Source organism: Megalops cyprinoides, chromosome 3 (assembly GCF_013368585.1).
Source record: "Megalops cyprinoides isolate fMegCyp1 chromosome 3, fMegCyp1.pri, whole genome shotgun sequence".
NCBI classification, from domain to species: Eukaryota; Metazoa; Chordata; class Actinopteri; order Elopiformes; family Megalopidae; genus Megalops; species Megalops cyprinoides.
The window spans coordinates 46,710,196-46,838,298 of NC_050585.1; the positions used below are offsets into that span (position 1 = coordinate 46,710,196).

At 43.8% G+C, this 128,103-nt stretch overlaps 9 protein-coding genes and 1 non-coding gene across 13 annotated transcripts; 5 read left to right on the forward strand and 5 right to left on the reverse strand.

The window, feature by feature from the left end:
• Positions 1-3,486: 3,486 nt before the first annotated feature.
• On the forward strand, positions 3,487-26,036 carry nsd1b (nuclear receptor binding SET domain protein 1b). Its single transcript, XM_036523900.1, has 24 exons — positions 3,487-3,560; positions 4,337-5,268; positions 9,048-9,186; positions 9,879-10,051; positions 10,205-12,212; positions 12,376-12,497; positions 12,591-12,867; positions 13,523-13,614; positions 14,456-14,530; positions 14,765-14,828; positions 15,326-15,489; positions 15,684-15,818; positions 16,935-17,058; positions 17,558-17,758; positions 18,552-18,731; positions 19,128-19,284; positions 19,538-19,743; positions 19,869-19,981; positions 21,055-21,324; positions 22,132-22,248; positions 22,363-22,504; positions 23,078-23,184; positions 23,912-24,113; positions 25,318-26,036. The coding sequence occupies exons 2-24, from the start codon at positions 4,354-4,356 to the stop codon at positions 26,034-26,036; spliced, it is 6,702 nt and encodes a 2,233-aa protein (XP_036379793.1). The 5' UTR covers positions 3,487-3,560; positions 4,337-4,353.
• Positions 26,037-32,568: 6,532 nt separating this feature from the next.
• On the reverse strand, positions 32,569-38,565 carry rab24 (RAB24, member RAS oncogene family). Its single transcript, XM_036525630.1, has 9 exons — positions 38,097-38,565; positions 36,577-36,770; positions 36,284-36,352; positions 35,921-35,999; positions 34,703-34,770; positions 33,999-34,098; positions 33,829-33,879; positions 33,153-33,212; positions 32,569-32,713 (listed from the first exon to the last, which is right to left on the reverse strand). The coding sequence occupies exons 2-9, from the start codon at positions 36,691-36,693 to the stop codon at positions 32,649-32,651; spliced, it is 609 nt and encodes a 202-aa protein (XP_036381523.1). The 5' UTR covers positions 36,694-36,770; positions 38,097-38,565; the 3' UTR covers positions 32,569-32,648.
• A 3,828-nt stretch (positions 38,566-42,393) lies between these two features.
• On the forward strand, positions 42,394-45,369 carry pgrmc1 (progesterone receptor membrane component 1). Its single transcript, XM_036524712.1, has 3 exons — positions 42,394-42,694; positions 43,933-44,088; positions 44,633-45,369. The coding sequence occupies exons 1-3, from the start codon at positions 42,403-42,405 to the stop codon at positions 44,725-44,727; spliced, it is 543 nt and encodes a 180-aa protein (XP_036380605.1). The 5' UTR covers positions 42,394-42,402; the 3' UTR covers positions 44,728-45,369.
• A 5,854-nt stretch (positions 45,370-51,223) lies between these two features.
• On the reverse strand, positions 51,224-51,336 carry trnal-caa. Its single transcript has 2 exons — positions 51,299-51,336; positions 51,224-51,269 (listed from the first exon to the last, which is right to left on the reverse strand). It is a non-coding gene; the product is annotated as a tRNA-Leu (tRNA).
• Positions 51,337-51,785: 449 nt separating this feature from the next.
• LOC118775549 (cytochrome c oxidase subunit 7B, mitochondrial) lies at positions 51,786-53,635 on the forward strand. The gene is made up of 3 exons (XM_036525521.1): positions 51,786-51,869; positions 52,427-52,551; positions 53,358-53,635. Exons 1-3 carry the CDS (start codon positions 51,833-51,835, stop codon positions 53,448-53,450), a joined length of 255 nt encoding a protein of 84 aa, XP_036381414.1. The 5' UTR covers positions 51,786-51,832; the 3' UTR covers positions 53,451-53,635.
• Positions 53,636-55,546: 1,911 nt separating this feature from the next.
• On the forward strand, positions 55,547-68,685 carry pgk1 (phosphoglycerate kinase 1). Its single transcript, XM_036523689.1, has 11 exons — positions 55,547-55,703; positions 58,671-58,721; positions 59,424-59,579; positions 61,598-61,742; positions 62,838-62,941; positions 63,411-63,530; positions 64,466-64,580; positions 65,010-65,189; positions 65,894-66,071; positions 67,385-67,483; positions 67,927-68,685. Exons 1-11 carry the CDS (start codon positions 55,639-55,641, stop codon positions 67,965-67,967), a joined length of 1,254 nt encoding a protein of 417 aa, XP_036379582.1. The 5' UTR covers positions 55,547-55,638; the 3' UTR covers positions 67,968-68,685.
• Positions 68,686-71,726: 3,041 nt separating this feature from the next.
• Positions 71,727-98,784, forward strand: amot (angiomotin). Of its 3 annotated transcripts, none has more exons than XM_036525759.1 (15): positions 71,727-71,757; positions 83,010-83,150; positions 83,741-83,808; positions 83,937-83,997; positions 85,298-86,282; positions 87,383-87,851; positions 88,445-88,589; positions 90,249-90,341; positions 90,558-90,703; positions 93,411-93,560; positions 95,017-95,207; positions 96,314-96,439; positions 97,046-97,281; positions 97,825-98,073; positions 98,623-98,784. In XM_036525759.1, the coding sequence occupies exons 4-15, from the start codon at positions 83,937-83,939 to the stop codon at positions 98,745-98,747; spliced, it is 2,976 nt and encodes a 991-aa protein (XP_036381652.1). In that variant the 5' UTR covers positions 71,727-71,757; positions 83,010-83,150; positions 83,741-83,808; the 3' UTR covers positions 98,748-98,784. The 3 variants fall into 3 exon arrangements, with proteins under 3 accessions (XP_036381652.1, XP_036381653.1, XP_036381651.1); XM_036525760.1 differs by lacking the exon at positions 71,727-71,757 and adding an exon at positions 81,766-81,793; XM_036525758.1 differs by lacking the exons at positions 71,727-71,757; positions 83,741-83,808 and having other exon boundaries at positions 83,083-83,150.
• A 4,246-nt stretch (positions 98,785-103,030) lies between these two features.
• LOC118775546 (mitochondrial fission factor homolog A) lies at positions 103,031-108,305 on the reverse strand. The gene is made up of 8 exons (XM_036525518.1): positions 108,273-108,305; positions 107,275-107,505; positions 106,731-106,864; positions 106,116-106,210; positions 105,458-105,631; positions 104,967-105,038; positions 104,377-104,452; positions 103,031-103,535 (listed from the first exon to the last, which is right to left on the reverse strand). The coding sequence occupies exons 2-8, from the start codon at positions 107,474-107,476 to the stop codon at positions 103,404-103,406; spliced, it is 885 nt and encodes a 294-aa protein (XP_036381411.1). The 5' UTR covers positions 107,477-107,505; positions 108,273-108,305; the 3' UTR covers positions 103,031-103,403.
• A 3,856-nt stretch (positions 108,306-112,161) lies between these two features.
• LOC118775501 (transmembrane gamma-carboxyglutamic acid protein 3) lies at positions 112,162-116,208 on the reverse strand. 2 transcript variants are annotated; one of them, XM_036525452.1, is made up of 4 exons: positions 116,143-116,208; positions 114,473-114,518; positions 113,789-113,949; positions 112,162-113,392 (listed from the first exon to the last, which is right to left on the reverse strand). In XM_036525452.1, the coding sequence occupies exons 2-4, from the start codon at positions 114,480-114,482 to the stop codon at positions 112,841-112,843; spliced, it is 723 nt and encodes a 240-aa protein (XP_036381345.1). In that variant the 5' UTR covers positions 114,483-114,518; positions 116,143-116,208; the 3' UTR covers positions 112,162-112,840. The 2 variants fall into 2 exon arrangements, with proteins under 2 accessions (XP_036381345.1, XP_036381346.1); XM_036525453.1 differs by lacking the exon at positions 116,143-116,208 and adding an exon at positions 115,385-115,394.
• A 1,891-nt stretch (positions 116,209-118,099) lies between these two features.
• ripply1 (ripply transcriptional repressor 1) lies at positions 118,100-120,625 on the reverse strand. The gene is made up of 4 exons (XM_036522942.1): positions 120,420-120,625; positions 119,862-119,940; positions 118,974-119,047; positions 118,100-118,524 (listed from the first exon to the last, which is right to left on the reverse strand). Exons 1-4 carry the CDS (start codon positions 120,518-120,520, stop codon positions 118,320-118,322), a joined length of 459 nt encoding a protein of 152 aa, XP_036378835.1. The 5' UTR covers positions 120,521-120,625; the 3' UTR covers positions 118,100-118,319.
• Positions 120,626-128,103: the final 7,478 nt, after the last annotated feature.

Sequence of the window (128,103 nt, forward strand, 5' to 3'; positions counted from 1 at the left end):
AGTTGTACTGTCGTATCCCCCCCCGGCTTTGTGTGCATGGGTGCGGTTCATAGTTTCCTCCGCCTCTTCTGTATCTGCTAAGCCAATAGGCTAAACGCCTCAAGCATAATGCTGCTGGTGGGAGGGGAGGGAAGTGTGCAGAGCCCGCGAGAGTCAGGCTAATTCCTGAATGACAAGCGCTGAGAATGCCCTCTCACCAGCCACCAGAAGGAGGAAAAGGACTTTTTTGCTGTAAGTAAATGAGTCAATTCACAGCTTTATTTCTCAGACACAGACACATAGCATGCATGTTCCTGGGTTAATGTGAGGCTTACAAACAAATGACTGTTTCATGATCTCCTCCCCCTGCCAAACACACACACACACACACACACACACACACACACACAGAAAGATCTGAATAAATTGGACACTGAGCTATTTCCTCTACTGTAGGGTAGGCGAAGGAGTCTCCTGGAGTACAATTTCCAATAAAAAGCATCAATATAACAGGAGACTGTGCGTAGGTGCACATATAGAAAATTGAGAAGCCACTCATAGACCTTACTGGAGTGACAGCAGATTGGAATTGAGCCCAAGATAAACCACAGTACCTGAATGCTTAGTGCTCACAGCATCCAGAGGCACATGTATCTTGTGAAAACAGCACTCAGAAGTGAGATAGTGGAGACAGCATTATCTGGATGTAGAACATTTTCAAACATTCTCTATTCTCCTCCTTGACAAACCTCACAACACTCAGATGTAAGCGTTAAATGTCAGAAACGAGCGTTCTCTACACAGGAACAGGATCACCAGTGACTAATTGCAAGCTATCATTTTGTCATGGCATAACCGTGTTCACTTTCCAGGGTGAGTTATTCCGTACAGAGTGGGAGTGACAGCAGAGGATGTGATCAGCAGTTACTATAGCTGTAACCACTGTCAAGGAGGTACTCACAATGACATACAATATCTCTGTCTGCCACAGACACCCCTGAAGGAGGATCTCTGAATGGTATGTTCAAAGAACAAAGTAAACTGTAGCTTTTAAATGCATATAGATCACAAGTTTTTTTTTTTTTTTTTTTTTGGGGGGGGGGGGGGGGGGGGGGGGGGCGGGGTGTTATGGAGGTTGAAGGTGTGCTGGGGGTATATCTTTGAAAAAACAGCACCAACAGTCTTGTTTCCTTCCTCTGCTATAAAGAAAAGCCAAAGCAAGGAATGAGGGTGGTGACTCAGAGGGTGAAGTGTTCGTGAACTAAGTGATTGTGAAGCACACAGCTCCAGACTTCCACTGTTTGTGAGACTAAAGAGGCTCTCCAAACACAGAAACTGTTTCTCTCCAATATTCAAACTCTTTCTACACTCTTGAGTAACGTCATTACAGTAAGACAAAACTAAGCAGTTACCGATTCTGACACAAGCCATTCTACTGCCGTTACTAGAAACAAAACTGTCAGTGTACTTTACAAAGTCACGCCTAACTGTAATCTTGTATTATACCAACTGTGCAATAAGCACGGATATAATATTAACTCACATAAAAGAGCAGCTGCACATTCAGAACCAATTACTAGCGACGCACAAATGACATGCGTGGGTCTGCCGCCCACCCTGTTAGGCCGTGTATCTAATGTGAATTCCTTGCTTTTGAACGAATTACTGTAACAAAAGCTCACGTGTGATCCTAATGAGAAATCTCACATTTTACCGCTTTACTAAGCTCCTATCTAGCAAGTACAATACATACAATGACGTATTAGTTTTAATGTTCACAGAGTTGCGAAACGAAACAAATCCACATAAAAAATACAGCTCACTTATGATCGGTTGGGGCGCTGTTTCAGCTACATTCAGCGGGCCTACTCTCGCAGCCTGCTGCGAATGTAGATCAAGCCGTGTGTGGCGGTGTTGCTCACAGACCAGAAGTAAAACACGGCCATCTATTTCTGGGACGTTCTCGCTCGACTAGTTTCCCTAATTATTCAATTTTATTGCCAGTATGTATTAATATAATTGTTTGTCCTTTAAGTATAATGATACCGTTAATAATAAAATACAATGGAAAAAAACATGTTAAATAACTCAGCTGACACCAGTGGCCATGCATTTACCTGTGTGTGGGCAACATACGATCCAAGCAGCCTGTAGGTGGCAATTCATACTTTTTTTTTAGAACCAACGCGAATAAAACGATTATTCAAACAGGTTCGAGCAAACATTAACCGAACTGAAGAGACGCTGTAGTTCGTGGCACAGTTGTCATGTTGGCAATAGACGTGATTTTGTCAGCTGGCATCAAGCGATTGTGCTGTAACACAGCCTCCATTTCCCCCCTCCTCCTCTTCAAAAGACAGACGATAAATCAACAACATGTAACAATTTTAATACGAGGAGAGATTGAAACACAGTTGTGGGGAGGAAAATACATCCCAAATGAACAGTTCTGTCTGTTATAACAATTAATTTGCCCCCAAATTGCACATTATCGCCGTTTCTCTTGCAGTATACGTTTCCTGTGAAATTTGAGTCATATGATATACGCAAAACGCATAAATGGTCTTATTATGAGTTTAATGCTTTGATCCGTTCTGTGCAATAAATATGGGGCAATGTTATCTTTATGAACAAAATAACGTTGTGAAACCCCGTGCACAAGCGCCAACGGCTTTGTTGAGCCCAAATGTGTCCTTTTATCGAAATGCATTTAACACTTTGTGGCCTGTTTAATACAAGTCTGCATTCACAGACTCCATTTTGAAGAACCTGAGTAGCAAGGAATTGACTTTGCCATTCGTCCTCTCAACACGCTAAAACGTCGGAATATCGTCGTTTCTCCCGGTATAGTGTTGTACTTATCAACTGTTAGGCTGTTTTTGGACATAAAAATTTCTTTATCACACTTGTAACCTAAGATGGGGGGTGGTGACGCCTTTCTTGGGATAAGCAGAACTAATGGTACGCTTGTCATATTTTGGCAGTGTTCCTGTAAATTACACGCCATGCTGTTCATTTATGTAGAGGAATGGCTTTCAAAGAAGTTGGTTAGGATTGGACGACTAAAAATAATAGGTCAAGCTTTCTTTCCGTGGACACGTATTAGGGTTGTCCTAGGTTTTCTAGTTGTACACTATTGTGAGCTGGATAGTATCCTGCTGTACCGACTGGGGGATGGGTAGCGGTACCGATTGGTCGCTCTTAGACAGAGGCACAGACAGTCAGTGAGGGCTTGTATTAAAACCAGGGGCAGGTCGACAGCAAGGAAACAATCATCATATATTTAAAATGAAAGTGCTAGTGTTACGTAGGGTATCTTAAACTTTTGCAGCTCTAAGATACTTCGCTAAAAGGGAAGGATTTTTATACGAAAGTGAAGTACATGCATCTATTTATGTTTTGAAGGGGCCGCCGGTGAAGTGATAGCTAGCTGAAGTGGAGACTATGAGTACAGGATCCTGGCCTAGTATTACTGCAGCCGGGATTTTGCAGATCCGCTTTCACAAATTGGAAAAAAATCACGTTTTATGTCAAAATTTGATATTGTTTCGGTTGTTTCTGTTGTGACCGAGATATAAATGGTAAGAATCTGGCGGATTTTTAAAAATATCCTTTTTATAATGTGTGCACATATCGTGATTTTTTTTTTCTGTGTGTGGACATCTGTCGATGTGTGTAAGTGTGCATGTATGTGTGAACTGGTGTTGATGGTGCTGGCTAGCAAGGAAGTAGCTGTGCACAGAACGTAGCTAGGTAGCCACCTGCACCATGTCTCAGAGTTGATGGTGAAGTGCAGCGCTGTCACAAGGTAGCTCATTTTTAATACATGAACTCGGCGATCTCCAGTACTTTTTAAATGCATGTCAACTTTGCTCGGTGTCTAATGGGGCATCTCAGTACGTTAAATGTATGCCCTCGAATAAGCCTAAACGTTATCCCGATAGTAACGTGACCGGCTCGAAACGAAGCAATCCCACACTGATAGGTGCTAGCGAGCTAGCTAGCTAGATAGGCATTGGATGCAGGAAATATTGCACATTTTGACGTATTTTTCGTGCATTCCAGATAGCGTTTTTGGGATAACTGATTTGAAGACGAAGTTCCTATGTAGGAATAAAATTAACGTGCAATAAGTTTACAGTTTAATAATTTTCTATTACATTCCCGCTTGAATGTTAATAATGTAACTTGACGTTTTGCATTTTTTTTGTTACAGAATAGAACTCCATATAGTTGTATAGCTTCCTATTTGCCGATGCTATGGGTGCTATGCATTTTTAAAATAACATACTAGTTAAATTTCTTATTGTCAACTGGTGTTGATTTTAAAATTGTATCTGTCTTCATTTTCCCCCAGGATGGAGCCATGACAGCATGAATCAGTCGTATGAACTGACAATCAGGGATGCCTTGGAGTGCTGCTCCAGTCCACTGGAGCTCCAGGCCACTGATGGCCCCATTGCTCCCTATGGAAACAAGTACAGCTCTGAGGCTGGAGTAGATTCATGTACCATGCAGCTGTCCACAGTACCTGCCTTCAAACCTGCATCCACCTATGTGTACAATCAACAGGAGACCTCTTCTTCATACAGTCCCCTGAGAAGGCTCCAGGACCTGACCTCTATGGTGAGCAGACCTGAACTGGCTTTGCCAGAGAGGGACCTCCAGAGCCCAAGGAGAGATCTGCACACGCCAAGCCCCATGGGAAGGACTGACTTTGGGTCAGCCCTGGCCCATGTATCGCCTCCACCTTGCAACAGTGAGACAGGCACTTATCTACCCAATCAGGACTTGGAAAAGAACAGCTGCTTCTCGCTGCCCAGTCCGGACTATTGTCTGGAGCACACCAGTACTATTCCAAACGGCTACCTGCACTTTGAATCAACTTTGTTCGAGAACGGGGAGGGCAAGGAGGAAAATGATGGCACTTCGCATTTTGAACATGGGTCAAAGACAGACAGAAGGAGAAAGGTTAGGGACACAGGCACTTCTTGCAGTCCAAGGGTGGACCCTCCTGCAGATGCACAGGAATCTGGTTTTTGCAGACTAATGGCAAAAAACTTGGAATTGGGCATGCCTACAGACAAGCTTTCCCCATGTCCCAGTGGCCTGGACGATGTTCGAATGGGCCACGGGGAGATTTCGGATGAAGATTTGGGCAGTGACTGTGAGCCGCCCTCACTGGGGAGCAGCCCCTCTGGATTTAGGACAGCCGTTTCTGGCAGTGACCCATCCCAAAACACGGCTGACCTCAGTATCGTCTCACCCAATGGCCCTCATGCCAATACTGTAAGCATTCTACACCGCTTTCAGTCACTCTCGGTGTGCTCAGTTTCATTCTCTATGATTGCCAGACTGTGAATGTTGCCTTTTTTCACATCTGGCTGAGGCATATCATCTATCTGCTGTGTTGAAAACTAGTGCAGTTGAAAACTAGTGCATTTCAGTTTGACGATGTGTCTTTGTTTGAAGTTGAGGAGCAGCCTAATTCTGGCTGAATAGGCAAGATTTTTTTTCCATGCTGTCCTAACTTAATTTGAGTTGATACAAAATGTTCTTGCCCTGAAACAGACTGGGTTTCAAGGTTGTAGTTCAAAATATTTCTAATTCAGCACTGTTTAAAATAGATTAAAATAGGAAAATTCACTTTCATTTTTAGCACCAAGTCTGCAGACAGCCTAAAAAACAAATTTTTAAAACTCAAAGGCCACTGGAAATTCGTGGTATATAGCTTACTCTTTCACACACCCACTACAGGGCTCTGTTTGTAAACAAGATCATTGATCCATATTAGAATGTTGAGTAACATGCAAGTAGTTGGGCTGCTGTCTGGTTTTGAACGTGAGGTTGCTATGATAAGCCTACTTGTTGCTGATTAGCCTAGTCGTTGGCATTTATGGTAGCATTTATCTTACTGCAAGGATTGGGCAGTGCAGAAATATCTAAAGCCCCCTTGAACCACTAGACATTGGAGCTTTTTTATGTGATGCAATGCATATTTATGTGTGTCCACTCCTGCCAGTGTTTCCTTAGGATTCATACCCAGGCTTATTACAAGGAAAATAAAGAACTGTCTGTCATTTTAGTGTAATTTAACGAAAGCATAATTATCAGCCATCTACTTTGTGGCATTGAGATAGTATAGTATGGCTTTCATGGCAGTACACTACAAATGGAAGCATGTATTATCTGCTGTCTACTGTATGGTATTTCAGTGGGACATACATTTCAAATTGCTGTATTGTACTTTATATGGCCACTAAGTTGAAATTTTGACAAACATTTTTTGCAGCATTTGTTTCAACAAATATTTTTAATTTTAGCATTCAGCATTTAGTCTTTTGACTACACACTGATGTGAAAAATGACTTGTATATGTAATTTAGACAGGGATTGGATAAATGCTACCATGTTTTTCTTTTTTTTTTCATTTTTGTCATGCTAAAATGAAACTAGAAAAAGAGGGAGTCAGGCTTTTAAAAGGATAGTATTCTTTGTAACTCTCCAATCAGGGCTACATTCAACAGGTGCAATAATATCCAGTGTGAAGTTGTAGTAGTGTGATGGCCCTATATTATCATATCAGTGTTTGCTCCTAAGCCAGCCTCAGATCATGCAAAATAAAGGATAATTTTAAAAAGCTATTTAGGTTATTTCTCTTTTACTTGAACCTCCCAAAATGGTCACATAGCAGTGCATGAAAGAAACTTGATTGGATCATGGCATCATTTGGAAGTCTGTACTCCCTGAGGCATTTCTCAAAGTACTTTTATGGAATGAAAAGTCAAAGGGTGGAGCTGACACTAGAATAAAACAAGTGTTACTAATGATGGCCGTGTTTAACTTCATCCCGTTTTTAATTTCCTTTGTCAAGGTCACCTATTCATATTTGGTGTGTTTTTGCAGGTCACAGCTCAAAGTAGAAATTTCTTCCGTAAATCATCATACTATGTGTTTAGTAGGCCCAAGGATCCCAGGGGAAGTCAGAGATACTATGATTATGAGACTGGTATGTTTAGCATAGAATGTGGCCTAAACGTATTTTTGTTCAGATTTCTAAAAAGATCTTTCGGTCATGTAAGTGAATGGTTTAATTTCAAGCTTATTGGCTAAGTAGCACAGTAGCTTTTATATTTAGAGTAATGCAGCACAATTCTTCATGCACAAGAAATATGTTTAAACATGCATCTGTAAGGACACCGAATTAATATATTTTTCAGTGCAGCAAATGGGTTATGTGAGGTTAGTATGTGAATTCTAAAAAGCACTTTTACTACACTACACTTTCACACTAGGTTCACTTTTACATTAGCACTAGCTGGCTTCTAAAGCAGTTCTTACACCACACCATTTGTAATCTTCAGTAAATTTGAAAGCTTCACAAACATTTTACATTTTTTACACTGCATGACATTGATCATTTAATTTGTCATGAATTAAACCACTGTGTTACTGTTGAAAGCTTAGACTGGCTCATGTATGGCCCGATTTAGTAGCCTGTACAAATTGCATTTTGTACGTATATAGCTTGCTAATTCCCTAAGAAGTGTTCAGGTATACTGGGCAAATTCAAAGGATCCATGACAGAGTGAGGTCAGTTAGGCAGCTAGGTGTACATGACTATCTATCTAACATGAAGAACAATGATTTTTAAACCAGCTGTCCAGCTATGCGTGAGCGACATGAAACATTATCAAATAAAAAAGACTGATGAGATGCTGCTTTAAATTGAATATAAATGCTGCTAGGTTGCTTGCTTTTACTGTCACAAATTAAGCAAACAGGAAAAGTACAAATCATTTTGCTGAACTTTTCACTATTTGAAAATTTAGAAGAAACACATTGCACTGGGGCTTTCTGAGGAATTGCAGTACTGAAATTAGGTGTTAAAATTATGAATGGAATTCATTTGGTCTATTACTGAAGAGGCCGCAATACCAAGTTTGTGTTCTCAAGTGTCAGTAGAAGCAGAAGTAGAATCTTTATGTCATTGGAATGTTTTGTGATGTGAGTCATTCTATGTGAAGTTTTCTTCTGGTAACCCTCTCAGAGTTTTTTAAAGTTGTGGGTCGGAAACCGTTTTATTGGAAAAAAGTGTTTATGCCCATGTTTGGCCATTCGCACACTGTGGGTTTTGTCAAAAACAATGATTTTTTTGTTAAAACAGAATCGCTCATAACTGTGGTGCATGAGCCACGTTTTGTTACTGTGATCAGCAGAGACAAAGGTTGACAGTGGAGACAAGGTTGATAGTGATTTATGAAATGGCCTTCAGCCATATAGATAGTAAACAACTGAAAAATTGTGTTGCATTACACAGAGTGTTCCCACGGATTTGAAATGGTGCAGGGGGTAGTCATTCAGGGTCATTTAATGTAATAGGGCAAGAGGGCTTCAAATATTATTTTTTATGTTTTAAAATGTATGGTTTACTTTTGTAACAATCAGTGCACTTTGACATCATACTTGCGTTATGTGTTACCATGGCCTTGCTCCAAAATCTGTTTATTTTGTTGGTGATATTTCCATAAAAGACACTGCCATATTTTATGAGCGGTGAGTAACTGGGCATCAAGCAAACCAATTACTATATCAGAAATGACCTTTTTACTGTATGTAATTAATGTTCCTATTCTTTTGCACTAATTAATTTCATTCTGCAAAATAATCTAGTTTTGATTGAGCTTAAGAAGATAAGCTTTTTTTGAACTGACAAATTTTATTCACTTGTGAACAATAGTGTTTTTTTTTTTTTTTTACTTAGTCCAGTTGTTCTTAGTAAATAAATGATTTGTAAAATCATATTAGACCAGGTTACAAAAGGGACAACCATAACCATCGCTGTAATAGCTAGAAAATATGCTCTATTTATTTTCTCTTATACATCTCATGTTACCCAGTTTTTTCTTGGGAAAATAAAATTCTGTACAGCCCTCTGAGAACGGATGAAAGTATGTGGTAGAGGAGTGTAGTTAGATGCTGGAGAAATGTGACTTGAGGTTAACACCAATTGAGAGATGATATTGAATGTTCTCGTAGTTATTTTTCTCTCATGTATCTGTTCACAGCTTAACAGTCCGAAGAGGAAGCTTCCGGTGGCGAAGTACTCAGTGGGGGACATTATTTGGGCCAAGTTCAACCGCAGGCCCTGGTGGCCCTGTCAGGTGACCAGCGAGCCGATGGATGGAACCTGCTTCAGAATAAAAGGTGGGCACCTGTGTACGCTCTTGCAGGTAGTCTGTGTGACCTCATACTTTATCGAATTGAGTTACTGACTGTGTTTTTTTGAAACATGGACAGCATTTGTTATGGAAAGCTGCTGGAAGTTGGCACATTGCAGCTCACTGACGGTTCAGTCGCAGGCTATGTCCAATATCAAAACATGATTTGTGCTTCATGGTTGCAAGTAGGTTTACCATAATTGAATGTCACTCTGTGTCAGCTGCTCTCATAACAGAACACAAGAAGTAACTAGCTGAAAAAAGACCTAAAACCAAGTTTTACAAAGTGACTAAACAGATAATTCAACACATCAAAGAAAAAAAGAGTTTCAGTTTTCTAATTATGATATGTATCAAAGTGTCACATTCACAAGTAACCAACTGTAATCAAGTTTTTTGTTTACATGATTTAGGCAGACATGTAACTGAGGCTGTTATTCTGATCTGAAAAATAGTGTCATCTTCTCCTCACAAAGAGTTGTGTAATAAGGAGCATCTTAGAGGTGCTTCACTCAACTTACAGGTTACTAGCAAGGCATTTCTGTTGCTGATAACAACAGATTTTTCTTTCCATGTTGACTTATAGTACTTTTTTATCATGCTGTATACCATTCATACTGAAGGTGTCTTTTTACATTATGTCTTTGCTGTGATGGTCTCCTGTTGTGGCTGTGTCAGATTTCATTGACAGGCCTTGCCATCAGTACTTTGTCAGGACGTTTGGAGATATCTTGGACCAGGCGTGGGTCCCTTCAAAAGCCACTCACACTTTTGAGGGGGGCTACCAGTTCGAAAATCTGCCAGTACTTAGAAGAAGAGGGAGGCAAAAGGATGAAAACTACAAGTATTCGGTAAATAACTGTCAAAAATAACAACAGCTTAAACATAGACACTACAAGCACATGGTGCAGTGTCACTTCAAGGGGTGGGGGGGGTTGTATTATGAATGAATCTGTTTAGAAGAGGAACTGACTGCATAACTGACTGGCTTCACTCTTCTCCAGATACCCAAGCGTTTCCTGGAGTCCTGGAAGGCCAGTGTACTGGAGGCAGAGGCAGTTCTTCCAGAGCCACTAAAGAAGGTCCTTCCAGATGCCTCCACCGTGAAGAAGAGCTGCTTTGATGGACCCATGCCAGGGAAGGAGCAAAAGGTCTCGGCAGCTCCACCCGGCAACTCAGTAACCACAGCGTCCACCCATGTGGATCTCTCTGCAGTAGTCTCCAAGAAACCTTCCAAGGCAAAAGAAAGCAGTAAGAAGTGTCCACCAATTAAGAAGAACTTCTCAAAGTCAGCTGACCTTGAAAAAGAGGGTTCTTTGACCAAAAAAATATCTAGCAATGCTGATGAGCGTAAAAAGGAGATTGGAGACTGTCCGTATTCCGACATTGACTCTGTGCCAAGGATTCTGTGTCCTAAAGCCAATGAACGATCCTGCAGACCCAACCATAGTCAGTCATCCTTGCCCCCTAAGAAAGACACGAGGAAGATACCGGCACGCAAAAGTTTCAAAGGCCTGTGGTTTAACAGAGCTGGGAAAGGTTTCACTGGAGATGCAGGCTCTGACTCTGACAATAGTTCTTTTAGTGAGTCATTAGTTCAACATATGAGTCCAAGTTTTACCAAGTCAAAACATCAAGACTGCGGTCTTCCAGGACTGGACCAACAAGCCACATCTCTCCCCGCCAGCAATCGACTGATGACAAGGGCCCTGAAAGCTATGGAGGAGGCCAGTCTGAAAGAGAAGCTGCTGTCTAGCCAAAATGCTGCATCCCTTTTGCCAAACGGAGAGTCGGAGGAGGACACCCTGGTTTCAGCTAAATCACTCCCTGAGCCGTCAGAGTCAGACTCGGACAGCCATGCACAGTTAACATCACCAAACGCTGCTAACAGTGACTTTACCAGTGAGACTAAAGCCTCATCTGCACACAACTCTGCCACTTCCTCCCTGAAAGTCCCTGAAAGTATAAAGGACAAGAGCCACAATGGCCCACAGGTAAAGTCTGAAGGCGAGGAGTCCTCAGTCTACTGCAAGTTTGTGGATTCTTCCGCCACTCAGGTCAAGAAAGAATTTTGCCTGTCAGATATATCCACTTGTTCCTCACCAGCAAAATCGCCAATGGAAGCCTTCCAAGAAGGGAAGGAGATATCCTTTCAGTCCCTTGCGGATAAAGAGGACGGCTCTGGCAAGCCTGCCACCTTTCGGCCAGATGCAAACTACAAGTTCAGTACCTTTTTGATGCTGCTAAAGGACATGCACGATAGCCGAGAAAAAGACGGAAAGCCGTTAGTGCTGGAAGCAGGACCCTCCAGTGCTCTTATCAAAGAGGAACCATCTCTATTGCCTCCTCTGCCAGGAGAGGAATCGGCTGGTGATGAGGCAACGGGTTCCGTAGCACAAAATGGCGGAAAGGGCAAAGCACAGGCTTCAAAGTCTGCGCACACGAAACCCAAACGAGTGAGGCCCAGGCCAGACAGGCGGAAGGGAAACCTTAAAAGCGGAGGGGATAGTAACAGCTTTGTTGTCACAAAAGACAAGCAGGCCACAAGCCCATCTCAAAGTTCAAAAAAGCGGGCCAAAAAGATCCGACCATCATCGGCTAAAAAAAGTGTTGTTACCATACCTGTGGGACTGGCTGAGCACACTTACGGGAAGGAGGGTGCGCGTGGTCACGCTGATGGGACAACGCCTGGATTAGTGTCCCCTCTCTCGACTGGAGAGACGCCCCATCTCCTAGATGGCGCTCCTGAGGGTAACTTCACCAGAGTGGCTCCAAAGAAACGCTGGCAAAAGTTTGAGCAAACTGGGGAGTCGGCACAGATAGAGGAGTATGACAACTGTTTTAGGGTAGAGAAGCCCTTGACTGAGGTGCCTTCAAAGCTGGGGGAGGCTGGAAGGGACAGAATGGTGTTTGGTCCAGACCCTTCCAGGTCCTCGCAACCAAAGAGGGGTGATGACAAGCAGGCTGAAAGTATTACTGCCAGTATAAGTGAAGAGAAGGAAGTCTTTCCAGGTAAGTGGCTGGAGAAGATTACAGCAATAGCAGTGGCTGAAACTTTTGTTTTTAAAGGCTTTTATTTTTTTTTTTTAGATTTCTCATTTACCATGTTTTGTCTTGTTAAAATGAAAAGACCTTTGCTCATTTTATGGTGACTTTCGAAACTTGATGTCCGCAGCACATAAAGAAAGTAAACGCCTTAGGAAACCGAGCAAAAGACTCATAGAATGTACGGAAGAATATGAACAGTTTTTTTCCACCAAGAAGAAACCGAAGAAGCACTTGGAGTCTTCTGCAAAGGTAACATTATTCTTCTGTGTATTTTTGTGTTTGTGAATGAACACAGAGAAGACCATCCTTTCACTCACTATTTTCAACACTCCTGGTCTGTAGGTGTCTCAGTCAAATAACAGAATGGCAGAACATGGAGCATCTGGGAAGATAAGGCAAGACCCTCTGAACTCAGTACCAGAGCTGCAGACACCTCCCCCCGAAGAGCAGACTAAGGCTCCTGCAGAACCAGCACCACCAGTCACAGAACAAAAGTCACTCCAAGATGACCATGCCCCGCCCATAGACACACTAACCCCACCCCCAGAGGCAGTCCCCTCCCCTTCTGAAGCAGGATGTGTGACAGATGTGGCCAAAATGCAGCACAATGCAGAAGCTGGTAAGGAACCATTTTATCATAGTGAAATGCATTCAGATGCACACAGTGATCTGTGTACAATAGCAGTTGATGGAACGTAGTTATTTTTCATAACGGGACCATTAGTTAACGTACTGTATGGTGTTCATGTTTTTAGGAGAATAAATAGTAATCCATACAAATCCGTTATTCCACCAACAAATCTGAGATGAACTCCACCAGAGAGTCTATAGTGCTTTGTATCATTTCTAATCTGTCAAGTGATGTTTGATAATTATTACCATTATACCAAACTGGACATCATTATGACACACAGAGACGTGTGCCATTGCGCTCTGGTGTAGTCATTATGGTTCTTGTTTTATTTGCATAGCAGATACGAATACCTAGATTAACTTTGCATTATTGTGCCCATTATTTTGTCATCAGGTAAAACTAAGTTGCCGATGGTGCACTGCATAATCAATCCCAGAATACATTGCACAACAAACCACACACTGCTGTGTTGAGTGCTTACTTGAAATGACTAGATGGTGGCCTTTACATCAAAAGAAGTTGATCACTGTCTCCACATCAGATTTTCCTACATTGGTGATGAATTGTGGCTGGCTGGCTCTTCACTCTCTCTCTCTCTCTCTCACACACACACACACACACACACACACACATCCTCCAGAGTGCCAGAGCAGGAAGAGACAGCGAAAGCCCACTAAGAAAATTCTGGAGTGCTCCATTGAAGCAGAGCCCATATCAATCCCAAAGAAGAAGGTAAGAGGGAGTGTGTGTAGCTTGGAGGGGATGCATCACCAGCTTTTACTCTGTCCACTACCATTTTGCTTTTCATTTCATTCATAATTATGATTTTTATCCATCTCCCTAATCCATTGTATGTCTGCTGACATTAGATTATGAAAAGTGATTTAAACTTGTAGGTGGAGTATAGTGATATAGTAATTATGGGAGGGTTTCTGTTTGCAAGACAGAATTGAGACTACAAGTGAGACCTTTAAAAACCTGAGGCAGCCCAAATAAATGGCAAACAGGTACATGCCAAAATGGTACAAATAATTTTGTTAGTACCACATTTCATAATCCATCATACTTCATTGAAGACTTTAGTTGCAGTGTCTGTGACTAGATTGTTTAAACACCCTTCAATGAGATACCGAATAGCAAGGAGAAAGATTACGCTAATTTCCGCTACCTCTAGTTTGTAAACTGGGGTAAAACAGTGTGTGTCTACAGAAGAGCAAACTTTTCATTGTCATTCACAAATTCTGACCACTCATGACTACTATTGAAATAGCTAATCATTACAGATGTGGACTAGCATCAAAAAAATGGTCTTGATACCACCCCCACCCCACCACCAGGGCATTTTACATCACAGACTGGATGTGATCACACTGCTGTTACAGATTTACTGATGCAAAATAAATTGAAATAATCCAATTAATAATTCTGATTTTGCATTATGATAATTTTTTTGGCAGTTTTTAGAGAGTTCCCAGAGAATTTTCACAGTGCTGTAAAAAAAAATGATTACAGGTGTTATGTTTTTTTCCCCCGTTCTACTTTGCTTTCTTCACCGTCTCTTGGTCGGGCTCAGGAGTGTAGGCAGCCAGGTAATTGGGCAGAGGAGGAGTCTGGAGGAGTCCAGGACTATCGGGAAAAGCTGGATGAGGTGAGGGCAGGAGTGGAGAGAACGAGGCAGGACACGGAATCACTGGAGACTGGCCTCAGAATAGATCTCTGTTCTCCTTTCCCACTGCACAGCATTATACCCAATGGCCTTTCCTGGTGGCTGCTTTGTGCGCGTGTTTTTCTGTTGTGTACCATTCCATATCAGCAGAAAGTTGGGGAAGGGTAAACCGAAAGCGCGATAACTTAAGCACTGATAAGGCGTTCTTTGTTGCAGGTCAGGTCTGTGAAGAAGGAAGTGCCTCCTCTGTCCAGTTCTACAACAAATGGGGCTCATTCAGGTTTGTAGAACGGGATCAGACTCGGGAGGGCGAACTGCTCCTTCGAAGTTTAAAAAAAAAAAAAAAAAAAATTAAAATGTAAGAAAGTTGCTGGCATAGTGGTTAAGGAGCGGGACTTGTAAGCGAAAGGTTGCTGATTCGATTCCCCATGGGGGTACTGCTGCTGTACCTTTGGGCAAGGTGCTTAACCTGCAATTGCCTCAGTAAATATCCAGCTGTATAAATGGATAATGTTGTAACAAAAAAAACCCTGTAATTGATGTAAGTCGCTCTGGATATGAGCATCTACTAAATGCCAATACTGTAATGATAATGTAATGCAATTTTAGTAAATCACATGAGAAACAACTATTTTACATTGTATATCGATTTGGTCTGTACAAATTCATTCTGTTTTGCACTAGCCAGACTTGTTCAACAGTGACAGGAGTAGGAGGGTGCAGCACGTGTTCAGTATGCTAGTAAGGGTGTATGATGAAGTGAATGTGTGAATGCAGGCTCTGCACAGAAGAACAGGCGTCCCGCCGTGGCCGCCCATGCACAGGCCAAGAAGCCCCCTGCTCCTGGGAGCCTGCAGGAGGTGCGAGACGATGACTCCCCCACAGCTGGAGTTTTGGATGCTGATGCACATGTGGACGGCAAGAGTACACTGGATTCAGAGGTTAGATCAGGGCTCACACGTTACACTGAGTCTGCATTTCGCCGTGTGTGGGCATTGAGGAGCAAATTGTGAAACTCAGTTTTCAGGCTGTTGTAATTGCATGAAGTGCGATGTTGAAATGTCGTGAAGGATGATGTTGTACACGATAAGGCAGCTTTTTCTCAGTAACTGGGCCATTCCCGTCGCTCCCTCAGGAATTTGCGTGCTACGATGATAGCTTGTCATCGGTGAAGGAGGGGTCCTCGCCTGGCGATGGAGGGCTCTCCACCAATAAGAGACTGCCGATGGAGAAAGGAGGCGCGGCCTCCATGAAGGAGAATGTGTGCCAGGTGAGCGGCCCCTTGAGCTGTGTTCTCCATATGCGCAACATTGCATGAAAGTTGTACAAACGTTTGGCAAAGTTCCTGGCTTGAGTGGTGGAAGAATCCACAAACTCACAGTAGACCAAGGAACCCTCGCCTATAGACTCTACCTGTGGGCCATTGTGGCTTGTCCTTTATGCTCCCAGGGACTTTCAGGGAGGAGGTGGCAGAGCGCAGATGAGGCTTTAATCTCACTGGTAAAGTCACTGTTCGCAGCATTTGGTGATGTTAATTGTGCATGGCTGTCCGAGTCTGACTCTTGATGGCTCAGGGAGTGATTTAGCTGAAACAAAAGTGTCCTCCTCTGACTCTCCATTTGGCAAAAGGGACACAGAATTTCGGCTAGAAAGCTTCTCTTTCAGATTGGCTTCCTCCATAGCTTTGAGCACTTTTGTCATTAGTCGATTGCTGGCGGGGAGTGATGTGGCTTGTCTTTCCAGCCCTGGAAGACATTGCATTACATGACATGCATGGGGGTGGCAGTGTAGCATAGTGGTTAAGGAGCAGGACTTGTACCCGAAAGGTTGCCGGTTCAATCCCCGCTGGGACACTGCTGCTGTACCCTTGGGCAAGGTACTTAACCCACAATTGCCTCAGTAAATATCCAGCTGTATAAATGGATAACATTGTAAAGAACTGTAACCTATGTAAGTCGCTTTGGATAAGAGCGTCTGCTAAATGAATAAATGTAAATGTAAAATGACATTCATTTAGCAGATGCTCTTTTCCAGGGCACTTTCCAGCACCATAGAACAGAAATGTATTCATTCAAGTTGAATGAGCAACAGTGTCAGACATGGCTAACAACACTCCCAAACCAGTGAGTGTGAGCATAACACTATTCAAGCCTCACCCTAAGTTAATTAAGTTAAGCCATCTGACTAGCCAAGGGAAGCCAAATATACAACATATATTGGTCACTAGATCAGGGAATCCAAAGCACTTTTCAGCGCTACACATAAAATGTGTTAGGGGGCTGGGACTGAGGTGGAAGACCACAATCCTGACGTTCTGAGTTGGCAAAACTCTGAGTCGTACGTTGAATTAACGACTCGCTGAAGGAACTATTTCCCTTCCCTGAAGGTGTGTGAGAAGCCCGGGGAGCTGCTGCTCTGTGAGGGCCAGTGCTGTGGGGCGTTCCACCTGCAGTGCATCGGCCTCTCCGAGATGCCCCGGGGCAGGTTTGTCTGTCAGGAGTGCACCTCCGGTGAGTCCCCCCGCTCAGAAACCGGCTGCTCCAGGATCAGCACCGGAGAAACCATGCGAACCTTTCTCCGGCTTTATCCCTTTCCCAGCCGACTGTCAGGTTCTGATGTCTGACATGAATGCAATTAAAACTTAGCGCACTAGAGCATTTTGTTTCATTCGTTCTCCTTTGATACCGCAGAACGCTTAGGGGGGAAAAAAGGGATTAATCGGGTGCTTTGTGGAGCAGCTGTAACCGCTGCTTTGATCATTTTCTTTCTGGTTATGTTTCTGTGGCAGAAAGCGAGGTCTTGCTCAGTCCGGGATTGTCCGTTTGTCCGCCGCAGGTGTGCACACCTGCTTTGTGTGATTATATTTCTGTGGCAGAAAGCGTGGTCTTGCTCAGTCCGGGATTGTCCGTTTGTCCGCCGCAGGTGTGCACACCTGCTTTGTGTGATTATATTCCTGTGGCAGAAAGCGTGGTCTTGCTCAGTCCGGGATTGTCCGTTTGTCCGCCGCAGGTGTGCACACCTGCTTTGTGTGCAGAAACCCGGGGAAGGACGTGAGACGCTGCATGATTCCGGTGTGCGGGAAGTTTTACCACGGGGAGTGCATCGCCAGGCACGCGCCGACGGTGCCCCTGCACAGGGGTTTCCGCTGCTCCCTCCACGTCTGTCTGTCCTGCTACATCACCAACCCGGCCAACCCCTCCGTCTCCAAGGGTACGTGCCCCGCTGTACAGGCAAGCTGCTGTACAGTACCACCCGAAAGTTTGGACACACTTTTCTTTATTTGTTTTTTCTTTTTTTACCATTTTTCACATTGTAGAATAATAGTAAACACATCAAAACTATGAAATAACACAAATGGAATTAGGCAGTGACCAAAAAAGTGTTACAAACAAATCAAAACTATCTTATCTTTTAGTTTCTTGAAAATATCCAAAAAGTATTTTATTTTATTTTTTTGGAAAGAAATTTATACCTAGGCGTCAACTTCACTATTTGTATTTGTTTAAGAAACAAATTTCAAATGTTTAAGCATAAGTCTTTAGATCAAAATGTCTTTGAATGCATGTTTCCGATTATCTTAATCAGTTCCGTCCAAACTTTTGACTGGTACTGTATTTCTAGTAAGATTTGTTTTATAGGATACATAAATAATAATATAGTAGTATAGAACGTAATATAGATTTACAGAAGTACACTTTAATCTCTCCTTGTTGTTATTGTCAAGTGGAATTACTGAAGGAGGCTTGAATGGTTTTATGTCGATGGTTTTGCGTAACTTCATGAAGCAAAGGTGTCTGTGTGAAAGAGGAGAGGGTGTGCAGATGTAGGTGTGCTCACATAGTTATGCGGTGGCACATTTGTATGTATGCGTGTATGTGTGCGTTTTAGGTTTTTGTGCCGTGAGGGCTCCAGCAAGTTCTTTTTTGTGCCGTGAGGGCTCTCTTAGTTCTTTTTAAAGCCAGTTATTTCATCTGTCCCCCAAAACGCCCCCTGCTCTTGTTAGGCCGTCTGACCCGCTGCGTACGGTGCCCGGTGGCCTACCACGCCAATGACTACTGCATGGCCGCCGGCAGCGTCGTCCTGGCCAACAACAGCTTCCTGTGTCCCAACCACTTCACCCCTCGCAAGGGCTGCCGAAACCACGAGCACGTCAATGTCAGCTGGTGCTTCGTTTGCTCCGAAGGTCAGTCCCGGGCCCTGTGGCCCCCGCTCGCAGCCCGAGGGATAAACAGGGCTTGTACAGGAAGGGGAGGTCAATTATGCAGTCTGCATCTTAGAGATAATGAAATCCAGACTAATTCAGGCCGCCTAATCAGTGGAATGTAGACCTTGCAGTGACAAAACTGTTGGTTATTTCCACAAAGGCATGGGAAGTTGGTTCATTTGGTTTCGCTGGAAAGGATTTGCTCAGTTTACCATGGAAAATAAGTCATGTTTCATCAGAGATTTCATTTTGTCATAGGTGAAACTTGGGAAATTTTTATATTGCATCTTGTTATGATCAAAGATGTAGTCCTGTGTATCAGATCGGTTGGAAAGCGCATCAGATGTGAGCCACGTTACCTCTTTCTGCCTGCAGGGGGCAGTCTCCTGTGCTGTGAGTCGTGCCCTGCTGCTTTCCACCGCGAGTGTCTGAACATCGAGATGCCTGAGGGCAGCTGGTTCTGTAACGACTGTCGGGCTGGGAAGAAACCACATTACAAGGAGGTGGTTTGGGTCAAAGTGGGCCGGTACAGGTCAGAGACGAGAGACCTTTCCTTTCTCAGTTCAGCAGTCAAAGGCTCCAGTTGTTAAATTATGAAGAGCTTGAAAGTTAAGGTTAGTTTTAGCAGCTGCATGACACATTTGCATTTAGTAGGGCCAAATACAGTAAATTGAAAGGTGTCCTTATCCAGTTGTTCTGCTTTATTTGTTTGCCTAGTATTGTCACAAAGCTCACTGTACATCAGTGTAGAACATCCCCCAGTTTACCCCCTCTGCCCTGTCCAGATGGTGGCCCGCAGAGGTCAGTCACCCTAAAAACATTCCTGCCAACATCCTACGCATGAAGCATGAGGTTGGGGAGTTCCCTGTGCACTTTTTTGGCTCCAACGACTACCTGTGGACCTATCAGGCTCGGGTCTTCCCCTACATGGAGGGAGATGCCAACAGCAAAGACAAAATGGGAAAGGGTGTGGACCCCACCTACAAGAAAGGTACCCGCTTGTGTTTCGTTTGGATTTCAGGGTTGTGGTTCAGGTGCTTGGACCGCATTTCCCAGAATGACTAGGTAAAAGTTAAACTGGACTACGTTTCCCTGAGTGCATTTGTCTTTCTGTAGCTCTGCGGGAAGCAGCCAAAAGGTTTCAGGAACTGCAGGCAGAGAAAGAACTGAGGCAACTCCAGGAAGACAGAAGGAATGATAAGAAACCCCCTCCTTACAGACACATAAAGGTACCCACCCCTCCTCGCAGAGACAGTAAAGGTCACATTCACAAAAAAAAATATTTTTTTATAGAATTGAGTTGAGTGAACAGTCATCATGCATTTCTGACTCAGGGATAACTCTATCTGTTTTAACAGGTCATCTTAAAAAATTCCAGTCCCACTAATGAAAGACTTAGACTTTATTTATGATACGATCAACACCACATTTCGAAACACTTTTTGTTTAATAGTTGTGGGTTGAGGGTTAGTAGGTTGCAGGGTTCCCATAGTTCCTGAAAATCCTTGTAAAGAATCCGCTTTGGAAGGTCAAGAAAAAAGCATGGAAAGTGGTCAAATATCCAACTATCTTTAAAAGCCATGAAAAAATTGCCCAAATCAAGAAAAAAAGTTAACATTTTTATTTTATTTTGCAGCTAATGAGAGAGATCTGTCTTTCTTGTTAGTTCAAGGCCACAATTTTATTTCCTATGAAGTCGAGCTGTATCAGTAATTGGCAAGCTCAATTGTTTATACATAAAGCCTACTACCAAATGCACCAGTGGGTGGTATTTGCTACCAGAGCATCTGTGAATATATGTGCATGCAGACACAAAATATTTTAGAATTTATATCAAAGTAATTTGATAGCTCAATATGTTTTGTCTATTGTAGTGATAAAAACTGTCCTAAAAATGTTGTATGTATCTGTGAAGCGTCATGAAAATTTTAGAGATAACGGGAGAATGCAATGAAAAGGTTGGGGGCGTCAATGCAGGAAATGTACAAGATGTAGGGGAAAATACTAATCTGATTGGTAGTGGTAGGGCAGTATATGGGATGGTAGTGTAGCATAGTGGTAAGAAGTAGGACTCGTAACTGGAAGGTTGCCAGTTCGATTCCCTGATAGGGCACTGCTGCTGTACCCTTGGGCAAGGTACTTAACCTCAGTAAATACCCAGCTGTATAAATGGATAATGTGTAAAAACTGTAACCGATGTAAGTTGCTGTGGATAAGAGCGTTTGCTAAATGCCAGTAATATAATGCAATGTAATGTAATCTGAGTGGGAACCCTGAGGCCGTTCTGTCTGTGCCACTCCAGGTGAACCGGCCGGTGGGCAAGGTGCAGATCATCACGGCCGACCTGTCAGAGATCCCGCGCTGCAACTGCAAGGCGACGGACGAGAACCCGTGCGGCATGGACTCGGAGTGCATCAACCGCATGCTGATGTACGAGTGCCACCCGCAGGTGTGCCCGGCGGGCGAGCGCTGCCAGAACCAGTGCTTCACCAAGCGCCAGTACACCCAGGTGGAGATCTTCCGCACACTGGCGCGGGGCTGGGGCCTGCGCGGCGCCTTCGACATCAAAAAGGTAACGGTGACCGAGAGGCAGCTAGCTTCGTCCCTCAAAAAAAAAAAAGACGTTGCCATCAAAGAAAGGCATATGTCAGTCAACTGTGCAGCCTTGATTTCCACTGCCACCTCCAAGCTTGCAGATGAATGTTCTCAGCTGTGCAGTTAACAGGCTACCTTGCGTACTTGGAATATTTATTCCGTATTTATGTTGGGCGATGGTGTGGCATAGTCGTTAAGGAGCAGGACTCATAGCCAAAAGGTCGCTGGTTTGATTCCATGCAGGAGCACTGCTGCTGTACTCTTGGGCCAGGTGCTCAACCCAGAACTGCCTCAGTAAATAGCCAGCTGTATAAATGGATGTGTTAAAATCTAAACATATGTAAGTCACTCGGGATAATGGCATCTGCTAAATGACAATAATGTAATGTGATGTAATGTAATGATGGCCATTACAGCAGAAACCCCCCAGTCTATGAGGGATATGCTGTGACAAGTCACAGTCAAGGAGCTCACTGATATGGCAGCTAAGGGCAAGCAGGAAGTGGCACTGAAAAATCATTTCTATTGAATGTAGAAGGGTCCTGGTACAACAGAAAAAATCAGACTTTCAAAGAATAAAATATAGCATTTGATGAAGGACAAAATCATCAGTAATGAGCAATATTGATACTTCATAGGCAACTTCATAGGTACTTCAAAGTTGAATGCTCATTGGTATATAGAATCGATCACAATTTAGCGTTTTGTCATTTTAGTGTTTTGCCTTATATTGCTAGCAGATGAATTTAAGTTTGTTTTTTTATTTTGTGAATTCGGGGCTCAGGGTGAGTTTGTGAGCGAGTACGTGGGGGAGGTGATTGACGAGGAGGAGTGCCGGGCGAGGATCAAGCACGCGCAGGAAAACGACATCTGCAACTTCTACATGCTGACCCTGGACAAGGTGGGCGGGGCTCTGACCGGCAACGTGATGGTGTGAGGGGGAAATAACCTGTACGTCTTCCAGGTTGGACAGTGCCTCTGATCACGGTTCCTCTCCCTGTCTGTGGGGCCGCAGGACCGGATCATCGATGCCGGGCCCAAAGGGAACCAGGCCCGTTTCATGAACCACAGCTGCCAGCCCAACTGCGAGACGCAGAAGTGGACGGTGAATGGGGACACACGAGTGGGACTCTTCGCTCTGATGGACATCCCTGCAGGTGAGTGACAAGGTCCTGAGCCTGCAAGCACAGAGAGGGTCCTCCCTTGTCTTTACCTAAAGATTGACATCAACCAGGTAAGGGCCTGTTTTTTTTTTAACCTAGTGCTCTAGTTGTTAGTTGTGAAAATCTTACCAGAAAGAGATGATAATAGGATTTCAGGGAGATGATGGCCTGCTTCTGTTCTGCTGCTGCAGGTCCTGCTGCGTTTCTCTACAGCAGCGTTTCCCAAACCCCTCCTGGAGGACCCCTTTGTCCTGCATGTTTTAGATCTCTCCCTGCTCCAACACAGCTGATTCAAACGATCAACTCGTTATGAAGTCCTGAAGCTGCTTAATAACAAACTGATCATTTAAATCAGCTGTGTTGGAGCAGGGAGAGATCTAAAGCATGCAGGACAAAGGGGTCCTCCAGGAGAGGTTTGGGAAACGCTGCTCTACGGGATGCCATAAATTCTGTTTCAGGCGACCCCTCTGTGGAAGTGTTCAGTGTGTGTCTGTCAGTTGAAACCTGCCTCTTTCCTTTGCTGGGTGCTTTCAGTCTGAACTGGCTCTCTCTGATCCTGTTCTTTAGGCACAGAGTTCACCTTTAACTATAACCTGGAGTGCCTGGGCAACGGAAGGACCGTGTGCAAGTGTGGGGCTCCCAACTGTAGCGGCTTCCTGGGAGTCAGGCCAAAGGTGAGGACATGACTGTGTCCGTTAAGTGTGGCTGTAATCACACGCTGTTGCTTAGAGGATCGCCTCTAAGCCCCCAAACGGGGAGTGGGTACTGTGGGAACTTCGGCGAAAATGAAGATGAAAATGTTTTTCTTCAGCGGCTTGACGGACAGTATATAGTCAGCTATGAACACCAACAGCTCTAAGAATTGAGGTGCCAGACATTATTAGTATATTACATTACAGTATTCCTTTGGCTGGTCACATTTTTTCAGTTTCTTACATGACTTATATTTATTAAAGTATTTTACATTACATTCATTTAGCAGATGCTCCCAACCGGAGCAACTTCTGGCATGAAAGAACAGAAGTGTATCCATTCGAGTTGAATGAGCAACAGTGTCACACCAAGCTTAAAAAAAGAACTCCCAGACCAGTGAGTGTTACTGTAACACTATTCAGGCCCTACCACAAGTTGACTGTGCAATCTGCCTAGGCAAGGGAAGCCAAGTATACTTCCATACATTGCAGTCACAAGATCACAGAACACATCCAAAACACGTCCTGATACTACACATAAAATAAACAGAAAGTAGTGCAAGTAGCAGGTGTTAGGGGGTGGTGGAGCACTTGGGTTAATGGTGCAACAGCAGACCCACACGTGTGTCCTAGTGGAAGCACCGTACACTCAGGGTTGGGTTGTGAGCCCAAGATGTGTACCCAACGATGCGGACCGTCTGCTCCCCAGAACCAGCCGTCCTCAGACGACAAATCCCGCAAGCAGAAGAAGAAGGTTCCCATGAAGCGCAAGAGCGTGCTGGAGGTGACCAAGGAGCGCGAGGACGAGTGCTTCAGCTGCGGGGACGGGGGACAGCTCGTGTCCTGCAAGAAGCCCGGCTGCCCCAAGGTGTACCACGCCGACTGCCTCAACCTGACCAAGCGGCCCGCAGGTCGGTGTCCGAGCGAACTCTCCTGTCTCAGCTTTAAAGAGAGAAGATAGCAGAGTTACATTACATTATTAGCATTTAGCAGACGCTCTTACCCAGAGTGACTTGCATAGGTTACAGTTTTTACATGTTATCCATTTATACAGCTGGATAATTACTGAGGCAATTGTGGGTTAAGTACCTTGCCCGAGAGTACAACAGCAGTGCCCCAGCAGGGAATCAAACCAGCAACCTTTCAGTTACAAGCCCTGCTCCTTACCACTATGCTACACTGCCACCCCACTGCCAGAGTTAAGTGGTTATTGGTAGTAATTACATTTTTTTGCCAACTAACTTTTGCATGATTACTTGCATTGTTCACTTTTAATGTGTTCTCAGTTTGCAAAGCAGTGTTTTTACAGGCATAGTTTGCCATTAAGGCTTTAGCAACAGTGGTCAACAGTGTTACAGATGATCCTTTAAATACCAGACCGTTTCTCTTCAGAACTGTCATTATTGAATATGACTTATAATGAGCCTGTCTGATTAGTGTCACCTCCAGTCACAGAGTGTCAGGGGAATTCTAGCTCATATTCCAGTCAGCCAGGAGTCACCTAACAGAAGTAATCAGTTGGATGGAAGGGGTCATTACATATTACGTTACATGACATTAAATTCATTCAGCAGACACTCTTAAACCAGAGTGACTTCCAGCACAAAAGAACAGAAGTGTATCCATTCAGGCTGAATGAGCAAAAGTGTCAGACCAGGCTAACAACACTCTCAAACCAGCAAGTGTGAGCATAATACTATTCAAGCCTTACCACAAGTAAACTAGTGTAGCCTGACTAAGGGAAGCCAGGTGTACTACCATACATCCCATTCATGAGATCACAGAATCCAAAACACATTGTGATGCTAAATATAAAATAAAAAGGAAGTACTACAAATAGCAGATGTTGGGGGGTGGGGGTTGAGGCGGAACCGAGATACAGTCTGAAGAAGTGGATCTTAAGTCTGCATTGGAAGATGGCCAGTGATTCCGCTGTCCTGACCCCCATGGCCGTTATCCTGACCCCCACGGGCTTCTAGATTCCTGACCATTTCTCCACAGAACTGTCTTTACACCTTTGCACCTTCTGATAACGAGTCTTTTTGATCAGTGTCGCCTCTGGTCCGGGGTGTGCAGTGAAAGCTGTTGATGGCTGGGGGTGTGTCTGCGTTGCAGGGCGCTGGGAGTGCCCGTGGCACCAGTGCGACGTGTGCGGGAAGGAGGCGGCCTCCTTCTGCGAGATGTGCCCCAGCTCCTACTGCGCGCGGCACCGGGACAGCATGCTCTTCATCTCCAAGCTGGACGGCCGGCTCTCCTGCAGCGAGCATGACCCCTGTGGGCCCGACCCGCTGGAGCCCGGCGAGGTCCGTGAGTACCGCCCCGCCCCCGCGCCGGGTGCCACGGCGACCAACGGGGGGAGCGCGGCCGGGACGGAGCCCGTCGCCGCCGGCGCCCCGTCCGAGGCCCCGTCCCAGCCCAGGTCCGCATCTACCCCCCTCGCCCCCAGCTCCGCCCCCTCGCCTCGTTCGGGGGCCTCTTGCGGCGCGAAAGGGATCGACGTCACCCAGAACACCCCTTACTCTCCGGTCTCCTCGTACGAGGACGGCAAAGAGGAAGATGAGGATGCTGAGGAGGAGGAAGAACGTGGAAGGGTGGAAGGGGATTTGGGTGAAGGAGAGTTCGAGGAAGGTGAAGTGAAGGGGCTTGCGGATGAGGGTGAGTTCGATGAAGTTGAAGTGAAGGGGATTGCCGATGAGGGCGTGGTGCTGGACCTGGGAGATGAGGAGGAGGAGATGGAGGCGGGGGAGGTGGAGGAACCGGATGAGTATGGAGAGGTGGAGCAGGGGGAGGTTGAGGAGGAGGACCGGGAGGGACGAGGAAAGAGGGGTAAATGAGTTCTCCTTTTCTTCTGGCCGTGTATCTTCAACACCGCCCTGGCCTCACCAGAGAGGTGCAGTGAGACCAGCAGACCAGCAGCTGTCCAGCAGATTGCGTTGCATTTCAGTTTGATTGTGAAGTCTGTCACGGCTGGGAGCTGCCGAAGTGGGCCCATCAAGCCTCCGAGTCTGAGGAAGCTGTCTGGTCTTGTTACATTCTTCACATGAGTTTGTTTGTTCTTTTTTTTATTTGAACATGTTTACATTCACTCAAGCTTTTTTCTTGAAATATGGCAACTATTATGTCTGAACACTTAAAATGAGAGCAAATTGTAACCAACAGTGGGGGAAAAAAAACTACAGAAAGATGATGATGGGAAAGTGGCACTGTGACTGTGCTGGAAATAACGCAAATATTTTAATGGTTCCACATGAAAGTTGTCCTTGGGATGAAAAGATTTGTTGATGTAGAGAAATTTCTGTTCTACAAATATACACTGCCTTCAGTACGTGATACATTTTCTGTATAGCACAAGTGGCTAATGCTAAATGGATACTATACTTCCCTGCAAATGGCAACCAGTCCAGTACAGTTCACTAAATTACAAACCTACAGACACGTTCTCTCAGCATTCAAACAAACTTTGTGCTTTAAATTTTTTATCTTTTTGTTTTATGTCAAGAGCAAGTATCATGTATAAGTTGGAATAAGAGAGGTGCTCCCTACCTTTAATGCAACAACAAGGTGCTGAGTCTCAATGGTCAGCTCTGCTCTCTGGCTACACTCGATGATGGTACCATCCTATGGGTGGGAATGAGGCTGGCCTGGATATATGACACCATTCCGTGTTTTTCTCAGAGTTCTCCAGTTACTCTTCATTTTGCTCATCAGTGAACACATGTACATTTTTGACCTTCTTCTTTTATGATGGCAATGATTTTATAGTTTTTTTTTTAAATGTATTTATTTTAAAGTCACTGGGAGATTCAGTCCCTTTCCACTGTAGAGCTGGAACCAGGCTAGTCACTGAGCCAAAGTGCTCAGTGCAACGCAGTCACTTTTACAATTGTGTTATCCACAACCAGAGCTACAGCACTTTGTCACATTGAATGCTGGCATCTGTACCGGGACAGTTTCATCTGAATCTCAAAGTTGACGTTCTTCTGCACTCCGTAGTACTTCTGTCTACCTCTCGTTGTTATGATGAGCGATAACGGCATGCTCCTTTCTTGTCTTCTCCCTCCGTAGGCTAGTGCCAGCGGTTTGAGCTGATAACGACCAGCTCAACAGGAAAGATCGCGAAAAGCCACCTGTTAACCTCAGCTAAGCCGGCCAACCTGGTTCTTACTCTAAGTTGGACAAGGAACATTCTCCAAAGCATGCAGGCAGATTACGGATAGCGTACATGATTTGATTTGGTTGATCATGACTGGTGCTGGTTATGGCTGTGTTCTCAAGGGTATCTCCCAAGGGTCTAGGGTCTCTCAAGAGTCTAGCCAGTGTCTCTTCGAAAAGATAGAACAAGAAACCAAAATAATTGAAGAGTACTAGATGTTACGATCAGGCCGCTGTTACTTGTGGGACTGTCGGGTGGCTTGATGGGCTTTGCGTTCGAGTTTTGAGTCCTGTTCTCAGCCAGAGGAGAAGTGAGTGGGGCTGGGTTGCTGTTGCCTGCTGAGTGTACAGTCTGTCTGTGCTGTGGCCCCCGCTCTGGGGCTCATGGGATATCTGGCTGTTGGATATCTGCATGCCTGACATTCATCATAACATACACTGTCACAGAGCCCCCTGAAACAAAGCCTGCAATGTGAAGGTGTCAGAGGGTACTGAAGAGTGTCTTTATACATACTTTGTAACTTTAGTAGCAAATTAGCGGTGTGTAAACTGTATTTATATCAGAATTCGCAATGCAAAAGGAAAGGCCTGGTTTGGGGGGGGGTCGTTGTATTTTCACCCCCCCCCCCCTCCCATCTTGCACAGATGTCTCTCCATGCCCCCTGTGTGGTAGTCCCAGTGCTGTTGAGTGAGCGGGGCTGCCCAGAGTGGAGGCTGAGCTGGTTTTGTGTGTAATCCAGTACCTGAGTATGCACTACAAGGGCCACGTCCTCTTTTTCTGCTTTATGCAGCCTCGGCCTTTGTAGGGCCTAGCTGTTGCCAGTCTCACGCCACTGCTCTGTCACCCGAAGCCACCCCCTCCACCCCAATGCACAACTGTTACCCCCCCCCGTGCCTCCATCTCCGCATCCATGACACCCTGTTGCACTTCGTGCCTGTTCAGATTTCGCCGAATCCCAAGATCCTCGTCAGACCGCACTTTGCTGGCCCAGTGGGAAAGATAGGGCCGAGAATATTATTGGGCTCCCGTCACACCGACGGGTCCATGTGAATGAATGTGCCGCAGCTGATTTTGACGTGGCGGGGATCTTGCTCCCTGGCGTTTTGGTAATTCCAGTTCCTCAAATCTGCATAAGAGTACTGCAAAGCAATACTTTGTTACTGCCAGCATTGTGTCCGTTTATGTTACAGTGTCATATTGCAGACCAAAGGGCAGCATTTATACAGGAGTCATTTTAGTTTTGTTATGGTGAAGTATCCCCAATAACCATTTCTGGCATACCTTAACATAGACACTGAGACTGGAAATGCACTAAAATATGGGGAGTCCTTCATAACGGTCTCTCTGCCAACAGTTAACCCCGATACTTTTAAAGATTTAGGCTTGAACACAACTGTGACCTTACTTTTACCTACCTTACTTGAGACAATCCAGGTATGTGATGAAATAAAATGTGAAGGGTATGGGTGTGTGTGTGTGAATTGACCATGACTGAGGATTTGTAGATCAAGGTGCTGAGAAAAAAAAAAGGAATTTGATGTGCAAGTCTTGACATGGTAGGCTTCCCAATTATTTTGTTTTGGGTTTTTTGCATTCTCATTCAAGTTGTTTATTTCATTTTGATGTCTTCTATCACTGGATTGGGAGACACGGTAAAGAAGCGAGCTGTTTCTACGAATGTGTGTTAGGTTGTTAACTCTAAAAGGGATAAGGTTCTTTGATATTTTATTCTGTATGGTGCTTATTATAGAGTATGAAGAATCATACTGCAGGAAAAAACCGAACTGGCTTGAGTTGGGTAGTACTGAAAAGCAATATGCCATTGGCTCTGGGATTCTGAGGCAAGAATGTGGGTTGGTTTGGTGTTCCGTTCTCTTCCTGGGTAGCAATGGCCCCCTCTGCTGTGCATCTAATGCCATTACAGATCTTGCAATTATGCAGGCATTTGAAAAGGCAACTGCTTATGCTACCACTAAATATTGGTATTTATCTAGGGTAACCTTACATCCTCTTTTTCCTGGACATGTCCTCTTTTTGGGACCTAAAAAATGTGTCCCAAAAAGAGGACATGTCTGGAAAAAAGAGGACGTATGGTCACCCTAATTTATCCAACAAACTACCCAGGGGAATAATGAGTACAATTATGCTAACTGAAGTGCTTTGGAATTTTACGCCAGTGTTTGAATTATGTAGGTCCTGGAGGCACTCTGCTTTTCAAGATTATTGACAAAAGATGAAGCATAACAAATATTTTAGGGAAGTCTGTCCTCTTAGGATAGGCACGCAGGAATCAGCCCAAGGTGAGCTGTCATGTATATAAGTGTGTATATAAAAACTATATATGCTCTGTTATTCTGGGGTACAAAAATAGGTATTGTCATCGTCTTTCTGGCCTTTAGTCTGGAGTAGGCAGCCATGCAGACAGAAACTCAAACCTCTCAAACTTGTCTGTAAGCGTTTGTCAAGTGTAGTTACTCTATCGTCCAGAAGTGTGGTAAGAAGGTATGGTTCTGAGCAGTTCCTGTTACATATCTGTCACTGTCAAGTCACACAGTAAACCAGTGTTTGAGGTGTTTGAAATTGTGGAGACAAAAGCTTTGTTCCTGAAGACTATCTCGCACAATTTCATCTCCAGTTTTGTCATCACGACTGTAGTTGCAATTTGTTGTTTCAGGCCTTTTTGTTTTATATCTGTCATGATTAGGAGACATTGTCTGTTGTTTATTCTGTTCAAATGTTTTTCTTTTCTTTAAGTGGCACCACATCACCAGGGCAGTGTATTGTCAAGCCCACAGTGAACCAAACAGCCACTCTTACCATACACATCGCTGTTTCAGCCTGTCCATTCACCCAATGTACAAAGACACTGTCCAGTAACATCTTATTGTGTTTTATATATATGTATATAAATATATTTAACAAAGCTGTAACTTTTTTTACTTGTCTTTCCCTGCTGTTTGAGAAATTGGTGCACCTGCTTTGCTTTTGCCCCCACCCCCATGTAACGATATAACGACATAACTAGTCGTCTGTTTAGAAGAGACATTGCTGGTCGAAAAAGAATTTTAAAAGAACTGCTGCCTTGTGAGAGGATTGCTGAACTGTACTGAGTTCCTTTGTATATAATAAAGATTACTGTAAGTAAAGTTCCACTTTACTCCAAATCACAAGAAGATGCTGATTCATCAGGCTGCCTGTGATTATTTTGCCGCTGTCTCTCGAGGTGTACAAAGAAAGCTTTATTAGGAAGACAAAAGTAAACAAATTATCCATCTTTTCTTAAGCTTATGGCTAACTTCAGAGTTTAAGGAAGTCACAACAGATGGTAAACGAGATGGTAGATTTATTTACTAGGATTTTTTTTAGCTTTATTTGTTTCTTCATTCTTTAAACTGGATTTAAATTAAAATTATTCTGTATATGAATAGCACCCACCATCTTTTCAGTATCTGAAATTGTCCATTTGAATGTTTGTTAAAATGCAAGCTGGGTGATCCAGCAAGAAAACTGGAACCTGTCACCAGCTACAATCATGGTTTAACATTGTGCTGATACATTTCAATAACAATGCATTCATATCACTAAGGACTCCCTTCTCTAATGAGTAGTTACACCAGTGGTAAACAGAATCCTAGGAATCACAGTCTTTCACAGAAATAAGCCCCAATCACCTTTTATTTTTCCACAATTAACATGCTACAAAATGTTGTCTGAACATTTCTTCTGTTCAAACAACTATGAGGAATGAACAGCCAATGGATCCCAGGACAATGCCACTGGGTAACTATTGTAAGTTGAACAGTCTGTGAACTGAGGAAAGATGAGTTATCCATTAGGGCTCTGACAGGCACAGAAATCATGAGCACATTTCCCGGTGCCTTAGTCCCCTGCAGCCTTGTCAATGGCAGAAACAAACCGAAACTGAAACAGAAACATTCCCATTCTCACACTAAACAAAAACATTTCCTTTTAAGGCATCAGGTCCGATTCCTCAAGATATGAAAGCATGCACCCGATTAGGTGAATGAGTCCAGTGGTTAAATGTCATTTGTTTAAAACAGCTCTATTGAATGGCCTATATGCTGTATATTGGCCATATAACATCTATAATTAAACTGTCTACCCTGTCCAACACACATTACCCTATACACAGGGTAAAATAAGTCATGGGTAGATATGTTGCCCATTACCATTGAGAATTACAACTTCTGAGATCACAAAAGCCCTCACTCTTTTACTCGGGTAAAATTTAAATCACTGCAGAAGGGTTCATCCAAGCTCTACACATCATTAAAAAGCTTTTACATTAAAAAAAGTCAGAATCATTATATTAAATAAATACATTGACTAATATGATAGGATGCTGTAAACATGAACACAACATTCAAAGACCTACGGCGAATTTCTTTCCATCTCTGCTTTGTATGTTTAAACCAGTTTGGACCAATTTTTAATGCTATTCCGCCGCACTCGATTGCAACTTCATCAAGCCTTCAAAATGTTCATATACCCAAAATGCCAGATTTAAAGTGTCTTCGGTTTTTGTCTCTTATATAAAAGCTCCATGTGGCCCTACATGTAGATTTAAACATATTTCACACAAGTATTCTTGATTGTTTTCTATAATGACTTAATTGTAACACCGTTTGACAGAACTCCCAAGTTATTATTAGTATCACTTCTATTATACTTGTGCAATTTTGGAACTTCAAATACAGTAGTTGTAACCAAATAATTATATCCTCTTGTGTTGCTGAGATGAACATAAATAGTGTCCTGGTAAATATTGTCTAAAATTAATCTAACCGGAGTGGCTCAACGTAGCAACTGGAGTCCAATGAAAGACGCATTCAAGTCAAACAATTCAAATAAAAACACAAGGCTTTTACATTGTTGAACAAAGGCCACAAAAATCACTGGCAATATTTGCATCAGTGCAAGACGGCGAACGTAAAAATAAGAACCGGTAGTGTAGCAAGTCGCGGTAAACGCGACAGTCTGAAGTTTGCGCTGAATGCGGGTTCCCTGTGCTCTTCCGTCCAGTTTTGACCCGCGCTCGCACTCAGCAGGTTCCGTTTCACCCCCAGCACCCTTCACCACAAGAGGAAACTCCTCTGATACAGCGCGGGGCCTTCTTTGTTCCTTTGGCTGCTGTTAATATATGGCACAGCTGAAAATCAACATTACATACAATCTCTTGGGCTGTTTGTCTCTTTTTTTTTTTTCCTTTAAAGTGGAGAAATTCCCACGATTCCAGAGATGTGGCGTCCAGCGAGACTCGTCTAGTCCAAAGTCAGTGGTGGCAGCAAGAGTAGAAATAAGTGTCTTTCTTCTGCCCCAGATCCACTCCCTTCTCCTCTGTAATGACACAGCGCATAGTCAGACTGAAGAAGTCCTGACGAACATATGCTACCAGCTAGAGCCTGCTCTCATTGCTTGAAGAGACACTAAATTTAGACCAAGAAAAATACCCTCATGTTAAAAACTTGCTACCTTCCATACTTTGGACATTTATTCAGGATTTTTGTTGCAGCTGTTACAAATCAGGTCTACTTCATCAAAATGGTTAATTGCAGATATGCATCAGACAACAGAAAACCATACAGGAGTTAAAATCAAAGCAAATTCAGACAAAAAGAAATCCTACTTTGAAATGGTCACTACATTGTGAATGGCCAGAACTGAAACACGGACAGGAGAAGCAATGTAGTGCCATGCCTTTGCAGGAGTAATTGGTTCTATATAGGTCAGTAAGAGAGTAACAGGAGAAGAACTTCCGCACCGACCACTCACTCACCTGTTAAGACGTGGAAGGCAGTGCTGTTGAAGTCCTCTGCAACCTTCTGAAAGAGCTTGTCTGTAATGCAGTAATCAGAAAACCCACCATTAACTCATCTGCTAGCCTATAAAGGATTCATGGGTAATGTAGTTCTCTGAACCGTATCTTCATGAACAACCCTCCCACCAAAGTGACCGGTCTGTCATGATGACCCAGAATACACCACGATATTAGTATTTAGGGAAAAAGCCAGGCAGCATGACAGTGTTTATACATGCATATACTGATGTCATTTTACCAGGGTTAAACAAAGTTTAAAAATGATCTTACTCCCAAGAGTTTCGTTTCCTCTTTGTTGCAAAATTACTCCATGTTGGATCCATAAGATAACATACTGTTGAACCAAAGTGAACCAACCACGAAGCCATTCTGATGCCTGCTGATTACTACTGATTACATTTTCTGCACACATAATATGACTACTGGCTTTTTTTGGTGCTGCAGAGCATACAGCAATCCTCAAGATGAGGAAGGAAATAAACGCATCATAGGGAAACCAGTTCAGTGGTTTAACCGTAAACCACACCACTTCATCAGGGTAAGGAAAGTACAAGGAGAAGCAACAGCCCGGGACTCAGAGGAACTACGCAGGACCGAGGCTCTATGCCAACGATTATGTAAACCGGCCACTTACCCACATTGGCACCTGTTTTACTGGATGTTTCAAAAAGCTGAGCCTTTATTTCTGTTGAACAAGAGAGGACAGAATCAACTGAAGTTTTTGTCGTCTTGTCAACAGCACATAGACTGTGTCAGGATATGTCACAATCTGTCCTCTTAAAATGGCATCAGTTTGGTGCTTACCATCTGCAAAGTCTTGGACATCGTGGTAGTCTACTTGGCGCATGCTGCGGTCAGCTTCAACAAGGTCATTCTTTGTACCACACAAATATATCTTGCAGTGCTTGATCGAGATGAAACATAACAAAAACTAGTTCAGAAAGTTGGGACTAAAAAAATACTCCTCCAAAAATGGCAGACACATCTATTCAAAGGATCTTCTTTGACTTAGGCAATCAGTAATCAAGGAACACATGCTTGCTTCATTTTAAGAAACCAGACAGTTGATCCATTTCCTTGGTTGTAATAAGATCAAGGAAATGGTAGTAGTAATTGCACATACCACATTGAACAGTTGCCCTAGCTCTGGTAAGGGATACTAGCGGATATTACCAATGTGATCGAAAGGAAAAAGAATAATTAAAGCATTAAATAGTCTAGAAGGGCCACATACAGTAAAGAAAGATGAGATCATCTGTGACTCAGACAGTTTTACCAATCAAAAATGATATGCAAATAAATGCAAATAAAATTAATTCCCTTAAATAATAGGATTCTCAAAGGCCTCCATAGAGGAGTGAAACCCATTACAATGATACAAGTCAAGGAGGCCATTCTCATCTCATCACTACAATGTCATTGAATTAGATGGATGACAAAAACAGGATTTCATCAGAGGGTGTATCCTAAACAACTGAGAATAAATTTGTTTTAAAAAAAAGACGTACTTCTTCACAGTTCTGTAACTCCTTCACCCAGAACCTCACCCGCAGAAAGCTGCTACTGTCAGTCAAATCTGAAGACAAAAACATAATTTAAACACACTGCTATTTCAGGAAAATTGCTGAGTATATTTAAGCTGAAAGTGAAATTGGGAAGTTCAAAATTACACAATGACAATCTCTTGAAAAGAAATATATCCTGATATGAGAAAATACAGTAAATTAAGCCTGGCAGGACTGCACGTGGCTGTGGCATCTGGAACAGACACAATTGGCTTAGACAAAATGGAGGTAAACAAAGAGGAACTTCACTACTGGAATTTTCCAGAGGAGGCTAATTTCATTCATATCATCTCTTAGTAGGACTGAGGAAATATGAGTAATCAGCTACCTTGAGAAAAAAAAATGTTCAATAACTTCACGAGACAATCCTGAATGTGTTCGCATTGTGCAGACGACAGAAACAGCCAATTAGTATGTCAGCAGGTGCTGAAATGAAATTATGAATGTGACAGTCATGTTCATTTTTCAACTGAACCATGGAAGGGTGGTTGGACAATTCAAGTATATCAGCCTCATTAGGATATGGAGTGACTTCTTAGTATCGGTATGTTCAACCAAACACTAATCCTGGGTTTTGTTTTCAATATCTTATGTCTTTTTTTCCTAAAAAAAAACAAACTTTTATGCTCACTTCAGATGCAGCCAAGTGAAGTACTTCCCATGTAGATAATCCCCAAAGTATTCTTTTGACCAACAGATTGAAAATGGGATGATTCTCTCTGTGTACTTCTGCCTACCTTGGACTGCAAACAGAGTGTCTGTGAGCATCTCTGGGTTCCACAGGGCAAAATGAATGACACAGTTCCCTTGTCACAGGCTGTGAATACACAAGCAATGTCTCCTTGTGCTTACAGTGACAAGGAGAGAGTGACTCACCTCGTGAGGGAAATGCCCAGTCTGGAAGTTAATGCAATCTCATTCAAAGCCGTCTTACATCTCAGCCAGAAAGCTACCGATGGGAACTTTTCACAATCCAGCACGGTACGCTTGAGTAATTTTGCGACAGAAATTTCACATATGCACAGATGAGCACTTGGCACCACCCGCAGTTAAATGCTAAGTAGTTATGGAGCCAAACGAAATCCTGCCATTTGGAACAGCCATTTAGCAATCCTTTCCAGAAATGTGCACAATGTTTCCGGGACAAAGGCCGGCGCTTACCATAGCACACAACTGCAGCCTTCGCTCCTCTGTAGTATATTCTGCTCATAGCTTCATAGCGCTCTGATCCAGCTGTGTCCTGGGAGGAAAATATTAATACCCCTAATCACATTGACTCAGGAGTACAAGTCTTACAACTGCACCCCGGACAGACATTTTCATTTACAGGAAGTCTGCTGGAAGGAATGTGCTGTCACACAAAATGAATCAGGGCTGTAACACCACTCATTTGTATTGACAGCACTCCAATGCCAAACACTGTTTGTAACGGGCAGAGCTGCAGTGCTTACACTGAAAGAAGTGAGGTCTACTCAAAATTGAACGGCGAACATTTTGATCTGCATTTGCAAGCACAACACTTACCCATATTCCCAGGGTCACTACTTTGTCTCCCACCTGGACTGGTTTTGCAACAAATGCTGCTCCAATGGTCTGCAAGAAAAGTTGTTTGTTACGTGTTTGTTACAAGTTTTCACATCAGTAAAAATGTATCCACTCTGTTTAAAACAGCCATGGTTGACCACTGTTATGACCCCAACAAAAGTGGCAGTCAGGGACACAACACTATAACTACTTTCAAGGGAGAGGCAAAAGACACTATAGAGTTGCACACACTTACAAAATATTAAAGCGTTTTGTTTGTTGCTGAAACTTACATTTTGATATGGTCCTACGAGAAAGCGGTGGTGCACAAATCTCTCCACCAGGCTTGTCTTGCCCACACTCTCCTTCCCCAGCATGACGACCTTGGCATCGACCCGGTGACTACTCATGATGACCAGAGTGAGAGGGACAGGGATGGGGAAGCTGGATGTGATGTCTTGGCGATGTGCGACCACTGGTCACAATGCTGCAGAAAAAGATGGGAGGAGTCCTGTATTTCTAAAGGTTTTTTTTTTTTTAAATAGGTCAAAGGTCATAAAAACACATGTTTGGTACACTGTGTGATGTACTACACCTTCCTTTGTCTAGAGTCGTTGCATGTAAAAGTTACATTAACCAACTTAAGATCCGATCCAAAATACCAGAAAATACAACAATGACTAAAGTGCAGAGATATAATATTTTACATCGTTTTTTCCGGTATAAATAAAACGTTTTATATTTAATCAGATCAATGGGTAGCCCTGCAGTACTGTAGTACTACAAAATGTTTGAGGAAAAAAAACAAAAACATTTCTGGTTTGCAAGAATACGATCATATCTGTTCGCATTTATTTGCCAAGCTTGCTGAACAGCAAACTGCTTCAGCTATTGGTTATTTGGATTTCTCACTAACGTTACAGTAACGTAAATTCTCAGGAAATAGTCTACCAACGAATACTGCCACTGACGACGTTATCGGGCCACCAATTCTGAATATTAGAGTAGAGAAACCACATTACGCCACCAAAACCCGTTTCTCCAAGTGCGACCTTTAGCTTCCTGTGCAGCCCTGTGGCTTAGTACTGTTCTTTGTTGTACGCTGAATTTTTTCATGCTCACATGTAACCAGCTGGCTAACATCACTCCGAGTAAAGTAAACAAGTCCAGCAAAATAGGTAGAATTAGAATAAACTGAATGACAGCTAGTGGTCTGCTTTAATACCAAACGCTATGTTGATATAATAAATGTTACCTGGTAAAAAGAGGAGTGGACCTTATATAAAGCTACCGGGCCTTCCCCCTGGCTTGTTGCTATGTGCTACAAATGGCTAGCTAATTAACTAGCTAAGATCCAAGTACAATAGCTTTGTAGCACCGAAAGTCTTTTTAATACGTTTCATATATATATATGGATTAAGAACTGGTAAATATCACGAAACAGGGAACAATTTGTACCAGCTGGTAAACTTAAATAGCTGGATGTTTCTACATTTTCCTAACGCTCCTGAGCTAATGCTGGTAGTTAACAGTAGCTAGCTAGTTGCAACATGTATTTGTATCATGTATTTACCGTCACTAAAAACTCAAAGACACACACCCAAGTCAACAACTGTGTGTCCGAGACAGTAGCATTACATTAGTCAGTTAAAATTAAATAACAATGCAGCTGTTAGCCAGTTGCAGTTTCATGTAGTTATCCATCCACCTAGCTATCGTTAGCCACACGTAGAAAATCACGTTTAGTCAGCTAGCAAGCTAGCTACACAGATCGTTATCAGCTAGCTAGCTGACTGGAAAACCGAGCACTTACCTGAATCGAAATTAGGCAATTTCCACATTTCGTTGTAGAATGTTTTCAGTTCCACATTTGGCAAGCAGAAGGATAATTCACACACGAGTCAGCTCGCTGGCTTACCAGCTGCTTAGTGAACTTCCACCTTTTCTCGACGTACCTCTATCCACATTTCGCTGTGCATCACCGTGTAATGTTTGCGTGCGAATGAGTAGGCTAGAGAGCTAGCGAGCCAACCGTGCTGTAAAGAAAACACAGGGGTGGCATTTCCAAGTCTTCCTTGTTTATATTTGGCATATAGTCATAGACTTTTTTCAAGCCCCATCATATTACGTTGTCAGAAAATTGACAGTTTTTCTGCCTTTAGGGCTGCTTTGTTTTTGGCACCCACAAACAGGAACAAACTTGCCAGCTGTAATCCAAAGTATGTTTTTTTCAAGGGAGGGGAAGTTAGGAAAGGGGGTGAAAAGTTGGATGCGACGTGAAAAGAGATCACCGAGTTCTTGTGTGGGGGTTTGTAAATAACTAGGCCTACTTGAAATGTTCAGATGGGATATTTTTGTATCAGTTGGTATCCATTTCGGCGCTTCTGAGTAGGGTCAAAAACAAACAAACTATGTATAGTTTGTCAGATGTTTTATCAGTTGAACTACATTTGTAGCTGACTGACATTCTGCTGTGTCATTCCGTCTTTACCAAGATGAACCTCTGGCTCTTAAAAAAGGTTTAATTTGTTATGTTCAATAAAAAAAATGACAGACCAACACCCAACATAGTGCCACCGCATTTTTTTAAATGAGTTCACAACAAAGCTAACACAAAAACTTAAAATGAAAACTACTGAGTCGGCAGTTCTACTGTTATCTTCATGTAGTGGTCTTGTGTTTGGTTATTACTTAAATGAGTTTCCTGTCGATAACATGTCGCTGCAAAAGTGATGTTGGTTAACCAGTATGTCGCACTGCTCCCTCCGCTAAGTAACAAATAGGAAAACTGATACCTCCATAGCAGTGAAGGGGAAACTGCTGTAGGAGCCGCTATTTTTCGGATGGGATATTCAGCACACGTGCTGGTTTTCCGCGGTTATTATAAATGCCGAACGTCTCATTCCTTCCTAGGTGTCTGCCATTGCCTTAATCCTCTTACCAGGTGTGACTGGTTGAGATGAGTCATTCCCTTTCACTATGAAGCACTTAAGAAATGTGCAATATGAATGAAATTTATTTTTTAATCACATTGGCGACCAAAATGTAATGAAGCCCCTAATATCCAAATACGACAAAACAGTGTAGTTTCTTTGAAGTGATGCATTTTTTTCTCATCAATATAACAATGTGTTTTGAAATGCATTATGCAATTGGGAAACATCTAGGAACCTCTCACTGAGCAGTGCCCATTTGAAATATAAAATATTAAAATAAGTCTTTGAGAAATGCCTTTATCTAATTTTTCTGTGTCCTACATAATACAATGACTGCACACCAAAGTACAGCTCCAACATCTTCATCAAATTTGCGGATGACACAACTGTGGTGGGCCTCATCACCAACAAAGACGAGGCTAACTACAGGACGGAGGTGAGCCAACTTGCCAAGTGGTGCGGTGACAACAATCTTTCCCTGAATGTGACGAAAACAAAGGAGATGGTCGTCGATTTCAGGAGAGAGCACACCCAGCATCGTCCTTCGCACCATCAATGGTGCAGCTGTGGAGAGGGTGAATAGCACCAAGTTTCTGGGTGTGCACATAACAGAAGACCTCTCCTGGTCAAACAACACCACATCACTGGCCAAGAAAGCTCAGCAACGCCTCTACTTCCTCCGCAAACTGAGGAGAGCCAGAGCCCCAGTTCCCATCATGTGCTCCTTCTACCGAGGCACCATTGAGAGCATCCTTACCAACTGCATCACTGTGTGGTTTGGGAGCTGCACCACCGCCAACAGGAGAACCCTGCAGCGCATAGTGGATGCAGCAGAAAAGATCTCTGGTGCCTCACTCCCCTCCCCCTTGGACATCTACGACACGCGCCTAGCGCGTAAAGCACAGAGCATTGCTGCCGACCCCACTCATCCTTCGCACACGCTCTTCAGCCCCCTCCCATCGGGGAGGAGATTCAGAAGCCTCTAGGCCCGTACCTCAAGGTTGAGGGACAGCTTCATCCACCAGGCTGTTAGGAAGTTGAACTCTCTTCCCTCCCTCAGCCATCTGCTCCAACACAGGACTGAGCTTTGGACCCCCCCCCCCCCCCCTATACTGAAGCCTGGACTATTCTCCACCCATCCTTACTCCCAACATTAATCATCACACACACACTCACACAGATTTGCACAGTCACTTTACTTATATAAACAGTCTACATCGTATTCCTGTGGAATACGTAGTTATAGTTATATTTATATTTTTTATATTTATTCTCCATATTTATAAACCCACAATGTGCCTGAATGCCCTTGCTGTAAATATGTGTAATATGTGTAATTTGTAGCAATTCTTGTTCTTGTCTCTCAGTGTCTTCATTGTGTTATGTCGAACTGTTGTATTGTCACCGTGGGCCTGAGAGAAACGCAATTTCAATCCTTCGTATGTCCTGTGCATATTGGAGAATTGACAATAAAGTTGACTTTGACTTTGATAGACTTATGCATCCATCAGCATGTTTGCCACAAAATCTTTGCGTTTGCAAAATGAAACAGACATCATGAGCAATGTCTCAGACTAATGTAATCTAAGAAATTAATCAATAGAATCATACACACCCAAATATATTATAGATATAGTTTATAATTATTTAATGTAGGTGGGCAAGGTATAATAGCAGGTATAATTTGTGTGTCACCTATCTGAAAGTTTCAGGGTTATGCAAGTCACAGATCAGGAGAAAAGAATTTCACTTTCACATTTGGATGCATTCACCACACTATATACATGCTAAACCACATGAGCCGGAATACTTTACAGATTGAAAAGATGATAACATTATGAACTTCTTTGCATTATTTGAAGGTTATGTGAGTGGCAGATCAAGAGAAATGGTTAAGCACATTAACATGTATGTACATGTAACAATATGGTTAGCAAACCATGTGACCCAGCCAACAGTAAATTATTAAAGTCTGGTAATCTAATCAAACAAAGAGGCTTATAAACTTCTTGAATCGACCTATAACAACTTTTAGCATTATTTAATATTATATTTAATATCTATCAGGAATGTAGCTGCTGCCTCCCATGTTGGCCACAAGATGGCCATATAACCTCCTGTGTTCTTTATGCCTTGTTTAGGTAATGTCTTTCTTTGTGTTGATTAGCAATTGTTTAGGCATGTGTTTTCTGTTATTTAAACCCTGCCCTTTGTTCATGCCTTCCCTCAGTCTTGAGTTGCCATACCTTGTGTGTGTATGAACATATGTGTATGCGTGTGTGTGTGTGCGCGTACGTGCATGCTTAAAGCCTGTTTGTTTAAGTCTTCAGCAAAGGTATCTTTACTTTTGTACCTGATCTCTTGTGTCTCGATTCATTTCTGCATTTGAGTTCACCCTGCTCATTGTCACAGGTTCATCTACACTAGATTTTTGTAATGTTAATGAATTTCATTTATTTCAACCAATGATTGAATTTGTTTATTTTGTTAATCAATGTGATATGCGAGTTTGACCGCGACGCCAAAGAGCCAGGCTCGTTGGTATAGTAGTCAGAGCGCATACTCAACCGCAGTGACGGCACTTCGTCACATCAGTGTTTACTGAAACTGACAGTTGATGTACATTTCTCACAATTCAATTACCAAGGGTGCTCCCTGAAAGGACTGCCTGCTGCCATCCTTCAAAAGGAAAACAAAAAAGTCTAAAGTCATAACTATTTGAAAAAAAGTTTAGACAGTAATTCAAGAATGCATTTGGTTTAAATGACCTATTATCACTATTACAAGACACCTGTGAGAAAACAGCAAAATACTGTTTTATTGTACTATTATTACAATTTGCAAATGCCTCCTCATCTGCAGCAAATAATGCATTTTTTGCCAAAACCATGAAAAAGCTCTCCGCCTAAATACGCATTTCAAGATTAAGTCAAATAGATCATTTTTAAGTAAAATTTTGCTCATTTTTGCTGTTTAACTAGGTCTACTTGTGATTTAATGAGACAGTTGTCACAGAGCTCGTATTTGTACAATGCAAAAACTACAATTCCCATAAATCCTCCGAGAGCATAGTGACATTTCTGATTGGTTGAAACAGAATAACACGAATGTTGTTGGATACTGTGATTGGTGTTTCGACGTTAACTTCGACTAGCCCTCTGTTGTTCCATTCCATTAACAAAAATGGCTGATGAAGAGGCCGCGCAAAGTTCTACTGGAATTCTGCAAGAAATTTATACGTCCCCGTTGAATTTGAGTCTGCTGTGCCTTTGTCTGTTCCTGTTGTACAAAATCATACGCGGAGATAAGCCTGCAGAAATGGGTGTAGTCGAAGAGCCACTGCCGAAACTAAAGAAGAGGGATTTCACGCTATCAGAGCTGCAGGAATACGATGGTCTGAGGAATCCAAGAATTCTCATGGCTGTCAATGGGAAAGTGTTTGACGTGACTAGAGGAAAAAAATTCTACGGTCCAGGTAAAGTTTCGCCGTACTATAAAGTCAGTTATCTACAGTTAGCAATCCCTTTTATCTTTTTTCAAGCAAAAGAACTGTCTGAATAGCTACCTGCTAGCTTCTGGGCTAAAGTTATTCATTAGATAGTTTAGCTATTTATGGATGTCTTTATTTATTTGTACCTCATCGTTAGCTACTGTTAGCTAGTGTGATTTTAATTGTTTTCAATCATCCGAACTTAGATTGCTATCTACTTAACCATATGTCAGAGTTGTAACGTTATGTGCACTCCCACCCTTTATGCACCGTTTTGCGGTCATGTTTCACAACATTGGTATGGCTAGGCTAGCAATCCAGTTTACCTATTACCCAGTTGACTGTATACTTACTGTGTAACGTCATGCATCGATGTTGCACAACCAGCACGCGAACTTTGCATGCAATGGCCCCGAGGAAACGTCAAATGATTGTCACCTCTGGCTAGTTGTCGTGCCATAAAATGCATACTGAGTAAATGGGTTCCGTTCGCACGGTTGATTCTGGGTGGCTTGTAGATAACTTGGTTGTGTTTTCCTGTTTGTAGCTACGTAGCTAGGTGATGGTTCACAAATCAGGTCAGGGTAAAATGATCGTGGCTCGGTTCAAAGGGATAAAATGTAGCTGTCTGGCAACATAAGTGAAGCAGTTCTTAGTCTCAACTTTAATCACAGTGCTCTAGATTGGTAGCCAACAGACATATCTTTATTTTTTTAATGTACTGACAATCATACAACTTGATAAACTTTGCGGTGACATTTGAAACATGATAGTTGATAAGTTGTTTAACAGGACATTGTATCTGATCTTGCACGACTTGCCACACAGATGAGGAAGTACGTTCAGTCACACGGTATCACGATAGCTCCCCACATCGTTTGCTCCTTTGCAGAATAGAGGAGTAATAAATGATATGCTTCATCTTTAATTTAAGGATTCTGAATGGGGAAAAATGAACACACTGTGTGGATATGTGTATTCACTATTCTTGAATATCACGACCAGTCGATTGTGCTCGAGGCGATTGCCCGTATCAACCTTTGATACCTTGAACATTTTGTCCTTCACATTTAAAATTGTAACAGTGCATCCACGCCAGGGCCCATCTGAATTGAAAACTGTGAGAAGATATGACTTGCCAACACTAGCTCTAACAGAAGCGTGAGAAACAATTCCTATTGAAAAAAACAAATGCACAACAGCCTTTCCTGTGTTTCTTCCAGAGGGTCCCTATGGGGTGTTCGCTGGCAGAGACGCCTCCAGAGGGCTGGCCACATTCTGCCTGGAGAAAGAGGCCTTGAAAGATACCCACGATGACCTCTCTGACCTCAACGCCATGCAGCAGGAGAGCCTAAGCGAGTGGGAGACTCAGTTCACCCGTAAGTTTCTGCTCCTCTCTCTCTCTCGCCTCCCAAAAGGAAAGCGCATGCCTCAAACCTGAGGTGAACTGGTAGGCTTTCGTGCGCCACACTGGTATGACATCACTGGACCAGCATGGTGCCTTTCATGCAAGTGTGAAATCATTGTTCAAAAAAAAAAAAAAATGAAAACTGCATACTTCATTGGTGCTGTAAACGGCACCAGCAAACAGCAACTGTCACTACACAGTAAACATTCTGCGGTCCCACCCTGGCTACTGGCTATCACAGTATGTGATTCGGAAGCATGTAACTTCGGAAAACATGTAACAGACACACGCACACACTTGCACACACATACACACACACGCAGACACATACATTAAAATAGGATTAAGTCCAGTATCCACACTAGGTATGAACCAGAGGTGGTCTGGCCAAGGCTGTTGCGTCTCTGCCCAGCTGGGGCCCCATCTCAAATTGCCTCTGTCCTTGGCTGCAGCTAGTACGCTGCCATGTCAGGAGGAGTAATGGCTGTTATCTGGGTTTTTTTTTTTTTCTACAGAGAAGTACGATTATGTGGGGAAACTGCTGCGACCCGGGGAGGAGCCCACAGAGTACACGGACGACGAGGAGGTGAAGGACAAAAAGACGGACTAGGGCACACCAGAGCACACACAGCAGAAGAGAGAAATCTGAAAGCCTTAATTATTTGCAGCTAGATTAATTCACATTATTCTGTGTTGCTGCCATTGCACAACATGCTGAATTCCATGTTATTGTATTACCCTTATTTTGCCCGTATTATCAATCCCGCTTTCATTCAACCCTACTTTGCCTTTGATTTTCTGACCGCTGTCTGATGGTAGGTTTAGGCTGCGTGGAGTGTAGTCGCAGCATATTACATATACTGTAGTTTCCTGAACGTGAATGCTGCACTTAGTTAATGTGGTGGTATTCATAGTCAGTAGGTTATGCAATGGTTTGAGAACTGCATTATCTTGGTATGGGAACATTACGCTTATGTGTCAATGTAATGTTGTGTTTCTGCCCGTTTATTTTTGGAAGTAGCTGTCCAAGTACTTGGAATGCAAACCACCCAATATTAGAAAATTAAATGTATTAAAATGGTTTATAGAAGGTGGTTGATCAAAATGAGAGCACCAACTTCAGTAAGTCGGGCTTTATTAAAACCATGTAATTGCCGGAACCTAACATTCCATTAAAACTTGTCTCTTTCGTGGTTGGTGAGCTTCTCTGTTCTAGTGCCGAGGTTGCAACCTTCAAAATTCCACATTTTTTGGAAAAAAAAAAAAAAAATTATTATGGCTTCAGTTGTATACATATAACATTTTAAAAGCCATGTTCTCACACTATATCCTTTGATTTTTAAGTACCAGTGAAATTGCTGAAATAAGCTCAATAATTTTTTTCTTGATGTCAAATGGAAATGGGACCATATGCTCCCACAAAATGCTGTGTATCGAAGCTGGTCTGATCCCATGATGTGAAAGGGTGTCATTTGTGGATTCCTCAGGAAATAGTTTCTCTGGTTATAATACACCTAAGTAATTTCAGTTTTTATCACACAGGGATTAAATTAAAGGGAAGAGATTATGCTTTACTGTACATGAAAAATAAAGAGAAAACCGCACATTACAGCTTTGTTAACTCATTGAGCTTGTGAAATTCAAAAAGTTCTTTGCTGCTCTTTCCACGTCTTTGATTTTAGTACACACTTTTCACTGCTCAGATCAGACCTTTGTTGAGAATTTGGCTGTGCCATTTTGCATTCCACTTGGTAAGGACAAGTACATTGTGTTTGGATGCTCACCTGTGCAAGTAGATAATGTAGTTTTGGTGATGTTCTATACTTACATGTTGGTTAGTTTAGTGTAAGGTCATGCCAAGTAACTCATTTGTGTAGTGGAGAGCTTGGTCATGTGTTTTTTTTTTTATGAGCCTACACATCAAAGTTGAAAATCCACTGGAAAATATGGGGCAGGAAAACACCTATACATTTCAATGTGTGAAAAAATGTCGAGTAAGTTTTTGACAAATGTATCTGGGAAGTTGTTTGACTGTTGGTTAATATAAAAGCGAATGTCTTGAATCAACTTACAGAACATGTAAGTAGGGGTGCAAACAGGAAATGTAATTGGCTCGCCTTTGTCAAACAACGTTCGTACCATGTTACCATCACGAGTGTAGCAATAGGCAATTTTATCAGCAGCATACTTTTGAAAGTATTCTAGTGTCCCAGGCTTTGAAAAAAGAATGGAATGAGGGAACAAACGGAAATTTTGCAATATTTTTCATAACCTTTTTTTTTTTTTTGACCCTCCCTTGACAGTCTTAAGACCTCTGTCAATCTGGACCACAGCACTACTCACAATAAAAATGACAAAGAAATAGTGCTCACTTCAGAGGTCACTTTACTGCCTGACAGGAGGGAGGAATGGACCCTTGAACTGGTGAGGGGTCACAGTGCTCTGTTTAAACAATGACTTGGCACAGTTGCAAGGAATAATAGTTTTCTATTGATGTTGACTGGAATTCCAGTTAGGTTATTCAAAAACCTATTTCCATACTCCTTATTTTGGGGCTTTGGATTTAAAAAAAAGCTGGCATGCTTTTTTTTTTTTAATTATGGATTATTCCCTCATCCCTTAAGCATAGCCAGCTAACCTGTCAGTTTATCCATAGTATACTTTAAGCTGTTTCACTAAATTTATTTTTTTCCTGGCTTCCTTCGTTTACTCTAACATTACACGGGGTGATCCTTTTCTCTATTTTCTCCGTTGTACTGGTGTGATATTTTCTGACTGAGCTGTGTGAAAATATGGTCAATGTGTGGTTGAGTTGTGGAAACCTGTCCCTTTTTGAGAATCGAGTGGCACAATGAAAAAGCCTTACTGCTGGAGCCTCCCTTCAAGTCTCAACAGTGACTCAGCATTACTTTCTTAAGCAAATTGTTACTGTCTTAAAGTCACAAAAGAAGTAAAAGAATCATGGAAGAAACAGAAGCCGGAAAATAAATGTTTATTCTCTGTTGATTGACCTATGTGTCTGAGAATGGAGGCACTTAATGTCTACATTAACAGTTGTAGTTTGTCATTCCGCTTGTCAGGGCCGCGTTAACCTATTGGGCAACTATGGGCTGCAGCCCGGGGCCCCGGGAACAGCAGATTACGTTGATTTTTTGGAATGGGGTTTTGTGGTGTTTTGATTTTATACTGAACATGCTGGTCCAGTTTCCCACCTTTAGAGTAGCCTACATTTTCTTGTGGCAACAATTAATCGTCAGTGTCAGTGAGAGTGGTGTTTGTAGGCAAGTCACTTCACGGCGGTGTCTCACGAGGCTATTAAAAAATATGATAAAAGGTTCTTTAATTGGCACTTTTGGCCAATTTTCACTTATGCGTGCGGAATGCGATTCATTTATTTCGTCTTCAGTCTGTTGTAGGTATGTGCCACAGTAAAGCCACAGTAACTTGCAATTCTCAAGTATTATTCTAACAAAGCATCATTATTTATCACGCCTTTTACAACAGCTCAATTTGGTGACCCTTTTGGGAAGTACGTGCATCTGTATCAACTCAACCGTAAGTAGCCTACGTATGTCTTCATCTGCTGCAAGACGAAAAGAACTCACGAAATTTAACCCTTTCGCCACACCGGTGTGATTAGCCGTTTAGCGCGTATGCTAAAACTGGTGCGATTAGAAAACTAGATTGGAAATATTCTAGCTAATTTTAGCTTTGAGGAAACAGCGAGTTAACATAAAAATATAGCAAATGCTAACTTAAAACTATGAGACGCTTAATAACGCTAATGAAAACGTAACACGAGCGCTACATAGCATAAAAATGTTACGTGCGAAAGGGTTAAAGATTCAGTCCGCGATTCTGACAACCCGAATCGTGACAACATGTGGTAAACACGTTTATGAAACGTTTTTTAACACGTCGGTATTCTGTCTAAAAATCACACCACATAAGCACCACCAACGTTAGAATAGGTTTCAGATACGTTCGTTATTTAACCAGAGTTGGAAAACCCCGGCTTCATAAAGTAAAAGTCCTACCATGTATTTGTTCTAGCCATTCACTAAACAAGGTGATTTCACTAATTACCTCCTCTACCTGGCTGAAGAGTTCTGCTAATTAAATTCAACTGGTGTAGTGCATGGGTGGAACAAATACGTGGCAGGACTTTTTTCCGGGGTTTTCCACCTCTGTATTCAACGCTGTGTTTAACACTTATTTAGAACGTGTCAGTCACGTCGGTTATTGGGCTTCCACGGTTGCTATAAGTTGACACCAAATCAACACCTTTGTTAAACGTTGGAATCGGTGTCTGTCAGATGCGTTCATTTTTAAACGTTGTGTTTAACACGTGATTAGAACGTTGAAGAAACATTTCTTATTGGATTCCTTCCATTGGTGTCAGTAAACACGTTTGGTGGACGTAGTTTACACGTCGGTTTTGTTGAACACCAAAATACAACCCAAATCAAACGTTGGTTTTGGTTCAAATAACGTGCTTTGCTACTTGGGTTTTAGTTTTTCGGTTGAAAATCGCGGACATAGGGCCCTGGGAGGTGTGGTAGCCCTGGGCCCCGGGGAGGCTTAATGCGGCCCTGCCGCTTGTATCTAAACTTTATTTAAAAAATTAAAAATGTCTTTACAAAACTGGGTCAGTTCCTCTTTATTCATGGACTCCTTTTATGTTCATGAGAAACTGTAAACTGATGTGTATTTCTGAAATAGAAGTGAAAGAAAAAGGCTGCCACAAGGCTATCAATGTCAGGTGTCTTAAAATCTTAAACTACATTAATATGTGCAGATGTTTGCATTATTACTGCTAAAAATCGGCATTTAAAAATTATGAACAATGTCAGGCTGCATTCCATTCCTACTGCCTTGTTATCAATTGTCATTTCAAGGTTTCTCCAACAGGACATGTCATGAAATGAAGCTTTGACCCCTTCACTTCACAGGCGTTAACCGATAGGGAGGAGAGACAGTGAAATGTGAAATTACTCTAAACTGTCTACATGAAGTTTGCATTCAGTCAGCTCAGTGTTTTCCTTGCTTCTCCAGTATTTGAGAGGAGGAGTATAGCATCTCATTGGTCACTTTAATGTGCTTAAATTTCTTCCTCAGTTGCCTGTGACCCTGTTTGTTTTTGCTTCATTTCACTGTCATATCTGCACCACCTCCTTTGATTTTTTTATGCACAAATGAATATCTCCCTTAAAGGGACCACATTACTTAACAAGAACCATTGACCGAAAAGCCTTTCTCCTTCACAGTTAACTCTCTCTTCTAGTTTGTTTCATTGTTTGGAAGTGTGTGTCCTGGGACTTTACAGTAGCCCTAGAGTGCAGCATCCTCCAACTCTTTGTAAGGATCAGCTGTACTTCCTAAAAGGTGCATTTCCTAAAGATACTAACTTATCTTAACATGAGGGAAAAAGAGTTGTCTGTGTTGCTGCACCACTGGGAGTCATTCCAGCATAAACTGGAGTCTTTGCAAGGTTCTTTCTGCTTGGTTTTGTCTCACTGATGCTGTTTTGCTGCCTCATCCTGCCCTTGTCTGTGGGTTTGCACTTATCTCAGTTCTAGCTGATCTGAGCTCCTCGTGTTATTCTGACATCCCCTACCACTGTCAGACACAGTGTGCTGCCAGCATACCTCCTTTCAGGCTTGGGGAAGTGGGGGAGGGGGGGGAAGCTCATGCAAACTAGCTTACCCTGGGAAGGAGCAGTGGCTATGCCTATAATTCATTAACCCCATAGGTGTGCACATCATCGGTTCTCCAACTTTTTGCACATGACAGGCTGATATGGTCCAGAGATAGAGGCCTCTTCACTCCTCAGTGAAGGACAACACCCAGGAAGCAAAGATTACACAGATATCCATGAGATATCTGAGTAAGTGATAAGAGATATCTGTCTCACAGAAGTTATGCTGGAGGCAGTGACCAGGCATGCCTGACCCAGAAGGACACTGTGGGATATTTTGTCTGAAACAAAAGTCAGTTCAGTGTTTGCTGTGACTCACTTTATTTCACACTGAGAATTTGGGTATGCTAACCTAATCCTTGTCTAATCATGCAAATATATGGTAAGGGGCAGGGTTTGTAGCCCAAAGCCTGGTAGTGCAATTTGCAGGTTGTTGTTGTGCTCTTCAGCAAGGTATTTATACAAAAAGTTGCTTCAGTAAATAGGAAGTTGTATAAATGGATGAAACCCAAAGTAAACAATTTAAGTCACTCTGAGTAAGAGCATCTGCTAAGCCAATGTAAATTTCTGATTAAATGTAAAATTCTGATTAACCAGCTCCTTGATTTACCTGAGTTTATAATGAAGAAGTAAAAAAAAAAACAATATTGCAGCTAAATCTGTAAAGTAATTTCATTTTTAAAATAATATTTCTCACCGCTGGTTCTCCTTCCTCCCGCATGAAGAGTAACAAAAAAATAAATTTATGAATGACAGAGATGGACTCTACAGGCCACGTTGTCAGGCAGATCAGAACTGAAGCTAAGGATACGCAACTGCTTCTACAAAACCTTTCGCACACACAGACTGCAAGTTCTACAATTTGCCACTAGGCGTCACTGTACTTTTCATTCTCTGTGTAAAAATGACCCCTTAAACGTACTGCATTGTGTATCACGAACACTTAAAATTCCAAATATGCGCATTCTTAATAAATATTCCTGATAACCTGTTTACACAGGCGCATTTCAAGTATGTCGTGTATTGTTTTTTTACAAGCAGATTGATATTTATACGTAAGAGCACTGCATTTTAAGTTTGTAAATACGGCCAGTAGTAAATGGACACATTACACCCGAGGTTGCTGTCTCCATGTAACAGCATTTTATTTTATTATCACGAAACTGATACCGATTATTTACAGAAATTATTATTATTATTATTATTATACAAATGTGTGTGGATTGGCTTTTTATTCTAGATTGCGCACTCATTCCAACTAGACATTACTCAATTACTACACGTTCTTCGTCACAAATTGTTGTATTATATGCATATTCTGTTTTTCTTGTGCTTCAGCATTTTATTTTTTTATATTTCAGCTATGATCTTTGTCGTTCTTATTTTAAAAGGCAAATGCAAAAGGATGTGTCAGAAGTGGGATTCGAACCCACGCCTCCATTCGGAGACCAGAATACCCGCTGCTTTGCGGAAGGCAGTTCACCTTGAGTCTGGCGCCTTAGACCACTCGGCCATCCTGACACTGCTGAGAAGGATGGTGTTTTACGTGCTTATATTGGCGTATTGACTACGAAATGTCCAAGTAAATGTAATTATTTGACTTGTCTTAGTACATCCTGATAATATAACAATTACGGACTATTGCATTTTAATTTAGACAACGAATATTTCACTCTTTTCCCTCAACCAAGCGTCGTTCTTTTTCAGTAACAAGTTAGTCTAAATACTTCACTACCCAGAAATCAGTTTAAGAGCCCCATCCGTTTAATTTATCTAAATACAACAAATGTTTCACATTAATTAATAGAATTGCATTCGAAAATAAAGACATACACCTGGAGTAGTTTTGCATAGCTGTTAAAGATTTATGCCACCGAAGATTATTTTGTGAGGCAAATGAATTGAGGCAAGGGTCGGGTTCATTGACCAAGTGTTTCCGGCACAGCGGCCATTTTGCTTTTAATTCTTCAAGGGTATCTAACGTGAATTGACCCGCAGTCATACGAGGGAAGAAAACATGTTCCGTTTCGCGAAGTCAACAGTGAATATCGCCGGTAAGAGAAAAAAATTTGTGTAAAGCACATCTACAGTAGTTAACTTGTGTTCGCAGAGACGCTACAGCTCGACAGGTTAACATTAGCCAGTGAATTTCGGAAGTCGTGCCAGCCACCTAGCTAGCAATGGTGGCTCACGGTTTACGGTCTCCAATACTGCGGTGAGGAAACGTCAACGCCAGCTAACTTTAACCAACTAAATTTGGATGAATTATCCATATTTGGGTGTGCTTCTTTCGTTGCCATTTAGCTATAATGAAAAATAACTGATCATGTTTCACAGCTAGAGTTGACGTTAGCGTTTCAGTTTGATGTAAAGCTGGCTACCGGACTCCACCATCTTCGACTCTTCCCTAGTGCACTTAATCATTGAAATAATAAAACATTAATAGTTAGGTAGTTATCTATATTCTCGATATTGTGGGACTGAAAGGCCTATGATATAGTTTTTCCAAGACATAAAGTAGCCAGAGCGGAACTACAAAGGTCATGCTTTGGACATGTTATCAGTGTCAGTATATGTTGTCATTCACTGGTCTTTTTGATTTCATTTTCAGCCCAAGGTGCCCGCCAGGTCGCAGTGCGACACGGTCACCAGAGTGCGGCTCCAGACTTCCATTCCAAGTATGGCAACCTCCTGATGCTCTCTGGAGCCGCGTTCTGTGCCAGCGTTTGGGCATACGTAAGAAATATTTTTGTTTTTTCACACCACAGGTTACTGCTGTGATCTGATATGTATGTGCACTCTCCCGTAAACAAATGTAACAGCAGTGTAGTTGAGGGATTTGATACCTATTGGTCAATGATCCAGAACAGAATCACCCACAAATTGTCTTTCACTTAGAAGGACACACATCTACGCACTAAACACTTACAGCATTGTGGTAGGTAGCTGGATGTTTGTAGCTTTGGAGAAAGTAAGGACTTTGCTCTTCTGTGGTTCATTGTGAGGTAGAGAGATTCGTTGTGGTGGTACAAGTTTGCTGAAATCAAACCAAATTCTTACCAATGATGTGGTCTTAGGCTGATTAGGCTGAGTGTGGTTCCTTTTCTTTAATACAAGTGTGAATGCAGTACTAAAGATGATCTTTTCCTCTAGATTCCTGAGTTCAGTTTTAGTTTGAATTCATAAATGTGGTTTATTCTGTCTGAAAGATAAGTACATAATTTAGTAATTAATTTTTTGGTGTCATGCCAGTTTTAAGCACCATTAGCGAGTCTGGTAGACAAACGTTGAAGAATGTTTTGCAACAGCGTTGCATTCCAAGCATATTGAGTATTTTTAGGCCAGCCTGATCTGAACCTGTGTCCTGAGGTGACATATAAGCATAATGTTAAACTCTTGAATGGGTAACCTAGAAAGCAGTTATAATATTACAGTGTATGATTTTGAAGTTGATCCCATCTCTCATGTTCCCGTAAAACTTTGACAGAAATATCTGTTGTAGTTTTTAAGGCTCAGCACACTTACATATGTTTCATTTGCAGGTGTTGACACAAACTGGCATCACCTGGAATCTGTCACCTGTGGGCAAAGTCGCACCTAAAGAATGGAGGGTGAAAGAGGAGGAGGAGGAGTGATGGGGGGAAAAACCACTGCTTTCCTCTGTGGAAATGTCAAATCCCATTGTCTGGAACATAAAACCTATGGAACTTTTCCACTTCACCAGTGGAGGCTTACGTTTTCGAACTGTTAGGTTCTCAGATGTTCTGCTGTTATGTTGGCATAATGTATGCAATAAAGAAAGAGTTTAACCTTGACAAAACTTTTTGACTGCGTTGTTTTCAAATGTGAAATGGCACGAGAAGGTCGTTGCATATAAATCTCTCTATTTGTAGGTGCCATCACGTTCTCTTCATAGATGATGTGAAAAATGTAAGTGTGGGGCATTGGAGTAATTGATATCCACTGCGTCCAGCTGATATCAATTACCATTTAGTTAGATTACAAAAAGATGAGGTGAAAAGCACTTTGTAAGATACGAAACCCTGTAGATGAATGACTGACTTCAATTATGGTTTGTGTTTCTCACAGTAGAAACATTGTGCAGTAAAGAGTCAGGGCCTTGGTTAAAGCAAAATTGCAGTGTTCAGAATATGAGTCATTGAAATGGGATAATTACAATGGCTTCTATTAATTGTATGCAAGCCCCAGGCAGTAGTATCATAGGATTGGATTGTCATCTTTCAAAAACAGACCTTGATCTCTACTACAAACCACTGTAATTCTTCAGTAGGACATAGCTATTCCTGGTACATGTCCTTTCTAGGGTCCACTTTGAATGGGATACTGTTTACAAGCAGATGGAACTTTGTACTATAACAAGTGAAGTATACTTTCATCCTGCTAAAATAAGCACCTCTTGATATCAACAGATGCATCGGCGACATTTTTGATTGAGCCATTTGATAGTTGAGAGTTTTGTGCCCCATACTTTCACCTTTAATTCCCCTGTCTTCATTTGTGCACCACCACAAGTCTGGATTTATCAAAAGAGAAGCTGTTGGGTTTTCACAAATTCTCACCCATGATGGAAAAAAAAGGTTAAGCAGTTCCACCTGAACTCACAATAGAATGGGATATTAATATGGAAGGGGATGACTGCTGTGTGCTATAATGTGCACACTTTATGAGGTGAAATATGCTTATAACAATGTTATTAATTGTATCACATATGAAGGGATGAGGGGATACAGATGTGACCCATGGTGTAACCAAATTCCAATGAGCTACAACGCTGAACAGGCCATAGATCTGTGAAATCCAGTCACTATAGCTCTTTTCATGTTTTACACCTTAAACACATTGCTTTACTGCTGCCGTTGTATTTTGTTTGCAGTGTGTGAACAGGTATAGTTTAAGAAAGTAGCTAACTTTACCGCACTTCATGGAAGTCGATCATAGAAAAAATGAATGCATGTTGGTAAGTCGCATGTCCGCTAGATGGTGCTGCTGTCCTCTGGCGTATGACTCATCATGCGCCCGAGTGGTTACCATGAGGAACGTGCTTGCCCGCTGCAGAGGCCTCGCCCTATGGATTTACTGACAGTTTCCTATGCTAGAAAGGTAGAACTAAAACTGTAGACAACGAAGTAAACGTATTTGAACTCCCGCTCATTTTGATAAATTATATGAGCAAGTGAATTCTATTTCTGGTACTCGATCGTTGAAAATATCATCTTAATTTTTGTATGCTTTGAAAAAAAATGAAAAAAGGGATCACATAGGGTATAAGTTACTGACTTTTCACAATTCTAGAATAACTGCACCAAATTAATCATATTAATCACAAATCCTAAATTAATGCGAGTGATCGAGTGAAATGTGTTGTGTGGTTTTGACATGCACTCAGGTAGCTATTACGTATCATCAGTTACGTCAGGTGGTATGATGTTTGCAATCTATTTTTGCTACTGAATTTGTTTCAGTGTCGCAGTTTGTTGCTTTTCGGGTGATTCAAGAGATTTTCTTTAACAAGTGGTTTTCGTGCAAAACGTGATTTTCTCTTCCTTCACTCGATGCAAATTTTCAAGGTTGAGTTTTTTATAACTCATTTTTTTACGGACACTATTACAGTCCAATCGTGATGCTTCTAGTCCGCTGTCCAAAAAGCATTGGGCCAATAAACGAAGAGCTGGGCGTGACTGTACCCGCCCATCCAAGCTGCCTCCTCCATGAGCTAAGGTCGTTCTCATTCGGGACCTACCCAGCAGCAAAGGCAGACGGTTAAAGAGAACACAGCAAAGCAAGTGCAAATCAACATCCAAAATGTCTCTGTCAAACAAACTCACCTTGGATAAGGTGGATGTGAAAGACAAACGTGTCATCATGAGGTGAGGATCTCTTTTCTGCAGTTACTTACTGATGCAATGAAGCAACTGAATTAGTTACCATCTTTGATTCTGGTCGAATACAAGATAGCAGCACCCGCATCTTGCTAAGTAGCGAGTATATGTAGTTGCACTAGCTAAACGTTATACACAGATCCGTATAGTCCACTGACAAACCGTGTATTTACTTTTTTGTTATATATCATTTGAGTGTTTTGGAGAAGATATGCATGGAGATGTGGTCATTGACATACAGGAAGTGGATCCTGTCACGTTCGGCTTGCTAACGTTACGGTACTCACGTTTCTTCCCAGCAATTATTAGGCTGATTGGCGATGCCTATCCAGTTTGCAGAACAGATAAATAAAACTAACGTTAGGTATCTCACGTGATGTCACTTACTTGTTACAGGTAATACCTTAACACCGCTGTTGGATAAGCAAGGCCGAATGTTCGCTGTAATATATACCATAATAGGATTTGCTAAATAGCGGATGTGTCAGTCTAGAATAGCCGCTAGTTTGAACAGAAAATAATGATTGGTAGTTTACATGCCTGCTGGCAATCGCGTTTCCATGGGAGCGATACCCTGCCTAAATGAATAGTTATCCTGTACCACAGCAGCCTGTCCAGACAGTTCCCTCAAACTTGTAAAGCAGCCAAGTTCACGTGTAGAAATCCATAGCATAAAATATCAGTACGCACAGAGATAATATATTGTTATATACGATATATTATTTTATAGTATTTATATTCTCTATAATGATTGCGTCTGTCTGCATTTAATAAGCTAATATTGCATACGTCCTATTCATTTAGTTTTCCTTCTGGAGGCTCAGGAAAGTGAAAAATGACACCCTCTTTTTAAATGTCAGACACCCTTAGTGAAGTCCCATGTTATTTCATGGACTGTGCTGTGATAGCTTGGAGTACATGTTTCATGCAAGCAGTGATGAACGACCAACTAACTTAGTCCTGATTTTATCACTGACCATGTTGGGCAAATAACTCAAACTTAAATCACTACTAATAATAATTTAAAGGGGGGCTTTACCTGTATCACATTGCTGTTTTAAGTTATATTTTTACTAGAAAGATTTAAATTACAAAATTAAGTAAGAACTGGACCTAGGACATTTTGTTCATAACTGCAAATTTACCCTCTTCACTATCTGTGAAATATAGTCAATCAGAAATGGAAGGAACACTTTTATTATTTATGTGATGTGTAGGCCTTTTTAGATTGACAGCCCCTCTTTTGCCACAATGCTGTTGAGCAGCCATGTTAAGGCTGTTTCACAGGGTTTTCAGTTCTCCGTGGTCCACCTTAATGAATTCTTTCTTCTCATGAGGGGCCTACACTTCCGGATTGTAAAGTGTCTTACACAATGACCGCAGGCCCGGGGTAGCTTTTTCTGGCAGCTTTGCTTGGCTTGTGCAGTGAGCTAGCGGTGAGGGGAATTTAAGGTGGAGGGCCTGTTCAGAGCCTGCTCTGTTTCACGTGGTGCAGAGGAAACCTCTGGGGACGGCAGACGTGTGACACACACAGCCGGAGCTCTGGGCCGGGTTTCGAGCTCTGCTGCGTTAGCTGATCTCTGCAACCGCTTACACGTTTTGTCCCCTGATCGGAAAAAACCGCGCTAATTGGTTGGTTGTAACGAAGCTCGGGCCAATGGGCACGTGGCGTGCAGGAAAGGCCCAGAGCTGCTAGGGACAGAGATGTCTCCCCTTACTGTATAGCTTCTTCCACCTGGCTGCATCGTGTCGGCGTGTCGTCTGAACAGAGTTGGAGGATAAAAATTACATAATCAGAATGGTCTGGGGGGGGGGGGGGGGGGGGGGGTGAGGCTGTGTGTGTGTATGTGTGGGGGGGGGGGGTGTAGGGATTACTGATGGAATCTTCTCAGAGAGGAGTGACTTCTTTCTGACGTCAGGCCTGTCAATCAATAACATCAGTACCCGCACATGAGAGTGGGGAGGGCCCGGGGGCTCAGTGTTCTATTGGTTTGTGTCTGGGGAAAACCAGGCCACAATGTGTTTTCATCAATGCGACATTTTCATATTGCATGTATGATTTATTTTTTTTCCCAGCCTGGCTTATACTGCACCTAATACTCAAATATTACATTCTGCAGTCTCATTGCCTTACAATTTTTGTATGACTAGTAAGAACTGTCTTATATTACACACATATACATATGTACTGTCAAATGTATTTATTGAGGCTTTTGCATATGGGACAAACAGCAGTGAAGCAAGTGCACTAAACATGGATGATTAGGGGAGAAAAATGGAGAAACAAGCCTAAAGCAAGACAGAGCAATGCAAGGGTGAAGAAAAACATTTGATGAGTTTAATTCTGGCCCGTTTTAACCACACTGCTAAATTGAACTGTAATTTTAATGAAGATATTTATCTTGAATTTAGCTCTGAGTGACTAAATACATTGTTAGTGCAGTACATCACTCAGTTAGTCACTGGGAATCATCATAGTGTCCGTATTTCCTTTAGTCATGAAACAGGAAAAAGTGAATTGCCACATTACAGCTACTTGACTAACTTCCTATATTTTAGCCCTGAAACAGTGAGGCTTTGGAAATGTTGAGACGTGGCGTTTAAAATAGCCTAGCTACTAGGAAAATAGTTAGCCATGAAATATAGCCTTGTTACAGCATCCACTGTTTGCTTGTCCTGTACAGTGCATTAGTGACTGACTGGCTGACCTTTAAATATGATATTCCTGGTTTCCCCATTCAGAATTGAGCATTGGTTTTTTGTAGGGTGGGGTGCTAGGGTAGTAAAGAAAGTGTTCTGCTTGTAAGAGAGCAATTTCACAAGAAATTTCATTCTGTACTCTACAGTTGCATGTGTGCCTTCAGTAATTGTCAGATGAATTTCAGACCTGATAGTTTGCTCTCATGCTGTATGTCCCACAAGTTAAAAATAAGCATTGCTTTTTGTTCCTGACAGGGTTGACTTCAACGTGCCCATGAAAGATAAGCAAATCACAAACAACCAGAGGTAAGCCACTGTGGAAGGCTGTGAATGGATATATTTAGCATTCACTGTACTGGACTGTATACATACTTTTAGCTCTTGGGAAGGATGGCCAAAGCTGATACATCCATTTGAATTATGTATTGGGGACCTCTGAGGTCATTATCTATTTGAAACAGTGTTTTTGCAGCTGGAAAGAAAAAGGAAATGTGTTGTTGTAGGTAATTACAAACAACATTTTAACTCTGAACTAAAATGCTGAAAATGAATGAATTTTCATATGAGACCATGTAATTAAGAAGATTACATTCTGATTAGTAAAAATGATAAGCCACCTTAGAAGTTAAACAATTTATAAGTCTCTCATAAGTACCTCCAGGCATCTTTACTGACCGTGTTCAGTGTTCATTGGGATAAGCAGCAGATGTGTTGATAGCCATCTTACCCTCATTGTTTAGTTTTGGTCAGGCTGTTGTGCAACCATTACCATTACATTATTACATTCCTTTAGTAGATGCTCTTATGCAGAGCAACTTGCATGCTTCAGTTTTTACATGCTATCCATTAAACAACTGGTGGTTTACCTAGGCAATTTAAGTAATTTGCTCAAGGGTATAACAGCAGTGCATCACCTCGAACAAACTGACAACTCTTGGGTTATGAGCCCTGCTCCTTACCCCGTTTGCCACGCGTCTTTTACCGTTAAGGCTTGTGTTTCAATTTCAGAATTAAGGCTGCGATCCCCAGCATCAAGCACTGTTTGGACCATGGGGCCAAGTCTGTGGTACTCATGAGCCACCTGGGACGTCCCGATGGCACCCCCATGCCCGACAAGTACTCCCTGGAGCCTGTGGTACCTGAGCTCAAAAGCCTTCTGGGAAAGTGAGTCAACCACCTTCTAGACGGCCTCCATTTACAGTGATTTACAGCAATGGCATGACTGTGTACCACTTAATTCTCTTACTGAACCCGATGCTAAGGAACTGGTACTTGGTACTCCTAATTCATATAGTCAAGCTTGCTTATTTCTTGAGCTTTCACACCAGCTCAGCCTGGCCAGCAGAGTTGCACAATATTTTTTAATTTTATAATAAGGGTGAAGTCAATGCTATGTGCACACACAGGAAGTATTGGCTAATCTAAAGGATTCAGGCTGTCAGAGCTACATTCATGAGCTAATGGCTAGGATGGTTTTGTGGACCTCAGAATCAAGCACTGAAGTACTGCACTGAAGATTAAGCATTTTATGTTGTTTGTATGAGTAAATACATAGAGGTTTCCAGAAGAAAATGAGACTGTTCACAGTCTGTATAGAGTCAACAACTTTGATCGCATGCATTTAAACATACAGTTCACAAACTTTGCCCTTTTTGAACAGCCCTCAGTCTGCATGCATAACAGAATGCCTAGTATAGATGGTTTCAATAAAAGCATTTAAAAATGCAGATAATTGCGTATTATTATCCACAACATAAAGGGAGCACTATGACATAATGCTTTCCCTAATTAGACATCAGCCTCCAAAATAGTGGCTAAAAGAATCCTGCGTGTGTCATGAGACATCCCAGAGAGGCAGCATTCTGTTATAGCCTCCACACGCTGTAAGGTAATATCATACTTTACTCATGCAAACTCCAGGTTTACGACACTGACAGAAATGAATGGAAAGGAAAGAATGGCAACATTTTGTTACCTTTGATCTTGCTAACATGTCTAACTTGGTCTTATCAGTGGCATTGCTGTTGGTCTGCTGAATAGCTTTAGACTAGAGATTTTCTCCTTTTTTTTCCTTTTTCCCTTTTCCTGTGGTCTCACATTCAAAAGGAGAGTCATTAAATTCCAGGTTTATCAAACATTATAAGAAAAAGCAAGTAGCAGGAAAACTTGCTAAAGGTTTAAATTTGATACTATATGGTATTACTCAGTTCCACTCATTGTATATGTAAATTACTACATCGTTAGGTGCATTACCATGCCCTTATCCATAGTAACACATACAGCCTACATTTTACATAATATCTATTTATGTATCTGGATATTTCCCGAAGCATCTCGGGTCAAGTGCCTTGGTCAAGTTTACAGTTGCTGTGCCCCATGTGTAAATTGAACTTGTAGCCATCTGGTTACCATCCCAGTTCCTTAAGCACTTCACCACACTGGTGCCATAAGCCAAAATGAAAGGACACTTGTAATATCCACATCCCCTTAGCGTTTGCTTGTGTAAGCATCGACTTCCCTTCTGGGCAGTTCTAGTCAATCCAGGCAAAATGTGTGAAAACCTGTCAACATTATATTATTGGCATTTTGTCAGATTCTCTTATCCAGAGAGACTTCCATAGGTTACAGTGTTTTACATGTTACGCATTTATGGATAGCTGGATATTTACTGAAGCAATTCTGGGTTAAGTACTTTGCCCAAGGGTGCAATTCTGGGTTAAGTACTTTCCCCAGCTGGGAATCGAACCGGCAACCTTTCGGTTATGAATCCTGCTCCTTACCACTATGTTGCACTGCTGCCCGCTGCTGTCAACTGTGCGGTAAAGGTCTATGCAGTGGAATTATTGATTCCAGGATTTTGCTGGTGGTGGGGTGCAATCCATCTGAACATTCCTCTCTCTCTGTCGCTCACTCTGTGTGTGTGTGTGTGTGTGTGTGTGTGTGTGTGTGTGTGTGTGTGTGTGTGCGCGTGTGTGTGTGCGTGTGTGTGTGCGTGTGCGCGTGTGTGTGCGCGTGTGTGTGCGCGTGTGTGTGCGCGTGTGTGTGCGCGTGTGTGTGCGCGTGTGTGTGCGCGTGTGTGTGCGCGCGTGTGTGCGCGCGTGTGTGTGTGCGTGTGCGTGCGTGTGTGTGTGCGTGTGTGTGTGCGCGCGTGTGTGCGTGCGCGCGTGTGTGCACACCCTCAGGGATATCCTCTTCATGAAGGACTGCGTCGGCCCTGAGGTGGAGAAGGCCTGCGCAAACCCCGCCCATGGAACAGTCATCCTCCTGGAGAACCTGCGTTTCCATGTGGCCGAGGAAGGCAAGGGCAAGGACGCCGCCGGCAACAAGGTGAGCACAGCACCTGGGAGCCCGCGGACCAGCTCTGACCAATCAGATAGTGGCGCTGACCCTTCAGAGAGGAGCAGCTCTGCGCTGACTTCTTGACATTTCTGTGAAGGGCAGCAGGGCAGCACAGCCCGCCTGTGTTGCTTTTCTCGTCCTCCGAGCCCTGGCTGGTATGCGGCTCTTGGAAGGCCAGAGGGACGTGGAGTGGGGGAGGGGTAGCTGAGGGCAGGCATACAGTACTGTGACCTTTGCGGGCACAGAGTGTAGATCCCTTGATGGTCAGATAGCAGAGGTGGCTCGGCTGAGACAGTGTCGTTCCTCGGTTTGGCATTTGGGGGGGAAATTTCAGACCAGCCTCGACCCCTGGTCACCTAAGTTAGTGTCGTGAACTTTATGCACTAAAGTGCAATTGCAACCTGATCCAAAGCAGCCATGCGGATAGCCCTGCAGATGACATGCACATTTACTTCCAGTATCTGATTGATCACTAGATGGTTAGTATGTGTTTTGTCAACCTTTAAATGTACAATACCAGTCAAAAGCTTGGACACACTTTTCTTTCTTTATTTTAACTATTTTCCACATTTTAGAATAATAGTAAAGACAAATCTATGAAACAACACAGAGAGAATTATCAAGTGACCAAAAAATTCACTGCATAAGCAAGCCACTGCAAAAGCAAATTAAATCTTATATTTTAGATTCTTCAAAATAGCCAAAAACATTTTTAAAAAATTTAGATGTTTTTTGTTACGAAACTAAAACATAGGCATCAACTTCACAATTTATATTTGTCTAATAAACAAATTTCAAGCGTTTAAGCAGAAGTTTTTAGATCAAAATGCCTGGCGTTTGTAGGTGCTAATCATATTTTATTCTTTGCAACAAGTGGTAGATCGTTGTTGTACTTTTGAATGAAATTGTAATAGTCAGAAACAGATTGGGGGGAAGACTGAGGTCCATCAGAGTGTATTTGGAATTGAGAACAGTTTTGGACCTGTAACAGTAATGGGCTTCTCTGCCTTGGCCCATAATTATGTCACAGTAGGACCACTGTGGCTTTGAACCAATCAGAATGCTCTCCTTTTCCATTATCAGACCAAGGCCACTCAGGCGGAGATTGACGCCTTCAGGGCCTCCCTGTCCAAGCTGGGCGACATCTACGTCAATGATGCCTTTGGAACTGCACACAGGGCTCACAGGTAGGATCGGTGGGGCTGCACATTCAGCTCACAGGTATGGTCGTAGGGACTATACACTGAGGTAAGAGGTATGGTCACAGAGAGGCACTGCATGCTCTCTGTTCTACCTCTGGTATTTTGTATTCATTACCCCAGTACAGTACTGACAGCATTACAACCAGACACCTCTCTATAGATGAGAGTTACAGAGATTTGAGCATTCATCACAGTTAAGCGTACTCAGTCCACAAAAGCAGTGCATACAGATATAAATACAGTGCCCACCCATAATGGTGTGGTGACCTGGACAAACCACACAGTCTTGGCAACAGTAGCAGTACCAGCCACTATCAGGTGCTCTGAATTTACTCAGCCACGTCCAGGAACTCCAGGTGTACTGATGCTTTTACAGTAAGAACAGTAAGATTCTGTCCCTCTGTCTCTCTCTCCTGCTGTGGGCTCAACCCTCTTGCTTCCTCTCCCTCTGTAGCTCCATGGTTGGAGTGAACCTACCCCAGAAGGCCGCTGGCTTCCTGATGAAGAAGGAGCTGGATTACTTTGCCATGGCCCTGGAGAAGCCACAGAGACCTTTCCTCGCCATCCTCGGAGGGTAAGAACCCTCACCCTCCTCTATCAGCGTTACGATGTACTGCAACTGAAATTACAGCAGAGCTACGCAATCCACTTCAATATTTTCAGTGGAAAATTTCATTAATTTTCTGTTTATTAAACTGGTGGGCCCTGTCTCATGCTTCAGAAATTGATGCAGTGTTTTTGTTTCAACCCTAAATATTTACATGCAGTTTTAATACCATCCTACCTCAGTTTTGATGTGAATCATCATCCATTATAAGGGTCAGTAACAGATTTCCTGAAGCTTCTCTGGTAATGGACAGGTCTGTCTCTCCAACAGAAGGAATTGCAAAAGAAAAAACATTTGACAAAACAAGATTGATGATATTAAGTAATGCAATAAGCAAGTCACTGACGGTGTACTACATTGTGTGCTCAGTATGTTTTTTTTTTTTTATGAATTTGTGTCATATCAGTCCACAAAACAGCAACCAGCCAAGCGCAGCATGAAAGCAATCAGCCAGGCGTAGTTAATCAATGCTACCCACATGTTAAAACTGGCTAGGTATCAGAGTCCAGACCGCCTGGGCATTGTGCAACTGCCACATTCACTCAGTGTCTTTGACCGTAGCTGATCCTGTTTGTCACTACTAGTTACAAATGTGAAAAGGTGACCCCTTCTTTTGTACAGGACCACCTCCTGACAAAGTTACAGTGAGTAGAATTTGTTATGAATAACCCCAGCAGATGGGTACAAGGATATTTTAAATGTACAAATATAAGTATTAGGTTCTAAAATGGGAAAAAAAAACCCCTTCTGACCACAACCCAAAAATCCTCCAGAGTTTCCTTCCAGGGTTCAGAAGTGTGTTCAAAGTACATTCATCAGTGACACAAACCTGTCCATAGTGTTTGTCAGTCGATGGAATGTGTTTTTGGTTCATTCATGGTGTTTTTCCTCTAATCCCGCAGGGCTAAGGTTAAAGATAAGATTCAGCTGATCAACAACATGCTCGATAAGGTCAACGAGATGATCATTGGCGGCGGCATGGCGTTCACCTTCCTCAAGGTTCTCAAGAACATGGAGGTGAGGACAGGTGGAGGGGGACGATCTGGAAATTCATTATGTCACTGCATTCCTGGTACCGTGGTATTGTTACTTAAACTATTCACAGACACAAATAAACACACCATGAACTTCAAGTCAAGACTAAAAGGAGCAGTTCTTCAGGCAGATATATCCTGCTTTAATGACATCTATCATTGCATCAATTTTTTAAAAAACATTTTTCTTGAATTTTGTTTATTAATCAGATTTCACATTTTAGAATGTGGCAAGATTGTATAGTAGTAAGGAAGGTCTTCATATTTCAGAAAAGTTACTGTGATGTGGATTTTACATCCAGTGTGAATGAATTGAAAGTTACAATCAAAAAGTAGACAGGGACATATCACAGAAAACTGTAGCACCATGCATCCTGTCACTTGCTGAGTATGTGTGTGTGATCCCTTGCAGATTGGAAACTCCCTCTTCGATGAGGAGGGTGCGAAGATTGTCAAGGACCTGATGGCGAAGGCCGAGAAGAACGGCGTCAAGATCAACCTCCCCATTGACTTTGTCACCGCCAACGATTTCAACGAGAAAGCCACCACTGGTACCGCCACCGTGGCAGATGGCATCCCCGCTGGCTGGATGGTAAGGAGTGTGCCAAGACACAAGCATCGACACCATGGTTTAACTTACATCCTCAGGATTATCTCCACCCTGGTCCACGCTGCAAGGTGGAGTCCTTCCAAGGTTTTATATCAAGGACTCTAGCAAGTTTTATCAAGGGCTCAGCATCCTTTCATAAATGAGTCTCACAAATTTATGTACTAAATAACTGTTAAGTCACCCTCCCTGAATATTTTTTTGCAGGCTCACAGGGTTATTTAAATGTACATGCATGTATGCTGAGGGACTCTCATGTATTGTACGCATTCACGCGCTTGTTCTTTCTGTAACTCATAACCTGAAGCTTTTAAGGGGTGTTTGTAAGCAAATGTCACCCCACCCAAATACATAGTCACACACACCACCACTACCAGAATCTTTCATTTCCTCATTACATTACATCACATTCATTTAGCAGATCCAGAGCAACTTCGAGCACAAAAGAACAGAAGTGTATCCATTCAAGTTGAATGAGCAACAGTGTCAGACCAGGCTAACAACACTCCCATTCCAAGCCCTACCAGTTAATTTGGTAACACAGTTAATTTGTGCAACCTGACTAGAGAAGGGAAGCCAAGTACACTACCATGTATCAGTCACTAGGTCACCAATCCAAAACACATCACAATACGACACGTAAAATAAACAGCAAGTAATACATGTGCCGCACTCTCTTACTCCCCCAGGGCCTGGACTGTGGACCTGAGAGCTCCAAGATCTTCGCCGAGGCCGTGGGCAGGGCCAAGCAGATTGTGTGGAACGGTCCCGTCGGCGTGTTTGAGTGGGACAACTTCGCCCACGGAACAAAGAACCTGATGGACAAAGTCGTGGAGGTGACCAAGAGCGGCTGCATCACCATTATCGGTAAGCCCTGCCCTCTCTGTGTCTCCAGGAAAAACATAAATTGTGCAATGCTTGATGACATGGCTGAGATATTCAAAATAAAATGTGTTAGCAACATTATGGAAATCGTTTTGTGTAAGACATACAAAAGAAAGTTTACAGGGCACTTCAGTACACTGACATGATTCCCAGCGAATGCCTTTATATGGAACACCTTACAGAGAAAATGCACTTACATTCTTTCAGTTCATGACATTTTTGATTTGAGATTTCTTTGGCATCACCATTTTCTGTGTTGATTACTTCTACAATAGATGATGCTAGAGTCTATAGTATGCTATTAGTTTTTCCTGTCAGATAATGTGTCACTATAATGGCAGATTACCACTAGGTTTTTTTTTGGTCCAAAACTGATATTTGTGAGGCCTAGACCACAGATTACTGAGGCATCTGACAGTATTGTCATTTTGTAACCACCATTAAGTTTTATGAAAAAATAAGACACACAAATTGAAACTTCAGATTTATTAAAGGTGTAATATTTTGAAGATTTGACTTAAAAATTTGCAATGAAGAAACAACATTGCTACTTTTTACTTTGGAAATGCAACTGTGGCAGTTCATTTTCAGCCCTCAAATAACAAGTAACCTGGTGACAGAACTACATAAATACACCTCAGCTCTGGGGTGAAGGCTTGAGTGGTCAGCACTAGACGTTATAGTTATGTAAGGAAACCCTACATGGCTAGCTCAGCATTAACAGCACTGACAGAGAACAATAGGCCATAGCCTTTGTAAAGAAGATACTTAAGCTTCTCTACATTGTGCTGTTATCAAACTGCTCTGTGCACACTTTGAGCGCCCTCTAGTGGGCCAATTGCTGAACAACCATTTGACACATAAAGAACCAGACCTCGGTGTAAACGTTTACATTGCCAGTATGATTTAGATTTCCGGGGAAGGGTTTTGAATATTGTAAAAGCCTGATAAAATATCAACATATGATCTATGAAGAGCAGTGCTGATTGTTTAATAAAACTGCATTATCAGTAATACTACTGCATGCATTGCAATTGCAAATGCAATGGAAATACATTACAAATGCATGTAATGCAATGTATTTGTGACACGATACTTCAGTCAGGCTCTAGTTTCCACGTATATATGCTCGTGCTAAGAATGTGGCTCATGTTGTGAGTGTAGGGTGCGTGCGCGCGTGTGCGTGCGCGCGTGGGTGCGTGTGCGTGGGTGTGCGCGCGTGTGTGGGTGCGTGTGTGTGCGTGCGTGTGTGTGCAGGTAGGTTACTGTGCCTTGACACACTTTGTGTTCTCCAGGTGGGGGTGACACAGCCACCTGCTGTGCCAAGTGGAACACAGAAGACAAGGTCAGCCATGTGAGCACAGGAGGCGGAGCCAGCCTGGAGCTTCTGGAAGGTGAGTGGGACCGCCCACATTACATCACAACTAAGCCCCATTGTCACTGGTGTTTTTGATCACCAGCACTTACATTTAATATGGGATGGCTGTCTAATTATGGTGATCCACTAAAATCCACTGCCAGAGGCACAAACACCTGGGCCCCTGTAACTGTTTCGGGTGGGACATCTTCAGCAGTCTGCAGCAGGGAATAAGGCACATTTAGATGATCTTCAGTTAGGTTTATGAGAAGACCTCACATGCTGTCAAAGCATTCTACATGCAAATACAAATAAGTAATGTTACAGCAGGGTCCAGCTAAGCAGGAACCCAGTATAACAGGAGGCTAAATTATGCTCTCTGAACTTCTGTGTAGTGGCTTTTAAAATGGTTCAGATGTTAGGGCGAAGGGGGAAGTGGTTCTTCCATTGACAAATCTGTATGATTCTGTGTGTCCTTAGGCAAAGTCCTGCCTGGTGTGGACGCCCTCAGCAACGTCTAAGACCGAGTAATGGGGGGGAAGTGAGGAGAGACAGTCACCCGAGCTTCAGCACACGGTCCCAGAGAAGCTTCCTCTCTCGCTCACTCGCTCAGCGCTTGTCCAGCATCATCACCACGGCGGCGCAAATGACGAATTCCTCGTTATCTACTGTACAGACGGCTAAAGCACTGCTTCGTCTCCTGCGGGAAGGGGGGGTTGGGTGAAACGACACCACCCCCTTCTGCGCTGCCTCCCCCCAACTGGAGCACTTAATTCACCTGGAGGTCCCTCTGCTTGCTGCTCATGTTCCACATCCTGGGATGGGAGCGTCTCCAAACCCCCTCCCCCCCCCCCCAACCTTAAGCACTTTGTCTCTGCTGTGTTTCTCAAAGCAGAGGAGCCCCCTCACCTGCAGCTGCTGCCGTTATTTTCCATTTCACCCGCCGTGGGAGGAATTGGTCATTTGTGGCCGGCTTTATGTGTTAGCGCAGCGTGTTCGTGTGTTTACTTCACTCTTTGCGTAGCGTGTCTGGGAAGTAAGGCAAACTATAACGTTGGAAACTTGTGTGTCGTATCTCTCGAGTTTATATTTTATATTCGTCGCACCTTTCCCAAGTGTTGGACTTGTACCGCAGTGACCCTTTTTGTTCCCCAGTTCTTCCCCTCATCATGTTCCTGTAGTGGCTTGTAAGATAGTCCATCCCCCAGCGGGGTTTGCAAGAGTGGCTGGGCAAGGTCACGTGACCCAAGTGGCTGCTCAAGGAATAAAACAATCTGTGTAAACTAATTCATGGCCTGGTGGTGATTTCTTTGGCTTAATGATGAAAGATTTCTCTCTCTCTTTTTTTAATATTCTGCACCTGAAAAGTAATCATGGAATTCTCACTGCTCTAACACACTTTCGCAGAGATGGGCCTCTTCCTCCCGTGTCGTCGTTTGTATCATCTCCCTTGCCAGTAGGTGGCACTGAGGTTATGTGATTGCACCTGTGTGACTGCATGTAGATCTTTCTGCATGCAAGTACAACCAGTGGATGAATTCCAATGAAACTATGAAACGATTTACCGCCACGATAAAGGGAAAGAATTCGATTTTCATAGCTCACCATTAAAGGGTTCTTCGGGTATTCAGTCTTCCAAGTGTCACTAAATGTGATTTTCACTCATTTAGGCGTTACTTGTCACTAGTACCTTCATATAAATTAACTGACCGCAAACCGTGGGATACTAGCATGCCACATTTTCCTCACTCCTCCTGATGTTCCTCCATATGCGCTACATACCGGCTCGTACCCATTTCAAAACATTTACATTTACATTTATTTATTTAGCAGACGCTTTTATCCAAAGCGACTTACAAAAAAACATGTGTTAGTCCGACGGGCGGCGAGGGAAACGGCTTTCATTTATGTGTAATCGAATATCCAGTCTTTCACAGTGTTGAGATCCCCCTTTACTGCGACAAAAGGTCACCTGCCCGTTCCTGCACTCTGTCTGTGTTTTGGCCCCTATGTGGATGAACGACCTTCCCATTGCGGTCGGGACAGCCGGGTCGCCGGCCATCTTCTGTCGCAGACTGAAGACTCACCTCTTCCTAACACCTTGGTTCCCCACAGCAAGCATAACTCACCCTCTCTTATTTGTATAGTTTCATTGTAGACTATGTTGCATTGTACTTATGTACCGAAGCATGCATCTGCATCGTCACAGCACTATATTAGGGGCTGTTCGAGGTGGTCAGTTGTATCTTATGCGTACGAGGTGTAGCCTACTTTCATGCATATTCATATTTGATGCACCATTTTTTTCTTTCTTTGTCAGTCGAGCATTTGCTAAATGACAAAATGTAAATAAGTTTTTAATGTTCGAATTATTGAACTATTTTCCCCACGTGTTACAGTCTCTTTCTACACTCCGATCGCAGCTTCTCAGACGGCAGTGTTTCAGCGAAGGCTTCCACAGATCCTTTGTGTAAAGTCAGGTTCCATTGTGTTACTGTAAGGAACGGTTAACCCGATCCTCTGCATTTAGAACTTAAGAATTCCGTTGCAATCTTATTCCGTTGCACGTACTCGAATTTCGAAAGAAAGTACCTTCAAACAATAATAGGCTGATATTTTGTTTGATTAGGCCAGATATAAACTGCGTTAAATTGACTTTAATTTAACACACAACGTCAAGTCTAAGGGGTTTATCCGTCCGATACATATATTGACGAGGCTACACAGGGTAGCCTAGTTTAAGGTAGGTACAAGTGGCTGAACTCCTTCCTCACAACCCAACTAAGGTAGCTCTCTCTTTCTGAATAGCCAGTTAACTGCATTTAGACGCGATAAGGATATATTCAGGGAAAAAAAACGTTTTGAGGGTCTCCCTGTAGCATATTGAGAATGAAAATGTAGTTGTAAAAAATTTACTGCTGCCACAGACTACAGTACCTAGAATGCATCAGACTGTATCGGTGTGGTTTGGCTCCACCCTCACCTGCATGATGTGTTGTGCCTCGGGTCACCTTTCTTTTTCAAAGAGCAACGACACAAGAAATGTTAATATGGTGTACATCAAAGCGGAGACGGTGAGTTTGTACAAACAAAACCTTAACTGTCCGTTTCAGGTAAATGATTAAGCTAGTCTAATGATAAGAACAAAAACAAGCAAGATGTTAGGCTATATTTCCACATGAAAGAAGGCTCATCGTCAGGAGCCTCCATTGTGTGACGGCTGTGCATATCAGTTCTCAGTGTAATAAACGAATTCATGAAAACTTTAGACAATCGGTTTACAGCAAAACACTCTCAGTGAATTTCGTAGGGTTTGTTTTTTTTTCCGTTAGCGAAGGTCGCACTTTATGGACTTGTATGTGAAAATCGCAGTTTGATTAGAATCGAGAATCCCTTAATTCATTCATTGTAAAATTGGGTTTTTGTTACATGATATTTTGGGAAAACAACATTGCCAGAACACTCTTCAATACACGATTACGAGCTTATGCAATGCTTTAAAAAGCTGCCTTTACAATAAAGTTATTGTTCTTAAATTAGGATTAGCATCAAGTTTAGTTGCAGCACATTGCCGTTCATTGTGTAACCAGCATTTGATGATTCCTTTTCCCTTGCTTATGTTAATTAGGTGGGTGTGACGGATAAATGTTGATGGGATAGTGCAAGAAAGATGACCACAATCGCAGAATGGAGTCCGGAGGTGGTGTCCAGATGGATAGATCATATTGGGTTTCCCGAACATGCGCGAAACTTTCTCGGTATGATTGCTTTAAGTGAAGGACAGTTTGCATCTGTGAATGAGTAAACCATTTTTGAGTTAATTAACGAGCGTCTTGCAATGGAGCAACCTTTTAATCAAGTCCAAGAGCAACTCCTAACACAAAGTTCTTTGAAACTTAATGGACCAAAACCTCTCTCAGGCCTCATCTCTTTTCTGTATTACTGTCCTGCCACACGAGGGAGCTCGACAAATGTTAAATAATATTGACAGGATTTTGCTTTCTCAGTAGACCCTGAATATTTGCTGTTCCCCCTTAGCAACTGCTCTTGGATTACAATCAAAATTGAATTGTAAATTGTTGTAATTAGGATTTGACATGGGATCCTATGTCAGGGGCATAAAAGCAAAGTAATGATATACATCATTAGATGGATACAAACTGTTCACTGTCCCTATGTTCCAGTACATTATGTCAGTAAATAATACAACCTTGTTGTATAAAATTACCTTGTATTTTCAGAATTACCTTGTATTTTCAGAAAACGCTGTGTGTGGACTGGATCTCTTGGATGTCAGCGATTCAATTTTAGGTGAGGAAAACATAGTTTTCCAATTTTGCTCAAGACACTGAGTTATCAAAATACATAACATTTTATATTTTGTTATGTAGCAGATGCTCTTATCTGGACAGTCTTACAAAGCAAGAGTACAAAGTGTAATTTCCCTTATTTCCTGTAGTTCTTATTTTATTTCTTTTTTCTATTTCGTTTTAGTAAATGACTGTCAGTGGTCACTGGGAAAGCAGGTGTAAAGCAGCACAATCAACAAAGATTTTGTTGATTGAAACTCTCTGATGCAAGGGGATATGGAAGTGCTGACATTGGCACGTAACGTAAAGCATATACAATGGCACAATGACAGAGTTTCCCCACAGACACAGAAACATTGCAGACGTGCACTTGGGTCATTGCCTTCACTGTCTCTTTTCCCCCTTCTCTCTCGGTCCGATGTCTTTAAGCATGCCAGGGCAGAAGAGTTCATGATTTGGGAGGTTTGTTTTGAGATCTTGTTCCGTACAGTGACGTAAAACCGCCCTCACCAGATGTTTAATGCTAGACATTCTGGTCTGTGATGTGCTGCATTCTCATGGGATGGGCACACAGAGGCGTGATTCAGCTAATTGCTCTCTCTACTCACCTGTCCCAATTAAATTAAATGTATCAGAAGACACTCCTTGGACATGAAAGGATTTGAAAAGGATGCATGTAGACAATAGAGATGAGCAAATCACATCATAAAGGAATGTACTTTTTTCATGAGTAATATTTACGCAGTAATGTGTGCCTGGCCTAGGCTTACACCAATCACTTTGCAATGGGAAATTTTCCTCAACTCAAACAATTATGCATCACATTTTTCCATAACTTTGCGTGATATTATATTTCAGTGAAATTATTTATCAGATTACAGGATTATTTACCATGGATGCATTTTCTTTCTTAATGTGTTTTTGTACGATTAAATACTATTACCATATACTGTATGCGCTCAATACTATACAATAATACAATACTATACGCATTTATAAAGTCATCTCACCTCCCCGAGTGGATTGGGAATAGATGTATGATGTTTAGAATTTTAAAGCAGGATATCCCTCGTGTCTGGATAAGGCCTGCGTTAAATTACATTATGTAGGCGCCGTTCCAGGCAAGAGAGGAATTCAAGACTGTGTCTTAAATCTGCCTCTTGTGCCACTGACATGCAATCATTAACATATTGAGGAGATTAGCAACCAGCCTCCAATGCGGAGGCAGCCGCTCGGTAGTCTATCCGACCCCTCGGATTGTGATTGCTACCGTTATTTTTTTCGTCAGGTTTTTATGGAGACCTAACTGGGCTGGCGTTCTTAAACATTTCATCTTAAAGACTCGTTAACAGAAACCGAGGAGTGACTGGCCATTTCATGTTGCTGAACCGTGCATAATCGATTTTGAAGGTTAACTTTGAGGCAGGTTTATCTGAGCGCAGTTATCAAGATCAATCACCCTTTCAACTTAAATCTGCTGCTGGCGCCCTCAAACTGCCCACTCCTATCACACATCTTAAGGCAAAGAAAAAATAATAACGTTTCCCAGTATCAAAGTTATTCCTGAAGTCCTTCGAGCAGAATAACAACTCTTCAGAGTCATAGCTGCGTGGACGCACATTTCGATGTTTTGAAGTTGGGCCACATTTCGAAAGTTTTTTTTTCCCCAGTTTTACAATTATATTCTTCTTTTATTTTGAACTAATATGATCCCTCGCTTACATGAACAAAGATTTCGCCAACCCGAGTCGAAAAAAGGTCGACTAGAAGAGGGACGAATTGGGTCGAGGGAGGCAGGACATGATGCTAAAAGATTCGTGAATGGAGTAGGCAGCTACGCGCGCGCGGTGGAGGGAGCAGTGTGGCTGGCTAGCTGCAAAGCTGATCTGCAAACGTACAAAAGGCTTTTGTCGTTTTTTATTTAATGCCTGAGTGACGTTAGCAAAAGCCAACTGAAACGCCAATGAATCTGGCTGACCTCCAATGGCAGAATAAGAAGGAGGGATTTCCCACCTCAAAACTTTTTGGATTTCTGTAGGATAGGAAACGAGGGGGTAGGGGGTTGCTGCATATTCCGCCTCAAAGCCGAGATGAATTTGCTGCTGCTGGGACTTTGCGGTTTCTAGAAGGGGGCCGTCTTTCCATGCATTCTCTTCATAGCGCAGTCCGGTGGAAAAAAGGGATTCCTAAACTTTAGAGCAACTCAAATGAGAAATGGGAAGTACAGTATACGCTTTACGAGGAAAAAGTGCAAGAACAATCCGACGAATTGAATTTGTAGTGACTTGGATCATCAGCCATATCAGCATTTTTTAGGATCATAACCGGTGGAGATTTTACAAGAAGATGTCTGTACCCGTTTAAAGCGCAAGAAAAGTACAGTCGCGAGCAGGACGGAACGGAGAAGAACGTGTAATCTTACATTCAAGTTTCTTTATAAGGTAAACAATCGTGCGATTAAATGATTTTACTAAATATGTACGAAAGCTGGTTTTGTGAGTATGTATTATATTTAACAAACATATAATGTTTTGGCCTCGATTGCAGGGGATTGTACCTCCGTTTTAAACTGGTACGAGTGGCACCGTGTGCGGATACTATCACGGAAATAAATCTCGACTAAATCTAGCCACAAGTTTTGAAAGTGCATCCTACCGCCCGCCGGTAAAGCTGGGCTGTAGTGAGATGTGCCGAAGCATGATTCCACCTCTGACACGCAGAGAAGTGCGTTTGTGTGGCTATTACATTTGGGTTTCTCGCTCTGCACAGTTGGGAAAGGGCTTTCAATAAGTTACTGACATCACAATAGTTTTCTTAAGATCACGTTTGAAGTGCCTTTTGATTCGTTTTAAACGGTACGTTTTTATGATGTGCTCGTATAGTGTGTTCCTGACAGCATCTGAATCACGCCGTAATACAAGGTTTGGAATTTGTGGTCAGCTCGTGACTGTTGTAGTCAGTATTCTGGTGGATTGCAGACACATACTTTTGACAGCTACTGTCTGTGTTGTGCATATTGTAAGTTCATTTTTATAGATTGCTTATACCTCACCCTTAGGCAGTGATCTCAATGAATGATACGCTTTGTAGCTGCACTTCAAAAAAAAAAAAAAACACATGGAAGCTGAAGTAGATAATGATTTCGCTGTAAACAAACAAAATTATGCCTTCAAGAGTTTTTGAAGTCTCATGTCAAAGCTCATAACATAAGGTAACAATGAAATGTTTTCAGGCGTTGTCCCCCATAGAACATGTAAACATAAATAGTCTCACTAGCTTCCTTGTCATTGTTCTGTGTCCATGTTTGGTGTTATCCCACTCATCACTGTTGAGGCTAAAACTTACAGAACTGGATGTTTTTTTTTGTTTGTATTCACACAGTGTTTAGCATGTAATACTGTATATATGAGTGGGAATGCTACAGAAACCTCCACATGGAGATGCTTTAGTTGAGGTAGTAGTGTGGAAGCTAAGCTTGTAACCAGAAACATGTCGGTTCAAATCTCAAGTGTGGCACTGCTGTTGTACCCTTTAGAAAAATATTAAATCTTAATTATTCAACTACCCAGGCAATATATATAATACCTAGAAGAGTAAGCCCTGTAAGTTTCCCTGGATAAGGGCATCTGCAAAGCAGAGAAATGATGTGTGAATCACTGATTGTATGTTACTGTATTACACACACATATGTTTTTTCCACCTGTCCAACTCCTGACGGAGGTTAAGCTGACCTCTGGCTTTTGTGCCACATTGACCTCTGTGCAAATCTGTAGACTGTGAGCCAGCCAAGGGATCTTGTTAAATAATTAACAGGTGCCCCTGAGAATCAATGGGCCAAGTCAATGCTAACAGATGTCACCATATTCCTCCAAGGAATGTCTCTAAAGTGGGGAGCAGTGTCTGGCGTTCATACAGTATGCAGTCACAGATGTGAGGGATTCAGCTTTATTGCATGTCAGTCGTAATTAAGTGAGTGCCTGCTCCATGGAGAAGGGAAACCTGTGCTTCTCAAGTGCTCTTGTCCAATCAACTCTCTTAATTGATCCACATTTCTCAGTTGACCCTTCTTGACATACGATGAACTCTCCCTATGCAAGCTGAACTCCTAGTGGACTTCAGGGAGCATATGTGTTTCATTCACATGTAAATTCTACTATACACGGGAGGCTTTGAAGGCTTCTTTCCATCTGTGCGCCTCTTGCAGTGTTGACCTTTTTGGAGAATCCATTTACAGCTGTCTCCACCTTTGTTTCCATACTGCTGGTAGTAAAGAAGAATACGAGCATCTCAGTTCATTTTCGTTTGAAAGCAGTGTTTTTTTTTTTTTAATTGACTGGGACCCCCATTGTGTTTCATTTCCTGGGGAATCCACAGAGCTGTAAGAGGCTGGCTTCCTCAGATGTGGCCTAGTGAACTGGCTGGCATACGGGCCTACGTCAAACTGTGGTCACTACATGTTTCTTCCTCTGGAACACCAGGGACTCGCCTGTTTCAGTACGAGTGTGAACAGTTTAATACCTTCCTTTCTAGTCACTATGTTTAACTTTAGCTCCATGGCCCCAGTGGACAAGGGAGTCATTTGTAAACATTTGTATTCTTTGTGAATTTTACAGTGGGTATTTTTCCCACCTTCAGTAGTCATAGGACTCTGTCAGATAGAAGCAATCTTTTGTTCAATACCGTGAACAAAAGATTTCATAATTTGTACTTATTTTAGGGCTTTAAGCATGTTTAGTGGTAGTGCTTGTAGAAGACAAATCAAAGCATTCTTAACCAAAGTCAAAGACAAAAGTCCTCCCCCAGCACTAAAGGCTGCTATGGTTCTCATCGACAGCATTCCAAGAAATGCTGCAATTACAATGAGCAATCACCAACTGCTTTGTACTTCCAAATGAAAAAAGGGAAGAAAAAAAAAAAGGTCCAACTGTACTCTGTCGTCTTTCCCCTGCCTTTTGCAGGAGTGTACCAATGAGGAGGCCCAGGCTTTGTTTAGCTGTAGAGGTAGTGCGCGTCCGCCAGGAAACTGCCCAGCGGCATTGACTCAGGGTGAAGGAATGTCTCTGACTGTTCAGCTCTTCCTCTCCCCGTGCCCCCCCCCCCCCCCGTTCTCTGTATCCCTCCTCCTGCTTGCTGACTCAGCCTTGCATGCGCTCAGATATGTTTTTCAGTGAGCGTTTTTCCACACTGGGGAAATTTTCATAGCTATTTGTGAACATAATCCATTCCCCCGAGATGAGAAGTTTCAGCTGAATCTTTAGACAATCGATTCTGTGCGAACCCTGCGAGCAAATGTTGAGCTTCTTCCCGTGACAGAATATCACCGGTAGAGATTCCTTCTGAGAAAAATGTGTGTTTTGTTGCTTTTCTTCTCCCGGCGCAAAAGCTATCCAATGCTGCTGCTTGTGTGTAGCGGCAGGGAAAGAAACAGCATAGTTTGTGCTCGGGAGACCGGGAAACTCAATGCGAGTCACGGGGTCATGTTGCACAATGCACTCGATAACCTCAGGGAAGAGCAGGCACCTTTAGGACAGCAAATATCACAGCAGGCATGACCAGATTTCATGGGCTGAGCCGCTTTCTCGTCAGACGCATCTCCAGACTATTAATCAAGCTTCAAGGAGAATGTGTCAGTACTGTGTCTCGGTATCAGCGCTTTGGGCAATAATCCCGTGCTCTCCAATGACGATCCCATTCCAGACAGAGCTGTTTTTTAGTCACCTGACTCTCCCTGTCATCCATTGTACCTACATGATGCCACAATATTCCATATTTTTAATGCACTTGCAGTGTGATAACTGTGGACAGTCTCCTTTATCCTGCGGATGTAGCGTCTCCTAAATAATACAGAATTCCAGTCTTTTCTAGATCATTGTGACCTTCAATTAATGTTACACCGGCCTGAGATTGGATTTCAGAAAAGGGGAGGATGGACTTAAAAATGGCTTACTTGTCCACCGCGCTGAACAGTTCACTGAGAGTTTCTCAGTCAGTGTGTTAATTTCATTGCATCATAAATCTACATTGTGGGCCTGGAGAGGTGTTTGGTGCTTTTAGAAATAAAAAAGGGGGTGAATTGCCCCTTTTTTTTCTGCCCAGAGAAGAAATAAATCAGCAGTGCAGCGTCGGCAGCGGAGATGAAGGGCGATCTCATCTCGGCAGCACATGCTTTCCATTAAGAGGCTGCGTCGGGGGGGTGTAGGGGTGAGCGCCACTTTTCCGAACACCCGGGCCTGGATCAAGGAGCGCGAGGGAGCCACACTGCAAAGGTTCTCATTCAGAGAGACAGCGGAGGGCTTCGTGATAAAAGCTTGCGGCCGAGCCTTGTGTCTGGCCCGTGGGCTCCTGCGGCCCTATGAGAAGAGCTCCTGGTTGTAAACTATCAGAGCAGAGCAGCTCGATCACTTTCATTAAGCTTTTATTTCAACGGACAAGACCTATGAAGAATTAGTTGGTCTTAATACTGACCATGATACAAATATACATACATACCTTCCAATATGACTGTCATATAAGATAAGAATCATAAAATGCCAGCACAGTTCAGATGGCTGGGTTGCTGATAAGACCTGGAATGGCTTGAACTTTGATGGTCTGAGTTCGAAGCTAAATATGTGGTGCTTTTAAGCAGGGTTTTGTTATAAAACAACCAGGATGGTTGTTTGAGTAAGTGTTTGCTTATACTGCCTACATAAGGGGTAATGCAAAATGACTGATTAGATACAGATTGCAGCTTTCCTCCTCTTTCACGTCTGTTTTTTATTCAAATCAAGATTAAAATGGTTTAGTGTCTATTAAATGGCTAATAGACCACATTTATTTCCTTTAATCCTGCTTCATAAATCACTTTTAGGTCTTAAGGATAACACAGTATTTAAACCATGCTGTAGTAATGTGCGGTGCTTACTGTTAAGAGAAATTTGAGAGTAATGACCTAAAAAATTCTGGTTTATTGCCAAAGTGTGAGTATAAACAGAGGCCATTGGCTATCTTACACCAACAAAGTTCGGTAAGCAGTTATTTGTTCAGTAAAGCTCAAGAGTGTGTTGGCTCCAGAGGAGTACATTGGCCTCTGTCTGTACCACTGTTAAGACAACCCCTTCAAATGTATAATGTAATACAATGCCTCAAAATGAATCATTAATCAGTAGAGAGAGGAAGAGGGGGAGGGGGAAAGGAAAGATGGATGCAGAGAGTGCAGATGTGTCAGAATTTCTTGGCTTAATTCTCTCAGCGGTTCCACTGTTTAAAAATCTCACAGAACTCTGGGTAATGGACACAGAGGGAGGTCGAGGTTTGCTCTCTGCAGCGAGAGCGGCAGGCTGTCCAGATTGGAATGTTGCATTTCCTGCTTGGTTCCTGCCATGTGTTTCTCCGTTTTCCCTGCGCCTAATCTCTCTCTCTCTCTCTCTCTCTCTCGCTCGCTCTCGCTCGCTCTCGCTCTCTCTCGCTCTCTCTCTCTCTCTCGCTCTCTCTCGCTCTCTCTCGCTCTCTCTCGCTCTCTCTCTCGCTCTCGCTCCTGCTCTCGCTCTCTCCTTTTCTGTTTCTCTCACCCCCTTGATTTCTCCCTCTCCATTTCCCCCTCCTCACTGCTCACTCTGCTTTTGAAGACTTTACCCCCCCCCCACAACATCCCCCACCCCCACCCTCACCCTCTCTTTTGGCCCTTTCCTCTTCCACAACAATATTGTCAGTGTTATCATGTCCTACATTAAGTTCAAGTAAAAAAGTTAATGTGAAAGAGCTCTCTGGACTTCATTAAACAACTGGAAGGCTTCCATGAATGTTCCCTTGTTACGTAAACACGGCCTGTGAAAGATTTGGATGGTGTGTGTGCGCGCGCGTGTGTGTGTGCGTGTGTATGGGGGGGGTGCTTTGCTTTAGCTGCAAGGTTCTTTAAGGTCAGCCGTTCATTCCTGCTCTGTGTTTGTGTGTCAGGAGGTTGCCGTGTTGGGGCAGCGTGACCGCGTGTCCGTGGAATGTGCGCCCCTCTCCCTGCACCCCGCTCCCCGCGCCCTGATTTCCCGGCTCTCTCGGTCGCTGGTCGTTGCTCCGGGTGAGGTGTAGAGTTTCACTTACTGTAAGGAGGAGAGGGGAGGTGGGACAAAGACTGGAAAGCCCTGCGGCCCAGTCCTTCCAGAGTGTGAAAACAAAGTGGACTCCAACCGGAGGGGAGAAGACATTTCGATCTCCTCTTAAGTTACACCCGCGTTTCGCACAAGCTGCGAGTCCCTCAGGAAATGTGAAGTGGCATGGCAATGTTTGAGGCATTTATTTCTGTCTTCATTCTGATACCTGTCATTGGGCAGTTGGCAGAGTTAGAGCGTTGGTGCGTGGTATGCCAGCGTCACAAGGGGAGTTATGTGAAGGGGTGCCGCTGACGGTCCCAGTGGCGCTGGTGTTCTCGTCACCCACTCGGCAACCTGGAGTGTCTCTTGCAAAACCCAGCCTGAAACCTGCAGTGTGTCTCAGGCTGGTGAGGTCAAGCGGTGACCTCACTGTCAGGTGATGTTATTCAGAGGTAGTCTCTCCCCGCTCTCTCCGCTTACATTATGTTACATTCCTGCCGTATTACCAGAATAAACACTCTCTGCGAGAGGGCCCTGGGAAACATGCACAGGGAAAGCAAATATTTACACAAGAGAGCATAACCTCCGGCTCCATTCAAAATATCTGCTACATCACAGAATTCAGGTTGAATCATAGAATAAAGACCTAGTCTTAGACAAAAATATACCCCCAAAAATTGACTAAAACTTCACTGGAGTACATCAAGTCAGTTCAAGAAAGATGTCCTTGCCTAACGTGAACAGGCCAGGGGGTGAGTTAGGAAATCTACATTTAAGGAACTTTAGAGTATCTTTAGATTAAAGTGTTCTTGACTATTACAAAGGGGAGGAGGTAAAAATAACAAATTTAGGCTTTCATCTCTATTCTCTAGAGTGGAATGAGTGTATTTTGGAGTTTTGCCCGCTCTTTTTCTCGACTTTGTAAATGCTGGTTGAACAGGGGCAGAAGTGTAGCACAGTGGTTAAGGAGGAGGGCTCGTAACCAAAAGGTTGCCAGTTCAATTCCCCACCGGGGCACTGCTGCTGTACACTTGGGCAAGGTACTTAACCCACAATTGCCTCAGTAAATGTCCAGCTGTATAAATGGATAACATTGTAAAAAAAAAAAAAGTGTAACTGATGTAAGTCGCTCTGGATTAGCGTCCGCTAAACGCAAGTAATGTAATTTAGTGCCACAGCTCCCCACAGCATGGCCTTTCCTGGTTCTGGGTGCTCTCTGGCAGCCCGGCTGTCTTGGCACGTGAAGTGCGTTGAGCAGAATCAGCAGAGCGGCAGCGCAGCCTTTTCATCTCACCAGCACATTCCAGGTAGTCGGTTTCCTTATCGGCGCTTTACGACTCGGCCACCTCTGGTTGGCTCGCTCCGCTAACGTTAGTGGCCAAACAGGGCTGATGGGAAGTCAGGCTGCGCACCTGTCTCCGACGACGACATCGCCCAGGTATGAGGGTGTGAGAGGGAACTTGGCGGAGCCCCAGATCCACCTGTCCCACGGCCACACCTGAAGGAATGAATGAGGTATTGGGAGCGTCACTGTGGATCTGCGGTGGGAAGGGTAGGGTGAAGACAAGCGGAGTAGATTCTTCGCTGGGTTTTTTTCTTCGTCTGGAATGAAGTTGGGGATCGAGTGAAAAGAGAAATCGCACAGGTACGAAACGGGAGAGAAACTCTATCTGGTTGTGTGTTTAAATGTAATGGAAACATGCCGTCTTTCTCTGTTTAAAGGTGCTGTAAGTGAGTGCCCTTCAAGTCATTGTTGTTTCACTTACTGTTTGTAGCTGCAGTATGCAGTTTGCAGAACCGGATTGATTTTCTTATGGTGCTTTTGTAATCCAGTTGTGAGTACGGCGTGCCACTGTCTTGAACAATGGCTGATACGTAGAACAAATATTACTGTTTTTTTAATCATAATGCATTGTTAATTGCATGCTGTTCCCATACTTTGTACTGCAGGGCACTCAGGGATCAGATTTGGTGAGTGTATCTTTTGTGTACATTGTTTAGGAGGGACATCATGTTTCCATGTTTTTGTGACATCTGTGTCTGCGCTGATACCTCCCGTGACCAGGGGCTTGGGTGGTGGAGTGTGGTGGCGGTGGGGGTAGGGGGGGTGGGGGGCTACTTTGTCACTGTCAGCACACCGTGTCACTGATATAACTGTTGAAAACATGGAGGTCAGACCCTTTTAGAACACTTATTGAGAAACCTATCTAGAGCTGTTGATACGGACTCGCTGGAATGCTGGATTCCACGAATTCATTTCAGCAAGCCCTCGCTGTGGAATAAACTGTTTATCTGAAACAGTCAAGGAACTTTACAGTATGACCATCGGCTAATTGGAAGGAGGAGGTCGCATCTGGAAGTCTTTTTTTTTAAACAGGGAGGGTGGGGGTGAGAGAGGGGGTGTTTAGGAGCTGTTGTTGTGAAACCGATTGTCTTAGTCATAGCCTGAAACAATTTTAGTGTGTGTTTGCATCCAAGGACAGAATTTTTGGACTGCCTGGTTCCGAAGGTACCATTGTGGTTTCTTTTTATGACCTGAGTGGGTTTCATGGATATATGCCAGCAAGCTTACTTTCTGTTGTTAAGCTATGAACCATTGTGACTTTATCCACAGACTTTGCGCGATTCTGTTGGTGAAAAGGGGGAAGTAAGGCAGGCTTAATTGCACTCTTGCTAACACTGAAGGTCATATGAAGCTCCCAGGAATGTTCCAAACATTCAGCAGAGACTGTTAGTCCACTTTTGTAATGGCTTTATTTTGGTTCCTCTCTGATGGTCTAATGACAGGTTCATTCTCTAAAGCTCTTCATTTGGATGTCGGGTACAAACAGTCCCCCATATAAATGCCCAGGGTAGGGAGTGTAGGGAGTGTGTGGGTGTGTGTTGTTAAGAGAAGGCTTGCTTCCCCAGTCGGCAGTTCACATGCCCTGACATCCTGTGTACGGTTGTAGATGAGAGGTCAGTGTCCATTTGCCCATCACCGGGACACAGCTGCAGGGGTCTTTCATGGACACGAGGAAAAACAAGGAAGAATTTTTTTTTTTTGGTTGGCAGAACCAGGAAACGACATACTGACCCCCCCCCACACACACCTACCCGTTTCACATTCCCAACTGCCCCCCTGCCCCAGTCGTCCCTGGACCCCGCCCCCATTGTTCTGGCTCGTGAGAGTGCCTTCCTGTTGCAGAGTGGCTGGGCGTGGGGGACGTAGCGGAGCGCCTCTACATTTTGGAGCGATTGGAGGACCTTCTGCTGCAGCAGGACACCGCGGAGCGCAGCCATGAGGGGTGGCCAGTGACACGGGACGGGGACGCGAGCAGCCAGACAGGTAGGTGCGGGGAGGGCAGGGACAGGACAGGCCTCGGGGTGGGGGGGGGGCGGGGTGTTAGGTAACCACGAGAAAGGACAGCGGGATGGCGGGGGACAGCGGGGCGAGGCAAGTGTCAGGAGAGGCCAGAGAAAGACAGACGCTGGCAGTCGGCAGGGGAATCCACAGTCAGGATTTCATGTTTTGTGGGTTTTAATTCTCATTAACAGCATGACGCGTCACCCACGTCGAGAATTAACAGGCAACCTTCTGACCACAGGGAATGTTTGATTGAGCAGGCCTAATGGGAGGTGAGCTCACAAAGGTTGTGAATGAAATTTAAAAAATGTGTCTCACGTTTGTTGAGAAATAAGCCTGTCATTGCAGGGCCTGTCTGTGAACAGAGGTGGCCGGGCTCCCGGCACATGGAGCGGCTGGCAGCGGTTGCGGCCTTGCTGTATATACAGGGAAGGCCGCAATCATGCCAGTCAAAGATTCAGGCCTGGCCAAAACACTGCCTGTGGTCATTCCATTGCCTCCATCTTTTTTCATTTTAAGTTCTGTCTGTATTTGTTCCTTCACCCATCCTCCATTGTCCATTGTCATTGTAGTTGAGTCTGAAGAGGGGGAGTCAGTCAGAGAAGGTTTGGGGGAAGCACAGCAGGAAGTAAATGTTGAAGTATGTGGGGAGAGTATGCCACCATGACATTATTTTTCTTTCTCTCTCTTTTCCCTCTTGAACTGTGGAAACCGCTGCCCAGATGGCCCAAACCTGACTTGTGTCCTAAACTTATTTATTTACCACAGATGTTTCGGAAAAAAGCTTCATCCTCCTTGCGAATGAGAAGAATATCAGAAAGCAATAGATGTAATAATTTCACCTTCCTTATTATAGAAGCTGCATTAACCATTAGACCGCTAATGACATCCAACGTTGTTAGCAGAAACCACTCATTTGAAGTGTTTTATTTGGCTGTAGCATAGCATTTCCTAATAATTATACATCTGCTGCGCTATGAAGCTACAGGCTTGAAGTTAACAAAGCATGTTCTGTGTTTACATTGTGAGGCAGAACTGCTCAGTGCTGATCCTTCAGGGCAGAAACATCTGCAGTATTACATTACTGCCAGCCACTTAATTATCTTTGCCTTGATTGGACCAAATAGGCTGCCATCCCCAGTCCTCTGACCGCTCTGTGGATTTTGGTTTTTCAGGACTGGTGTGAGGCTCTGTTATAAAGCCTAATGTTAACTCTTACCTGGAGTGGTTTCTTCCTAATGACCTTGTGTGTTCGACCTTGATTTCTAACACATTTTCTTTAATACTATAATAATGATAATAATAATACATTTGAAATATTAATTGCATTCTAAAAATGGCAGATGGCAAAGTTCCTAACTAATGTATTGATTGGTTTGGGAAGGTGAGAGTCACATGATCCATGTTTTTTTTTTTTTTTGTAAGCGAACATTGGGAAAATGGTTCATTCTGGGAAATATCACTGCGTGCTGACACAGGGCTTTAGGTAGTACTGCACAGTACTGACACCAAATGAGCCGCTGAGAAGGGAAGTGGTATTGTCCTCCTGGGTGGTCTTTAGCACCATGACGCTGGGTTTTAGTTCTGCATAATCAGTTGGTTTGGGTGACTGTCAAATTTGGCCGGACTATATATCAAAATCATTTTTTCAAAAACATAACGGACACTTTTGGTGTCAAATGTCGCACTTTTAATTGGACTTAAAAGGGCACAAGCAAAAGCTTTGCTTTTATACAAGACACTTATATGTGTGGGTTTGTACCTATACACTATGAATTCTGGAAAAATAATCCTCACTGGTCTCGGTGGTGCCTAGCAGTCATTGTGTTAAAGCTTTCGTCGCTGTATTTGTGTTTGGGGACTTCACTCTTCTAGGTGCTCAAAGGATAATGGTGGCTTCAGACCATGGGTTTTATTTGTCCATCATTTCATTTCCATTAAGCGTTACATGTAACATCATATGTTCCGTTTTTTTTTTTTTTTTTAATCATCCATTTTATCCCTTACTGTTGGTTTTCCGTATTGAGTTTGGGACTGTTGGTAGACACTTCCAAGTGTCTGCGCTGTGTCTTTGGGCTGGATTGGCCTGTGCTGTGCTGGAGTGACCGGTGCTCGTCCGTTCTGGGCAGGGAGCGTCGACCGCGGCCGGAGTTCCTCCTTCCATGAAGTCCGGGGCCTGCGTGAAGCTGACATGAGGACCGCGGCGGAGGAGACATCCAGCAACAACAGCAGCAGCAGCAGCAACACCGTCCTGCAGCGCCTCCTGCAGGAGCAGATGCGCTATGGCGAGGGCAGGAACTACTTGGCCCTGCAGCAGCAGCAGCAGCAACAGCAGCAGCAGGGCGGTGTGAGCGGCGCGGTGGGATATACAGGAGCCGGCGGCCCCGGCGACGACCACTCCATGGTTCCGCACATCGCCAGACAGGAGCCACAGGGCCAAGAGCTGCAGGCGGACGGGGGCATGGAGAAACAGCTGACCGCCCGAGGAGGGGGAGGGGGCAGCGGAGGGGGAGGGGGAGGAGGTGGAGGAGGAGCGGGAGGAGGTGGAGGAGGAGGCGGCGGAGGAGGGGGAGGCGGCGGGCAGGGCCCGAGCGCCGAGGACCTGCCCACGTACGAGGAGGCCAAGGTGCAGTCGCAGTACTTTCGGGGGCAGCAGCAGCTGCCCCCCTCGGTGGGCGCGGCCTTCTACGTGACGGGCGTGAGCAACCCGAAGGTGCGGACGGAGGGGCGGCCCACGGTGCAGCGCGTGAGCGCGGGCAAGGTGCACCAGGACGACGGGCTGAAGGACCTGAAACAGGGCCACGTCCGCTCCCTCAGCGAGCGGCTCATGCAGCTCTCCCTGGCCACCAGCGGGGTAAAGGCCCACGCCCCCGTCACCAGCTCCCCGCTCTCCCCCCAGCCCCCTCCCCCGGGGCCCCCGGGCGACTACTACAAGCCGTCTGTCCAGCACCGGGGCCCGCCCCCAGACTACCCCTTCAAGAACATGGCCTCCCCTCCCAAACCACAGCAGCAGGAGCTGGGACACTACTACCCCGACCCCCGCGGCAGCCAGCAGGGCCGCGCCGACATGCCCCACGTCCGCTACCAGCCACCCCCCGAGTACGGCTCTTTTCGGTAAGTGTCCTATCCCGTGATGCCTTTCTCTGAGGTGCTCCTCCCAAGACACCCTCCTCTAATTCTTCTCCTGAAACAGGCTGCCGTACAAACTATGTCCGGTTAACTAGAGTACCATAAAGCTAGTGATAAAGCCATCAAATCTAAAACTACACTGCATTGGCCTGCGTTCTCTTACTACGAGCATGTGAGTCATAACATTAAAAGATACCGGACTTTTACTTGAAAGTTGCAGGCTCAAATCCACGGTTGCCCATTACTCCCTTATGCAGGGCACTACATGGCTTAAGTAAATATTCAGCTGTTTAAACAGATTATATGTGAAACGTAAGCTTTGTAAGTTTCCATGGAGATTCAAATAATAATAAACAAACCTGAATAATAAAATGCAAATAATACACGTTGGCACATTTGGCAAAGTATGGCACCATAATTGACTAGAACTTTGTAATAGTATGAAAATACAGTCTGTCAGAACAGGTTTATGATGGCTATGAATGATTTTGAAAGGGTCAGTGATTGAATTTATAAAACGCCTTGCCTTGCAACATCAACACATTTTTTGGAAGGTACCCAAGAGCCTGTTTTGCCAGTTTTCCTCAGTCAGTTTAACTCGGAACAAGTTTGTGGCAGTGAGTGGTGGAATTCTTGGATATTTACTTTTGTGTCACCCACCCTCAGCATGTTGCTACATGATACTGACTTAATCGAGTAGCGTAGAAGACAAAGGATATGCCTCTTTCATCTTAGCTAGTGTTTGGATCGTTCGCTTAACTAAAAACTAGGTTTCACCAAACATGAGTGCAGTTCTGATCATGAGCTCTTTTGGGTTGCCATTTCAAAATGTGGCAGTGCTCATAATTTTCCCCTACAGTATCCAAGTAAGCAATAAAATTTGGTTTAAAGGGTGACAGGGAGGTGTGCTCCTCATTGTTGAACACTTTATGGTCTGTTCTAATTGGATCAAATGCTGACATTTGAACAGTCATTGATTCCAAGGCAGCTCTTGGAAAAGTTCAGTATGTACAACAACAGGCAGCGTTCATTACTCGAGCCTGCTGTTGAGCTTTAACGTGATTGGTCAGTCGTGTCTCCTCCAGATCCAATAAGGAGAGCTCAGGTCACTCCCAGAGGCCGCCGCACCACCACAGCCCCACCTCCTCGGTCACGTCGGTGGGCTCGCTGTCCCGCGCCCAGTCCTCCACCCTCAGCAGCCTCATGGGGTCCCCCCACCCGCTCCCCGTCTCCCACCCTGGGGAGCCCTTTCTCATGGGCCCCCGCAGCCCCCAGGGGCCCGGCTCGCACCAGGGTGATCCCTTTGGCCCGGGCCCTGTGCACCCGCCCCCGCAGCGGGGCCACGGCTTCCAGCCGGACCCCTACATGTCGGCCCCCAGGGGCCAGCCGCACCACCAGCCGCCCCAGCCCTACCCCCACCCCCACTCGGTGCAGGGCGAGCCCTACGCCATGGTGGCGCGGGCGCAGCAGATGGTGGAGATGCTCTCCCAGGAGAACCAGATGCTCAAGCAGGAGATGGAGATGTGCTGCGACAAGGTGGCCAAGCTGCAGAAGGTAGGACCTGCGCGCTAACCGCTAGTGTGGCTGAGCGGTCTAAGACACTGCCTCAGTCTGTTCGCCAGGGTGGCAGTGTAGCATATTGGTAAGGAGCAGAACTCGTAACCGAAAGGTTGCTGGTTCGATTCCCTGATGGGGCACTGCTGCTGTACCCTTGGGCACCGTACTTAACCCACAGTGGCCTCAGTAAATATACAGCTGTATAAATGGATAATGTGAAGATTGTAACCTGTGTAAGTCGTTCTGGATAAGAGCATCTGCAAAACGACAGTGTAATATAATGTAATGTGACTGTAATGGCGTTGATGCTTGTGACAAGTAACATGCATCTCACAAGTACAGAATTGTGGTGAACAAAGTTTTTTCAGCTCGACAAGTAACATCAAAAATCATGCCTTTGTCTTGCCAACTGTAGTCTACATATTCTGTGCTAGGTACTGCATTTCTGGCCCTTTCATAAATTTAGCCCAACCGTTCTTTACTGATAGCCAACGTGCTGATTCGTTATTTTCATCACGAAAAGACTGAAGTGTGGTTAATGTCACAGAGAGCTGACAAGGTTGAAAACCGCCCCGTCTTTCACGCTGTAGCTGGAGACCGAGATCCAGCTGGTGTCAGAGGCCTATGAGAACCTGGCAAAGTCATCCAGCAAGAGGGAGGCCCTGGAGAAGACCATGAGGAACAAGCTGGAGCTGGAGGTGCGCAGGCTGCACGACTTCAACAGGGACCTGAGAGGTAGGCGTCCGGGGGGGGGGGGCTGCAGCCGAGGCAGGGGGGGGTCCATGGCAGGGGGGTGGGGGTTTCTGCACTCCAGAGATCACCTGACACACAACCCACACAGCACATCTCTATGGCGATCCTAATGATTTTACCAGACTGTAGGTTTAAAGGTTGCGGTGGCAGCTGATCTGGCAGAAAACAAACAAACGGTGTATGTTTAGACAAACGGAAGGTGCAAGAAATGAGTTTCGGCAAAAGCATATATATACTCTTATATGACCTACAAACGTAATTGTTTTCCGTGGGATTTCAGAGATCGCATTCTGTTGAGTTTGTCGAGTATCAGACCTCAGGAGATATGTGTGTGACACCAGAGAATTCTCCCTTTGATTGAGTTGAGTATCAGGGACTATCGATCAGTCTGGTATCTTTTTTGAAACAGAGTGCGTGTTTGAAGCAGAGAGCAAAGTCTGTCCGTGGAAACACAACTGTGTGTGTGTGTGTGTGTGTGTGTGTGTGTGTGTGTGTGTGTGTGTGTGTGAGAGAGTGGCTGAGACCTGAGTGTGGACACTGATACATCTGCGCTTCGTGGTCTTTCTGAGGCCTGCGGAGAAGAGAAAAAAGCTTGATTTGTGGCAGAGAGCCCAGACTGGGTCTCCGTGGGGAGATTCCATGGTTTTAAAGCAAAACACACAGAAACATTTTTTTTTCCTCTTTCAGAAATTTTCATTCTCTTGGCAGCGTAACGCCGTCTTCATCTTACACATGTAAACGGGTGGTACTCTCATGTTTCTGCACCAAGTAAAATGTGTCCTGGGTTCTTGTGTCCTTTTTCTTTCTTTGTGTAACTGGGAATAATGCAGGTAAAGAACGGTAGATCTGAATAATTGTGCATATGTTACTCTTGTAAATATTATTCTAACATTTGGCTTGAATCTTCGATGAGGCATCAGAAAAACATCTCCAGAATAATGGCGCCTTTGTCCTGGCCAGTTTTTTTTTTGTCCTTTTTATTAGTGAATTATGACAAGCTCACTATGGGAAATGCACTCACATAAAGTTATTGTTTTATTTTTGTTTTCCAATTTGCTGAGCAACCGGCCCCTGTAGTGCTTTATGTGAGGGAACTGTGAGAGGCAGGGAATGGAATCTTTGGCGGGAGCCTGACGTTTTGCCTCGGCTCCACGTCTATTAAAACCGCTTGAGGGATTTGAATTCCCCCAGCCTCCATATTCACTTCAGCCCACAGCCTTTTCTCCATCCAAGATGCTTGTATTAAAGCGGCTTATAAGAATCACAATTGCACATTTTCGACTGGTCTGCGAATAACACCGTGTACCTTTCGCTGGGTCCCGCATTCCGCAGAGTTGCAAAATGCACACAGTGAAATAGGAGACGTTAGTTTCAGGACGCCTTTCTGTAAAGAGATTAAAAAAAAAAAACACCCGTCTCGCAAACGCCCATCTTTCTTGCAGATACTGACTATCCTGATTTATTAACATCCTTCTTATGTAATTATATTACACCTTATAAAAGTTTTATAAAAGTATGTAAAAGTGATGCTATATAGTTGTGCTGTGACAGTTTTTTGCCCCAGTTAGAGCACTTACTAAGGAAAGCAGTGAGTTTGACAAGTAGGCCGATTTGAGCAGTGCCTTTTTTTTCATGTTGCAGAGCGCATGGAAACTGCCAACAAGCAGCTAGCTGCTAAGGAGTGTGAAGGATCCGAGGACAACCGCAAGACCATCTCGCAGCTCCTCGCTCAGAGTGAGTACATCTTTAAACGGATTAGTCGGAAATTCCAGCGACGGATGCCTGCACTCTCTCCGGCGCTGCGGCGTATTCTTCCCCACTGAAACGGATTTGGAATTCAAATCGGTTCCTTTTCATCTTCTGAACACATTCCTCGCCCTTAGCGCGCGGCGGTTTTCTGAAGCGGCCGAACGCACCGTGCCTCTTGTGACTATGTCTTGTTGTCCGCAGACAAAGAGACACTGCGGGAGAAGGAGAAGCTGGAGATCGAGCTCAATGCTCTGCGCTCCACTAATGAAGACCAGCGCCGGCACATTGAGATCCGGGACCAGGCTCTGAACAATGCGCAGGCCAAAGTGGTCAAACTGGAAGAAGAAGTGAGTGGGACGGCTTTTTTCCTATTATAAATAATGCATACCTTTTTTTTTTCCCCTGAGATCTTACGTTTTAGGGGAATTGTTCCAAATTCTGCAGTCAGCATGTGGTGTGGTGAGTGCACTGCCCACCGGGACTTCAGTGAAAATGTTAATAAACTGGTCAGAGTATATCTGAGATGTAAATCACAAGCATTATAATGAGTTCAGGATGAGGGTGACAATTAGTCAAGCAAAAAAAAAATGTAAAGAGAAATGGAATGATTATACATTCCAGAATTTGGAGGTTCAGGCACTTTTACCATCAGACCTACGCTACAGTTTAATAGCACCATCAGCAAGATGGAAGTAACACATTTCTTTACTAAATTAGTGTCGGATCAACTCCTCCCTCTCCTGTATACGTACTTGCGCCCCCCTGTGGACAAGAAGGGACATGAACAAGAATTGTGGAGCCTTAAGAGTTATTAAATTAGAGTCAAAGCAGCTGTCCCACCTGTTAATCACATTACCACCATTTGCTTGTTTGCCCTCTTTAATATAATTTATGCATTCCATCCACTAACTTGCTCTAAGAATATGTGTAGCTTGCCAGCTCTCACGTCATACAAGTCTTAAGTAAGCATCAAACATTACACTACATTATTCTCTCCTACAGCAATATGGTGGAATTAAATGAAATATCTCACTTTTTTTTCCCTACAACACCGTCTGAAACACTCTGGGTAGAGTATTAACTACACAGCAACCCACTTATCAAAGGCTGGTTCTTAACTATTACACTATTCAATTGCTTAACAAATTTTACTGATTGCGGTTTCCATGGATTTTATATAGAAACATTCATTCATGCAGCTAGATATTTACTGAACTAATTGATATTCTGCACCTTGCACGAGGGCAGAATGGCAGTGCCACATCTTGGATTCAGACCTGCAAACCTTGGACTGCAATCCCAACCCCTCAGGGAGATCCTCTTGATTTTCTCTGTGTGGAGGCATCATGTGGCAAACAAACAAGCAAAGCAGTCTGAGAGCAACCGTGCAGACATAGCCCCGAGAAATACAACGCAGGCCTTAAAGCAACAATAAAACCGAGCTTTAGAGCTGATCCTTATTACGGGAGTCGCCGAATCCTCCCGACCTGTTCTTGGCACATGGCGTGCATTTTTCTGCTCTAAAGAGGACCGGTGTGGGGCTACCGCAGGCAGAGGTTCGGAGCCGCTTTCAGACAGATGAGAACAATCACGACACTGCCTTTTATTCCCCCCCCCGCCCCCGGCCCTGCTCCGCAGAATGTCCCCATTGTTCCCCCAGAAACACCCCAGGCCGGAGAAAGTCGGTCTGACCGGTTTGCACACTCTTCCCCTGTGCCTTTAACGTCAGCCTCTTCTCAGCTTTCCTCGGCCCTGTACAGATTATGCCTTTGCGCCCGAGTATAATTGCTTAGCGCTGCCTTCGTAGGTGTAATGTCTCCTTAATCCCATTGCGAAACATTGCCGTTGCTTAGCAGATCGGCTAATATCCAGAGAGACTTACATAGCTCACAATTTTACCTATTTACGCAGCTGGGAGTTTTGTAAGGCAGTTGGGGTTAAGTACCCAAGGGTACAACGGCAGCGCCCACCGGGGAAATGGAGCTGGCAATCTTTAGTTTACACCCCATTTAGCCATAGTTTAGCCCTGTTGCTTAGCGCCGTGGCAAACTGCTGCCCCACAAACAGCGCCACCACACGTGTTTTTTCGCCTCTGCGCTCACGTAGCGCTCCCCTGAAATGAGCTCTTTGAAGTCAGCCCCTGTAAGAAGTCACTGCCTCCGATAAGGGCCGTGCGGTTGAGTGACCAGATAGCACAGAGTGACCCCGGCTGAATCAGGAGAGGCAGAGGCTTCACGGAAGCCGGAGCCCAAAAGCGGCCTTTTTATGTGGGAAGAGAAGCCTCCCGCTGTAAACTTGGAGCCGCTCCGAGCTTTGATTGCACCCTGTTTTGTTCTGAAATAGCCTGGCTGCGTCCCAGATGGCCTATTAACAAGATGGAGAAAAAACAGGAAAAAACCCAGAGAGTCCTGAAGACCAGGGCCTGCTCTGCTTTTGTCCACCGTTTCCACAAACGTATGCTTGTTTTTGAAACAAAGTGCCTTTAGTTGCACGTTTGTACTGAAAGGGCCTGAAGGTGGTTAGAGGCCTGGCCTTCTTTCCATGCGGGAAATGCATAAACCTCTCTCCTCTCTCACCATTGAGTGTCTTCCTTAACTGGATCAATCTGTTGTATTACACCATAGGAATAATTACAGATATATTGTGCAACTGAAAAGCTAGAGAAGGACATTCTGAAAGGCTGGCACTGGACTTGGACTGGACTGGACTGATTTTAAATTAAGCCAGGACCAGGACTGCGGGAGAGGGTCTCATTTTAACTGTGGAAAGGAAACTGAGCATGAGACTCTAAATTAGGAGAGAAGGCCAGGACTAGGAGAGAGGGGAGTGGGAAAGGAAAAGCAAGCAGGATCAGATCTGAGGGTCCTGTTTCAGCCGTGGAAGGGAGAATAAGCGTGTGACAGGGTTCAGTGCATTGTCCCCTCTGACCTGAACAGGATTAGATCTGAAGGTCCCATTTTAACTGTAGAAGGTAAAGTGAGCGTGTGACAGGGTTCAGTGCGTTTTCCCCTCTGACCCGCGGCCTGTGTCTGCCCTCCCCCCCCCCCCCCTCAGCTGAAGAAGAAGCAGGTGTACGTGGAGAAGGTGGAGCGCATGCAGCAGGCCCTGGCGCAGCTGCAGGCCGCCTGCGAGAAGAGGGAGCAGCTGGAGCACCGACTGCGCACACGGCTGGAGCGGGAGCTGGAGTCCCTGCGCATGCAGCAGGTGAGACGCGCGTCATGCGCACACGCACGTACGCACACGCACACACACGCGCACACACGCACGCACACACGCACATGTGCACACGTGCATGCATGCGCACATGCACATGCATGCACATACGTGCACACATGTATGCAAACATGCATGCACACAGGCACGCATGCACACACTCCACGTCACACACACACACGCATGCATGCACACATGCACTCCACGTCACACACATGCATGCACATACGCACGCCACATCACGCGGAGGAAAGCCAAGAGGTAGGGGCCCGGTCCGAGCCCGCGGCTTGTGGGGTATCCCAGAATTCAAGACCGCACCGTCTCGGGGGCCACGTTATATTTCTTGAATTCCATCGTCCGCTTCCTGTGTGTCCGGGCCTGGCGTAGAGGAATGTTTTTACAGTATGGGAGCGGGAGGCAGGTTTTTGCGCTGGGTGCTGTGAATGTGGGTGAAAGGTCGCAGCCCGCAGAACAGCAAAAGTCCTGTTTACACCCGACGACCCGGGGACAGACGGAGCAGGAAGAGAGGGACAGCTGTGGAGTTCATTAGGGGCCCAGAGCAAAGAGGTGCTGGTGCTCGGAGCCCCCTCTGAAAGGTGCCAGTGCAGCCATGGCGGAGTGCTCTGAATAACAAGGGGTACACAGAGCCGGATGTAGGAGTACCTTAAACAATGCGTCAATGAAATTGGGGATCCTCTCCAAATACATAGGTATTGCTAATGGGAAGAGCTTTTCATTTTGCAGTTTCATCCTGTATATGAGCTGGCCTATAAATAGAACCTGTAAAAGCTGACTGAGGAAACAGCAGCATGGGTCTTGGAGCAAGGATAAACACTGGTCTGTGTGTTTATGTGTGCATGTGTGTGTGTGTGTGTGTGTGTGTTTGTGTCTTACTGTCTGCATGTGTGTGTGTGTGTGCTTGTGTCTTACTGTCTGCATGTGTGTGTGTGTGTTTGTGTCTTACTGTCTGCATGTGTGTGTGCATGTCAGTGTGTGTGTGTGTGTGTTTGTGTGTCTTACTGTCTGCATGTGTGTGTGTGTGTGTGTCAGTGTGTGTCTCATTGTGTGTATCGGTGTGGGTGTGTATGTGCATGTGCATAGGTGTCTCTTTGTCTGTACATGTGTGTATGTGTACACGTGTGTGGAAAGAAAGGTGGAGGAGATGGCTGCTAACCCTGTCTCTTTCTCTCTCTCTCTTTCTCTCTCCCTCCCTCCTTCCCTCATTTACATTTATTGCATTTTACATCCAAAGCGACTTACAAGTGAGGCAGAGTACAACACAAGCAAAAGCCATACTTAGCGTCACAATATTAGAAGTGCTGCATGAAGTTCTAAAGTTCTAAAGTTGGCCAGACAAGGTACACAAGCTAGCTGGTAGAGGCACAAGTGCATTAAACCACAAATGTTTTTTTTGCTTTCTTTTTCTCTCTCTCTCTCTGTGGTGCAGAGGCAGGGCAGCTCCCAGAACAACAGCAGCCCCGAGTACAACACCACGGCGCTCATGGAGCACCTGCGGGAGAAGGAGGAGCGTATCCTGGCCCTGGAGGCCGACATGACCAAGTGGGAGCAGAAGTACCTGGAGGAGAGCGTCATGCGGCAGTTCGCCCTGGACGCTGCCGCCTCCGTCGCCACGCAGAGGTATGCGCCGCCGCCGGGAGGGTGTCCATAGCGACAGGGATCAGTATTCATATGGGCGGCAGTGTAGCATTATGGTTAAGCAGCAGGACTCATAACCAAAAGGTTGACTGTTTGATTCCTCGCTGGGGCACTGCTATTGTACCCTTGGGCAAGGTACTTAACCCACACTTGCCTCAGTAAATATCCAGCTGCATAAGTGCATAACATTGTAAAAAACTGAAACCTATGGAGCATGGAAACCTCTGGATAAGAGCATCTGCTAAATGACAATAATGTAATGTAATTATGAATGAAGGGTCCGAAGGACGAGAACCCCGTGTTAAGCAGGCGCAAGCTAGACAGTCTGGAGAGCAAGAGTGTGTGTGACTTTCCTCATTCTTCTTTATCCTGGCTCACTGATCACTTCAGTGTGCTGGCAGCCGTGCTCTGGCCGGTAAGACAAAAGCAGTGATGAGCTAGCATGGGGGGGTGAGGATTCAAGCATGACATTGCAGTACCAGCGGGGACGTGTAGTTTACACAGTGAAATAAACGAAAGGGTACCAGGGCTGTCCGGTATAAAACAGCTGCCGCTGAGACTGTTTTTCTTGTAGACAGCTGGCACTCCTCATTGTGTAAAAATACCATTGCACAACATTGCAGCGGCAGTGGGGAACTGTGTAGTTTACACAGCGATTAATGGGTCTGGTCAGACATTACCGCTCCTCTCTGATGGCTTGGTATTGAAGCCACCGGCTGGAATGTAGAATGCGTGAAAATCCTGACCTCTCTGTTGAGAGTGTGTGTGCACACATGTGTATGTATGTGCGTGTGTTTTCCCTTCTAGATTGTCTAATCAGGTTGCAAAAGTTAGCTTGTGGTAGGGCTTGAATAGTTTTATGTTCACACTCACTGGACTGGGAGTGTTGTTAGCCTGGTCTGACACTGTTACTCATTCAGCTTGAATGGATACGCTTCTGTTCTTTTGTGCTGGAAGTCACTCTGAATAAGAGTACGTCTGCAAAGTGAATGTAACATAATGAAATGTAACGTAACGTGTGTGTGTCTGCGTGGATATGCATTTTTACACACGTGTTTGTGTTTGTGTGTGTGTGTGTGTGTGTACAGGGACACCTCCACAGGAATCAGCCACTCCCCCACCAGCAGCTATGACACCTCGGTGGAGGCGCGCATTCAGAAGGAGGAGGAGGAGATCCTCATGGCCAACCGCCGCTGCCTGGACATGGAGAGCAGGTCAGCCCCCCCCCCCCCCCCCCCCACCCCACCCCCACACTCCTCTAGAAAATACACGGAAACCTCACCGTGCAAATGGATTTAAACTAAACCGAACCGCATAAAAGCCACCTTTGAAGTTGCAGGCCCTGACATGGAGTAACTGCTTAGTGAAACAAACATCCAGACATGCTAATTCTCTGGGTTTAGGGTCTTATAATGCTCAGCTTCCCAACAGAAACATGGAGAAGTAGGGTTTGGTCACACAGCCACGATAGTACTCGGAAAAGGGAGAAGAGAGCAGTCTTAAGGTTTGTGGTGGGTGCATGTGTGTTGTTAATTGTAGAGGTGGAGAGTACGGACATTATGTGCTACTGTCAGAATACATTGTGCATCCATTGCAAATACAGAGATGCCACTCTTCATTTTAAATGCTTCTGACATTTCCCAGAGGATATTCCCAGCTTGATGTCAAGCTCCACATATTTGTATATGTTTAAAGATTTTTTTTCATCAAGCTCCAAGGCACCATTTGAGAGTCAGTGAGTACAGCTATAGCAGCTACCCTGAGGCTCCAGAAAGGCCTGTCCTCAAGCTGTTTTCCCCTCTCCCTCTCTCTCCCTGAAGGATCAAGAACCTGCATGCCCAGATTATCGAGAAGGACGCCATGATCAAGGTGCTCCACCAGCGCTCCCGTAAGGAGCCCAACAAGTCGGACGCGCCGGCCACCATGCGACCGTCCAAGTCCCTGATGTCCATCGCCAACACAGGCGGCTCGGGCCTGCTGTCCCACTCGCTGGGGCTCAGCGGCAGCCCCATCGCCGAGGAGCGCAAGGATGATCGCAGCTGGAAGGGCAGCCTGGGTAAGAGGCGGTGCGCCCCAAAAAGACAGGGGGACCGGGAACGGGAGCCTCAGCCCCGTCCTGTCCTGTCCTGTCCCGTCATGTCCTTTCCTGTCCTCTCCTGTCAAGTGCCTAACCCTAACCCTTTCCAGTATTCCAGTCCCAGCCCCGGCTGTGCTGTGTAATACTCCCTGCCAGTACTCATTACGTTACATTACGTTATTAACATTTAGCAAGCACTTTTATCCAGAGCATTTCAGCATCACTGCAGGCTATGTTAGTTTGTTCTAGTTATTGTGTCAGTGACAAAACCATTCATTATCTTGCTTAACTTTATAGTGTGACTGACTTATAGATATTTAGATATTATATGAATGTTTCTCTTGGGTTTGCAAAGAAATTTTCTGCTATCAGATTGATTATTCAGTTTTACAGTGATGTTATTAGATGGACAATGGGTATCTCAGGCTTGGAGGCTCAGTTTGCAGGTACCCCAAAAGGCTGTAGGATTGTGCTCATTTCTCAGGCTAAGTATACACTAAAAGTTTGGTTCTGTTCCACCAGGTGTCCTGCTGGGCCCAGAGTTCCGCACCGACTCGCTCCGGACCGAGTCCATCTCCTCGTCCCCCTCGCCCGTCCTGCCCTCCACCCCCATGGCTTCTGGACATTCCAAAACGGGCAGCCGGGACAGCTGCACTCAAACCGATAAGGGCCAGGAGTCCAACAAGCCCAGCACCCCTGCCTTGCCCTCTGTCCCAGTACCCACCCGGATCACCAGCCCCAGTCCAGTCTACATCCCAGACCGCATAGCAGGTACTGTCCTACAGTCTATACCCCTGACCACATAGTAGGTACTGTCCTGCAGTCTACTTCCTTGACCACATCTGGCATACTGACACAGTCTGCACCAAACAATCACATTGAAAGTGCCCAGCTTCCTCTTCCTTCATCCTACCAACTATTTAAGGTATAGACGCAGGTGCATGGTGTATATCGATGGAGGACGGAAGGAACGCAGGAGGTAAATAACATCCTCCTATCCAGCATAGTGATGCTGAGTGTAGCAGTGTAGTGGTTAAGGAGCAGGGCTTGTAACCAAAAGGTTGCCAGTTAACCCACAGTTGGCTCAATAAATATCCAGCTGTATAAATGGATAACGTGTAAAAAAAAAAACGTAACCTATGTAAGTCACTCTATGTAAGTGGCATCCGCTTTTCTGCATTTCTGCATTTCTGCACTGCATTTCGTTGCCTTGCACTTGTTACATGTGTAATGCCAATAAAGTTGAATCTAACCTAATCTAAATGCTAATAGTGCTGTAATACAGCGGGTGCTGACGTTCCTGTGTGTCTGTCTCCGCAGACGTGCCGGTGTTCCACAGCAGCACGCTGGAGAGGAGGGCGCCGGTGCAGCCGCTGGCCCAGCCGCTGGCCCAGTCCCTGGCGCAGCAGGAAGTGGACAACGACATGGTGGAGATCCTCATTTAGCCCCGCCTCTCTCCCCCCTGCCCCCCTGCTCCCTGCCCCCTGCCCCCCTGCCCACCCACCAGCGAAGGAGTCATGTGACAGGAAGTCAATCGCAGAAAAACACACAGACATTTTCCAGAGCAGGTGAAGGATTTTTTCCCCCCTCTCTCTCTCTCTCTCTCTTCCTTTTTCCTCTTTTTTTAGATGTGTCTGGGTGACGATGAGCATGTGTTTAAATGCACTACTTTTCAGCGACATGTTAATGAAAATATCTTGTACAGTTAGTAAAAGCATTGTTCTTTCCCTCTTAATGATTAATGAATCTGTTGTACAGTATTTCTGGAGGCATGCCTTCCAGCCCATTGGACCAAATGTGTTGGCTACCCTTTTTCATTTATTGCACTACATCCTTTTTTTTTTTTTTTTACAAGTGTTTCCATTTTATTTTCAGTCTTTCTTAGTTATCCTATTTATAAGTACTTTATATTTACAGATATTAAACTTGGCACTTGGGTAGCAAACTGAAATTGTAAATCGCAAAAACATTCTAAACCTGTAAATACTGTACTATGATACTGTAAAGCAGGTTGATCTTTTTTTTTTTGTTTGTTTGTTTTGTTCATTTTTTTGTTTTTGTGTTTTATAATCCCATGTAAACTATGATGGAACTGAATGGAACCAAGAGCCATTCAATAACGTGGCACTGCCAACTGAGGACCATAATGCACTGTAAGATAATATTGGGCTCCAACCTTTCATTTAAGAAGCGGGGAAACATTTCTTTAACAGTGGTCAGGGTGTAATGTCGAACGACCCCACTGGTTTGGGGTCTTTCTGCGTGTTTTGTAGATTAGGGTTAGTGTATGCTACAGTGGAACGTGTCCTTCAGCTTCAGATACAAACAGAATCAAACTTACAGAGAGTCTTTTCAAATTGGAACCGCGGAAACAACATAGGAGACTGCGAATTCTGTTGCGGTCAGAGAGAGACCTTTTGGCTTATTTCTGTCTTTGGCTGTTTTGAGATACAGAAATACATAGCATACTTGTTCAGAGACTATGCGACTTTGAGGCAGCTGATTGCACCAAACTTATTTACAAAGCTGTGTCTTGAACTCCCAGAATTGCCTTTGCTACATAAATGCATAGCAAGTGCTGGTTTGTAAACCACACATTTCAAAATGCTGGAGTTACTCCATGTAGAATCCCCTGTGCTGGTCTACTTATTTCATGATCAGTATACATTTACACTCATCTAGATTTCAGAGTATCCCACTTGGAAAATAGTTAGAGGTAGAGGTCAAAATCATATACATTATTTGCATGTAATGTTTGTAATGTAATGTAAACTCAGTGGCTAATTAGCAGGCCTGTTTACCAAACTGATGGTGGATGTTTTAAGGATGCAGGAGGCAGCACTGGGCTTCAGGAGAGGCGTTTTGAGACCCCCTGCAGTAAACGATCCCTATGCAAGCGCATCTCTGCCAAAGAGTGGCGTTACTGTGATTTCAGAAAGGCGGCCTAGGAATGTGATGGATCCAGTCCACAGCAGACCAGCTGAGCTGAAAAACACTTGAGATGAAATTTGGATCACAGCTTCATGAAACTGCCACTATCAACTGCTATGGCAGTTGGGCTGGCTGACATCCCCCATGTCTCCTGAACCGTTTACGCACAGGTAGAACTCCAGTGTAAAGTCCTCATTTCACAAGTTCTGTACTGACAGACAGGGTGGCCCAACCTGTTCACGGAAACTGGTACCTCTGCATTTCAAGAGCAGTCCTTTTAGGTCCGCTGTCAATAAACAGTCAATCAAAAAGGTATCAGCCATTTCCAAACAGCAGTAAGGGCTCTGGACAATCGACCAGTTTCAAACTGAAATCAAACGGTCAGGGGGCCCACTCTTGGGTGGAGCTCTGCTTTTGTAATCAGGAGCGAGATATTGCTCGTATAAAAAAGACGTCCACCTACAAATACGGATGAATGAGTGCAGTGTGCAGTTGCACACGTTTTAAGTACAAGCCAAATACTAAGCAAAAACACATTTAGAATCACCAGTTGTCATTATACAGTTTTGCGCATTTCGACAGGGGTGACCAATGGAGGGAGGTGTACCAGTGGGCGGTTTCTCCCTCTTGTAATGCTTCACGCATTATCGAGTCTCTGAGGTGTTGCATGTCATAAGTGTCCCTTTTATTTTCAGTGTGGCCAATGCGCCCATGACGTCTTTATGCATTTCAGTGAATGGGTTTGTCATTGTGCAACCATTCTGAAGCCTTGGCAAAACCACCCTTTGCAGCAGAGCCAGACACTGTGATTAATACTGAAGTGCCTCTCAACCTTGAAACCTCCTTTCATGCGTGTCAGTACCCCGAAGCAGAATTTCCAGACAGTCAGAGATGTGTGTATCAGTCAGACTTGGCAGACGTTTCACCCCCTTCATGGGTACACTGTCATTGAGTTTAGTGAACCAGGTTTTACATAGAGAAATGTAGATCTGTGCTGAAACATCTGTCATTTTCAGTATTGCTGACAAAAAGTGGCGAGGACCTTTTTTTGTAACAAAAATACAAGTTATTTTACAAGTATTTGGTGTTTTCTACAAAGTCTGTACAACAGTCATGCTGCTTTGTATGTTGTTACTGTACTATTGTGGTCCATTTTTTAATGCAGTGGTATTCTCCTTAGACAAACCGCATTTCATGTTGCAAAATTCATCTCATGCAGTTCTCACTTGTGGTATTTTGTACTTTTTTTATATACTCTCGCAAAAGTTTCAAATAAAGGTGAGTTTACCTATTTAGCATTAATTTAAATGTTTCTTTTTTAATTAAAAGAGAAATACAGCATGAATGTTGTTTTTATTTTCATTTACAGCTTATTTCTCCACACGTTCTGTGTTTGCTAAACTCAACCTATTAAAAGGACAGTACATTTCCTACTAACTTTACTTGTTTCCTTTTCTTCAAATTGTCTTACAATAAGTGAAGTGAGCGTTTCATGTGCAGCACCACTTTAGATGAAATTGTTAAACTGACCAAGAGGGCACACTTCACATGAACCTATATCGATTTTGCAGTACTGAGCCACAGTTACTGGCAGAAGAGAAAATGCTTGGCATTGCAGTGATACTTGAACACACTGCATCCTCTGGTGCCTGAAATTTCTCTGCAAGTCTTTTCAATCTCCCCGTGGAGTGCCAGATTCAAGCACTGAGACTCACTGTTCTGACATTTCACCCTGTGCAAGCATGCTTCAAGATGGAAATCGGGTCAACTTGAGGCCGAGGGACTGGCAAAAAAAAAAAAAAAAAAAAAATTGGCAAGCATTAATACCATAAAAGTCTAATTTCATGCTGAATATACTTATTAGAAAGCAGTCATTTTAATGGATGTTATTAGCATTTACATGATCAAATATCAAAATCATATACATTTACAAAATGTCGGCACTTTCTGGAAATTCCAATGTAGGGATTAGATCTTTATTGTAAATGTAAAAATACTCATTTAGGGTTTCCTGTTCAGGTTACTCACTTATTTGAACATTAAATTTAATCTTGTTAGTCAAATACATAGTAAATGTATTTGTACAACATTCAACACTGTGATCATGCTGTGCAAATAGGCATATCCCCATGATAAGCTTTGAATAGGCTGAGATTATGTGGTTGTGATTTGGCATACATATTAAGGTGGGGGGAAAAAGGGAAGGTGGTTTATGTCTCACATTATAAATGTAGAAGCAGAACTGAAGAAACGCACAAAACAGGACTTCCATCCATTAAGCTACCAGCAGACTTCACAACTTGTTCAGTATCAATTAATTTCTTTTGGTGGTAACTAGTAATGGAATGCATGTATATACGATGCTAATGAAAATGGTTCAGTTTCCATTTATATTTAATATTTTAAGCGCCACAAACATCACTCACATGCACAGGTATCTTGTTTATCAGCAGTGAATGCAAGCTTCCTGAGCCATAATATATAAAATTAGGTTTATTAATAATATTAGACAAGCAAGGCTGATTCTCCTTTCACATCCAAAAATGGCAACCACAACTGCATGCAGTATTGACATATCAAACTGATAAACTTCCTCAGAGCACATCAGTCTCTGGAGGATTGCTGCAAGCAAAACTGCACATTTTGAAAAAGAAAAAAAAACAATAAAAAACCAAGTTTATGCAAACAATAATAAAGCACTCAAATACAAACACCTGAAATTCCACTTAAAATGTTAAATAAATATAAAAACCAATCATATGTGAGGAACTGCATAAAAGTGTGTCATTTAGTGTTTCAGAGTCCATTTCCAATTGTGAGACCCAACCATCATTATAAACCAACTGTCGAGTGTATATCCACTCTAAGGTCTGTTCAACCTGTGGACAAAGTGGTTAGTGCACTACATACAAAGCATGTCTTCACAATGTGTCAAAACCCTCAATACACCCCCCCCCCCAAGTTATGGTCCTGTCCAATGATCCAGCCTCAAGCAACAACACAGTGAACACACACCATTCCTACCCCACACGATTTCTACCCTTTCATTAGACCATAACGTTTGTGATTAAGTGCACTGCTAACATGACTGAGACTGTGTGCTGCCGCCGTGAGGCACAGCAATCCCAGCGTGGATGGAGCGTTTGCGCAGGCGGGGCCTGCAGGGGGAGCTATCTGCGCAGCCACAGCCAGCCGTTGAGCAGGCAGGCGGACACCAGCAGCGAGAAGAGCACCATCTCTGTCTGCCGGTGCTCCAGGTTCTGCCTCTCCAGGGCCGCCAGGCGCCGGCTCATCTTCACCACCTGCAACACGGAACGCCCGACAGGTATGACAGCAGTATGTGGCAGCGTAGTGTAGTGGATAAGGAGCAGGACTTGTAACCGAAAAGGTTACCGGTTCAATTCCCCACAGGGGCATTGCTGCTGTACTGTTGGGCAAGGTACTTGACCCACAGTTGCCTCAGAAAATATCCAGCTGTATAAAATTGTAAAAACCTGTAACTGATGTAAGCCGCTCTGGATACGAGCATCTGCTAAACGCCAAAAAAAAAAAAAAAAACGTGACTCAGCCCTGACTGCAGACACAGGGACTCCGGTGTGGGTGCGCTCACAGGGATCGCCCTCACACCAGCCCTCCGATAAGAGCATGCTAGGCAACTGAGAGACAAAAGCAGGATGGGAAGAGAGCGCTCAGCCCAAACGGTGTGGCTGGCTCCACACATGTGCTCACGTGCAGCTGCTTCTGAACACTGACTGTCTGTCTCCCTCTGCTGGCTGCACTGTGAATGACGGGATGGAAGTATTACACACACTGACCGCTGCGGCCAATGTCGGACAGCAGAGGGGGGGGGAGGAGGGAGTTGGGCATTCAGATCATCAGCTGACTGCACAGTGGCCTCCACGACTCCCACAACAACTGAGCAGAGTGACACTGTTTCTAAAGCGACACACCCTGCCTACTGCATAAAATACACAAATCCACAATGGCGCAGACAGTTTGAGGTATCGTGTTTCAAATACAGCTGGGAAAGGACAGTGACACAGTACTGCATAGATAAGTGGTTTAAAAGCAGCAATTCAGAGTTGGGCAGTGAGGGAACGGGATAGATGCGTGGCTCTGGAACAGTCAAACGCCGTGGCTTACCTGTCTCCGCAACACGATGATCTCAACGTCCCCTCCGCTTTCCTCCTCGTTGCTGAGCCAGGACTCCTGCATGGCACTGCCAGAGAGGAGCGGGAGGACAGGCCCGTTAGAACACAGCACTTCCCCTTTAAAACTCTCCCTGCAATTACAGCTTCTGCCCTATATACACCACGCAACAGAGTATAGCTAACACACACACAGCAGGACAACATTCAGCCCTGAACATCCACTACAGCAGTGTTATGCTGTCCAGTCAATGCTGTTCACGCCTTACGCCGGCCACAAAGCCATACAAACACTGGCAACGCTGACACTACCATGCCTACACTGTCATAATTTGCAACTCACCCTCTTACCTACTGGTGAGAAAATGCCACTATTCACAGATACAAATGTTTGCGCACTTAGTGTAGCAGTGACTCCACTGAGTAGCAATAAAGATAACTCCCATTTGACTGTAAAAAAAATGTAATGCCTATTACGTATAAGGGAACAAGAGTTCCCCATACCAGATCATTGCACTTTTCTGGAAAGCAGTGCTAATGAGCCTGATGTGTGTATATGTAAATAGTGTGGTGAGCTGATACCACCTTCTCTTGCTGTGGTCTGTGTGAACAGGCTGCTCGGCCGTGACACCGGGAGGGTGCTCGGGACAGCTGAACCTTTAAAGGGGAGAGAGAGAGGGGGGGGGGGGGGGAATTACCACAGTGTGCAGCCATGGGAATTCAGGCATGACCACGGCCACAGAGCACCACCGCAACCTCAATTATGTCCCCATTCCAGCAGCCGTACGGGGGGGAAGCAACCAACGAAAACCAAGCAGGATTAAAGAGGGCAGGGACCCCAGCACAGCGTGTTCCCAGGTTCGAACAGCGAGCCCTAGCGCTCTGACGCACGTTAAAGACAACGCTCCAAGCTACGTGAAGGCCATAGACCATCATGTTAACGGCGATCAGAAATGGCATTGAGCATGGTTAGGTCAGACATGTTACCGCACATATGAGACGATGGGGGAAAAGAGGTGAGATCTGGCCAGATGCAATAGAGGCAGAAGAGGTGGGCGGGGCTGGAGATGTGTCACCTGGAACCATATTTTTGAGTGACAGTCTGGAGGAGCTGCTGGGAGGCCTGTTGCCCCAAAGCCTTGGCGGCTTGGAGCATGCTCTTTGGGGACAGAAGGCTGGGTTGGATGGTGGGGGGTCCAAGGGACGTGGGTGGGCGGTCAAGGTGTTGAGAGGGTCGTCCAGCACTCTTGCTACGGTGGCCAGCGCCACAGACAGACACAGTCACAGAAAGGTTACTGTACTGTAGTAATTCTAATGACATGACATAGACCATCACAAATATCTGGGAGTCTAGCACAATCTGGTTGTATTTGTATTACATGCACTATGCTACTATATAAGCCCTCATATGAAGTAATTAGCCATTATTTGGAGAAGGGAGGAGTAGAACTGTCAGCACAAGTATAATGTATCATTTTAACAACACAGAATTTCAGGTCAAAGTGGGGCCTCAGCAGACAGTTTGAAGCTACACTGTTCGTTTTCTAGGGACCACAGATATTCATCTAGGATCTAGATCAAAGTCGAAAAGACATATGCACAAAACCATGTTGCCCTCTGCTGGTCATTTCAGCCACATCAGGGGTAGAAAGTGACCTTGCACAGCACTGAGGCTTTCAACACTGCAGCACCTGTCCACCACAACTTCACAGAGGTGAAAGCAGCTTTACTCACAGAGAGGGGGCATGCAGGGTCTGTTTAGGGAGAGTAGGAGTTGTGGGTGGGGTCCTACAGAAGGCTTGGTCACTGAAAGACCTGCGAAGAGAACTCTGTTGTAAGAGGGGGAGGGAGGTCAGTGAGGGTGTGGATTGCCACAGTTTCATACTGTAACACTTTGTTAAATACATGTTTAAGTTTATCATATCTCTTACACTGATGTCTCCTCAATTGCTTGTGCACACGCTGAGAGTGCAATTCAGAGTGTAAATTCAGTGCGTTTCAATGCAAGATCGTGTAGGCTATTGCCACAGACACTAACGCGTGCCTGAATTCCTTACAGAAAACCCCAGGCGCTCAGGTCTCTCAGTGATGCCACCTCAGACTCACAGTTCACTGTTTTTTTCACAAGACAGCACCAGTACAGGTGATATCAAATGCTGCTGCCAACCTCAACACATTTCCAATGACTGCTAAACAAAAGATAAAAAGTTCCGTTGCACTTGAGTAAAAATGCTTAAGGGTCTGTCAGAACAAATGTGTATGTTTTTTATGCTTATCTGTCTCCCAGAAAGAAAGGCCCCATCTAATGGAGAGGTACAGGAAGAATGCACTGACAGTTTTCCCACCCACCTGAGGTGAGTCTCGGGGGTTTGGGTGCTTGTCCCAGCCTCCAGAGTGAGCGTCCCACGCCGCCCCCATGTGAGCAGAGGCGCTGTGCTTGGAAGGGGCTGAAAACATGGGCCGGGGGCTCAGATCTGGAGCCTCTGTTGGGATCGGGACAGACACATATGGAGTTTCATGCTCATCAGAAGTCTGTATGGAGCTGAGGAGCTCCAGACTCATTACATTACATTCATTTAACATTTACATTTATTTAGACTCCTCATGACTTAAGCATGTGATCATTCAGCTGAAGTTCTGGGGCAGCAGTGTAGCATTGTGGTAAGGAGCAGGGCTGGTAACCAAACATTTGCTGGTTCCATTCCTCACTGGGGCACTGCACTGTACCTTTGGGCAAGGTACTTAACCCAAATGCCTCAGTAAATATCCATCTGTATAAATGGCTAACGTAAAAACTGTAACCTATGTAAGTCGCTCTGGATAAATGACGATAATGTAATGTAATATAATGATGCTGCTGCTCCCTGCTTCATATTCTAATGACCACACCCACCTATCAGGGACAGCCTGTCAGGTACGTGCATGCTGTAGGCGAGGGGTGGCTCGTCTCGCCGTTCCCTCTCCTCTTCCCCTAAGGGTCCGGGCCCCACCCTCAGCCTGTCGGGGATGCGCATCTGCTGGTTGATGACCTCCGTGAAGCCTTGGTCACGGCCGCGATCTTGCAGCTCCTCATCCGGGAACATCGCAGAGGCCATGGCACCAGCACCTACAGTGCACGTGTGATCTATTTCAAAACACACATATACACAAAAATGTAATGTATACAAAATAATTTGGCTTTTTGCTTGTGTTGTACTCTGCCTCACTTGTAAGTCGCTTCGGTTAAAAGTGTCTGCCAAATGAATAAATAGGCGAACTATTTATAAGTAATACATACTAGTTTAATTTGATCAACATAAACTAACATATTGTGAAATTCCTTAAGTTTACTTAGTATGACTGAATTTCCTGCAACACGGATTAGCTACCTTCAACAACGCAAATTAAACTGAGGTAGAAAGTCACTGTGTGCAAGACAGTCAGCAAACCACGACTGTCTGCTCATGCTCACGGATTAGGATGGTTGCTAAATGCGATTACAAGGTCGGTATATAGATAGCTGGCTGTTAAGCACGCTATTTAGCTCTCTGTAGCACTAATGCCATAGAGGGTTTATGTTTGAGTCCACATACAATGAGCAGACAGACCCAGCTAGCTACTTATGTAACTTATGGAGGCAGTTAATCGTCCTGTACAAAGGGTGACTATCAAGTTAGCTAGCAAAATATTTTAATAACTAGTCTAGGTGGGCAGCGGGCGATCTAACTTGCATAGTTAGCTAACAATACAAGCTGGCTAGCAAACATTGCTAACTTACGTTTGTTTGGTTTTGTTCACCAACGGCAACACAACTGCACTCGTGTAATTAACTTTCCACATCTGTGTGAACTATCTTAAGTATCCTTACTGCTTTGAATAGACACATTAAAGCAACAAGTTTAAGTAACTAACCTTTCACAGACCTTACTCCCGAGTCCGGCGACTTTGGTGACGCAAGCAAAAAACTCTATCCTCTTCATCTGACGTCACACGTTGAAGCGTACGGGCAACAGCGATTGGCTGACCGTGCTCTCTGCTGTCTGAAATGATGTTTCAGTTTTGTCCTCTGAACTGACCCAGTTATTCGAATGGACTAATAAAGTGACGTTATCTCATGGTTTGAACACCAAATCTCAAAACACTAAACGTGCACTACACTTTCTATTTTGGTTGCATTTTATGTTAATAATTTGGTTTCTTACAACACAAAAATACAAACATTTGCAAAAGGCATGCCAATCCTCTCTCCATATAAACAGGAGTGATAATTCCATTTACCTTCTTTTTACCGGAATGTGTTCCCAAACATTGTATCGCTCAAGTAAGACACATGCTATAATTCAGTTTTAAAACATGTAACAATACCTTCCTAACATTTCTTTTTATTACTAGGTTAAAAATTCACACTCACAGAGACCAACACAGACGAACATGACACGACTGAACAACTGTATGGATAAAAACACACTTTTTAATAGATGCACAAAGAAATTATCAGTGCTTTCACAAACAAGAGAAATTTGGCACTTGGTAAATAGGCGTGGCAAAAGTGTGGCTGTGTTAGGGGTGAAGGAGTCATTACTTTGGGCACAAATGGTGACAGGAGGATGGGGGTGACTGCATTTCCTCTCAGCTGTTTCATAATGATACATCCCTTTCAAAAAAAGCAAAATCCTTATGCCAACAACGGGGAACAAAGATCGGTCATCTCGATGACATGCTTTTAAGAAATTAAACTGCTTTCTGAGAAATGCTTTCAGGACCATATTTTCCTGAAAAGACTGGCACGTAGCTTTGAGTTCACAGTTGTGCGAACTCACAACTATACAGGCAATATGCGCTGGAGGAAGCTTGATCACAATCTTTTTATGCATTTGTGGGTAACAATTTCAAAATGGTTTCTGATAGACCACTTTCTGTGCACGCATGTTCCCCCTGTCACCTCCTATAGTGCACCTTTACCCTGACACAAATCTTCACATCGACACATAATCATGAAAAACCAAACCATAGACCCATATAAAGCTTATATACTGATGCACCCTCTGTGTACACACTTGCATCTGAATTTGGTAATATGTTTTTAAAAAAGGAAAGTACATCTGCAATAACAGCACTTGACATTAAAGAGAGGGAAATCCTGTACATTTAAAGCATTTCACTTCAGTGATGTTCAATGATGGGGGAAAGAGAGGGCTAAGGACTACTCCAACACTTCTGTTTCGCACAATAGCTACACAAAGTCATCAAAATGATGTAGGACCAATACAAGACCCCGGTTTCCCCAAGGTTTCATGCAGTGACATTTTAGAAACTGTAAGGAGCCACATCTCTCTTCAATTCACTCTCACTGGAAGCTCTTTTTTTAACAAAGGGAGAGATAAACCTGGGGAGGGAAATTAAAACGGAAGACCAGCCGCAGGTTTCGGTGACCCGGGCTTTTCCCTTATTCTTTCAGAAGTTACAGGTGCACATCATAAACGTCATTTTCCAGGACAAATTTATGGTACCTACACACAACAATCTGTATGTTTTCTTTCTTTTTTTTTTGAAAACTGGACCTTTATAGCAGCACAGTCAATGAGGGGGGCTAATTGAATTTGTTGTTCTATTCATGAGAACTGTTTGCACCAAATGATACAAAATGCATAATGTATGTCCCCTTAAGATACAGAAATGAACGCCCAGGGCTGCTTGTCTTTTTACATGTCAACTGGTTCACACATTTGAATCTGCAGTATTACATTATCATGTGGTGAACAAAAGACAGTTATAAAAATATACATTCATGCATCAATAAATCATAAAAAACAACATCAACTGGAGTGTAATATATTATATGTATAAATATACATACATGGATATATATAGTAAGAACCAGCCCATATCTTTCTTTGAGAGGGTTATTCTTTTGAAGAAAAAAAACCCCAAACCCTGAAGTCTTCAGGGTGTGCATTTGCACAAACAGACACAACGTTCAGTTTTGGGATATGTTCATCCTTTTTTAAAAACAAATAATTTTACAAACTGATATGAGTCCCAGTGGGCATAGAATGTCTGTTGAAAGTATCAGTTATGTCAGTGATGTCAAAAGGCAAAAACAAGCAGACACCCACAAATTCAACTTTTCAGACAATTTGAATCCACAACTCCAGCAAATACAACCATGGTCCATTATGCTCAGCCTAAGGGTAAAATGAAGTTACGAGCCAAACAATCTTATTATCTAATGCAATTTTAAAAAAGTGGTAATATTTGGCTGGAATGCACAAAAATGTTACTTTGTATTTTGCATTTAAAAGATATTAGATGATTGCATTTTATGCTGAATAAATGTGGGCTTTCCATGATACAATACAGCCAAGCATGATATCACAAAGGACAAGTAACTTCGTAAGTTTTGGAAAGGACACACAAAGATTGCTTTGTTCACTGCCCGTTACAATATATTGTTACATTATGTAGTATATACTGCATACAATGCTCTGTACACAATCCCCGCAGGTCACTCTAAGGATTGTGACCAACAGCCCGTGACAACAACGAACACACAGGTGACAGAGCTGGGGGAGAGTAGATGAGTGATGGCAGCTCTGGTGCTGGCACTGGGCAGCCCACTGCACAGGGCTATTCTGGCATGTAACCGAACGCTCGCTGGCTGCGCGTTATAGGATCGATCGGAGCAGCGGGGCGGGGCCAAGGGGGCGACCGAGCACCCCAAGGATGAGTCAGCAGACACACTGCTTCCATCGGCAGCAATGTTGCTCCTGGATGGTCACCTGCAGGCCTTCCGTTGTACCAACAAATCCTCCTCTAGAGAGATCAATCAAATCCAGACATCTCACCAGCTCCCATTGTTCACGGTGATACAAGTAGGCCCTGTAAATGCTTTCTGTTTGTTGGCAGTGTTGAATAACGTATTGTGACAGCACTGGCAGCGATATCTGGGGTTTAGACCTGAGGAGGGAATACTGCTTCCAATCTGCACTGAGGCAGACGCATCGTAGGGATGCAGCTGCTCGCAGGACTGATTTGACCTTCAGCCAAAACAATCACGTGTGACGCCGTAGAAAAAAAAAAAAAACACTACATCAAACATGCAGTACTAGTGTAGCACCCTGTGGAACAACGACCATGGAATGCTTTCCATATGTTCTTACTGTTACCGTATGTCATCATAAAAAAGTAACAAAACAGTGTAAACTGACAGAGGGTAGATACATCTGTCTCTATACCATTCATTTGCTGGATATAGCGAAGTCAGACAGACTGGAGAAAGAGGCAACGGACACTAGAATGTAGTTTGGCCCAGAGTGTTTCTTTCATTTGTGTGTGTGTGTGTGTGTGTGTGTGTGTGTGTGTTTGTGTGTACGTGTGTGATCAGATAGGCATGTTCGCAGTTTGTTTGCAGAGGAATGTTTGAGAATCCTGCTGGAACGATCACTTCTCTATCACGCATACCGTATGACAGAATTACTTACGCCACATGAAAGCAGAGGTCTGAAATTTTATGCACGTGTGCGGATCTATGCATGTCTGTTGTGAATTTACTAATTCTCAGGATCTTGATACATCAGGTAAAAAGGCATTGCATGTTGCAATCAGGGGTCTGCGGGGATCCCCTCCCCTGAGTCGGGGCCTCTGTAGGAGTAAGGCTTGGTTCTGAGTCTACTTTTCAGCCAGCTCAGCTTTGTCTCTGCAACGCATGCGGAGGAGTATCTGGGAACTGTCCCCGTGGAGCCCCCCCCCTTGTTATCGCAGCACGCATGAGCTGGAGTTCACGTATTTCATTTTGGTGTGACAAAAAAAAAAAAAAACCTCTTCGTCGACAAAACAGAGGGCTTTGTTTGCATTTGCTTCTCTTGCATGTGCTCTCCCGTGTGCCCTCCGATTTCATTTGGCAAATGAACTGACCTCTACTGTCCTTGTCAGCGTTCCATCTTGACTCTCCCCTTGACCTTCCGACCGGAGGCCGGCAGACCCCTGTGGAGCCCTGCGGAGCCCTGTCGGCGGGCCTTCCCATTGACCTTCGCTTGCTGTTGTCCCTCAGTGTTAAGGCCATGGCAGATGAAGGAAGAAGGCGTGCTCTGAAGTGGGAACGGTGCTGAAGCAGTGAGAAGGTGAGTACTGAGCAGACAGAGTCTGCTCGGGGGCAGTGCGCGTGACATCGAGGGGAAGGATATGACGATCCTAATACACGACAATCTGAACCATCTTAATTACCAACTGCAGAAAAACGATGAAAATGATTATGGTACTCTGAATACTGTGTACATACTAATGTATGATTAAAATATCAGCTTGTGTTTTTTTACGGCGTCAAATCTGAAATAAGGTCAACAGGTAGCATACGTAACTCTGAGACTAAACCTGCAGCCGGTCTTACATCAGATGCCTCAGAACCGCTGTGCCTTTCCGAAGCCACCCTTCTCTGAGCGTGAAAGTGTGGGCAGGAGGGGAGGGAACTGGAAGGTCCCTGCTCACTTCTGTTTGACAATCTCCTCATACTTGGGCGGGGGGTCGCTGTAGGGAGCTGTGGTTTCGTCACTGCTGCTCTCGAGGTGTCCCGTCACCTCCTCGTATGAGGGGGGCGGGGTGGCGCCCGACAAGCGGGAGGCCACCGAAACGGAGGAGTCCTGAACATAGAGGGCGCGGCTGTTCGGCGGGGGGTGCGGGTGAGGGTGGGGGTCCGGCGGGGCGGACACGGCCGAGCCACCGCCACCTCCCCCGCTCACGACCGCTGCCCGGCTGCTGGGGGGTTCCGGGTGCTGGCTCTCGGAGTGGGAGGGGCTGTCCCGGTGCACCAGAATGCGGGGCAGGCTGCGAGAGTTGCGATTGGCCAGGTAGCGGTTCTGGGTGTAGGCCGGGCGGCGGCGTGTGGCCTTCTGCAGCTGGCACCTCCAGATGAGGAAGAGGGCGATGATGATAAGGAGGGCGACCCCCAGAAGAGGCACCACCATGTAGACGGTGTCTGTGCGCTCCGATCGGGTCTCCGTGCGGTCATTCACTGTGTAGAGCTTCCAAAACTCCATCTGAATCACCATGAATGAGGAGAAGCATTCAAGCTTTCTATCACTTCAAGCAGCCTTTTTAACATTAACATTTAAAAAAACAGGGCAAGCATGTAATTCTATTCTCCAAATGTAAGATCACACAGTTATTAACAGTACTGTTTACACACAGGATTAGGGAGGGCTACACGGAAGTAAAAAGGACCTCTGGTGCTGGGAGCCAAACTCATTCTGTCAGTTTCCATTGAAGATTTAAAATCAAGCCATTGCTTTGGGTTCATTTCAGACTTTGTGGAGCTCACAACATATTATCGTATTTGTCTAACTTTTACCTGGACAACAGGCGCACAATTCGGGTGTGGCTTGAGTTAAGGGAAAAGCTTAAGGAAACTCGGCTGCTGTGTTTGAGCCTCTTACCGTGCGCTCCTTGTTTTCGAACACCTCCTTGGCCTCTTCGAAGCTGCAGCTCTCCTCCATGCACTCGCGCTCGATGTTATCCTGGCGGAGCTCCTCCAGGAAGCCGTTGGCTCGCGGGAATCGTTTGAGGAGAGAGTGCGCATCCTTCTCATTTAGGAATGCTGCAAAGGGGACGCAGGTCAGATGCACAGACCAGGGACCATCTCACCAGACTGCTCACAGTACACTGTTCACACCTCTAGCAGGCTTTCTCTGTGCTTTGTACTTACGCATGTGTATGTGTGTGTGTGTGTGTGTGCAAATGTGTCTTGTGTATGTGTGTGTGTGTGTGTGTGTCTTTGTGTGTGTCCTCTTGCGTGCGTACACACATAGTGTTTCCTCTGTCTCAGCACCAGGGGAATTCACTGTGTAAGCCAGTATGTCCAACACTTTTCCCTCATTTCTAACAACGCTACAAGGCAAAAAAAGGCACTGCCTTCTAACAATGCAAAAAACACAGCTTTGATTATGACTGTAACATTTTGCTGAGAATTCATTAATCAAACCCTATAACTTCGTGTACTCCAGAGGGCACACTGAAAGAGAAAATGGGTAACTGGAGGCCATGCTGCTATACTGGGCTCGAAGTGAGAGAGGAAATAAACAGATGCTAAGAACACTGAATGAGATATAACACATGCTCACCTTGGGCCATGCTGCCTCTCAGCAGCTAGGGTTGGGACACATCGACCTGTGAAGACAGAGACCAGAGAGCAACACTAACACCCAAAGTCAGTTCACAGTAAACAGCTTTTCTGTAGAGACAAAGAGTGTTGAGTGTTTAAAAGAACAAAACTCAAAGATGCTTTAAAATGTATGTTTTCATTGCTAGGGAGGTAACTCTTGAGCAAATGAAGGCTAAGGAAGACACGACTCATTGTGTTGAAGCATCTGAATTTTGTGGTGGGAGGCAGAGAGGCAATGATCTCAGCCACATATCGTCTGTGAACATATACAAGTCTATGGGCTTGTACTGTGTATTATTTCTTAGTTTTCTTCATACTTTATAAAACGATACTACTTCAAACAAATATGCATAATCATATAATGACATAAATGCGCTAAATAAGAAACTACCATTTATATTTCTAACCAGTAGCTAATAGTCCGGACCCTCTGCCGACACGATCAATTCAACTGTGCGGAATAATAGTTCTACTTCAAATGATAGTTTTGTCGGAAGTTGTAAATGCATTATTTAGAGCCAGACTCAGAATATTAAGTTGATAAGAGAAAGTGGACTTCCGTAATATTTCTAAATTTGCCGCTGGCTAACTCCAACATCCGATACCACAGCGGACAAAACTGCGCTTCTCTCCTCTGTATGCTGCCATAATACTGATCGCACTTTGCGCGGTTTCTGATTTATTAATTTATAGATAGCTGGACGCCACCATACACCTTTATAAATACATTCCGACTATAAATACGCCGTCATGAGGGTTACCATGGCAACAGCGAGGAGGTGGATGAGGCGAAAGAGATGCCCCGTAAACAGGCTCCAGATTCAGGCAACGGGAATGGAAATCAAAACATCGCAAAATTCTTAATACATACGGCTATGTCGTTGTCTGCAAGTCGTCGCTGCATATGCAGTAGCTGGCTGGCTAACTGTCTGGCTAACTTAACTGCCATCCGGGCGACTTGTTCTGAAACCAGATTAGTTAATGATAGCTAGCTCGGAGGCTGCGTGCACGTACCCAGAACTGTTAGCTCGGCATCAGCTAGCTAATGGTCAAAGCTTACATATATCAGGGAACTTGGCTTGCTAAAGCACTGCTATAGTAGCCGGGAGCTTTGCTATCCTCAAAATGACACTTATGATTAATACAATAACATAAAACAGAAAATAACGTCATTCTTAGTTTTACATCGCCCAGCGTTAGATTACTACTTTTTGAACAGTATTAACTACACGCTAGCTACTGAACAGTTACAGAATTTAAATTAGCCTGCTGGGTGGATAATCAATAAATGTTGCAGCTAGGTTTGTAGCTATTTGAACAGGAAAAAGATATATAATTAGCAGCTAATTATCACGCTAGATACATCAGTTAGATACCATTAGAGAGATTGCTAGATCTTTAAGACAAATCGACGGAGAGAAAAAGCAAGCAAGCAACCATTATGATAAAATATTCATAAAGATCCATGTTGAGTGTTTCATTGAGATTTCTGAAAAATGCAGACATTTGTGGTAAGGTATTTATTATTTTTATATCACTCTAATGTAAATCAGTTTTTTCTAACAAATCAAGAATAATGCTAAAACACGTGCGCGTGGCAATGAAATATATACACAAAAATACACCTACCTTCCACGCTATTGCTAAAACCCTTCCATTCCATCCCTGTGTCCAACAAGCGAGCACCCACACGAGTCACTCAGAAATTGTGACAGAGATACAGGTAAGCCAATAGAAAGTATGGATTCCCCATCCGTACCCAATAAGAGAACTCGCAAGGATCCTTTCACAAATAGGCACCGCCTTTATTAGTACAACGCATCCTGGGTGTTGGAGTTAGTTTGTAAACAAATCTTTGCCTCCTGTCAAAAATTCAATAAACCGTAGCGCCTAAAAGAAACGAGACACCTGTATGTCAGTAATAATAAATGTCTCGGCTACACACTCATCCTCTTGCCTCAATTCAAGAAAATGTTCGAGACATTCACGGAATGAAAGCAATCTCGTTTTTCTTGCCACACCTTATACTAAAAAACTACAGGTCCCAGTATTCCTTATTAAATGTCGAGATTTGACTTCTAAGGGAGAGAAGATATTCAGAAGGATAAAGATAGCTGACTGGAGCATAATGTAACTTACAAATGGGCTGACTTAGTTTCTTGCGAGCGGTCCTCGTGTGTAATTATAGAAGAAAATAATGGATCCGTAGAGACTGAAATGTATCCAAAATTGTTTGTGCCATCTTGCATGATAGCTAGTTATGACTACCGAGCTAGCTTGTCAGACGTGGGAGACTGCAGCTGTGAGACGCGTTACAACAATGAGCGGTGCTTATCGCGAATTTTTATTTTTTGGTGTGTCGGCTGCGTTCATCATCACAGACTAACGACGTGACGTGTGAAAACAGAAAGATCTGTAAGTCCGGCCACATATTAATTCGTGTCTTGACTACCGGTAAAAAAAAAAAAATCATGGTCGGATCTTTGTTTTAATGGAATTCCTTAGCTAAGCGGGAAGCTAGAGAGCCGATATATACTGCAGGAGAAGCGTCTTATTCACAGCAGCAGCTAACAATTTTAGCCATCCTCTATATACAACAGCAGACATGGCTGACACACACACACACACACACACACACACACAGAGAGGGAGAGAGAGTCTGCTGAATATAAGATGGTTTTCCCAGATCTAATCCTGAAAGTGTTTTTTGCATGTTTCTCTCCCTGAGGCTGGAAGTGCCCTGGGTTGGTGGGGGTCAGATCTCAAGTGGTAAACCTGACAACAGCAGGGGTACTTCGTGACCCATGACCGACAAGAGGCCGATCTTTGGCCTTTGGCCTTCTCGTCAGGATGTTCCCACTGTTGTCTATCAAACTCCCCTTCCCTGAAAGGCTCAGATGGAGAACAGGCCCCGCTCTCACCAGGGAGATAGGGTCACCAAACATCAAAGGATTTGGAAAGATGCAAGAGAGGAGGAATGGGTTTTGCGTGCTGAAAGCACGCTAGCCACTGATAATCTGTTTGTTTTGCTCTGATAGTTTTGTCAGCCAGAAAAAAAAAAAAAATCAACAGGCAGTTGAATATTCCTAAAATAGGATTTATTAAATATTAGTGAAGTGAGTTGAAAAAATGTATAAAAGGTAGAAAACAGCACATTAAATATATAAACATTTACATCATAAGTTAAAAAATCAAAATAAAATACAAGCTTAAGACTTTCTGTACACAGCTCTCAAATCCTGAGATTCCTTGCATATACAATAATCATCCCAATGTGAGATTTCATGTCCATGATTATATATCTCCCAGCGAGCATAGCATCACCCGACAGAAGAGGCTCGTTCTGACAAAATATTGAAACAGAGCTGTCCATACACTGTCTTCCAGGCTCAATGGTCTGTACAGAAGAAGTTTTAACCATTTACTTAATAGTTCATCTTAGCACAGAGAAGGCATTAGGTTCTGTTTTGATTTTGCAATGAAATCTATTAACTCACTTAAACAGTCTCCTAAATTCACACTGAATATGAGTGTTGCTGCTAGGTTAAGCCTGAAGGAACAAAGCTGCCTTGTTAATTAGGTGTGTTGAGTAATACAATCAAGATTTTGTTTCTGTGTTCCCATTCACTGCTGTTCTGGACACAGTAGTACACAGCACATGAAATACAGCCCAGGCAGGACAGTGTTCTGATCTTGCCGTGCCTGTGTCCTGACTGGCCCATCTTAAATGCCGTCCCATGGGAAAAGCTAGGACAGGGGCTCTCGGGAGTTGGCATGGAGGTGTGCGGGTAAAGTGGAGTCCGAGCTCAGTTCCAGCAGGTGAAATGAGAGGTTTGCTTGGGGCAGCTCTCAGAATCGCTTTCTTCGTCCTCCCACTCTGCCTCCTCATCCTCTTCCTCGCTGTCCGACTCATCGTAGAAACTGATGGTGGCCTGTACAGGGAAGTTTCTGAGGAGTGCCTCTCCATCGCTGTAGAGGTAGTCATAAGACTTGGACTTGGGCCAAAAGAGCCTGCATCAGAAGAATAAGGAGATGCAAAGGTTAGCAACTTCTTGTTCTCAACTCATGCAGTTAAGACTGGCTTTGACCCTAGAGCTTTGTCACCTGTATGAAAACTGGAACACAAAGGCCATACTGTACAGCTATATTAAGTGTCTTTTACATATATGGTGCTCTCTGAATATTGTGCTTTAATGTTTCCCATAGATTTGGCCAATAATGGTTGCATAAGGGGTCTTCGTCTTCAGTTCATGAATTATTAAAATACTATAGTTCAATATATTCTTTAAAATGAGATAATTATAAATAAAAATACATTAATAAATATTATATTCAATGATCAAGTGCACCTTTTTTGGAGGAAAAATATTCTGTGGTTTATATAATATCCTGATAAAAAAAAACAGAAAACTACACAAAGGGAATATAACATTGCTATGAAGAACTGAGGAGATACTGACCTAACAGGATGCTGAAAGGACTGTGATTTCCCATCAACCACATTGTTCCCTGGTGCTGCAAATCTGGAGTATGGCTGTGGGGAAGAGAAAGGAGAAGGCGTTAAGTTCCCATGCAACACAAGGCCACAACTGGAACAGAAGGAATGCTTTCACAACCAGTTCTGTCGGTGCCAAAATGGTCCTGGAGATATATGGATGCAGACACCTAGAGTAGGACACGGCACCATTTTGCATACTGGGCGAATGAAATCTGTGGGAAACTATCTCCCTTGTTTCTCCCAAAGCCAGAGGTGTCTGATTTGTCTGTTTCAGGACCAGTGGCCAAGTGTTAGTCAGGAGGCTACTTCCTTTACCTCTCGCCTATGGCGTCAGCTATGTGTTCTTGGGCACGCAGAGACTGTGGTGCCAGTGCCATATGGCTGTGTGTCGCTGTGTTACAATTCCTGTCACCTCTCTGCAACACATTGCCTTAGCACTGCTGAGTCGCTTGGCAGCTCGACTGTCACACCTTCTGGTCTGTCACACTTCTGTTAATTCTCTCCACATGCCTGTCTGTCTGCTGCCTGCCCCCTGCTGTCCCTCTGGACAGCTTGCCTTCATTAAGGAAATACAGCCTTGCCTTATCGTGCTGCTGATACGAATGTGATTAAATGCCAGAGGTTTTACACCTCTTCATCTCGTTAAAAATATTGCTCATGCTTTAGAAAACATGCAAAAAAAGCAAATACTAGTGCATTGTCTATTAAGGTGAATGAATGTTGGAAAAACTAAATACTGCTGAAAATACCTCTGCTCATGTGAAAGTTTGCTCTGAATGCACCTAAACGAAATGAACGAAAGATCCTATTAAAAGCACGATTGTGCAGACTGAAAAAAAGGAGAACTTACACATGCTGACTTGGTCCTACGACACCGGCTTTGCGCATCCTCGCTGGTCACGAGCCAGGGTCTCCACAGGACGGAAGGACTGCAGAGAAGGCACGAGCCACATGGTTAGTGTCAATCAAATACGGCGTTCAAACATGAGATGAACTAGATATTTAACTGAAAAAAACAACTTGTACAGGTAATGAAGTAGTTTGCACGCAAATTAATGTAATTGCATAACATAATCGCAAATAGTAAATCTGCTTGAAACCGCGCTGCCCTCGACAACACTACAGCAGAACAAAACCTACTAAATAGGTAAACTGGTACAATATTAAGATTTTACAACATTAATTGTTGTTCGTTACACATGCATGTCAACGCATTTACAGCAATTGTGGCCACCACATTTAACAACAACTGTTTATCGGGAATAGTAATTATACATCGCGTGTAAACAGTTGCGTATGTTATTATACACACTGTTCTGTGCTGTTTACAGTATGCACTCACTTAAACTACGTAGTTTCACTGGAAAAAAACAAATTGCCGGTAAATAATTCTGCGATCAGCGCTTACCTGTCACTGTGTGCTCGCCTATGAGCACCCATCGTGTACGGGGGCAGACGAGGAATCGCGGCGAAGGGCGTCTGTTTAGTGGTGTGAATTGCGGAGTCCATTGCTGTGTCCGGCAAATCTTTCGGGTATCCCCTGAAAAACAGTTCGTTCTGTATCGCTACAAAGCGCCTGTCTCCGAAGAACGTGATCCGGCCGTTGCTCTTGAAGCTGCTGTTTGCGTGTGAGTCAGTCGCTGTGGGACCGGGGTTTATAAAGACCTCGGGCGGGGGGTAGGGACGTGGTAGATAGGTGGATAGGGGAGGGGTGTGGGCCGGGGGGTTGCCAAATGATACGAAGGAGAGGGGGCGCGGGTGCTTTCCAAACGATCGAGGGATCTCGGTGCATTTTGGTGTAAGCAGTTGTCCAGTTGTATAAACAGGGGGGCGCAGCAAGGGGGTGAGAAATCTGTTACCAGAGGGGTGATTAGAAAAACACAGAGGAGAAAAGTTAGACACCATCTGCGAGAAAGCAAGCGGGGGGTAACGCAGCAGAGGGCTTGGTTTGCAATTAACGGAGAAAATGAGTTGCCATCCCAGGTACGTTAAAGAGGTCTGCAGAAAGTTAGCTTGTGAATATTCGTTACAGTATTCTTAACGAAAGAACTCTATACCAAACATGAGTATCCCATTGGCTGTTCCAGTTTTTCATATGTTTCAGTTAGAGGATAATGTCGATAATGTCAGACTTTTATATCCAATTTGTCTTCGATTCTAATGGTAGCAAATTGCAATAGGTTCGTTCATGTCACAGTGATAAATTCGTCTCATTTGAATTAAAAATTTGTTAGTTATTTTCCCAAGGCGTCATGGGCGTTATTAAAGATTTACAGCATATGAATCGGCTATTACAGTGTATACCAACGCAATGTTTACGAGGGGACACGACAATGCTAATAATGTAATTTATGGCATTTTATTACGTATTGTATATTAAATAAGCAATAATCCAATATAAAGACTTTCATAGATTAACATGGATAACAGGGTTTAGCCAACTACATAGTTCTTTAATTATAGCTATGTACACTCGTTACAAATATACTATATCGAATTAAACAGGATGTTTTTTATTTGTTGCAATCGTTTTATTGTATTGTTATGAAGTTCTGTCAATCCGACTTGATAATATGAGTTCTAACTTAACAAAATAACATTACGCCAAATTGATTGAATAACTGTTTTGACTTGAGTGTTTACTGACGATTATGGGTTCGTCCACACAGTAGAATGCACGCGTCTGCGCCAGTTAAGATAGGTGAGAAATGTCACTCCGCTTGTGTAATTAAGTAGGCCTACTAGCTAATGGGCCCTCGATAGATTCCCTAGCTCCATTAGGACAGACCCTCGAATCAGCGCCATATTTAACCCCTGTTGAGACAGCAAACGTACACAAACGGCACAAATGGACTGATAGGACCAAGAGGAATACTCATTATTTAAACAGACAAATGCGATATTGGCTTAATTAATTTTATCTTAATTTACAATTAATTTTGTTCTTATCAACATATATGAAAACATCAATTATACTGAAGAGATACATGCAAGATAAGTGCAGTGAACAAAAATTTTGACTGCTTTATTACCACGCTATCTTGCTGGAGTTGATTCCTTTCAGAACAAGTATGATACAACATGACTAACACTTAAAATTTGATGTACCAAAAAAAAAATTAAATAAAAAATGAATAAATAAATAAATAAATAAAATTTAATTTCTGAGAGCTACAGTGTACTCTCAGTTCATTGATTTAAGGGTGTACACAAATGTAAAAAATGTGAATCCTCCTGAAATTTGGAATAAATTTGTGGGATAGAACAAAAGCTTGTGTACTGTTTCAAATGTAATAGCTCCCTGCAGTACCCTGAAGATGCGTTTCTACAGATATAAGCTCCAGACAACATGAAATAATACTTAATCAAAAAGAGGAACAAGGATGCTTCATGGAGAGTGTATTGCTTTATAATTATTGATAAGCTACAGATTGTGGATGAGACTCAACTTGGCGCTTGAAAATAAAAATGGATTTTTGATTCCATTTCCAGTTCAGGGTGGAAATATTCTAAAATGTTTATTAATCTATGCAAGATCACTGGTAAGGTTTTCATAACAGTTTTTAGTGAAAGTTTTCAAGTCAGTATTGTGAGCATAGATGTATTGGTTTACATTTACTTGTATGTCCAAGAAGTTAGTTTAGAGCAATATGCCATGGTTTTGACAAAATGAGAAAAGTACAGAATTATTAAGACAGAAAACAGGCTTAGTGGATGACAAATCCCTGGGCAATGTATGGGTAGCCTTGGAGCACAGTTTTAAAGTAGATGGGCAGGAAATAAACAGAGGAAAACTCTTTTCAGAAAGGAATTAAAAGCACACACACATATATGGAAAATGTTCCAGCCACCCAGCTAGACCATTTGATGAGTAAACCGTCGTGTCTTGGTCTACTCGTTTTATGTTCACACCTCAAGATATCAATAAGCTGCCTCTAACCTGACAAACTATTTAAACAGTTTCCAATCATAAAATGAGTTAAGTACAAATAAAACCGAACCAAATTGTGTTTTGTAAAAAATAATCTTCTGTTCGGTGTTTAAGTAGGCTAATTAACAAAATGGCCAAGTTTGAGCATTACAAAATTACACGTCCAATTGTAATAGTTTGACAGTTTCGCCTTAGATGAGTTCACGCAAAAGCGAGGTATATATTGGATTCAGTCTAAGTACGCTCAAACACATCTATGAAATCATCTATTTCTTTTATTAGAATTTTTAACCTTTTAACCGACCGGGGTGAAATAAACTCTTACGCATGCAGGGTACAGGCTGTAAACTTTACATTTGGCGCACAGCACAGTAGCCTAATTTGGCGTTTACCTTTAAAAACTGAGTTATAACCCGCCGCGCAGACAAAAGTTTGCTCCAAAAGTTCCAAATGTCTAATCTCCAAAACTAAGTCCTATAAAAACATAGAAAGGCACAGTTGTTTACTCGGTGCGGGTGGGGGCGGCGGGGGCACTGTTTTCACATTTGTTGTCCGTCGATGAGCAGAATACTACCCCCTCCCTGCAAGCTGCGCTCCCCCGGAGTGAGGTATTTCAGTAATCGCAGACCCCAGCAGACTCAAATTTAAAATGTAGATATTCGCTCTGTTTGAATGTCACCATAAACATAGAAAGAAAGAAAGAAATTGTAACAGTGCCACTCTCTCTTGTTGTGGTAGGCTTTATAAAAGTTGCTCATAATAGCACATATTGGGCACATAATTAACATTACATAATTGATCGTTAGCAGCTGGCCATTCATAAACTTTAAAACGCGCTACAGCGTACAGTGTATTCTTACAGATAACGTTAGACCTGCATTTTTGAGTCACCAAACCCTGAAGACGTCACCCGTTCTGGAATTCGAGGCAGTGAACTGAAAGCGACCATGCATTTGAAATACTTACAGACGTTGAACATCTACAAGTCTGCACCTAATACATATTTCTTGCATCTGTTATTGTTGTTCCTCTTTGATTGTCAGACTTAAAACCAAACAGTCTTGCTAAAGCTCTCAACTTCCCCATCTTCCAGCATTAAACAGGAGTGCAACGTGATGGCAAGGTGTGTAGAAGTTTTAATTTCTTAGTTGTTTTAGTCTGATAACTGTGTCATGAAGAGTATATTTAAACATCGTTTAAAAAACGAGTTAGAATCAAGAGCCAGTCGAATTCTGAATATGGAAAAGCTGCTATATCACAGCAGGGTGCTTTGTCCTTTTACAATTTAAAAGCAATTACAAGCTGTGGTCCTTTATTATGATAAAATATACTCACGAGGAATCCAGTTAAATTAATTAAGGGCCATTGTAGCCCCCAGAGCTGCAATCCTGTTTTGATCTAAACACCCAGCCGGTTGGTACATTGATCACATTATCACTTGATTAATTAAATCTTAATTAAGTTGATCAAATTAAGTGCATGTGAGAAGCCAGAAAGCACACAGGCCCTAAAGGACTGAGAATGGCCAGCTCATTACTGCAGGTTGAGGAACAGACATTTTATTACTGTTCTCCACTTTAGATAATCATTAGTGATGGGTTTTCTCTCTATGTTTCATTTTTAACCCTTTCCATACGTGTACATATATTTCATCTCGTTAATATGAGAAATGAGCTCCAGAAAATACTCTGCCTCCATTGTTTTCTAGACTTTTTCAAGCTGCACCATGTCCTTGTATGGCTTTTGCTTGTGTTGTACTCTGCCTCACTTGTAAGTCGCTTTGGGTGAAAGTGTATGTCAAGTGAATAAATGTAAATGTACTAATTCTGTGCGTGGGGCAATCAATTACTTTGGTACGAACGCATTTGGATACTGATGCAGTGGGGGCAGTTCTGCTATGCAGGCCATTTTTACACAGTGGTTGCAAAGCAACACATATGACTGGCAGTTCAGACATTCTAGAATGTATTTATTTTGCTTTAGTCATCATTTTATTCTGATGAACAATTTCTGTCCATTTCTTTGAGCAACATGAAAGGGGGTAGTTAAGTTGTTTTTTTTCTGATGCCAGTGTTACTGGAAAGCACCACAAGTGGTACGAGTACCACAATATTGAGTAATATACAATTTTGGTAGTATTGCAGTAATATGTGTCTTGTGTTGTCAGCTCCCAGTTGATCATTCTAGCATTCACTCATAAACCACACCAGTACTCTTGTGCAAGACTGAGATCTTACATATCTCTGAGCTAGAAGGTGGAATTCTAAATAAGCTAAATGAGACATAATCAGATTGAGTTGTGGTGAACATATCCTCAAGAATAAACTATCTGTGACTGTTAGTATGTTTCTACCAGCGGTCTGACCCCTGTCCTGGGTCACAGAGTCCAGTGCTGTACCCAGGGCTGCACAGGCCTCAGTGTGACCCTGCTACTCTCACTCTTACACCTCTGCACAGATTGGGGAGGTGTTGGGATGACACCACCCCCTCACACCTCCACAGGCACACTCCATGGCCCACACCCCCCCCCCCCCCCCCCCTCTCCCCGAGCACCTTGTTAGACTGAATCTCACCTCCAGGAGAAAAATCCTGCAGCTCTCAGGCTAGGGTCAGTATTCCCAGATCAGCACCTATAGACTCTACCACTGACCTTTAGCCTCATACACACACACACACACATTCAGCCTCTATTCTCTGCACACAAACACATACAAGGCCACTGTTCCCACGTAAATAAGCAGTGATGCAGAAACTCGTGAACACAGACTCGCACATCTGCAGTTCAAAAAGAGTTTTTCAGAGCAATACAGGGGTTTGAGGCCCTCATAAGAGACACAGAGTCCCCTTTATTGTATCCCTGTCCATTTGTGCTGTTGAAATAATGCTGCCACTTCGTGTAACATGGCATTCATTCCAGGCAGCTCGTACAAATAGAAGCTCATATAAAAACTATAGGCAGACTGCAATATGGTCACACTTCCCCTTGCTAGTGTCTTGACCTGGCCTCCAGCAAGAGGCCGCAAAACCCCCAATCTATAAAATCACAGCAATGGTTTCAGGTAAGTTATTTCCCTGATTTTGTCATGGTTTACTTGACTTTGAAAGCACTGAGTAGTTGAGGTCTTCTTCAGACCAGCTGAGGTGACAAGGCTTTCTTCCTACGACCCTCCAAAATGCCATGTATTTTACCCAGATGATCACTTTGAATGTTATTATCTCCAATAATAAGCTGTTCAGTTGTTGCATTATGTGAGGGTTGTCTAATGCTAATGTACTTGTTTGTGTACCTGTATACCGCTTCTACATTATTACAGTGAACATATGCTGCATGTGAAATGTGTACCATTCCCAGAGCTTATCTACATTAGGTGTTTTTGAAAAGAAATATCTATGACTGTGGGTGTGTTTTTACCAGCAGTCTGACCCCTGTCCTGGGTCACAGAGTCCAGTGCTGTACCCAGGGCTGCACAGACCTCAGTGTGACCCTGCTATTCTCACTCCTGGCCACGCCTCACACCTCTGCACAGATCGGGGAGGTGTTGGGATGACACCACCCCCTCACACCTCCACAGGCACATGCCAGGGCCCACACTGCCCACCCCCCTCTCCCAGCACCTTGTTAGACTGAATCTCACCTCCAGGAGAAACAGCCCACAGCTCCCAGCCTGGAGACACTATTCCCAGATCAGCACCTACAGATTCCACCACTGACCTTTACCCTTATACACATATAAGCAGCCCACACTCAGCCTCTGTTCTCTACACAGAATCACACACAAGGCCACTGATCCCACATGAATAAGCAGTTAGACAGAAGCTCATCAACATGAACTCACGCATTTGCAGTTCAGAAAGTATTTTTTCGGGACAACACAGGGCTGTGAGTTCTTCATAAGAGACATGGCGTCATCTCTACTCACCCTTTCCATTCATACTGCTGAAATAATGGCCATTGTAACATGATGTGTATTCATTGGATCTCCTACAAATAGTTGCACATACTAGAACTATAAACAGACTTCAATGTGGTCAAACTTCCCCCTTCTAGGGTCTTGGTCAGGTCTCCAGCAAGAGATCACCAAACCCCTGTTTTGAAATTCTTACACTAGTTACCTGTCACGTATGCATCTGATTTTGACACTGCTGTCTTGATTCTGAAAGCACTGAATAGTCAAGATTCACAATCTGTCCACACTTCATCAACACACAGTTTGATATCTGTTCTTTATATTTTTAATTAGGCACTACACATCTGATTTGATAAGGATTCCTTCCCACCATCCTCCATTATGGTATATCTTTTAAAGATGATCACCTCTCAAATTTCTCTCAGGATTAATAAAGTATTTCTTATCTTATCTTTTCTGATCTTATCTTATCTTATCTTATTTTATCTTATCTTTAATAATGTTTTGGAAGGATTCCTAGGAACAAAGCAGTCATGTGAAATGGTTACTATTTCCCAGACTTAATATCAATATTAAGTGAGGAACTATCTGTTACTGTGTACGTTTTTACCAGCAGTCTGACCCCTGTCCTGGGTCACAGAGTCCAGTGCTGTACCCAGGGCTGCACAGGCCTCAGTGTGACCCTGCTACTCTCACTCTTACACCTCTGCACAGATTGGGGAGGTGTTGGGATGACACCACCCCCTCACACCTCCATGGGCACATGCCAGGGTTGACATTGCCCCCCCCCCCCCCCCCCCCCCTCCTAGCACCTTGTTAGACTGAATCTCACTTCCAGAAGAAAAATCCTGCAGCTCTCAGACTAGGGTCAGTATTCCCAGATCAGCACCTACAGACTCTACCTCTGACCTTTGCCCTTATGCACACATGCATGCAAACATGGACACACCCATAAGCAGGAAATACAGGAGGAGGTTGGCATTCTTATAGTTTTCATTGTGGTTCAGTCACTACGAATATAGAGAAGGAAAGGCCCAAGACCCCAGGCCGCCCTTTCTCTGTTGTTTGAGTAGTATGGAAACACACATACAGTCATGTACACACACACACACACACACACGCACACACACACACACACACACACACACACACACACACACACACACACAAGCACACACATTCAACCTCTGTTGTCTTCACACAAACAAGCATATGGTGGCCCTGGTGACAGTGTAGCATAGTGGTAAGGAAAA

Coding starts and splice junctions, on each gene's coding strand:
- LOC118775546 (XM_036525518.1), bottom strand. CDS start 107,476: ATGGCCTCTGCGATGTTCCCGGATGAGGAGCTGCAAGATCGCGGCCGT. Junction 106,865..107,274: donor TGACAGGCTGTCCCTGATAG/GTGGGTGTGGTC, acceptor CGATCCCAACAG/AGGCTCCAGATCTGAGCCCC. Junction 104,453..104,966: donor ACAGACCACAGCAAGAGAAG/GTGGTATCAGCT, acceptor CCTCTCTGGCAG/TGCCATGCAGGAGTCCTGGC.
- LOC118775549 (XM_036525521.1), top strand. CDS start 51,833: ATGTTCCGTTTCGCGAAGTCAACAGTGAATATCGCCG. Junction 51,870..52,426: donor GTCAACAGTGAATATCGCCG/GTAAGAGAAAAA, acceptor TTTCATTTTCAG/CCCAAGGTGCCCGCCAGGTC. Junction 52,552..53,357: donor GTGCCAGCGTTTGGGCATAC/GTAAGAAATATT, acceptor TTTCATTTGCAG/GTGTTGACACAAACTGGCAT.
- pgk1 (XM_036523689.1), top strand. CDS start 55,639: ATGTCTCTGTCAAACAAACTCACCTTGGATAAGGTGGATGTGAAAGAC. Junction 61,743..62,837: donor AGGACGCCGCCGGCAACAAG/GTGAGCACAGCA, acceptor TTCCATTATCAG/ACCAAGGCCACTCAGGCGGA. Junction 63,531..64,465: donor TTCCTCGCCATCCTCGGAGG/GTAAGAACCCTC, acceptor CTAATCCCGCAG/GGCTAAGGTTAAAGATAAGA.
- amot (XM_036525759.1), top strand. CDS start 83,937: ATGTTTCGGAAAAAAGCTTCATCCTCCTTGCGAATGAGAAGAATATCA. Junction 83,998..85,297: donor AATATCAGAAAGCAATAGAT/GTAATAATTTCA, acceptor CGTTCTGGGCAG/GGAGCGTCGACCGCGGCCGG. Junction 98,074..98,622: donor CATCCCAGACCGCATAGCAG/GTACTGTCCTAC, acceptor CTGTCTCCGCAG/ACGTGCCGGTGTTCCACAGC.
- nsd1b (XM_036523900.1), top strand. CDS start 4,354: ATGAATCAGTCGTATGAACTGACAATCAGGGATGCCTTGGAGTGCTGC. Junction 15,819..16,934: donor TGAAGGAGAATGTGTGCCAG/GTGAGCGGCCCC, acceptor CCTTCCCTGAAG/GTGTGTGAGAAGCCCGGGGA. Junction 19,285..19,537: donor GTCAAAGTGGGCCGGTACAG/GTCAGAGACGAG, acceptor TGCCCTGTCCAG/ATGGTGGCCCGCAGAGGTCA.
- ripply1 (XM_036522942.1), bottom strand. CDS start 120,520: ATGGACTCCGCAATTCACACCACTAAACAGACGCCCTTCGCCGCGATT. Junction 119,941..120,419: donor AGGCGAGCACACAGTGACAG/GTAAGCGCTGAT, acceptor CCTTCTCTGCAG/TCCTTCCGTCCTGTGGAGAC. Junction 118,525..118,973: donor TCCTTTCAGCATCCTGTTAG/GTCAGTATCTCC, acceptor CTTCTGATGCAG/GCTCTTTTGGCCCAAGTCCA.
- LOC118775501 (XM_036525452.1), bottom strand. Junction 113,393..113,788: donor TCGAAAACAAGGAGCGCACG/GTAAGAGGCTCA, acceptor ATGGTGATTCAG/ATGGAGTTTTGGAAGCTCTA.
- pgrmc1 (XM_036524712.1), top strand. CDS start 42,403: ATGGCTGATGAAGAGGCCGCGCAAAGTTCTACTGGAATTCTGCAAGAA. Junction 42,695..43,932: donor AAAAAAATTCTACGGTCCAG/GTAAAGTTTCGC, acceptor TGTTTCTTCCAG/AGGGTCCCTATGGGGTGTTC. Junction 44,089..44,632: donor GTGGGAGACTCAGTTCACCC/GTAAGTTTCTGC, acceptor TTTTTTCTACAG/AGAAGTACGATTATGTGGGG.
- rab24 (XM_036525630.1), bottom strand. CDS start 36,693: ATGAGTAGTCACCGGGTCGATGCCAAGGTCGTCATGCTGGGGAAGGAG. Junction 36,000..36,283: donor TAGTGACCCTGGGAATATGG/GTAAGTGTTGTG, acceptor TTTTCCTCCCAG/GACACAGCTGGATCAGAGCG. Junction 33,213..33,828: donor TAAAACAGGTGCCAATGTGG/GTAAGTGGCCGG, acceptor ACTGCATTACAG/ACAAGCTCTTTCAGAAGGTT.